The sequence below is a fragment of the Saimiri boliviensis genome, chromosome 11, assembly GCF_048565385.1.
Source record: "Saimiri boliviensis isolate mSaiBol1 chromosome 11, mSaiBol1.pri, whole genome shotgun sequence".
Lineage (NCBI taxonomy): Eukaryota > Metazoa > Chordata > Mammalia > Primates > Cebidae > Saimiri > Saimiri boliviensis.
In genome coordinates, this window is record NC_133459.1 from 21914412 (window position 1) to 22056867 (window position 142456).

The following is a 142456-nucleotide window of genomic DNA, read 5'->3' on the forward strand; positions in this document are numbered from 1 at the left end:
GTCGGGGGCTGTCCTGTGCATTGTGGGATGTTTCGCAGCATCCCTGGCCTCTACCACTTGGGGTAATCACTGGCATGAGATGCCAGTAGCAGCTCCCACTCAAGTTGTGGCAAACCAAAATGTCTCCAGATCTTGCCAAATGTCCTCTGGAAGCAAAGTCAACCCTCGTTGAGAACCACTGCCTAACAGGATCCTGGGGAGGATTAAATGAGCTATTGCACATAAAATATGTTCTTCCAGCAACCCCTTCCTCATTCCTTCCATAACTATATGGTGAGTTCTGCCTTTTGCTCTTTCTGTTCCTCTACTGTTTGGAAAATGTGCCCACCTATGGAGACTGGGTCCTTGAGAGCTTCTTGCAAACCCAAAGCTGTTCCAGGAGCTAGGCCTAATTCCAGGCCTGTCATTTCCACAAACATCCTGTGGGACCTCGGCTGAAGCCCTTCCCCTCTCTGAGCCTCAGTTTCCCTATGTGTACAATGAGGGGGCTGACCCAGAAGCTTTCCAAAAGGTCTTCTCGCTGCAGAAATCAGTGACTGGGTGATTCATACCAAATGCAAATTCCCCTCACAAAGTCCAAATTCTTCCAGCGACTTAGTCATTCCGGGGTTTGAACTTTCTCGCAAAAACCATTTGAAAAATTCTTCCAGCTTAAAAAAAAAAAAAAAAAAAGCTATTAAAAGAAAGTAAAAGTTTCAAAACTAAATCCTAGGCAAACAACCCTGAAAACAATACACACGCACACATATACACACAGAACCCAAGGTAGCTCCGAGAACAGGATATGAAACCTTGCAGGCCGGTGCTGAGAAATGATTCACAGACCTTTGAGATGCTTCTATTTCAAGACACAGTCCACCCACTGGATCTGGTGGCTCCAAAAACAAACCTTAAAGAAGCCGCTGTTTCTTATCGTGATGCAGTTTGCTTCGCCAGCATCCTCGGGTCTCAAGGGCTCCAAGCAGAAAACAAGGTTGAGTCCTGTGAATTCCCTTTCTGTTCTATTTCAAGCCTCAAGCTGCTGGCTTGTTTAAAGCAAGTCTTTTGCATCCACCTTTTGGTTGGCTGACCCGAGTTTAAAGCAACATAGCCTAATGGGTTCATAGCACAGCCTGTGAGTTCATAAGTTCAGTTTAGCAAGGCCTCTGTATGGCTCCAGCAAGGCCTACTGGATCCTGGGCTGGTCATTCTAGGAGCTATCTCCAGCTAAACAATTCTGCCTGGCTTTCCTTATACATATCAGTATTGTGCTGGGCGCGGTGGCTCAAGCCTGTAATCCCAGCACTTTGGGAGGCTGAGGCGGGTGGTCAAGAGATCGAGACCATCCTGGTCAACATGGCGAAACCCCGTCTCTAGTAAAAATACAAAACATTAGCTGGGCATGGTGGCGCGTGCCTGTAATCCCAGCTACTCAGGAGGCTGAGGCAGGAGAATTGCCTGAACCCAGGAGGCGGAGGTTGCGGTGAGCCAAGATCGCGCCATTGCACTCCAGCCTGGGTAACAAGAGTGAAACTCCATCTCAAAAAAAAAAAAATCAGTATTGTACTTGCCCCAGTCTAGGATTAAGAATTTTAGCACAAATTCAAAATTTCATGCTCCTACGTAAAATAGAAATATAAAAGTCATTCATTCAATGAAATGCTACGTGCTCACCATATGCCAAGCGCCAGCAATGTACTGGTGATAAAATATAGCCCCTGCCTTCAGGAGCCACACTAAATAGGAAAAGCAGACAATCTAAATATACCTAGTAGAAACACATGGAACTGTGTCCTTTGGGAAATGCCCTGCATAAAAAGTGATACCAAAGTTAGAGCAAAATTGAAAGAAATGCAAATGCTTGTGATACGGTTAAGCACATTTTCATCTGTACTTACCCTTGATTTTGTTTTAGATTTAGAAAACTTTGAACTTTCACTGATGCTTCATTGGCCCTGCCAAAATCCAGAATCTTACAGAAAGCGTCACTGTCTGGATCAAATTTATTTTTCTTATCGAATTTCCTCACCCCGGTTTTTGTTTATACCCTCATTGCTGCATGGAGTCCTCCCTCCTCTCCTTGTCTGTCCTCCAAGATCTGATTCAAAGCCCACTTCCTCCAGGAAGCATTCGAAGGCCCATCTGGCCACATCCTCGCTGTTCTCTAAACACACATATCTCATGCTCTTGACTTGGCCTTTGACCTTATGATCTGGCCTGCCTTATGGTCTCTCTTGTACTTCTGTCCTGAACTTTTATCTAACGTATGAATTAGGGGAAAGAGGACAGGGACTGACATTTATTAAGTGTTTTCTTGGTGACAGACATTTTGCTAGCTCCTTACTGTATATCATGTGCCTGGTATGTAGAAGACACTTAATAAATATTTGTTCAACGAATGCTTCCGTGATTTTGCTTAAACCTAATCATAACACTATGAGACAAATTCTATTAGTATTCCCATTTTACAGATAAGGGAACTGAGGCACAAACAGGTAAAGTCTGCATTTGAGGGCTTTCTGTCTTAACAGCTGAAGCTCAGACTATCTCTTTTACTCTGTTGCTTTTTTCCACAAATAGATTTCCCTAAAGTGTCTTGCTTAATTAACGGGACATATACTGTGCTCCCTGTGTTATCCCATCTCAGGCATTATTACTTGTTCTCTCTATTGTGAGTCCATATTTGTATTTCTACAGTTAGTTTAAAAACCACCCCTTGGCTGGGCGCGGTGGCTCAAGCCTGTAATCCCAGCACTTTGGGAGGCTGAGGCGGGTGGATCACAAGGTCGAGAGATCGAGACCATCCTGGTCAACATGGTGAAACCCCGTCTCTACTAAAAGTGCAAAAAATTAGCTGGGCATGGTGGCACGTGCCTGTAATCCCAGCTACTCAGGAGGCTGAGGCAGGAGAATTGCCTGAACCCAGGAGGCGGAGGTTGCGGTGAGCCGAGATCGCGCCATTGCACTCCAGCCTGGGTAACAAGGGCGAAACTCCGTCTCAAAAAAAAAAAAAAAAAACCACCCCTTGGTCCGGTGCGGTGACTCACGCCTGTAATCTGTTGGGAGGCTGAGGCAGACAGATCATTAGGTCAGGAGATCAAGACCATCCTGGCTAATATGGTGAAGCCCTGTCTCTACTAAAAATACAAAAAATTAGCTGGGTGTGGTGGTACGTGCCTGTAGTCCCAACAACTTGGAAGGCTGAGTAAGGAGAATCGCTTGAACCTGGGAGGTGGAGGTTGCAGTGAGCCAAGATTGTGCCACTGCACTCCAGCCTGGGCAACAGAGCGAGACTCCAGCTCAAAAAAAAAAAAAAAAAAGGAAAGTAAGATTTAAGACACAGAGACACAGTGAGAAGAAGTACAAGTTAAAATGGAGGCAGAAATTGGACTTATGAAGCCCCAAACCAAGGCAGGTTAAGTAAGACCACCTGTAGAAGCTAGCAGAGGGGCCTGGAGCAGATTGCCCCTTACAGCCTCTGGAGGAAACCCACCCTAATGACACCTGCTTTTGGACTGCTGGCCTCTAGAACTGTGAGAGAACACATTTCCACTGTTTTAAGACACTGAGTTTGTCATAGTTTGTAATAGAGATGAGCATAGAGGGTGAGCAGGAGGACTTTCCTGCCTACAAAATTCAGGGTTTTGGGGAAACAGCTTCCACTCTGGGGCCTGACAGACCTGGTATTGGCACTTGCCTGTCCTACGGTCTTGACTTTGCTTCCCTGAACCTCAGTTTCCTCCTTTGTAAAAGGGGAGAGCCAAAGTAAAGCTGCATCTGTAGAGTCCCAGACAGTGTGCTAAGCCCTTTATTACATCCTGAGTTTCTGCTTGGATGATAATAGGCCAGGAACACCAAAAACTAAACTGGGTTTGAAATTGAAAATGTCACATTGCCATATAAGAAGCAACCTCCACCTCGTGTTTTTGCTTTGAATCTGACCATGTGATAACTCGTGAAAACTCATGAATGTTGGAATCAGACAGGACCAAGTTCAAAGCCTGGCTCTGGCGTTTACCAGCTGGGTGAAATTGTGTGATCTGTCTTGCACCTCTGAGCCTCTCATAGTTTGCAAAATGGAAATGGTACTGGTCCCTATTTGATGTTGATGCGATGATTCAATTAAATGATGTTTTTGTCAGGCAAGGTGGCTCACACCTGCAATCCCAGCACTTTGGGAGGCCAAGGTGGGCAGATCACGAAGTCAGGAGATCGAGACCATCTGGCTAACACGGTGAAACCCTGTCTCTACTAAAATACAAAAAATTAGACAGACGTGGTGGCAGGCACTTGTAATCCCAGCTACTTGGGAGGTTGAGGCAGGATAATCACTTGAACCCTGGAGGCGGAGGTTGCAGTGAGCTGAGATCGCACCATTGCACTCCCATCTGGTGACAGAGTGAGATTCCGTCTCAAAAAAAAAAAAAAAAAAATTAAATGACATTTTTAAAAGCACACTATTATGAGCTGTGCCATAGAGGGTAGCACAGTTTCAGCACATAGAGGACACTTCTCTCTGAAGATGCTACTGCTGAAGATGCTACTACTGGTTCAGGAGGGGACAATCAGGAAGAGTAAGCCAGTACGCAGAGGACAGCAACAGCTGGGGGCTGATTTTCCCAGAGGAGGAATGAGGGACAGTGGGGGCCTCTTGGGCAGCTGTTTCCTGGGGTTGTGATGTCACCGGCCCATCCAGGAGGCCACAGTACCAGCGCCTGTTACTGCCTCCCAGCTGGCCGGCTTCACTTCCTGCGCCCTGAGCCTGCCCTTGCCTTCTTTCTCATGACCCTTGGGAGGCAGCTGGGCCGCGGCTCAGAGAGCAACGCTCATCTGCAAGTTGGGACAGCAGAGGCCCTTCACTCCTCCCCAGGGCTCCCACACCTTGGGAGGGACCCTCAAGAGTGACTCTTGTCCAGTGGTTTTCAAACTGTGTTTTTCTAAGCTCTGGGGTGTTGTGGAAGTGCTCCAGGGACCCCTGAAGGTAAGGAGGTGGCACATGGTGGAAGCAAGGGGTACCTTAGGCAGGCTCAGTTCTAATACCACTCCCTCCACTCTCTAAAGCAACTCCTTTTTTTTTTTTTTTTTTTTTTTTTTTTTTTTTTTTTTGAGACAGGGTCTTATTCTGTCACTCAGGCTGGAATACAGTGATGTGATCTGGGTTCATTGCAGCCTCAACCTCCCGGGATCAAGCAATCCTCCTACTTCAGCCTCCTGAGTATCTGGGACTAAAGGTGCATGCCACTGTGCTCAGCTAATTTTTTATTTTTATTTTTGTATAGACGGGGTCTCCCCATATTGCCCAGGCTGGCCTCAAACTCCTGGGGTCCAGTGATCTTTCCACCTGGGCCTCCCAAAATGCTGGAATTACAGGTGTGAGCCACTGTGCCTGCCCAATAGCCCCACTTTTTATCTTGTTCATGAATTGAGTCTTCATATCAAATTTAATTTGGGAAAAAAAGACTGTCACAAAAGAAAGTTCAAAAAAACCTCTGATATCGCCGGGCGCGGTGGCTCACACCTGTAATCCCAGCACTTTGGGAGGCCGAGGCGGGTGGATCACGAGGTCAAGAGATCAAGGCCACCTTGGTCAACATGGTGAAACCCTGTCTCTACTAAAAATATAAAAAAATAGCTGGGCATGGTGGTGCATGCCTGTAATCCCAGCTACTCAGGAGGCTGAGGCAGGAGAATTGCCTGAACCCAGGAGGCGGAGGTTGCAGTGAGCCGAGATGGCGCCATTGCACTCCAGCCTGGGTAACAAGAGCGAAACTCTGTCTCAAAAAACAAAACAAAACAAAACAAAACAAAACAAAACAAAAACCTCTGATCTTATGCATATGGGAATTAAATCTCAGTTTTAAAAAAAATCCTCCAAACTATTCTACTCCTTTCATTTTCTAGATGGGAGACTGAGGCCAGGTGAGGAGGGGCGGCTCGTTTGTGGCCACCCAGTGAATCAGTATCAGAGTCAGGAACCAGGCCTCCTGCTATACCAGATTCTGTTTCTACACCATGTGGCACCAGGCGTGGGGTGAGGGGCAGACAACTCTGATTCCCATACCTGGCAATCACCACCTCACTTCTGTCACTCTGGGAGGCACAGCTCAGAGGCAAAGTGAATCCAACTCAGTGACAAAGAAAAGTGAGCCTGAAGCTAAGCATGCAATCATCTCACCTCACTGAATCTCAGTTACCTTCTTCTGTTAAAAGATAATGCTGGTGCCTAGGCCTGGTGTGGTGGCTCACGCCTGTAATCCCAGCACTTTGGGAGGATGAGGTGGGCAGATCACTAGAGGTCAGGAGTTCGAGACCATCCTGGCCAACATGGCGAAGACCCGTCTCTAATAAAAATACAAAAATTAGCCAGGTATGGTGACATGTGCCTGTAATCCCAACTACTTGGGAGGCTGAGGCAGGAGAATTGCTTGAACCTGGGAGGCAGAGGTTGCAGTGAGCTGAGATCACGCCACTGCACTCCAGCCTGGGTGATAGAGACTGTCTCAAAAACAACAAAAACTGGTGCCTAAAGAGGAGTACTGGGAGGACTTAATTTATTAGTTGTTCTTTCAACAAACATTTTGAAAACAACTACTATGTGCCAGGCAATGTGTGTGGCTTTAGGAACCAAGGCAGAATCAGGATGTCAGGCTCTTGCTCTCATGGAAACCTGTGTTTTTACGGGAAAGGTCAATAATAGACAAGTAATAAAAGAAATCAATTGGAAAATGTCAGAGAATAAGTTCTATTATTAAAATAAAAAGGGTAGTCAGAGTATGTTTCTGGTTAGATTGGGCAGTTGGAGAGAATCCTCTAGAGAAGTGATATCTAGGGCCAGGCACAGCGGCTCATGCAGGTAATTGCAGCATGTTGAGATTACCAGGTGGCAGCCGAGGTGGAAGGATCACTTGAGGCCAGGAATTTGAGACCAGCCTGGGCAGCATAGTGAGACCCCATCTCTACAAAAATTAGCCAGGTGTGGTGGTACATGCTGGTAGTCCTACCTACTTGGGAGGCTAAGGCAGGAGGCTCACTTGAGGAGTTTGAAGTTACAGTGAGCTATGATTGTGCCACTGTACTCCAGCCTGGGCAACAGAGTAAGACTTTGTCTCTAAAAAAATAGGCAATATTTAAACTGAGACCTCAGTGACCAAACACCTAGCTAATTAATACTAAATGTTAATGCTAAAATAGCAATATGTGAAGGATAAAACTGATTACCATGAGTGTTTATTTGCATTACAACTGAATTATTGGAAATGCATGTAATGTGCATGGATTAGATGTCTGTTTCTCCACTTGCATTTAATGATGGTAATAACTGTTAACATTTTTTGCACACCCATAATATGCAGTGTCCTCTTCTAAGTATTTAGATGTTTTGCTTCGTTTAATCCTCATAGCAATCTTGTAAGGTAGGCACTGATATTTTTCAATTTTACAATTTTTTTTTTCTTTTGAGACAGGGTCTCACTCTGTCACCCAGGTTGGAGTGCAGTGCAGTGGCTCACTGCAACCTCTGCCTCTCAGGCTCAAGTGATCATTCCATCTCAGCCTCCCAAGTAGCTAGGACTACAGGTGCATGCTACCATGCCTGTCTAATTTTTTGTATTTTTGGTAGAGATGGGTTTTTGCCATGTTGCCTAGGCTGGTCTTGAACTCCTGAGCTCAGATGATCCATCCACCTTGGCCTCTCAAAGCACTGGTATTACAGGCATGAGCTACTGAGCCCAGCCTCAATTTTACAATTTTTTTTTTTTGAGACAAGAGTCTCACTCTGTCATCTAGGCTGGAGTGCAATGGCACAATCTCTGCTCACTATAACCTCTGCTTCCCGGGTGAGTGATTCTCCTACCTCAGCTTCCTGAGTAGCTGGGATTACAGGCACACACCACCAAGCCCAGCTAACTTTTTTTGAGACAAGAGTCTCACTCTGTTGCCCAGGCTGGAATGCAATGGCACAATCTCTGCTTACTACAACCTCTACTTCCTGGGTTCAAGTGATTCTCCTACCTCAGCCTCCTGAGTAGCTGGGATTACAGGCACACACCACCACACCCAGCTAACATTTTGGCTATGCTGGTCTTGAACTCCTGACCTCATGGTCTACCCACCTTAGCCTCCCAAAGTGAGCCACTGCACCTAGCCTCAATTTTACACTTTTTTAAAACCATGATTTATTGATTTACAGATAAGGAAATTGAACTGCAGAGAGGTGAATGAATTGACTTGCCTGAGGTCACAAAGCTAGAAAGTGGCAGAGCTCGACCTTGAATTTGGTCAATCTGGGACCCATGGTTTTAGCCATTGCCCAGCTTTAGCTGCTCCTCTAGACAGTCTACCTATAGTAGGTGCGTGATGAAGAGGATGCCTGCTTGTGTTTGGAGAGAGGGAGCTCTGACCAGGCTGCTTAGGGTATTCCAGACCCTTGCCGTGACTGCCATTTGAGTGGCACAGCAGGTCTTGTGCTCGCCTTTCTCGTCCTTGCTCTCTCCAACCTTCCAAAATGAATCCCTTATGGCCCAGGGGCTGGGGGAAGGTGGATACTGACTGTTGAAAATATGCAGGCATGATACACGATAGCATCTGTAACCATGTGGATTGCGAAATCTAGACAAGTTCTGAGACTGTGACTCACAAATTTTACGTCAAAAAGGAAATTACAAAGGAATAACTAGGAGTATCTTTCACAGAGCGTCCTTCCCTGGCTGTGTCACCCTGAGCCCCTGATCCTACACTTTAGTCATGGCAGGCATCTGGAATACAGATGGGAACCTTGCACCACTATCCCCAGCTCAAAGCACCCAGCTCTCAGGTTCTCTCTCTCTTGAGGATTGGCTTTGGCTCTTCCCAAGCTGCCGCCTGATCTTCCCGTAGTTCCACCTAAGGAGATGGCTCCAGCTGAGAAGCCTGGCAAGTCTAGGTTCAAATTCTGATTTAGTCCCTTACTGATGGGTGCCTTGCCCTTGGCCACTTTCTGGATCGCCACATTAAATCCATATTCAAGGATTAATTAGGGCTGCAGATGCTCATCTTCTAGGGCTTTTTTTTTTTCTTTGAGATGGAGTCTCATCCTGTCACCCATGCTGGGTGACAGTCTTGGCTCACTGCAACCTCTGCCTCCCGGGTTCAAACAATTCTGCTCCTGCCTCAGTCTCCCGAGTAGCCCGCCACCATGCCCAGCTAACTTCTGTATTTTTAGTAGAGACGGGGTTTCACCATGTTGGCCAGGGTGGTCTGGAACTCCTGATCTTGTGATCTGCCTGCCTTGGCCTCCCAAAGGGCTGGGATTACAGATGTGAGCCACCGTGCCTGGCCCTTCAAGGGCTCTCGTACAGAATGACAGCTCCAATACCCTCCAAGAGGGAATTGTCTGTTGTGTTCATTGCTATGTCCCAGGGCCTACCTAGAATGGTACTTGGCAAATAGTAGACTCTTAATAAGTAATTGCCAAGTAGATGAATAAAAGTCCTAGTACAGTGTCTGGTACATAGTAGATACCTAGTATCTGGTCACTTTTTTTTTTTTTTTTTTTCCTTTTTGAGACAAGATCTCACTCTGTCACCCAGAGAGGAGTGCAGTGGTGTGATCTCAGCTCACTGCAACCTCCACCTCCCAGGCTCAAGCGATTCTCCTGCTTCAGCCTTTCAAGTAGCTGGGATTACAAGTGTGTGCCACTACTGCCTAGCTAATTTTTGAATTTTTAATAGAGATGTGGTTTCACCATGTTGGCCAGGCTGGTCTCTAACTCCTGATCTCAAGTGATCCACTAGCCTTGGACTTTTTTGGTTTCTTTTGTTTTTTTGGTTGGTTGGTTTTTTATTTTTTATTATTTATTTATTTATTTTTTTTGAGACGGAGTTTTCGCTCTTGTTACCCAGGCTGGAGTGCAATGGCGCTATCTCGGCTCATCGCAACCTCCGCCTCCTGGGTTCAGGCAATCCTCCTGCCTCAGCCTCCTGAGTAGCTGGGATTACAGGCACGTGCCACCATGCCCAGCTAATTTTTTTGTATTTTTAGTAGAGACGGGGTTTCACCATGTTGACCAGGATGGTCTCGATCTCTCGACCTCGTGATCCACCCGCCTCGGCCTCCCAAAGTGCTGGGATTACAGGCTTGAGCCACCGCGCCTGGCGGTTTTTTATTTTTATATTTTTATTTTTATTTTTAGATAGAGTCTCACTCTGTCACCCAGGCTGGAGTGCAGTGGTATGATCTCAGTTCACCACAACCTCCAACTCCCTGATTCAAGCAATTCTCCTGTCTCAGCCTCCTAAGTAGCTGGGATTACAGGCACATGCCATCATGCCTACCTAATTTTTGTATCTTTAGTAGAGATGGGTTTCACCATGTTGGCCAGGATGGTCTTGCTCTCCTGACCTCGTGATCTGCCCACCTTGGCCTCCCAAAGTGTTGAGATTACAAGTGTGAGCCACTGCGCCCAACCCTTTTTTGTTTCTTTAGACAGGATCTTGCTCTGTCATACAGGCTGGAATACAGTGGCATAATCATGGCTCACTACAACCTCTCAGACTCAAGTGACCCTCCTGCCTCAGCCTCCTTAGTAGCTAGGACTACAGGAGTGCACCAGCATACCTGGCGAATTTTTGTATTTTTTGTAGCGACAGGGTTTTGCCATAGTGCCCAGGCTGGGCTCAAACTCCTGGACACAAGCAACCCATTCATCTTGGGCTCTCAAAGTGTTGAGATAACAGGTATGAGCCACTGTGCCCAGCCATCACTGTTGTTATTACTACTAATTCCCGAAAGAAACCCTCCTGATCAGGTGACCTCAGAATTCCTGCTGCTCAGCCTCTGACTTTCTCAGGATCAATTAATGTACCAGTTTCTTGTATACAGGTATTGATTGACTTACGACCTCTGCAACTTACGACCATTCGACTTTACGACCACAATCGCTAGCCACCACTGCTCCGCGTCTGGCAGCGCAAACGTTGCCCAGCTGGGCGTACGACAGTGCGGACCAGCTTCCGGCAGCACTACCATCTCCGCGTGCACCATTTCAACTGTACATATAGCCTACTCAACTTAAAACCAAATCGTGTTACGACTGTTCCGTGGTCCCGACCGTGGTCGTAAGTCGAGCGCTTCCTGTACTGGTTGGTCTTGGGTGGGTTAACTTGCATGAGTCGGTGTCCCAGAGTCAGAACACCTGGGTTGGTGGAAGCAGGTTGGGCAAACAAGACCTTGATCTTGCAAGGTTCAGGAGGAGGACTGGGGCATCAGGGCCTTGCTGCGGGCTGCTACTTGTAGAGCTCAGCTGATAACAGGCAGCTCTGCAAAGACTTTTCTCCCAGGCCTCTCCTTCCAACTTCATACCTCTGGAGACGGTCCCCGAGACTGACCTAGCCTTTGGAGCATAGGGACCTTCTTTCTGCAGCTGCAGTGAGGGACAGAGAAAGCACCTTGATAAAAATAGGGAAACTGGGACTGAGCATGGGGGCTCACACCTGTAATCCCAGCACTTTGGGAGGCTGAGGCCTCACTTGAGCCCAGGAGTTCAAGACCAGCCGGGTAACATGGTGACATGGTGAAACCCCATCTCTACCTAAAAAAAGGGAAGCTGGCTACTGGCTCCTTGTATCAGTCAAGGTTCCAGTTATTCAATAGGTGGTTCACTCAAAGGAGCATCTGGAGAAAGCTGAATGAAGGGACTCAATCTATAAAGGGAGGAGTAAGGGGTCACCCAGGGACTAGCAGCAGCAGGAAGTTCTGGCACCATTATCCTGAAGGCAGGAAGGGAAGGAGTGGTGAAGGCTGTAGCTACAAGATAGGAGCTGTGGTTTAGGAAGAGCGACTCAACGCAGCCAACCAGCCCAGCAGGAAGGAGGGAGCCAGGACAATCTGCTCCCCGACCCCTTGCTCTTCCTTGAGATCCCAGTTTTTTGCCATTGCTTCCATTGGCCAAACCCAAGTGCAAGCCAGACCCAAGTGCAAGCCAGAGGCCAGGGAAGTCCAGGTAGAGAAGGAGGAGTGCTCTGGAGGGGCAAAAGGAGAACACAAGGCATGCCTTGTTTTTGTTTTGTTTTCTGCCCTGGGGGTCTTTACATACACTATTGTTACATGTATATCATATATTCTGACAGTCCCACTGGGAGGCGAGGAAAGCAGAGCGGTAAAGTCACTTGCCCCAGCTCACACAGACAGGTAGGTCCTTGGATCCCCAAATCCATGTTCTTTCTCTGCAGTATCCCCTTGAAACTCACACTGAGTTTCTGGCTGATCTGTTTTACTTTTCAATAGAAATTTCTCTTGATCAGGTGATGCTAAGACTCAAATGGGAGGAAACTGGGGGAACAGGGTTGACTGGTGACGGGGAAAGTCTTTCACTGTAGAGCCTCTGTAGTGCTTATCAGAGTGGAGGCTAGCCCTGTGGCTGGCTCTAATTCATTCTGTGATTCAATGGGCATGAAGCTGACATGGCAAGGGGAGCAAAGGCTGGGCTTGGGAGGGGTCATTGCCCCCATAGAGATGGATAAATCATTAGGTAATTACCACCTCGCAGTTCCTCCCCTAGGGAAATCGCACACATGCACCAAGATGATGGCTACAGCTTTTCTATAACAGAAAAGTTCAAACCCTCTACATGCCCATCATTCAGGATTTTAATTGTGGCTAGGATTTCATTTAGAGAGATAATGATGCAATGAGGTCAAGGCCATTGAAAAAGTTTTATTCCTTACAGTTCCCAAGGGGGATGGGGCGGGCACACTGTGTCATGAAGGACTACGTGGGGAATCTCTGGGGTCAATCAGAAGGCAGGAATGCAAAGAGTGCATGGCCCAGAGCCTTTTGTGTGGTTTTTGCGGAAAGGAATGGGCAAGGTAGGGTAGGCAAGTTTGAGCAAGTTTAGGATCGGACAGTTCGAGTACTGTCAGCAGGCTCTAGGCTCTGGGGTGGTCTCTAGTTGTCTAGTACCTGGTCCTGGGGTGGTGGAGGGCAGGGGAGAGAGTGGCTTGGTGTGTGAGTGGTTAGTTAGTATATGAAAGGCATGTTCACAGGCAAGTTGTTTACCATCTCTAGGAATTAGCTAGCCTGGGAGGGGACATCTCTCCAGGGTTAGCAAGGCCCCAGACGTCAAAGCATCGTAAAATACAGAAAATAAAAACTGTGATTCATACATTCAGGGAATGACGGGAAAATGACATTATGTTCATACTTGGGAGTACTATGAGATAGGTAAAAATAGTAAGGTAGGCCTACTTACTTACACAGATGACCTCCAAGACATTTAGGTTTTTTGTGGTGGTTTGCTTGTTCATTTGTTTTTGAAATGGGGTCTTGCTCTATCACCCAGGCTGGAGTGCAGCAGTGCAATCACAGCTCACTGCAGGCTTGACTGCCCAGGCTCAAGCGATCCTCCTGCTTCAGCTACCACGCCCATCAAATTTTCTTTTTTTGTAGAGGTAAGGTCTCGCTATGTTGCCCAGGCGGGTCTCAAACTCCTAGGCTCATGCGATCTGCCCACCTTGACCTCTCAAAGTGCAGGGATTATAGGCATGAGCCACGGTGCCTGGCTAAGACATTAAGTAGAAAAACAAAGTTGTGGAACAGTACTTACACATATGATTCCATTTACATGTGGAAAATATGAACAAATAAACCTTAAATTTCTGTGTATCTCTGTATGTGCGTGCAATGCACCAAACAATGTATGAATGGATAGACACCAAACTAGCATCAATGGTTATTCTTAGAAAGCAGGGCAGTGGAATTGGAAAAGGATGAGGGGGAGGTCTTTTACTACATCTACATGTTTGAAGTTTTTTTTTTTTTTTTTTGAGACGGAGTTTCGCTCTTGTTACCCAGGCTGGAGTGCAATAGCGCGATCTCGGCTCACTGCAACCTCCGCCTCCTGGGTTCAGGCAATTCTCCTGCCTCAGCCTCCTGAGTAGCCGGGATTACAGGCACGTGCCACCATGCCCAGCTAATTTTTTGTATTTTTAGTAGAGACGGGGTTTCACCATGTTGACCAGGATGGTCTCGATCTCTCGACCTCGTGATCCACCCGCCTCGGCCTCCCAAAGTGCTGGGATTACAGGCTTGAGCCACCGCGCCCGGCCTGAAGTTTTTATAATAAATATATGTTAATGTATGATCTGTGTAATTTAATAGAAAATAATTAAATACTCCATTTTCATCTAGATATTGTTAAAACCATTTGATGAACGCTATGATAGGGAAGTACAGGGACTGGCTGGTGTAGAAGCAGACAGGCAGGGTCCCTTGGGCAATCAGGGATCAGGGAGGACTTCCTGAAGGAGGTGAGTCCTGGGTTATGTTTTGAAGGATGGGTTAAAATTAGACAGATGAAGAAGTAGAGAAAGAGTATCCTAGATAAAGGGGACGGTGTGTCTGGAGAAGTGATGGAGCAGCTACATTTAGAAGTACAAGACTGTGAGAGAGAGGAGGGTGAGGGATGAAGTTGGAGATGTGAATGGAAGCAAATCTGGAGGCGCCTCATAAGCCCAGCTGAGAGGTTTCAATTTCACCCAGAAGGCAATGGGGAAGTCTCAGAGGGGCTTTAAGCTTTGCCTTGAGTGGGCCAGTATGGAGAAGCAGGGAGGAGGAGGCGGGGCTGTGAATGAGCTAGGCTGAAGTGACGCTAAGATCAGCTGCCATCAATCTCACCCTCCCACATGAGCCACACGGCTTGCTTTCTGAGCTCTAACTCACGGACCCTAAACTTTCAGGTGCATCAGAACCACCTGGAGCGTTTGTTAAAAACTCAGCTTGCCGGGTCTCACCCTCAGAGTTTTAGCCAGTCTGGGGTGCATCCCAAGAATGGACGTTTCTAGCAAGGTCCCAGGGATGCTGGTGCTGCTGGCGGGGGCCTACTATGGGAACTACTGCTCTAACATGCCTTTCCCTTCCCACCTCAATGCCTTCGTTTGTTTTGTTTTTGTTTGTTTTTGAGATGGAGTTTTACTCTTGTTGCTCAGGCTGAAGTGCAATGGCACGATGTTGGCTCACTGCAACCTCTGCCTCCCGGGTTCAAGCGATTCTCCTGCCTCAGCCTTCCAAGTAGCTGGGATTACAGGAGCGTGCCACCATGCCTGGCTGATTTTTATATTTTTAGTAGACAGACAGGGTTTCAGCACGTTGGCCAAGTTGGTCTCGAACTCCTGACCTCAGGTGATTCGCCCGCCCTGGCCTCCCAAAGGGCTGGGACTACAGGCATGAGCCACTGTGCCAGGTCAACCTTAATGCCTTTTCACTAGCCTTCCCTTCGCCTTGAAATGTCTTCCCCACATCTTTCTTACCTCCTTAGAAAGTCTTCCTTGACCACTCACCCAATGAGCCACTTGGTCACTATCTTCTTGTCCTGTTCTATTTTCTTTAGGCACTGGCCTCCCCTAGAGAAGCTCTTAATACAGTGCTGGTTGGCTTGATTGCTGTTTGCCTCTATTAAAATGTAAGCTCTAAGAAGGCAGAGATCTATCCCTGGGTGCCTAGGGCCGTGTCTGGCCCGCAGCAGATGCTCAAGAGTCTGTGAAGCCAACAGCTGCTAGGGTGGGTTTCTGCATCCTGGAAGAGCCTGATGGGGCTGGGGCTTTCTGATGGTGGAGGGCTGGTGGTGGGCACCAGGAGGGACAGCTGTTTGGATATTGAACTGAGCTGTTGACACAGGTTAGAAAAACTCATCCTCTTTTGGGGGGAAGGGCAGGGTGGGGTGAGAAAGAGTTTAAAATAGGTGACCTTTTCAAGCAGATGCGGGAGGAAGGAAGAGCCCGCTGACATCACAGCTGAGAGGCCCAGGGCTCGGTTGTGGCCCAGGGGCCAGCGCCACCAGAGCAGGCCCCCAGTCTGAGTCACTCCCACCTGTAAGTCAAGCAACCAGGCCAAGCCAGGGGTGGGAGCACTGTTCTGAGAGGCATGGGGGGGGGGGCAGAGAGAGGTGGCAGCTGCTGCCCACCCAGAGCCACCTCCTTTCTTCTCTCAGGCCTCCTCCAGCCATTCACTGCCCTCTGCATTATGGAGGCCTAGGCAAGGCACAGGTCCTCAGTTTCCCCATCTGGAAAGTGGAGTGGAGGGGGAGAAAGGGTTTGGGCTCAAATGTCTCCGAGGATCACGTCCAGGCATCTCTGCTTGTTGGAGATGACCTCACCCCAGCTATTGCGCTCCACTCCCTCGCACACACATCTGCCTTGTGTTCCTGTCTCTGGACCCCCATTCAAGCTCTTCACCCTCCTCTTCCCCTGCTCCCCAATATACCGGTACCTCGTCTTCTAAGTAAACACTTTCCGCCTTCCAGGCTTGGGGTGGCTGGGTGCAAGAGAAGAAGGAGTGTGGGCTTTGGAGCTGACAGAGCTGGTTCCAGATCTGACCTCGTCCCTCACACTTTTGGTCAATTGTCACCCTTTTGACCTCAGTTTTCCTTTCTATAGAGTGGTTATATCTACCTTCTAGATGATGGTAAAGTTTGTTTTTTTTTTTTAAATGCCCTGTTGTGAAAGTTGGTTTCCTTTGCCTTTTCCCCCCCCTAGTTCGTTACTGCTGCTCTGAAGCTTTTCAGCATTTCTTGAAGTAATGAATTCCAGTAACACTGATAGTGTTGGCTGGCCCACCATGAAGCCCTTGACCCTAGCCTGGCTGAGAGCAGAGACTGTCTCACACGTCACTAACTCTGCCCCAGCCTCTGGCTCAGAGCTAGTAGCAGGACATGAAGGTTTACGGAACACCACACGGAGGCTGAGTGCCGTGCTAAGAACTTCACCTACATCTGCCCCTCCATCCTCCTCACTGTGAGGAAATGTCATCGTCCCCACCAGAAAAACAAGGCCTGGAAGATGTCCTGACTTGCCTGGGCAGAGACTGGTGAGTGATGAGGCTGGAAAAGTGACAGGGCCCAGTTCTTGAAGGGCCCTGAATACACTTTATCTTTTTAATTATTTTATTACTTTTGTAGAGACAGGTGTCTCACTGTCAAACTCCTAGCCTCTAGTGATGCTCCTACCTTAGCTTCCCAAAGTGCTGAAATTACAGGCATCAGCCCCCATGCCTAGCTGAATATACTTTATCTCAAGGGCAATGGAGAGGTTTTGGATAGGGAGGCAACATGATCAGACTTGGGCTGAAGGGTGGGTGGGGTTGAGATAGGTAGGGAGGAAAGAGAAGGGTAATAGCTTGATTTTTGCTTCCCAGAGTTGTAAGAAGGGAGAGCTTGCCTAGTCAAAGAGGGATGGTGATTGATTGGGCAGGGCAGATGGGAACATAGTTAACACGTGTGACTTGGAATGAGCCAGGTGAGCGGGGATTGGGTGAGAAGCTTGGGATGGGCGCATGTTGCCTAATACATGGTCTTAGGCAAGTTATTTGGCTTCTCTGAATCTCAAGTTTTTCATCTGTAAAATGGCCTTAATCACAGTACAACTTCCTGAGGATCTGTGAGACTTCAGCAAGATAATTAAGACATGCAAAGCACCGACTTGGGCCAGGGCCTGGCACAGAACAAGTGCTCAAGAACCTTCGAGCACTGTGGAAATTGAGACATCGTGGTTTTTACTGTAATTCTCTTGGTTCCTGGGATAGCCTTTCCAGTCAGCTGGGGGCTTCAGCTCCCAGGAGCATTCCCAAGCCCAGCGATTTCAGGTGGGCTCTGTTAGCTGACGTTTCTCTGCTTCCTGGCAGGGAGGGAAGGAATGGCAGCCAAGAGTGCAGGTGCCACATCCCCTCCCTCCCTGTCTATTTCCAGCGTGGCTGCCTGAGGCCATGGCCAGGTGTGCGCAGTGAGTCAGAGCCCGGCTGAGAGGACAAGGCAGCCCTGGGGGCCTGAAGCTGTCCCAGCCTCCCTCCCTTGGCCTTTCCCATGGACATTTTGAAGGGGGAAGGCTGGGCCAGTGCCCAGAGTCCTCCATCAGTGTCACACAGAGGACACAAGGCAGAGCCCCAAGTGCCCCAATCTACCTCTTTGCTGGCTGCAGGTGGGAGCGGAGCCCATGTTCTATTCATCTCTACCTCTAAGAATACCTAGGACAGGGCCTAACACATAGGAGGAATGCAAGCAATGCACATTGACTCAATGAAGCAATGTTTGTTCAGGACTTTAGAGGAGCAGGATTTGTTCATGAGAACAGACTATGAGCTCTGCAGACAGACAGACAGATAGACAGACAGGGTTTATATGACCCTGGATGGGAATTTGCCTCTCTGAGCCTCAGTTTGCTCACCAGTGAAATGGGGATAACCACGTGTACCTTATATTAAGGACTATTGTGAGGTGTAAATGAGGCAACCTCAGGAAACTGTCTACTGTGCCCCAGACTGTATCTATAATAACATTGATCACATTTTGCTACAAGTATTTATTGCCGTATTTGTCCCTCTCTGGATGGTGAGCTCCTCCTGGGTCAGGACAACAGTAAGTAGAGGCTTCTGAGACAGGAAGGTATGAACTTGAATCCTGGACCTGTTTTTACTTTACTGTGTGACCTTGGAAAAATCACCCACCCTCTCTGAGCCTCAGTTTCTTTATTTATGAAACAGAAATGATGACTGTAGAGGCCACAGTGAGGATTAAAAGAGGTGTGTTGTGCAAAGCACCCAGCCCAGTATCTGGCACCTGAAGGCAACTATATTATGGAAGAGGAACAACATTGAAATGGATCAACAAGGACCAGCCCCATGGCCAGGTGAATGGAAAGATCTTGGGCTGGCAGTGAAGAGACCTGGGCTCTGGAACTGACTTCGAAGCCAAGTGGCTGTGTGTCCTTGGACAAGCCCTTTAGGCTCTCTGGGCTCAGCCTCACATCTGTAAAATGAAGGGCTTGGACCCAGTGGCCTAAGGGTCCTTCTGGCTCAGCATCCTCTGGCTGAGGCAAGTAGCCTTGGAAAGATCCTGTGAGCTGACTCCCCAGTAAGAAGCAGAACATGGAAGATCCTGGCATGTCTCAGACGTGTCTTGAGTCCATGAAGGTAGTCAGTTGAGCGTACCCTGGCCCTGACCTCAGCAAGCCACAGGGATGAACCTGGGGCCTCTGCAGGCAAAGATGATGTGCCCAGTGCACACAGCTAATGAGCAAGCAGGCAGTGAACCATGCAGGGCTGGCCCCACGATCAAGGCTTGCCACATTGCTTCCTCCCCCAACCCTGCCCGCATGCGCCTCTCCTCTCATCCTGGTCTGTCCTCAGGGCACACTGCGAAGGAGGCCTGTTTCCCATTTCATTAATGCAGAAACAGGCCCAGCAGCACTCAACTACAAAGTCAAGGAGACAAAACTGGAACTTGGGGCCTCCTGCTCCTGCTCCCAGGCCTTTCCTGCTACACTTAGGGCCTTTCACTAGGAATTTCCTTTTTCTTTTTGAGACAGAGTCTCGCACTGTTGCCCGGCGTGCAATGGTGCTATCTCAGCTCACTGCGACCTCCACTTCCTGGGTTCAAGCGATTCTCCTGCCTCAGCCTCTCGAGTAGCTGGGACTATAGGCACCCATCACCACACCCAGCTAATTTTTTGTATTTTTAGTACGGATGGGGTTTCACCATGTTGGCTAGGCTGGTCTTGAACTCCTGACCTCGTGATTCTCCCACCTCGGCCCAAAGTGCTAGGATTACAGGTATGAGCCACCGCACCCGGCTCACAGGGAACTTTCTTTACCTGAACATCACTGCCCCTGCTCTGACCCTGTCACCCACCCAGTGTCCTCTCCTTGTCCTCAGCTCGTCTTCCTCCAGGCCATCTTTCACCCTGGCTCTGACTGTGTTTCCTAAAGTGGCTCTAACCATCTTGCTCTCACCTAATGGCATTCACTCATTTATTCATTCATTCTCTCAACAAATCTTTGTTGAATGGCTTGTATGGTGCCTGGCTTTTTTCCAAGCCACCAGGAACACAAAAAGATGAACAAAACAAAGTCCCTGTCCTCATTTTACATGCTAGTGTTGGGGGGAAATAGACCACAAATAAAAGAATAAAATACAAAGTGCTCTGAAGAAAGAGAAAGCAGGATAAGAGGGTGGTGTGATGGGTGCTATTTGAGATGGGGCAGGGGGATGTCAGGGGTATAAACATCTAATTACAATGCAAGGTGCTGGATGCTGATTCAGAGTTGGGTACAAAATGCACTGGGAGCTTGAGGAACATAGCTGGTCATTCCTCCTGGGAAGTAGGAAGGGAGCTTTTGAGAGGGTCATGAGGGAAGATGTCTCAGAATTGCTGCCATCTGAGCTAAGCTATGAAGGATAAGTGTACTAAGCCAAGAAATTGGGGAACATCAGCCAGGTGCGTTGGCTCACGCCTATAATCCCAGCACTTTGGGAGGCTGAAGCGGGTAGATCACAAGGTCAGGAGTTCAAGACCAGTCTGGCTAACATGGTGAAACCCCATCTCTACTAAAGATACAAAAATTAGCCAGACATGGTGGCACACACTTGTAATCCCAGCTACTAGGGAGGCTGAGACAGGAAAGTCGCTTGAACCCAGAAGGTGGAAGTTGCAGTGAGCCGAGATCGTGCCATTGCACTCCAACCTGGGCAACAGGGTGAAACTGTCTCAAAAAAAAAAAAAGAGGCCGGGCGCGGTGGCTCAAGCCTGTAATCCCAGCACTTTGGGAGGCCGAGGCGGGTGGATCACGAGGTCGAGAGATCGAGACCATCCTGGTCAACATGGTGAAACCCCGTCTCTACCAAAAATACAAAAAATTAGCTGGGCATGGTGGCACGTGCCTGTAATCCCAGCTACTCAGGAGGCTGAGGCAGGAGAATTGCCTGAACCCAGGAGGCGGAGGTGGCGGTGAGCCGAGATCGCGCCATTGCACTCTAGCCTGGGTAACAAGAGCGAAACTCCGTCTCAAAAAAAAAAAAAAAAAAAAAAAAGAGATCGAGACCATCCTGGTCAACATGGTAAAACCCCGTCTCTACTAAAAATACTAAAAATTAGCTGGGCATGGCGGCGCGTGCCTGTAATCCCAGCTACTCAGGAGGCTGAGGCAGGAGAATTGCTTGAACCCAGGAGGCGGAGGCTGCGGTGAGCTGAGGTCGCGCCATTGCACTCCAGCCTGGGTAACAAGAGCGAAACTCCGCCTCAAAAAAAAAAAAAAAAAAAAAAAAAAAAGAAAGAAAGAAAAGAAATTGGGAACATCATGTGCAAAGGCAGAGAGGTTTATATTCAGGGGAGCAGAAGAATGGTGACAAGAGTAGAGAAATAGAGGGAAAACTGTATCCAGAGGATAACGGCTGATGAATGTGGTGCTCGGAAGTTTGGACTTAATCCTGAGGATGATGGGGAGCCTCTGAAGGGTGTTAAGCATGAGAGTGAGCACTGCAGATGGGTTTTAGAGCACTCACTGGGGCAGCAGTGCAAGGAACTCAAGGGCTTAGGTTAGAGAAGCCAGGTATAGAGAGGTCTGGTTTAGGCTGGCCCTGGGGATTGGAGCTTGGACAGTTCTGCCCATGGAATCGTGGCCTATAAATACCCAGAACTGGATTCAGCAGGCTGAGAGGGCCTGATTTAATGCTGATGGCAGCTGAAGAGTGAGGGCTCCCAGATTTGAACTGAGAGAACCAAGCAGGCCCAGGATTTGTGCTGTCCCAACGGTGTGGGACCCAGTCAACAGAGAAGGTCAAAGGTTACTCATTCACTCAGGAAACTTTTTTTTAAACGTTTTAATTATTTATTTATTTATCTTTTGAGATGGAGTTTCACTCTTGTTGCCCAAGCTGGAGTGCAATGGTGTGATCTTGGCTCACCACACCTCCGCCTCCCGGGTTCAAGCTATTTTCCTGCCTCAGCCTCCTGAGTAGCTGGAATTACAGGCATGTGCCACCATGCCCGGCTAGTTTTGTATTTTTAGTAGAGAAGGGGTTTCTCCATGTTAATCAGGCTGGTCTGGAACTCCCGACTTCAGGTGATCTGCCCACCTTGGCCTCCCAAAGTGCTGGGATTACAGGCATGAGCCACTGCACCCAGGAAACTCACATTAAGCACCTACTATATGCTAAACCTGGTGCTTGGCACTGAAGTTACTATGGTGAAGGAGACACAGTCTCCTGTCTGTCACAGTCTGTTGGCATTTGAACCAGCATCTCCATCTTGAATAGGCGGTGGGAAAAATAAGGCAGTTTCTGGGTACTGGTGCAACCCAGGCTGGCTTCTTCCTCCACCCCATGACAGCTCTCACACTTGGCCGGGCGCCATGGCTCATGCCTGTAATCCCAGCACTGTGGGAGGATTAGACTTGGGAAATTAGACTAAGGAATTGACTGGTGGCAACCCAACCTGTGACCAAGCTAAGCCTCCTGTCTGAGTCACACACAGCTCCTACTCTAAAGAGAAGGCGGCTTTTGACTTATTAAAGAGCCTACCATATGCCGAGCGCTTTGTAGCACATTTCATCAAATTCTCAGAGCACTACAGGAGCAGGTCCTATTCTCGGCCCCATTTTACAGGTGAGAGAACTTACTTCCTGAAGGTCACGTGTTGACCTAGAGGAGGAGCTAGGCTCGGACTCCAGTCTGTGTGGCTCTATGATGCTCTCCATGGTCCCTGATACTGCTGGTGTAGACAGAAGTGGGAGTCAGGGAATGCTGGTGGATTTCCTTGCTGAACTATGCTGCCTTGAGATAGCCAGGATCTCGGGACCGTGGTGGCCTGTCATCTGTGCACCCTCACCAGTACTGAGGACTTTAAGAGATGGAACTATAGCCGGGCGCGGTGGCTCACGCCTGTAATCCCAGCACTTTGGGAGGCCGAGGCGGGTGGATCACAAGGTCAAGAGATCGAGACCATCCTGGTCAGCATGGTGAAACCCCGTCTCTACTAAAAATACAGAAAATTAGCTGGGCATGGTGGCGCATGCCTGTAATCCCAGCTACTCAGGACGCTGAGGCAGAATTGCCTGAACCCAGGAGGCAGAGGTTGCAGTGAGCCGAGATCGCGCCATTGCACTCCAGCCTGGGTAACCAGAGCGAAACTCCGTCTCAAAAAAAAAAAAAAAAAAGAGATGGAACTACAAAAAAGAAAAAAAAAAAAAAAAGGGATGGAACTGCGCTGTGGTTTAGATGTCTGTGTCCCCTCCAAACTGTGTTGAAATTTAATCCTCGGTGCAACAGTATTAGGAGGTGTGGCCTCAAGAAGGTGATTAGGCCATGAGAACTGTCTTCATGGATGGGATTCGCAACCTTATATAAGGGCTGAAGGGAACTAGTTAGACCCTTTTGCCCTTCCGTCCCTTGAACCACGTGAGTACACAGTGTTCCCGCCAGAGGTTGCGTCATTGGGCGCCATCTTGGAAGCGGACCGCAGCCCTGGCCAGACCGCTCAATCTGCCAGCACCTTAATAGCCGGCAGACCAGCCTCCGGAACTGTAAGAAATTGATTTCCATTGTTGATAAATTCCCCAGTCTGGTATTTTGTTGCAGCAGTGATCTGGTTTGGATGTTGGGCCCCTTCAAATCTCCAGTCGGAATATGATTCCCTGGTTGGAGGTGGGGCCGGGTGATTGGATCACAGGGGCAGATCTTCATGAATGGTTTAGCACCATCGCCTTGGTGATGAATGCGTTCTCGCTCAGTGAGTTCATGAGAGATCTGGTTGTTGGGAAGAGTCGGGGCCCTCTCCCTTCTCTCTCTTTTGATCCTGCTCTTGGCAGGTGACGTGCTGGCTCCCCTTCAGCCAGGAGTGGAAGCTTCCTGAGGCCCTTTCCAGAAGCGGATGATGGCAGTATGCCTTGTGTGTAGCCTGCAGAACTGTCAGCCCATTAAACCTCTTTTCTTGGCTGGGCTCAGTGGCTTACGTCTATGATCCCAGCACTGTGGGAGGCCGAGGCAGGCAGATCACCTGAGGTCAGGAGTTTTAGAGGAGCCTGGCCAACATGGCGAAACGCCGTCTGTACTAAAATTACAAAAATTAGCCAGGCATGGTGGTGGGCACCTGTAATCCCAGCTACTCAGGAAGCTGAGGGAGGAGAATTGGTTGAACCCAGGAGACGCAGGTGGCAGTGAGCCAAAATGACACCACTGCACTCCAGCCTTGGTGAGAGAGCAAGACTCCGTCTCAAAAACAAAACAAAAATCTCTTTTCTTTATAAATTACCCAGTCGCTGGTATTCCTTTTTAGCAGTACAAGCATGTACTAAAAGGGGCTGGGCGTGGTGGTTCATGCCTGTAAACCCAGCACTTTGGGAGGCGAATGGGGAGGATCATTTGAGACCAGGAGTTCAAGACCAGCCTGGGCAATATAGCGAGACCCTGTCTCTACAAAAAAATAAAAATAAAAAAAATTAGGTGGGCGTTGTGTCACATGCCTGTAGTCCCAGCTACTCAGGAGGCTGAGGAGGGAGGATTGCTTGAGCGTAGGAGTTTGAAGTTGTAGTGAGCTATGATCACACCGCTGCACTCCAGTCTGGGTGACAGGAAGACCCTATCTCAAAAAAAAAAGAAAAAAAAAAAATTAGACTAACACATGTAGCAAAACTGACAAAGACAGACTGTGTCTCCTTCACCATGGTAACTTCAGTGCCAAGCACAGGGTCTTGCATATAGTAGGTGCTCAATGTGACTTTCCCAAGTGAATGAGTAGCCTTTGACTTTCTCTGTTGACTGGGTCCCACACTGTTGGGACAGCACAAACAACTTCACTTGAAGGCAGTTTCTGGGTACCAGTGTAGCCCAGGCTGGCGACAGCAGACATAGAAGCGGGGCTGAGCTGCCTTCTTAGTCATGACCAACACTTTCCTCCGTTTTGGGTTTTGTCTGTCCAGCCCCCAAGTTTAGCCTTTCCCAGATTAAATCTCCTTCTCTGCCTTCTAAGACTCTGGAACACTTCTTTCCCCACCCCATGGCAACTCTCACAGTTGGCAAAGCAGAGAATTGCTTTAGAAGTCACTGAAGTAGTTGTGTCAGGTAGGTTGGGCCTTTTACTTAGTTCCTTTGAGTCTCTGAGCCTCTTTGCCTATTGCTAGCACAATGGCCGGCCCATAATAGGCGCCCAGTAAGTATTTGTTAAATGAATGAAAGAACATTCATTTAACAAATGAATCCTTGGGGAATCCAAATAAACAAATGATGGATGAATGAGTGAGTGAATCAGGACTCAGTGAACCTGCAGATCTGCTGAGCTCTCTGCTGGTAAAGCTGTGGATTAATGCGTGTGTTACCTTGGCACTTCTGGGCCCTGGTTTGCCCACCTTGGAAATGAATAGGTTTGATGGAACTGTCAGAGGCATTTGAACCAGCAACTCCGTCTTGAATAGGGTCTGGGTAAAATAAGGCTGAGACCTGCTGAGCTGCCTTCCCAGCAGGTTAAGGGATTCTTAGTCACAGGATGAGATAGGAGGTTGGCACAAGATACAGGCCATAAAGACCTTGCTGATAAAACAGTTTGCAGTAAAGAAGCGGACTGAAACCCACCAAACCAAGATGATTACAAAAGTGACTTCTGGTTGTCCTCAGTGCTACACTCCCACTAGCGCCATCTCAGTTTAAAAATGTCGTGGTAGTGTGACAGGAAGTTACCATATATGGTCTGAAAAAGGGAGGAATCCTCAGTTCCAGGAATTGCCCACCCCTTTCCCAGAAAACTCATGAATAATCCATCCCTTGTTTAGCATATAATAAATAAATAACCTAAAAGTGGGCAACCAGCAGCCTCAGGGCTCCTCTGCCTATGGAGTAGCCATTCTTTAATTCCTTTACTTTCTTAATAAACTTGCTTTCACCTTACCATATAGATGCACCTCAAATTCTCTCTTGCGCAAGATCCTGGAACCCTTTCTTGGCTGGGTGCTGGTGGCTCATGCCTGTAATCCCAGCACTTTGGGAGGCTGAGGCGGGTGGATCACCTGAGGTCAGGTGTTCAAGACTAGCCTGGCCAACATGGTGAAACCCCGTCTCTAAAAAATACAAAAATTAATTGGGCGTGGTGGCACGTGCCTGTAGTTGCAGCTACTTGGGAGGCTGAAGCAGGAGAATCACTTGAATCCAGGAGGCAGAGGTTGCAGTGAGCCGAGATCACACCACTGCACTCCAGCCTGGGCGACAGAGTGAGACACCGTCTTAAAAAAAATAACCAGCCGGGCGTGGTGGCTCACACCTGTAATCCCAGCACTTTGGGAGGCCGAGGCGGGTGGATCACGAGGTCGAGAGATCGAGACCATCCTGGTCAACATGGTGAAACCCTGTCTCTACTAAAAATACTAAAAATTAGCTGGGCATGGTGGCGCATGCCTGTAATCCCAGCTACTCAGGAGGCTGAGGCAGGAGAATTGCCTGAACCCAGGAGACGGAGGTTGCGGTGAGCCGAGATCGCGCCATTGCACTCCAGCCTGGGTAACAAGAGCGAAACTCTGTCTCAAAAAAAAAAAAAAAAAAAAAAAATAGCCCAAGCCGGGCGCGGTGGCTCAAGCCTGTAATCCCAGCACTTTGGGAGGCTGAGGCGGGTGGATCACGAGGTCAAGAGATCGAGACCATCCTGGTCAACATGGTGAAACCCCGTCTCTACTAAAAATACAAAAAATTAGCTGGGCATGGTGGTGCGTGCCTGTAATCCCAGCTACTCAGGAGGCTGAGGCAGGAGAATTGCCTGAACCCAGGAGGTGGAGGTTGCAGTGAGCTGAGATCACACCATTGCACTCCAGCCTGGGTAACAAGAGCGAAACTCCGTCTCAAAAAAAAAAAAAAAAAAAAAAAAAATAGCCCTTTCTTGGCATCTGAATCGGAACCCATTTCTAGTAACAGAACTAGCCATGACCACCCATGTCCATAGTGGCATGCTGGACAGACAGGGAACATTGCTGTGCATGGCCACCCCCTCCATGTGTACATCCAGATCTTGATGAAACTCAAAAATTGTTGTGTGGAAAGCAGAGCCCTGAAATGACTTGCAACCATCACAATAGTTGACCCAGGAAATAGCAGCTCACTGTGGGTTGGGGCTTACAATCCTCAGAGCAAGAGCAAGACCTTCTTTTGTTTTCCTCAAGGAAGCAGATGGCAGATCCTAGGGTGTGAATGACATTATTACAGGGATTCAAGTGTTCGTCTCTTTATCTACTTAACAACTATTTATGGAGCATCTTCTAAGTCCTTGGTCCTGAGGATGCAATGAGCAAGAAGCCCTTTTGGAGCTTACATTCTGGTGGGAGAAACAGGAAATTCAAAAATAAACTTACATATTAAATGAGAGAATCTCTGATAGTGGTAAGTGTCATGAAGGAAATCAACCCAGGGCTGGGTTAGAGGGGGCAAGAGAAAGGGGTTTACCTTAGCAGGCTCCCAGAGCTTCGCTGAAGAGCTTTATTTGAGCTGCAACCAGAGGATGAGAAGGAGCTGACCTCTCAAAAAAGCAGAGGGAAGAGCACAGGCAGAAGGAACAGCATATGCAGAAGCTCTGAGGGGGAAGCGGGATGGCCGGGAATCCTTTTTATTTTTTTTTAAACAAGCAAATCAATATAAAACTGTAGTTCTTTAGTTATTAGTAGTGCCTGATTAATTTTTTCATTCAGCAAATCAAGCCCCTACTGTGTAGCTGGCCCTGGTTTAGGCCCGGGGGACAAACAATGATGAATGAAAGCGACATTCTTGTCGCACAGGTCCTGGGCCTGGCACCCCGTGGAGATGAGCTGGTCTGATGTTTGCAAAGGGCTCCCCAGCTTGGATCCTTGGGGAATCCAAATAAACCCTGCGGGTTCTGGCATCCCAGGCCTCCCTCCAGCCGGCCTGCGGCTCCAGGGCTCCATAGGCAGGAGGCTTCTCTGTTTCCTGCGTTTCCCTCCCCCACCCACCTGGGCACAGAGGGTCTTTCATCCATTGTTACTGCTTCCTGCCCATCCATCTCCAGCTGCTGGTCTGAACCCTGCAGATTTACACTGACAAGCGGATGCTTTTACCAGGACCCTTGAGGGGGATAGGGAGGGGAGTGGCGTGGAGTGTGGGGGAAGATGGGGGAGGGAAGACCAGAGCTTTGTGACAAGGAAGAGTTTCCTGCTCTGAAGAGGTGTTAGACCCTGAGGGCTGAGAGGACGGGAAGCAGACCTCTGTCCCCAAAGCCTCCCCATGTTGGGGAGGGGGTGATTTATGACCCCTGACCTGGCAGGGCCTCCAGTCCCCTTGGACTGGGTTTGGGTTCAGCTGTATCTTCCCTGGCTAAGGGATACATAAAATGAGCACTGGGCTTGGAGTCAGGAGACCTGGGTTTCTGTACGTCTCCACCAACTATCAGCTGGGTGACTTAGGAAAGTTTCTTAGCCTCTCTGGGCCTCAGTTTCCTCGCTGGACAGGCAGGTTTGATAATCCATGCCCAGCAGAGGTTATATTGACAATGAGTAGGATCATGTAGGATAGATGATTGCAAAATACCATAAAATAAAGAGCATTTTCTCCCCTGGAGCGCTTTCTCCTATCCAAAGAAGGTTATAAGTTGGTTTCTGTTAAGGCAGGCTTGGTTGAGCACCTACTGTGTGTTAGCTGCCATTTGGGGTGTTGAGGATAAAAAAACACAAATTCCTGTTCTTAAATGAGACAGACAAATAGACATGCAGCATGTAATTGATTGCAGCATTTGGACACATAGCCAAGAATGTGGCTCTGGAGCCAGCCTGCCTGGGTTCATTTCCCAGCTCTGCCACTTACTGGTTGTGTGGTCCTAGGCAAATTACTTCACCTCTCGGTGCCTCAGTTTCCAAAGTCTGTACAGTGGGAGCAGTAATTACCCACTGCATAAGATTGTTGTGAGGATGAAATGATTTAATACTTCTAAAGCATTTAGCGTACGCCTGTCATACAGAAAGTGCTCAATAAATAAAGTTATTATTATAGGGTCTGATAAAGTCAACATGGAGTGGGGAGCGGGTGGCCAGCCAGTACTGGAGTTGAGGAAGACTTTATGAGTTGAGTCTTAAATGATAAATGTGAATGAAGCAGCAACAGGGAAGGTGGGGTGCCTCATGGCTGTAATACCAGCACTTTGGGAGGCTGAGGCAGGTGGATCACCTGAGGTCAGGAGTTCGAGACCACCCTGATTGGACAATGTCATGAAACTCCATCTCTACTAAAAATACAAAAATTAACCAGGTATGGTCCTCCCTAACCCTTCTTTCCCCACACTCTGTGTCACTCCCCTCCCTATCCACCTCGAGGGACCTGGTAAAAGTCCCAGGCCTGTATAGTCCCAGCTACTCCAAAGGCTGAGGCAGGAGAATCACTTGAATCTGGGAGGCGGTGGTTGCAGTGAGTTGAGATTGCGCCACTGCACTCTAGCCTGGGCCACAGAGCGAGACTCCATCTCAACAACAACAACAACAACAATAACCAGGGAGGGTGATTCTGGCGGGGGATACCATGTGAGCGAAGGCATTGAAAGAAAAGCGCTAGCTACTCCAGATAACTGTGAGAGAGGCTTCAGCCGAGATGCAGTGGAGATGAGGCTATGGCTGGGACTCAGAGTTCTTGTATACTGTGTTAAGATGTTAGGTCGGCTCTTTCCCTGCCGCCGCCGAGTCGTGCGGAGGAGGAGGCTTGGGTGCGTTCAAGATTCTGCTTCACCCGTAACCCACCGCCATGGCCGAGGAAGGCATTGCTGCTGGAGGTGTAATGGACGTTAATACTGCTTTACAAGAGGTGCTGAAGACCGCCCTCATCCACAATGGCCTAGCACGTGGAATTCGCGAAGCTTCCAAAGCCTTAGACAAGCGCCAAGCCCATCTTTGTGTGCTTGCATCCAACTGTGATGAGCCTATGTATGTCAAGTTGGTGGAGGCCCTTTGTGCTGAACACCAGATCAACCTAATTAAGGTCGATGACAACAAGAAACTAGGGGAATGTGTAGGCCTCTGTAAAATTGACAGAGAAGGGAAGCCCCGGAAAGTGGTTGGTTGCAGTTGTGTAGTAGTTAAGGACAAGGAGTCACAGGCCAAGGATGTCATCGAAGAGTACTTCAAATGCAAGAAATGAAGAAATAAATTATTTGGCTCACACACACACACACACACACACACACACACACACACACACAAAAGATGTTGGGTCGGCCGGGAGTGGTGGCTCACGCCTATAATCCCAGCACTTTGGGAAGCCGAGACGGGTGGATCACAAGGTCAACAGATCGAGACCATCCTGGTCAACATAGTGAAACCCCGTCTCTACTAAAAATACAAAAAAATTAGCTGGGCATGGTGGCACGTGCCTGTAATCCCAGCTACTCAGGAGGCTGAGAGGCAGGAGAATTGCCTGAACCCAGGAGGCGGAGGTTGCGGTGAGTGGAGATCGCGCCATTGCACTCCAGCCTGGGTAACAAGAGCGAAACTCCGTCCAAAAAAAAGAAAAAGATGTTGGGTCATGAGCCCATAGCTGATGGAGGGTTTCTCGTGGGGGAGAAACAGATCAGATTTGGATTTTTCTCAAACACCCTGGTGGAAGTGTGGAGGCTGGAGTGGAAGGGTGGGGCTGAAGGCAGTGCAATCATACAGGTGACTGTGTAGCAGTGTCTCAATGTCTCAGGGAGTAAAACGAACGAAATGTTTCCCACCCCCTTTGAATTGTTTTGAGGGTTGGCTGAGAATAATACCCACAAAGGACATGGCACAGCTAATGGTAGCTCCAAGTACAGTTATATGCTGAGAGTCTGAACTGTGGCAGTAACAGAAGGGATGGAGTAGGAGGGAGACCGATTTGAGAAACATTAAGAAAGTAAAGTCTCCAGGAATCATTGACTGATTGGGTCTGGGAGTGAGAGAAGAGGAATCAAAGGATTCCTTAAATGTTTACGAAGGAATATGGTGTATGGAAGGCATTGTGATTTTTAAAATCACCATGTTGGGACGGGGTGCAGTGGGACACGCCTGTGATCTTAGCATTTTTGGAGGCAGAGAGAGAGGATAGTTTTTGAGCCTAGGAGTTTGAGAACAGGCTGGGCAACATGGCAAAACTCATCCTCTACAAAAAATACAAAAATTAGGCCAGGTGGTTCACATCTGTAATCCCAGCACTGTGGGAAGCCAAGGAGGGTAGATCACTTGGGGTCAGGAGTTTGAGACCAGCCTGGCCAACACAGTGAAGCCCTGTTTATATTAAAAATATAGACAGTACAGTGGCCTGCGCCTGTAATCCCAGCTACTCGGGAGGCTGAAGCAGGAGGTGGAGGTTGTGGTGAGCCGAGATGGCGCAACAGAGCAATATTCCGTCTCAAAACAAAAAACAAAAAAATTATCCAGGCATCGTGTTGTATGTCTGTAGTCTCAGCTCCTTGGAAAGCTAAGGTGAGAGAAATAGTTGAGCCCGGGAGGCAGAGGTTGCAGTGAGCCAAGATGGTGCCGCCACATTCCTGCCTGGGTGATGGAGGGAGACTCTGTCTCAAAAACAAACAAACAGACAACAACAACAACAAAAACATCACCATGTCTGTGAGCTGACTCATTCAGCTGATGGTCTAGCTTCCAGCTTCATTCATCCACCAACTCTTCCGTCAGCACCTACTACGTGCAAGGTACTTTTCTAGGTGCTGGGGCTATAAAACAATGCTGAGCTGGTCCCTGGCCCCCTGGAGCTCACCATTCATACAGGGAGGACATGAGAAAATAACCTGTTTTATCAAATGACCAGAGACTGCTAGGGCCTCTGAAGCTGCCCCCAGGCAGATTCCTGGTGGTTTGTAGACTTTTCAAATGAACATGTCCCAAACCAGATTCCCACACTCACCCCTACTGCTTGCAGGTTCCCCTGCCCGGGGAATGGCACCACCACCCTGCAGGTGCTCAGGCCAGAAACCCGCGTGTCCTCCATGTTACCCCACCACTGATCTCAGCCATGTGCAGCTCCTGTGACTTTTGTCTCAAGTACATATTTGTAATCCATCTTCTGTTCTCTCTGTTTTCCCATCTTAGTCCAGGCTGCCATCACTCCTGCCTGGATGTCACGTCTGATGCCTAACTTGCCTTCTTGCTGCCTGTCCCTCTAATCCTTATCCCACACAGCAGTCAAGAATAGGCTTCTGCAAAAGCAAACCACACCCCGCAATTCCACTGCTGAAAACCTTGCTTTAGTAGCTTCCCACCACTTTGGAGTGAAACCAGAAGCCTAGGCACGTCCTCAAAGTTAGCACGTCTGGCCCCGCCTTCTTCCAACCTCCTTCTCCAAGTCTACACCCTTGTTCCCTCTGTGCACTGCCCTTTTAGTTCCTTGAGCCACCAAACTCCCTCTCCTGGAGATGCCCTTTCCTTCCTTCTTTGCTGGGCTTCTTTTCTTCTCATCCTCCCGGCCTCAGCTTGTATCTTCCCTCATTAGTATCCCTGCCCATCCCGGCTAAAGTACATCTCCCCTGTCAGGTTGTTTTTTATTGTTGCTGTTTTTTTTTTTTTTTTTTTTGAGATGGAGTCTTGCTCTGTCACCCAGGCTGGAGTGCAATGGGGCAATCCCAGCTCACTGCACCCTCCACCTCCCAGGTTCAAGTGATTCTCCTACCTCAGCCTCCTGAGTAGCTGGGATTACAGGCATGCACCACCACGCCTGACTAATTTTTGTATTTTTAGTAGAGACGGAGTTTCACCATGTTGGTGAGGCTAGTCTCAACTCCTGACCTGGTGATCTACCTGCCTCGGCCTCTCAAAAGTGCTGGAATTACAGGTGTGAGCCATCATGCCTGGCCCCCTGTCAGTCTTTCTCAGCACTGTTTCTTTCCCTCATAGCACTTTGTAATTATTTTATTTGTTGATTTTTATGTCTGTCTACCTTCTTCAGAGATCAGGATCTCCTAAAGGCAGCATCCAGGCCTGTTTTGTTCCTTAGGATTCCTATAGCATAGTAGGAACCCTGTATCCTACAGCCTACAGTGCCTGCCAGAGCCAGCCCTCTGTTCATGTTGTGGAATACTGAGATTCAGTGGATTCACACGGCTCTGCTCAGTCCATCATCCGTAGTGACTCCCAGTCCCCCTTTTGTTCACACAGAATCATGCTCTCTCCTCTCCCCAGCCTCAGTGGAATAACTTGTGGGTTATCTTGTCATCTATCAATCTCTAATAAAAACCAGATTATTTTTAGAACAGGTGAAAGCAACGATCTAACATCTCTGAGAGGATTTTCCACTCCCATCTGCCTTTCTACTACAATTTGGTTTCCTGTGGTGGTTGCAGAGGCTGCCAAACCAGCCAGCTTTGTTATTCTGGGGTGCAGAAAAGAACCTCAAAAGAAAGCCAAGCCCCTTTTCTTCCACCTGCATACAGAAAGAAAGGAGGTGTCTAGTGTAAGTGCCTGGTGTACAGCGGGAAGCCTGGGATGAGGCCTTGTGCTCCTGACTTGCTGTGTGACCTTGGGCTTATTACGTTCCCTCCCTGAGCCTCAATTACCCACCTGTAAAAGGAAGGGGTTGGAGCATTAATCACTAAAGGTGTGTGACAGCTAAGATTTGGATGGCACCATGAGCCAGCGGTTCTTTTACATTCCTGGACATCAGCTACATGGCAGTCCCAGTTCTTTCTATGAAATGAAATGTCATTTGTGCCTCTTTTAGTGCATGTGCAGATGCATACAAATTAACACAAAATAAGAACTGAGAGGCTCTCGATCACAGGACCTGGGTCTGGCCAGACCTGGGATGAAAGAAGAAATGTAGCTCATGTTTTCAACAAGGCTTGATATCTTTCCCAACATCCCACTCTACAGAGAGGAAACAGGAGGGAAAGTGACTTGCCTGAGGCCATGTGGCAAGACACTGACAAAGTACAATTAGCAGCCAGGTCTCCATTCTGGCACTTTCCTTACCTCATCTTCCTGCCTTTTAACCATAGGCCTGGGGCTAGATCCTAGCTCTAAGGAAAATTTATCCTTCAGTTGACACAAAGTGGACTGAGATAAGCTTCTTAAAGAAGTTCAAACAAAATACTCTTTTTGTTGTTGTTGTTGTTGAAACAGGGTCTCACTCTATTGCCAAGCCAGAGTGCTGTGGTGTGATCATAGCTTAATACAGCCTCGATCTCCCAGGCTCAAGCAATCCTCCCACCTCAGCCTCCTGAGTAACTGGGACTACAGGTGCATGACACCACACCTAGCCACTTTTTAAAAACTTTTGTAGAGATGAGGTCGCGATATGTTACCCAGGCTGGTCTCAAACTCCTGGGCTCAAGCAATCTTCCCAAAGACCTAGGGTTACAGGTGTGAGCCACCACACCCAGCCCCCAAATACTCTGTCTTTGGAGCAGGGAGAGGTGGATTATTTTGATTATGTGATTGAGGGGATGAATCAGAATTGAAGTTGTGGAAAGACCATTCCATCTAGGGCAGGCGTCCCCAAACTTTTTACACCGGGGGCCAGTTCACTGTCCCTCAGACCGTTGGAGGGCCGCCACATACTGTGCTCCTCTCACTGACCACCAATGAAAGAGGTGTCCCTTCCTGAAGTGCGGCGGGGGGGCCGGATAAATGGCCTCAGGGGGCTGCATGCGGCCTGCGGGCCGTAGTTTGGGGACACCTGATCTAGGGGGATGAGCTTATGCTAAGATGCAGGTGCAGAAAAAAGCAAGCCAAGTTCAGAAGTTGTTTATAAAGACAACTTCCAAGACATGTCGGCTGGGCACAGTGGCTTATGTCTGTAATCCCAGCACTTTGGGAGGCTGAGAAGGATGGATCACCTGAAGTCAGGAGTTCAAGACTAGCCTGGACAACATGGCGAAACTCCATCTTTTTTTTTTTTTTTCTGAGACGGAGTTTCGCTTTTGTTACCCAGGCTGGAGTGCAATGGCACGATCTCGGCTCACCGCAACCTCCGCCTCCTGGGTTCAAGCAATTCTCCTGCCTCAGCCTCCTGAGTAGCTGGGATTACAGGCAAGCGCCACCATGCCCAGCTAATTTTTTTTTTTGTATTTTTAGTGGAGACGGGGTTTCACCATGTTGACCAGAATGGTCTCGATCTCTCGACCTCGTGATCCACCCACTTTGGCCTCCCAAAGTGCTGGGATTACAGGCTTGAGCCACCGCGGCCGGCCCCTGAAACTCCATCTTTATACAAATACAAAAATTAGTTGGTTTGGTGGCACGCGCCTGCAGTTCAAGCTACTCTGGATGCTGACGCACAAAGAATCACTTGAACCCAGGAGGCGGAGGTTGCAATGAGCCGGATCACGCCATTGCGCTCCAGCTTGGGCAACAGAATGAGACTCCATCTCAAAAAAAAAAAAAAAAGAAATGCCTCCCCACTGTGTCCCCTTCTAACCAGAATGCACCACCTTCCCCACCAAATCTCTTTTAATTAGAAATTCTGGAACCTCCATTACCTGTAAGATAGAGCACATGTAGAGAAATCATGAAAAACAAGTCCGTATAGATACCTGGGACCAACTTGTAAAGCCTGAAATGGCAAGCTTAGGAATATGGACTTTATTCTGAAAGCAATAGGGAGCCATTGAAGGTTTTATGGCAGTGAGAGAAGTGATCAGATTCATATTTAGGGTGACCTGATTGCCTGCTGTTGGCAAGAAAATCAGTCTAAGACTGAGGCGATAGTTCCAGAGGTAAAGGCAAAGGCGTGAACTGGTCTAATAGCAGGGATGGAGATGGGCATTTGTCTGAATGGAGCAGACTGAGCCTTTTTGGATGGGGAAGTGAGGGAGAGGACTGACAACTGTGGCTTCTGTTGAATCCAGTGAGCGAGTCCACTGAGGCCGCTCTGTCCTTTTCATGACTGGCTATTTCCCCAAGCTAGTGCCCTTGCAGAAGGTGAGGCTGGGGTCAGTGGAGCATGGAGCAACTGCCTGGTGGCAATACAGGACAGAGGGCAGCTTGACTTTGTTCCCTGGAGACTTTTATTCTATTCTTTGAGCTTATGAAGGAAAGACCTGAGGACCTTGGGGGCCCGCAAGTCAAGTATTTCTTAAACATTTATTTAGAACCACTAGGGCAAAGTTCTAGTGTAGTAGACAGATATATTGAGGCCATATTTTCTGAATATCAAACTGGGACACATGAGCTGCATAGGAGTTTTTCAGATTTGACATTTATTTATATGAAAAGTCATTAATGACATATTTTATGGGTTGAATTGTGTCCCCCCAAAATACATGTTGAAGTTCTAACCCCTGGGACCTCAGAATGTGACCTTGGAAACAAGGTCCTGGCAGATATAATTAGTTCAGATAAGGTCATACTGGAGCAAGTCCCATATGACTGGTATCATTATATCAAGAGGAGAGACACAGGGAAAATGCCACAGGGGGATAGAGGCAGAGACTGCAGCGAAAACCAAGGAATTCCAAGGACTAATGGCCACCACCAGAAGCTAGGAAGGGGCAAGAAAGGACTCTGCTCAGATTCTCAGAGACAGCATAGCCCCAAGGATGTCTTGATTTCAATGTCTTGTCTTCAGAACTGGGAGAAAAAACATTTTTGTTGGTTGAACCTCCCAGCTTGTGGTATTTTGTTATAGCAGCCTAGGAAACTAATAGCATCTAAATTAGGCTGGGCGCAGTGGTTCATGCCTGTAATTCCAGCACTTTGGGAGGCCAACGTGGGTGGATCACCCGAGGTCAGGAGTTCGAGACCAGCCTAGCCAATATGGTGATACCCCATCTACTAAAAATACAAAAATTAGCCAGGCATGGTGGTATAGGCATGTAGCCCCAGCTACCTGGGGGGCTGAGGCAGGAGAATCGCTTGAATCCGGGAGGCAGAGGTTGCAGTAAGCTGAGATTGTGCCACCGCACTCCAGCCTGGGATACAGAGTGAGATCCTGTCTCAAAAAAAAAAAAAAAAATTAAATCACACGTTATTGTCTGTTTGGGCCCCCACTGGTCACCACGTATAAGGGAGGGCTCTTCTCTAGAACAATGGTGCCCAGTCCCAGGGCAATGCTTTGAGGGGCTTTTTGTCTGGGCCCTAGCTGCTCCCTGGCCCCTCCACTCAGCAGCTTCCCTCCCCTCCCCTCTCAGCTCTAGCACACCATCTTTTGTTTGGGCTTTTCCACCCGTTGTTCCCTCCACATGTCCCCCCTTTTCTCCCAACACTGGCTCCCGCCTGCCCTTCCTCAGTGGGGTAGATAAGAGCAGACTGCCTGGTTTCAAGTCCTGGCTGTGCCATTTCTTAGCACCTGGCAGTGAGAACTTGGACAAGTCCTTATCTACTAAATGCCTCAATTTCCTTCCCTGTAAAAGGGGAATACTAGCCATTCCTATCTCACGGGTTGTTTGAGAATGGAAAGGTATTAAAAAGCCTTATGTGGGCTTAGCTCTTTACTCTGTCTTCTAGTAAGCACACGAAAGTGGTTGTTGCTGTTATTATTATTATTTTAGAGATAGGAAGTGCAGTGGCATGATCATCCTGCACTAACACTTCAAACTCCTGGGCTTGGGTGATCCTCCCGCCTGTCTCCATAGTAGCTAGGACTACAGGCACATGCTACCACACCTGGCTAATGTTTAAATTTTTTGTAGAGATGGGGTTGCTCAGGCTAGTCTCAAACTCCTGGCATCAAGCATTCCTCCTGCCTTAGCCTCCAGATTAGTTAGGACTGCAGGTAAGTGTCACCATGCCCAACAATTTTTTTTTAATTTTTATTTTTGGAGAGACAGGGTCTCATTATGTTGCCCAGGCTGGTCTCAAACTCCCAGCCTCAAGTGATCCTCCCACCTCAGCCTCCCAAAGTGCTGGGATAACAGGTGTGGGCCTCCACGCCTGGCCTAGAGTGGTTGTTATTAACCTGCTTGCCTGTTGGCCTCCAGAATGCCTCTCTAACCACTGGCTCAGCCTATCGCCAGATTGTGTTACCTACATGGTATCGGAGCTGTCTGCTCTGCCTGCCTCTTCCAGATTGTGTTCCTCTCTGGGTAGGAAAGGGGCTATTCTTCACCCTCAGGTCCTAGCACATAGCAGGTGCTCAATGAATGCTTGTTGAATGACCCGTTAAGCAGAGAATTGACAGGCCAAGAAGGTCAGGGTTGTAGAGGTTGGGGACAGCTTTCATAGGATAGTGTGCCCATCCTTCTAGAAGTGAGAGTCTTACTCTAGGTTCTGAGAGCATGAGAAGGAAAGTGTGAACCAGAGAAAACAAGGCAGTGGGCAGAACCCCAAACCCTGCTCCAGCACCCCGACCTTGCCCCCAACCCCAGCACATCCTGCCCTCCTGTGATGTCCCCTCCGTACTCTGTTGCCCACGCACACCTGTCCCCTCCCCAGGCAGCAGCTTCCCCTGACACACATTTTCCATTGCTGGGCGGGGCAGAGCAGGTTACAGGTGAAAACAAGGTTTCCTTTCCTGAGTCCTTCCCCCACCTCCCAGCCCCACTCCCTGGCTTGGTTTCTTCCCTGCAGAACATACCTACCCACAGTCCCTGACTTCAGTGGCACGAGGGCTCTTGGGGGCCAGAACATTCGAGGCTAGGTGAGGTTTTACCTAGGGTCTTGGATGAGGTACAGAGTGTAGTCAGGACCTTGGCTCTGCTGCATTTACACTGTGTGACTCTGGGCAGTCCCCTTTGGCCCTCTTTCCCTATCTGTAAAAAGAAATAGTAATTCCAGTCCCCTGGGACTGTTGTAGGAATTAAATGGGACAAGGGAGGGAGTGTGAGGGAGTTCTATCAATCGATTATTTGTGGGGACAGGGCAGGAGCCCAGTGGAAGTAGGAGAGGTCCCCTTCTGCGGGTCCAGCACTGTGCCAGCTACGGAGGGGTTGTGAGTGTTTAGAATCTATTGTGTGTTCAGGATGGGGGAGGGAGACTTCAGTGAACAGCACCTTAGCCTGGGAGTGAGAGAGCTCGGTTTGGATCCCCCAACTTTGTGTAACTTTGGCATGTCTCTTCCTCTCTTCAGGCCTCAGTTTCCCTGACTTACAATAAGGGGACTAACTTGGATGCTCTCCAGGTCTGACATTGCGGAGCCTGCACTGTGCCAAGAGAAGGCAAGGCCAGGAAAGAATGGTGCAAACTTCCAAGTTGACACCACTCCTAAGTCACTCTTGCTGAGAACCTGGGGTGAAATCTTGGCTGGATTTCCTCCCATCAGCTTCTGTTGCAGGCTCTTTTTGGTCCCCGGCGGGTCTGAATCACTGCTCATCTCATCAGCCAGGCTTCCTTCTTCTGGCTTTACAAGCCCCTGCTCCTCTTTGAAGACCAGCTGCAGTGTTCCTTCCTCCGGGAAGCCTTCTCTGACTCCCTCTGGCGGAATTAGGCATTTCCTCCTTGGAGCTCTCACTGCCCCTCCTAGAAGCCTCCATCACTGCACTTACCTCCCTTGCTTAGACTAAGTGTCTGAATACCTCACCAGGTTTAAAGGCAAGACCTGAGTCTTACTTGCGGTTGCATGTCAAGCACCACACAGGACCATATGCAGAGTCAGTGGTGATAATAGGAGGATGGATGGGGGAATGGGGATAAAATAAATGAATGCATGAATGAAGAAATTGAGAGATGGATGGCTGTGCAGGCTATGGACAAAAGATTTTTTTTTTTTTTTTGAGACGGAGTTTCGCTCTTGTTACCCAGGCTGGAGTGCAATGGCGCGATCTCGGCTCACCGCAACCTCCGCCTCCTGGGCTCAGGCAATTCTCCTGCCTCAGCCTCCTGAGTAGCTGGGATTACAGGCACGTGCCACCATGCCCAGCTAATTTTTTGTATCTTTAGTAGAGACAGGGTTTCACCATGTTGACCAGGATGGTCTCGATCTCTCGACCTTGTGATCCACCCACCTCAGCCTCCCAAAGTGCTGGGATTACAGGCTTGAGCCACCGCGCCCGGCTTGGACAAAAGATTTTATGAAAGGACGATTAACTGAAGAAGTGAATAGGTCAGCGAATAATTAGCTACTGATATTTTTTTTTTTTTTTTTAGACAGAGGTTCACTCTTGTTGCCCAGGCTGGAGTGCAGTGGTACGATCTCAGCTCAACACAATCTCTACCTCCCAGTTCAAGTAATTCTCCTGCCTCAGCCTCCCCAGTAGCTGGGATTACAGGCATGGGCCACCATGCCTGTCTAATTGTATATATTTTTTTAGTAGAGATGGGGTTTCTTTATGTTGGTCAGGCCAGTCTCGAACTCCCAACCTCAGGTAATCCACCCACCTCGGCCTCCCAAAGTGCTGGGATTACAGGCGTGAGCCATGTGCCCTACCTGCTATTATTTTTAGCACCACACAACATCACTGGAGTCACCAAACACACGCCTGGACCTGCCAGCACATTCCCCTTGCTTCCGTGATTCTAGGGCTCTGGTTTCCCCTCCAGTACGTGGATGTTGGCCAGAGAATCCTCCCATGACTCCACATGAGAGTCTGGGGTAAGCTGCCCATTAGAATGTCCTACCTTTCTCAACCCACTTTAATTTCTCAAGCATCAGGGTGAAGGTGATGGTGACCAAGTCACTGTGAACTCCGTACTACACGAGGCTTGGGAGTGGGTGTTTCTGGATGTTTTGGCTAGGAGGAAATTGCTGACCATGACACTAGCAAAGATGCCAAGATGACCCACTGGCTACTTTTCCTCTGCCTAGTTTCGCTTCCCCTATCCTCCCCACATCTATACAGCCTGTACCTTCACCCACAAACAACACTCTCCTCTGCAAAAAGAGAATTTTACAGCTGACCTTGAGTCCCCAGCTCTCTTCTGCCACCTATTCCATGCATGCCACCTCACAGATCCCAGAAGAATAGGGGTCAGAACCCAGCTTGAGGCTGGGAATGGTGGCTCATGCCTGTAATCCCAGCACTTTGGGAGGCCAAGGCAGGTAGATCACCTGAGGTCGGGAGTTGAGATCAGCCTGGCCAATGTGGTAAAACCCCATCTCTACTAAAAATATAAAAATTAGCTGGGTGTGGTGGTAGGTGCCTGTAATCCCAGCTACTTGGGAGGCTGAGGCATAAAAATAACTTGAACAGGCCGGGCGCGGTGGCTCAAGCCTGTAATCCCAGCACTTTGGGAGGCCGAGGCGGGTGGATCACGAGGTCAAGAGATCGATACCATCCCGGTCAACATGGTGAAACCCCGTCTCTACTAAAAATACAAAAAAATTAGCTGGGCATGGTGGCGCGTGCCTGTAATCCCAGCTACTCAGGAGGCTGAGACAGGAGAATTGCCTGAACCCAGGAGGCGGAGGTTGCAGTGAGCCGAGATCGCGCCATTGCACTCCAGCCTGGGTAACAAGAGCGAAACTCCGTCTAAAAAAAAAAAAAAAAAAAAAAAAAAAAAAAAAAATAACTTGAACCTGGGAGGTGGAGGTTGCAGTGAGCCAAGGTCACGCCACTGCACTCCAGCCTGGGCGACAGAGCGAGACTCTTGTCTAGAAAAAAAATAATAATAATAATAATAATGGAACCCAGTTTGAAGGGTTGCTGCCTTTCCCTCAGTCTGTACCCTAGAGTCAGTTGATAGCGGCAACACTATGGGACTTGGGGTCAGAAGATCTCAGTTCAAGTTTGACTTTTTAGCCCTTGTCAACTGCTTCACTCTGGGAGGAGGGGCCCAGAGGTAGACAGGGCAGCAAGGAGAGACAGGCTTTGGAATGACACAGATGCAGGTTCGAATCCTGCTCCACCAGGGAGTTACTGTGACCTCAGGCAAGTGATTCAGTCTTCTGAGTCTCTGCCTTCTCAGCTGTAAAATGGGAGAAGAGTACCATCACCTCCCACCTCCCAGATGCTGTTCATCCTCTAGCTGTGTGTGATGATGGAAATGCCTAATTCTGCCTAAGAAAGTCAGAGAAAGCTTCCTGGACATTTTTTCTGTCTTTAAAATCTCAATAATTTTAAAAATTCATTATAATGGATATTACATATTGATAATATTTTGAGACATTGGGTTAAATATGTTACTAAAATAGAAAAAAAAAAGATGCTGCTCAAAAGTCCTCTGCTGTGCAGCCATCCCAGCCTCTCCTACAATTTGGTGGCTTCTCTCCTCCCTTGCCACAGGGTTTGCATGTGCCTCTATTACAGCTTTTTTATTTTTTAAATACATTTTTTTTTTTTTTTTTTTTTTGAGACAGAGTTTCGCTCTTGTTACCCAGGCTGGAGTGCAATGGCACGATCTCGGCTCACCGCAACCTCCGCCTCCCAGGTTCAGGCAATTCTCCTGCCTCAGACTCCTGAGTAGCTGGGATTACAGGCACGCGCCACCATGCCCAGCTAATTTGTTGTATTTTAGTAGAGACGGAGTTTCACCATGTTGACCAGGATGGTCTTGATCTCTTGACCTCGTGATCCACCCACCTCGGCCTCCCAAAGTGCTGGGATTACAGGCTTGAGCCACCGCGCCCGGCACATTCTTATTTTTAAATACACTCTGTCGCCCAGACTGGAGTGTAGTGGCACGATCTCGGCTCATGCAGCCTCCACTCCCGGGTTCAAGTGATTCTCATGCCTCAGCCTCCCAGGTAGCTGGGATTATAGGCACACAGCACCATGCCTGGCTAATTACTGTGTTTTTTGGTGGAGATGGGGTTTCACCATGTTGGCCAGGCTGGTCTTGAACTCCTGACCTCAAGGAATCCACTTGGCTCGGCCTCCCAAAGTGCTGGGATTACAGGCATGAGCCACCACACCCAGCCTATTACAGCTTTTAGAAGTTATATTGTAGTTGTCTGTTTAGGCGTCTGTCTCTGACTAGCCCAGGAGCTCCTTGAGGGCAGGGACTATATCTTGGTCATTTCTACTCCTAGTTCCTTGCATACAGCCTGGCACACAGCAGATGCTCAGCAGTAGTTAATAAAGTAGATCACTACATTTATGTGACAGCAGTGTGAATTGCAGTGAGAATTGTATTATTTACCATACCTGGAGTTCTAGGTGAAAACAACAGGATACATGCCACATAAATCGTGGTCAAGGCTCTGGCAGGAAACAGATTTGTAAAAAGTTTAATGTAAAGGGACTATTAACAAAGGTGTGGGCAGGGTTTAGGAAAACCAGGGGGAATGGTGCAGTACCCCAGGGCTGGCAATATGGGAAGCTGTTACCAACTGTGGCCTGAAGGGTGGGGAGGGAGAGGTCACCTGGCCAGAGATGTATGCCCAGGGCTGCCTGATCGGAGCTGTAGGCTTCAGTTGCAGCACACAGCCAAGGTGGCAATCCTGCAGGAAGGGGCTGGGGAATAAATACCAGTCCCTGTTTGCCTCACCCAGCCAGAAGCCAGAGGGCAATGGGGGCCATTTATGTCACCTACAAAGGTCACCTATCAAGGTACAGAACAGGTTGAGGAAGGGCAGAGGGGAGTTCTAAAGGAGCAAACAGAGAGATTCAGCGTGAGAAAGAGCATAGTACCCTCAGGATCTTTAAGGACCTCCTGATACGCTCATAAAATACAATAAATGCTGGGCACAGTGGCTCACAACTGTAATCCCAGCATTTTTCAAGGCTGAGGTAGGTGGATCACTTGAGGTCAGGAGTTCAAGACCACCCTGGATAACATGGTGAAACCCCGTCTCTGCTAAAAATACAAAATTAGCAGCTAGGCACGGTGGTTCACGCCCATAATCCCAGCACTTTGGGAGGCCAAAGTGGGTGGATCATGAGGTCAGGAGTTCGAGACCAGTCTGGCCAACATAGTAAAACCCCATCTCTACTAAAAATACAAAAAATTAGCCAGATGTGGTGGTATGCGCCTGTAATCCCAGCTACTTGGGAGGCTGACACAGGAGAATCGCTTGAACCCTGGAGGCAGAGGTTGCAGTGAGTCGAGATGGTGCCACTGTACTCCAGCCTGGGTGACAGTACGAGACGCCGTCTTTAAAAAAAAAATTTAGCTGGGCATGGTAGCACGTGCCTGTAATCCCAGCTACTTGGGAGGCTAATGCAGGAGAATCGCTTGAATCCAGGAGGTGGAGGTTGCAGTGAGCAGAGATGGCGCCACTGCACTCCAGCCTGGGTGACAGAGTGAGACTCAGTCTCAAAAAAAAGAAAAAAAAAAAAACAATAAATGGCTATACCCAACAACAATCATTAGCTCTTAAGTGCCTAATGTGTGTCAGGTGCTGTGCTAATCCATTTTCCAGTTGTGGAAACTGAGGCTCAGAGAGGCCAAGCAACCTGCCCAGAGTCACACAACAGGAAGCAGCATAGCCAGGACTGGAACACGGGGACCTATTGCTAGGCACTATTTCCAGTCCAAAAAAAAATTCTGCAAGGTCAGTGTTTTTTCCCAGAAACAGAGAGGTCAGGTAGTTTTCTTCAGGCAACACAGCTCATAGAGGTTGGGGGCAGGGGAAGGGAAGCAGGGTTGGAGAGTTTGCCATTAGTTGGAGCAGGTGACTGACAGATTGCACGGTGGCGGCCTCAGGGACTTTTTTAGCCTCAACGGGTGGAGCCACCTCTCACCAGGTGCCTCCTGGAGTCACTCCCCAGCTGCAACCACAGGATTTAGACTTTCAAAGCTGGGCAGGGCCCTCAGCATCCTCTAGGCTGCCTCTCGCCTGTGACTTTAATAATAATGACTGCAGTCAGCCATGGCTTCCTGAACCCCTGGTATATTCATTCATTGTCTTTCTCTACGTTGTTGCTAATCTGATCACAACGCTCCTTTAGGATTGTATAACATCTATAAGCAGGTATCATGGGCTGCTCATTTTGTAGATGAAATCTGAGGCTTAGAAAGCAAATGACTTGTCCATGGTCACAAGGGAAGTCAGACTCTTCAGAGCCAGACCCTGAACCCAGGGCAGTGTATGTAGCTTAGAGCACTGATCCATCCTGGACCCGGAAAGGCTGCATCCACATCCCCGATTGTACCTACCAGCTGTGTTGACCTTGGAAAGGTCATTTCTCTCCATCTTAGTTTCCTCCTCTATAAAATAGGAACAGCAATAGCATCTGCTTAATCTAGTTGTGGTAAGGATGAAATGAATGATAATATGCAAAGCACTCAAAGCAGTGATTAGAAACACGCTAAGTGTTTTTTTTTTTTTTTTTTTTTAAAGAAACACACTAAAGGTTTTATAAGCGTCGTATCCTGAAGTCTACTGAGCTTTCCAACCATGTCTGAGGAGGCTTTTTAAATTATTTCTGTGTGACCCTGGCTTTGACAGTATTCAACTGAGTGGTTGCCACCAGGGCCATGCACTATGCTTCACAAGCCATGCTTGCCCCATCCAGCACTCACCGTCACCCCATCCCCATTTTGCAGACAAGGAAACCGAGGCCCAGAGAGGAGTCGTGACCTGCCCAGGCTTCCATATCTCAAAAACTGCAGAGCCAGGGCGGCTACTTCCCAAGTCCAAGGCTGGTAATTGCCCCTCTTCCAAATGCAGGAAACCCAGATTGTTATGATTATTGGTATTGTCGTCCAAAACAATACTAGAGACGGTGACAATACAACAATCATGGAGGGTGCTTATTTCCACTGGCTCAACAATTATCCCAACGCCCATGCGGAGGGGGCCTGGGGCTTCAAGAAGAGGCTCCTCGAGGCAGGATGAACAAACAAGCAGTGAAAACTTTGCAGCTGGGCCCCAGGTGCTGGGAGAGAGAGTGGGGCAGGAAGCGGGCAGGCCATTTCTTTCCTCTTCTTTCTTATTTGTTTGAGAAGCAACTTTACTTTCTAAATCGGTCATTGGCACCCGTTAGCCCCCGCCCCACCTGGGCCAGGGCGTCTGGTGACAGGAGCGCAGGAGGAAGCTCTAGGGGGCAGGAGGAATGAGAGTGCAGAGTGGGGCAGGGTCTGGGCCCAGCTGGATGTGAGGGCTTCTTTCCTTCAGGGGACTCATGGGCCACCTTCAGGTGACCTGGGCCTGGCAGGCAGTACCTGCTGGAGGTATAACCTGAGTCCTCTAGGTTCAGCTGCCAGTGGGGAGGGAAGGGGACCCTCCTAAACAGGGAAGTAGCTGGCACAGTGGTTAGGGGCCTGGCTCTGGAGTCAGACCCATTTGGCTTCCAAAGGCTGTCACCTTGGGCAAGTTACTTCGCCTCTGTTCTCTCACCTGTAAAACAGAATGGCTTGTTGTGAAGTGTAAACGTAATCAATCAAATAACATGACACATGTGCATTTAATGCAGTTACTAGCTGAAGCACATTTACTAGCTGGAGATTTACTTAAGAAGCCAATGGGGCCGGGCGCGGTGGCTCAAGCCTGTAATCCCAGCACTTTGGGAGGCCGAGGTGGGTGGATCACGAGGTCGAGAGATGGAGACCATCCTGGTCAAAATGGTGAAACCTCGTCTCTACTGAAAATACAAAAAATTAGCTGGGCATGGTGGCACGTGCCTGTAATCCCAGCTACTCAGGAGGCTGAGGCAGGAGAATTGCTTGAACCCAGGAGGCGGAGGTTGCGGTGAACCGAGATCACGACATTGCACTCCAGCCTGGGTAACAAGAGTGAAACTCCGTCTCAAAAAAAAAAAAAAGAAGCCAACGGGTATTGGGCATTTACTATGCCCCAGGCACTTTTAAAGCATTCCACACATATTAATTCATTTATTCAGCACAATTAACATTCTTCCCACTTAGCAGATGAGAAAACTGAGGCACACAGAGAGGTTGTTTTCCTCACACAGGGGCAGATCCAGGCTTGGCCGGATGTCAGTAAAGGTTATACAATATTGGTGGGGGGTTGGGGACTGCTCTTTAAAAAATAATGATGTACAAGGCCATGCCAGTCAGGGACCCAAGGTTTAAATTTCACCATCCTCACCTTAAATCTCCCTCTAAGCTCTGCCACCCTGCTAGGAAGTGGTGGCAGAGGCCAGATGGCTAGCTCCAGAAGCCGTAAGAATTATAAGCAGTATTTCCGGGCGCGGTGGCTCAAGCCTGTAATTCCAGCACTTTGGGAGGCTGAGGCGGGTGGATCACGAGGTCAAGAGATCGAGACCATCCTGGTCAACATGGTGAAACCCCGTCTCTACTAAAAATACAAAAAATTAGCTGGGCATGATGGCACGTGCCTGTAATCCCAGCTACTCAGGAGGCTGAGGCAGGAGAATTGCCTGAGCCCAGGAGGCGGAGGTGGCGGTGAGCCGAGATCGTGCCATTGCACTCCAGCCTGGGTAACAAGAGCGAAACTCCGTCTCAAAAAAAAAAAAAAAAAAATAAGCAGTATTGAGAGTACGTGAGACAGTCACTACAGAATGCCACATAAACAAGAGGCAGCACTTCCACTGCAGGTACCATGGGCCACACACTCATTTAACCCTTCCAGGAACCTAATGAGAGTGGCTTGTTATTACCACTCCCATTTTACAGATAAGGAAGTCAAGGCTCAGAGAAGACTAATGGTTTGCCTGAAGGCACAGAGCTAAGGAGTGGTTGAGCAGGATTCCAGCCCAGGCAGCCTGATCTCAGAGGACACATGTTTAGCTTCTACAATCACTGTCACCTCCCTCATGACTGGGCTCGTCACCTTCCCCTCACCTCCCCTTGCAGGCTCTCCCATCTCTTCCCCAACAGCAGCTTGGGGTGTGGACAAGACACCCCTGCTTTGGAATCAGAGATGCCTGGATACTAACGTCTTCACCTTGTTGCTTACTGGCTGTGTGTCCCTGAGACAGTTTTTTCCCATCTCTGAGCCTAAATTTTCTCATCTGTAAAATAAGGATTGTATAACTTCTAGGGTGGTCATAAAGTACAGATACATCAATTATTATTTTATGTGTTTTGTAATATACTATCAATAAGCCACGTATCATGTATGTACAGTTGCCTCTGGATAACACTACATAGGGTGGTTTGGAGGTTCAGAGTAAGGTGAAGTATCTGGCCCATGTTAAATGCTCAGGACCGGTAGAGATTGCCATCATGGGGACAAGGGGACAAGTCATTTGTGAGGAGTAGGGGGAATGGAGAAACAGACAAAACCAAATGTTGGGAGGCCTGCATTCTAGGTGGATTTCTACCACCAGCTTGTGGTGTGACCTTGACAATCACTCCCTCCTTTCTGGGCTCAGTTTTTCCATTTGCAAGTTGTATACATCACTCCCCACTAATGCATGAATGAAATTGTCTCTAAGGTCCTTAAGAAACTGAATTTCTGGGTAGGAACACAGGAGCATCTTCTGGGACTCTCTGAGGGCTGCTCTCATAAAGTTTCCCCCCATCTTTGGGTATTCTTCATGGCTCCCATTCTTGAGACAAACAGGAGGGTTTGCAGGGAACACATACATCTCCTCTGCTCCAGCAGAACCACAGTGCATGGCTCAGCTCGTGGCCTCTGTAACTGGATAGCCTTTATCTAATCTGTTTCTTACCTGTAAAATAGAGATGAAGATAATATAATAGATGTCCTTATCCTCGTTTAACAGAAGAGGAGATGGAGGTTCCAGGAGGCACAGGATTTGCTGGGGGTCATGGCTCTCACCTTGCCCCTGTCCTACTGCCTCTGGCCCACCCTTCTAAGGTGTGGGCTTTCCCTATGGGAATCCCAGCTCCCTCTTTCTATCCTAGAGGATTGTATCACATGGATCACATTGTCCTTTGCCCTCTGCCTGACATCCTGTCTCTCCTCTCTCCTCATCTGACAAACTCATCCAGTAGAGTTGGGCCAGCCCTGGTGTCCTTACTATGATCATGATGATCCTAACCAAGCTGCCAACACTCTCTGGGTCCCATCACCTCATCTGTCACAGGAGCAATGTTAAAATGCTTGGCATTTCCAGTGCCTAATCCACTGTGAGTGCACATGAAATGTCATCTCAAGTGTCTCCTTAGGGGGCTACCCTGGACCAAGTTTCTCTGGGCTTGCACAGCCCAGTCCCTACAGCACTTGCCACCCTGTATCGTAACCATCTACCATCAGGTCTGTACCTCACGCATCCTTGGACCCCGTTCTTCTTTGCGTCTAACGTGTTTGGCATAGGGACTGATACACAGCAGCCACTCAGTTAAAGACTGTTCAATGAGTGAATGAATGAATGAAGGAATGGTGCCTGAGTGGTGCTAAATTTATTTGTTATCCTTTCTGCCCTGTCAAGATGGTAGGATTCTGAGTGCTACAACCACCACCACCACCAACTACTACTATTTCTTTGGCCAGCACTGTAAGTAGCTCCCATTTGTTGAGCATTTGCTATGTGCCAGGCACTGAGGTAAGCATTTCTTGGTGTCTCTCACTCTCTGTCATCCTCTCTGTCACTCTATGGGATGGGTGTTCTGTCATTACCCTTATTTAACAGATAAGCAAACAGCCTCTGCTGGGGAAGGTGGCAGAATCAGTATTGGTGAAACCGGGCCTCAGAGCCTTTCCATGTCAGGTGAGGGTGGGCAGTTGGAGCTCAGAACAGAGAGTGTGATTGACTCCTCCCAGAATTTGCCTTTGACCATTCTCTCCTTGTAGGACTTCTCTCCTCCCTTGAAGACCCTGCTTCTCCCAGAACCTCTCTCATACCCCTGGGGTGTGGTGGTCCCCTTCTTAAGTTCCACCCAACCCCTGTTCCCCAGGGTTCTGCCCTCAAGCCTCATAGTGAACTGAGGCAGGGCTGGATTCTCTTTTGTCTGCCTGGCATATTTTTCCAATCCTCTCATTTTCTGTCCATGTGGGTTGGTTGGGTGTCCACCACAGGGCCCCACCCACTGGGAAGGGCAAGTAGGCCAATCACAGTACCTCATTTTCCTTGATACAATGATTGGTTTGGGCCTGGGCATTCGATACAAGCTTAGCCAATCAGAGCACTCCCTGGAACTTTCCATGGAGCCAGTGGGGAAGCTTGGCTCTCTCCTGAAATGAGAGCTGAGAGCTGGTGGGATGTATACATTTGAGTATTTTTTTTTTTTTTTTTTTTTTTGAGACGGAGTTTCGCTCTTGTTACCCAGGCTGGAGTGCAATGGCGCGATCTCGGCTCACCGCAACCTCCGCCTCCTGGGTTCAGGCAATTCTCCTGCCTCAGCCTCCTGAGTAGCTGGGATTACAGGCACGCGCCACCATGCCCAGCTAGTTTTTTGTGTTTTTAGTAGAGACGGGGTTTCACCGTGTTGACCAGGATGGTCTCGATCTCTTGACCTCGTGATCCACCTGCCTCGGCCTCCCAAAGTGCTGGGATTACAGGCTTGAGCCACCGCGCCCGGCCAGAGAAGGCCCATTCTTAAAGAAAGGCAGAAACAAACAGAACTGACTGATGGGGGTGATGGGAGCTAACCCAATGTCATCATTGGAAACACTGGATCCAGCAATGCCCAAAGTTAGACCCAACCTTGAAACTCCAATATAAAAGAGCCACTATATTTATAGTATCTTTTTACTTTTTGTTTTGTTTTCCATAACCTAATTTGAACTGAGTTTCTGTCACTTACAACCAAACGATTCCTAATATTCTCTCTCTTTTGCCTTTCCCTTGATGACCTTGGGCTTTATCTACTCCTATATCTGGGTGTGTAGTGCAGTCAGTTCTTGAAGAAATGGATGTCTGGGAGGTACCTCAAAGGTGACCCCACTCTGCTTGCCACCTTCCTGGGTAGTCTCCTTAGAGACATCCAGGAATGCTGTCGTCATCTACCTTAACTCCTGATACAGGAAATTCTGTCACCTTTATTTTCTGTTTCTCCCTCTAATTGTTCTCCTGGATCTACCGCTGTTCAGTTTCAGAAAGTTCTTGCCCAACTTTCCCCCCACCCTCCCCATTGCCATTACCTTGGTTCAGGCCTCCTTCAACTCGCTGCAACAAGTCCAATCTGTCTTCCCTTTCCTCCTCCTTCCCTTTGTCTATCCTCCATACCTATTACCACAGAGATCTTTCTAGAACCCACACCTGACCATATCACTCCTGCTGTGAACACTGTGTGGCTCCCTATCAACCTCAGGATAAAGTCTGAGCTGCCTAGGGTGGTACTGGAGGCCATTCCCAATTCAACTTCATGGGTTTTTTTTGTTTTGTTTTGTTTTTTTGACAGTCTCACTCTGTCACCCAGGCTGCTGTGCAGTGGTGCAATCTCAGCTAATTGCAACCTCCGCCTCCTGAGTTCAAGAGATTCTCCTGCCTCAGCCTCCCAAGTAGCTGGGATTATAGGCATGTGCCACGATCCCTGGCTAATTTTTGTATTTTTGGTAGAGACAAGGTTTCACCATGTTGGCCAGGCTGGTCTCGAACTCCTGACCTCAGGTGATCCACCTGCCTCTGCCTCCCAAAGTGTTGGGGTTATAGGGATGAGCCATCGCGCCCAGCTCCAATTTGACTTCATCTTGAACTCATTTCGTCTCCCCACCTTGCATTTCAGTCACATTTCACACCCTTTTCCTGAACATACTATACCCCCTTTCTTGTCTCTGGACCTCTCTGATGGAATCTGTGTCTGCCCAGCACATGCCCTGCCCCTCTCCCCATCTGAGCTACAACTATTCTTCAGATTCTGGTCACGGCTGATTCCCCTGGGAAGTCCTCCCTGTAACCCCAACCTGAGCCCCTTTGCCCAGAGAGTCGGCTTTCCTCCTCTTCTGTACTGCCATCACACCTGGGCCTTCCCCTCCTGGGCTAACCTGGGACATGAGCCCAGGTTAAAATACAAAATAGAAAAAAATACAAAAAAATTAGCCAAGAGTGGTGGCGTGCACCTGTGGTCCCAGCTACTTGGGAGGCTGAGGCGGAAGAATCGCTTGAACCCAGGAGGCGGAGGTTGCAGTGAGGCAAGATTGCGCCACTGCATTCCAGCCTGGTCAGGCAGGACCCAGCCTGACCTCCCTCTCCACCTCTGGGCCATCTGCTGCACACTGCGGTGAGCTCCACGGGTGAAGCAGAATGCCCGGCCCTTCTCGCAGTGATCTTTCTGGCTGATCTCCTTTGGTTCTTGACTAATCCTTGACTTTTAGGGCAAAGAGGCACCTGGAAGAAGTAATTGTAGTCTTTGCATGTGGGTAGTACTTCCCAGTTTACCAGGTGTCTCTGGGTTTCTCATTGGTCTTACAGTCTGGGTTGTCAGGGAAGGTGTTGTCTACCCCGTTTTACAGATGGAAAGCTTGGTTCAGAGAGTTAGGGATGGAACCAATCCCCAGTCTTGGGCAAGTCCCTGACCCTGAGAATCCTTTTGTCATCCAAGCCACCCATTTCCTAAACGTGTGCTGAGAACCAAGGAAAACCAGGGAACCCGAGTAAGAAGAGCGAATGCAGGTTTTAGACTGGGTTGAGAGCAACAGTAATAAGGACCCCACGCAGCCACTGCCCTTGTCCTGTGCTGTGCTCCATCCACGCAATGAGCGTCATCTGCTTAAGAAGCGTTACTCATTCCCATGTTACAAATAAGAAAACAGAGGCACAGCACAGCTAAGAGACTTGCCTCTCTCGGCCAGTTTCCTTCTGATGATTTGGTGATCGCTATAGCCCTGTAGTTTGTAACTTTAGCACCCCTTCCCTGCTCTCACCAGTCTAACACTGGTAGGTGAACCTGCTCTCATTTGACAGAAGCAGCAACTGAGGCTCAGAAGTCAAGGGCAGACCTGGGAGACGGCACCAAGCCTTCGGATCTCTGGCGGGGAGGCGGGGAGCAGGCGGTAGGGCCACGAGTGGGCGTCCGCATCTCTTCCCCGCCAGCCGCCCGAGCCCGGCTTCCCCGCAGCGAGCACTGCAGGTGCGCAGCGGATGGCGGCGTCGGCGCAGCGGGTGCGTCCGCGTGGGCGTGGGTGAGGGACCGGGGCGGGAGGGGCCCCACTCCCATCCTCCCTCCCGCCCGCCCTCTCTCCCGTGGCTGGTGGCAGGTGAGTGGGTGTCGAGGAACCGCCAGGCAGCGGAGAAAACAGGACGCCGCAGAAATCAGATTACTCACCTGCAGCTGCTACTACCCAGGGCTAATAAAAGCAGAACTTCCTGTTGATTCTTTATTACCGCCCTCTGCCTCCCTCCGCCCCAATCCGCTCCCAGCTGCAGCCAGAGCCCCAACTGATCGCCAGAAACTGGTTACTTGGGGTCCAGAGCAGTCCAATGCCTGAAATCCCCTCTTCTGTACAGCACGGGGTTGGGCTCATGCTGCCTCAAGGGTGGACTCCGGTCACCTGCATGGGAACCACCTGGGGTGCTGGTTAACAACAGGCATCCCCAAACAGGGCTTCACACCTGCTCCATCAGAATTCCTGCAGTTTGGGGCCCAAGAGCAGGAATTCATAGGAATCGCAGGTGATTTGTAGGCAGGCCAAAGTTTTGAGGACCACAGAGTCTGGATGTTGTAGGTTCAGATGATGTGGGTTTCTTTTTCTCAAATGCAACCCGTAAATTAGGGATGGAACCTATCCCCTGTCTTGGGCATGTCAGCCAGAGCCTCCGTCTGCTCATTTGTAAAATGGGGGTGAAAATAATACAGACCTCTTGGGAGAATTGAAACAAGGCTCAAATGGAGAATACACTTAACATGATTCCTAGTGGTTGCTCCTGGAGTTTACAGACCAGCTGGGACTAGGCATGGAGCACCATCCATGGAGTGTGAGGAGCAGCATGACAAAGCGGCGGGATGGACTGGGGCTGGAAAGGGGCCGTGATTCACCCTGGGTGCCCTGAGAAAGACCTTTCACTATCCAGCTTATCCAAAGTTCAGTCTCCCTCACACCAGAAAAATGTTCTTGCCCAGGCTATTGACAACCCTGATGGCTAAATCCAGTGGCCTCTTCTCAGCCCTTCTGTGGCACCTGACTCTGGGGTGGGCCTCACCTTTCTCCTCCAAGCTGTCATCTCTCTCAACTTCAGGGCAAGTGTAAATCCCCATCTTCATCTTCCTTCTATCTAGCTAGCAGCTCCCTTGTAGGCCCCCTCCTCCTAGCCCTTCCTCCTCCTGCCTCTGCAGTCTTGGGCACCTTGGCCTACTATGCAGCCAGGACAACTTCATCCATTCCCAGTTATGCTCCTTAAGCTGAGCTCTGCCCTTCCTGAGCCCCTGATTCATAAACACAGCACCTCCTAGACATCTCTGCTTGATGACTCCCCTGCACCCAACTCAACTTGACCAGCTCCAAGCTCATGATCTCACACTCACCTGCCACCTGCCTCTTCTCATTTCTCCATCTCAGGGCAACACACCTGGATGTTGTCCCAGCTGATTTCTGCTCTCAGCTCCCACATCAGTTTTCCAATCCAGTCCATTTTATCTCCCCAGTTTTGCTCCAGAATCTGTCCCTTTCTTCCCAGTCTTCCTGTCCCTCTGCACTCCAGGCCCCCTAGTTCAGGACTCTATAATGTCTCACCTGGATGACTCTAAAAGCCTCTTAGATGGACTTCTTGGCTCTAGTCTCACGCTTACTTTAGACAGGGGGCTCATTCTGAGACACAAATCTTCCTTGCTTTGTTTCAACCCATCTGTGGCTCCAGTGCAACTCAAAGTCCTCCTCCCTTTCAAAGCTCACCTGGACAGAGCAACACTCTCCTCTCCATCCCACCCTCTCAGCACTTAACACAGTGACATTTACTGCGCTCTTAATGCTCAGTACCATGGCAAGCCAGTTATCTTTGTAGCTTTATCTCAGCCTCATGCCATTTCCATTATTATTATTCCTGACTTACAGATGAAAAAGCTGAGGAAGACGGAGGCTAGGTAGTTTGCCCAAGGTCACAAAGCTAGTAAGTAGCAGAGTTGGGATTGTATCCAGGTCTCTCTGGATCCGAAGCTGGTACCATTAGCTGTTCTAATCTTGAGCCACCACATCCCAGTTGCATAGTCTTCTCCTTTTTTATATCTTGCCTGGCATCTCAGAGGATGCCTGGCATATGACAGATGTTTGTTGAATGAACAAATCTATCTGCACTCCCATTTAATTCCTTTTTTTTTTTTTTTGAGACAAAGTTTCACTCTTGTCACCCAGGCTGGAATGCAGTGGCACAATCTCGGCTCACGGCAACCTCCACCTCCCGGATTCAAGCGATTCTCTTGCCTCAGCCTCCCTAGTAGCTGGGATTATAGGCGTGGGCCACTACACCTAGCTAGTTTTTGTATTTTTAGTAGAGCCAAGGTTTCACCATGTAGGCCAGGCTGGTCTGGAACTCCTGACCTCAGGTGATCCACCCACCTCGGCCTCCCAAAGTGCTGGGATAACAGGTGTGAGCCTCTGCACCTGGCCCCACTTAGTACTTACAACAACCCTAGGAACTACAAAAGTTTTAAAAACAAAATCATACTACGTAATATTTAATGACTATAAAAAAAAGTGTGTTGAATATCTGGTGTATGAAGACAAACACTTGTGAACCCATGACCCCAGTGTAGGAACTAGACCTTCACCAGCACCACTGAGGCCACCCGTGTGTGCCTACGGAGTCCTACTCCCTGCCTTCCTCCAGATGTAAACACTATCCTGAATTTTGTGGTCATCATTCCCTCGCTTTGAAAAAAAATAATTTTACCAAATGGAGAGGACGCTGGGCAACACATTAGTTTGTTTTTTGCCCTTTATATAAACAGCACAATGCGTGTGCATTCTTCTTTGGCTTGATTGTTTTTCATGAATCACTATGTTTCTAAAATACGTACATGATTTTGCATTTTTGGCTGGCCTTCATTCCTTTTTCCAGCTGTCTAGTACTCTACTGTCAAATAGAATTCAGCGACTTTGGGCCAGGCACAGTGGCTCACACCTGCAATCTCAGCACTTTGGGAGGCCAAGGCGTGCGGATCAGCTGAGGTCGGAAGTTTGAGACCAGCCTCACCAACATGGAGAAACTCCATCTCTACTAAAAATACAAAATTAGCCCAGTGTGGTGGCACGTGCCTGTAATCCCAGCTACTCAGGAGGTTGGGGCAGGAGAATCTCTTGAACCCGGGAGGTGGAGGTTGCAGTGAGCTGAGATTGTGCCATTGCACTCCAGCCTGGGCAACAAGAGTGAAACTCCATTTAAAAAAAAAAAAAAGAATTCAGTGACTATCCATTCGCCAGTCAATGAGTATGTGGATTGTTTCCAGTTTTTCGTTATCACCAATAAGGCTGCCATGATCATTCTTACACCTATGCCTTGGTGCACACATGTAGAAATTTCTCTAAGCTACATACTTAAGACTATAATTGTGGGTCATTGGGTATGCACATAATTAGCTTTACAAGATGTTTCCAAGTGATTTTCTGAAGTGCTTGTATGGACTAACATTCTTCCCTTCCTTCTCCACAGTGGATGAGAGTTCTAGTACCTCCACATCCTCCCCAACATAGTATGACCAGATTCCTTCACTGTTCCTCACATGGTCTTCATTTGCACCACCCTAATAAGATGAAACATCTTTTCTTTTTCTTTTTTTCTTTTTTTTTTTTTTTTGAGACGGAGTTTCGCTCTTGTTACCCAGGCTGGAGTGCAATGGCGCGATCTCGGCTCACCGCCACCTCCGCCTCCTGGGTTCAGGCAATTCTCCTGCCTCAGCCTCCTGAGTAGCTGGGATTACAGGCACGCACCACCATGCCCAGCTAATTTTTTGTATTTTTAGTAGAGACGGGGTTTCACCATGTTGACCAGGATGGTCTCGATCTCTTGACCTCGTGATCCACCTGCCTCGGCCTCCCAAAGTGCTGGGATTACAGGCTCGAGCCACCGCGCCCGGCCGAAACATCTTTTCATATGTTTATTTTGCATTCTCGTTTCTTTTTCTGTAAATTGGCTGTCCAGTCCTTTTGCCCACTTTTCTGTTAGGTGGTTTAGCTTTTGCTTATTGGTTGGAGGCATTCTCGGAGAAGTTTTTTTTTTATTTTTAATTTTTTAGTAGAATTAGAATCTGAGATCCAAGTTCATGGAGGACAGAACCATCCCCAAACCTACAGATGACTGATTCCAGGGCCCGTAGTATCCACCGCTTGTCTCTCATTCATTTCTTTTTCTTTCTTTCTTTCTTTTTTCTTTTTTTTTGAGATGGAGTCTCACTCTGTCACCCAGGCTGGAGTACAGTGGCATGATCTTGGCTCACTGCAACCTCTGCCTCCCAGGTTCAAGTGACTTTCCTGCCTCAGCTTCCCAAGCAGTGGAGACTACAGGTGTGTGCCACCATACCTGGCTAATTTTTTTTTTTTTTAAGGAGAGTCAGGGTTTCACCATGTTGGCCAGGCTGGTCTCAAACTCCTGACCTCAAGTGATCCACCTGCCTCGGCCTTCCAAAGTGTTGAAATTACAGGTGTGAGCCACCGTGCTCAGCCTGATTTATGTCTTTAAAAGATCACTTTGACTGCCATGTAATCAACTATCTATGAACTGATCTGAATACTTCTTGAAGCCACTAGTATTTTTAGCCAGTATCCCCTCTGTGCGAAGCAAAACTTCCCTTTATTGGTCTTAAATTTACTTCTTTCGGGTTTCAAGGGGAGCCCCCTTCTGCCTCCTATCTGAGGGTTAGTGGCCTAATGCGAGATCTCTAGTAAAGATTTTTACAGAGTGGGTGGGAGGAGGGTCTCCCAGTTTACACCTTACCTACTCTGTGATGTTTCACCACCTGTAAAATGAACATAATGAGAGTGGCCACCTCAAGAGGCTTCAATGATGAAATGGGACACAGCTTGGCAGCAGGGAGTGATCAATATAGGCTGGCTTCCATGCAGATGACAATTCTGGTGATTGGGAGGAGGACGATAATGATAGGAATGATAGTGAAGATGAGGAGGAAGAGGATGGTGATGGTGATGATGATGATGGTGATGATGTTGATGGGGATGATGGGGATTCTGGTGTGCGATATTGGATAAGTCAGTGAACCACATTTTCCCTGTCTATCAAGTAAGAATGTTGGACCAAATGATCTGTGGGGGCCCATCCAGGTCTGATGTTCTAGAATTTTCTAGTTTAGTCTCTCTCCTCCTCCTTTCAGCCTTGGTTACTCTCTTCCCTGCAATTTTGGTGCTCCTAGTGACATGTGATGAGAGATGGTGTATTATAGTAGAGAGAAAACTGACGTGGAGTCAGGCGGCTGGAGGTTCCAGCTGTATCATTCATTTATGGTGGAGTCTTCATCATGGTGCATTTAACTTACACCCAGGCTGGAGTGCAATGGCATGAACTTGGCTCACTGCAACCTCCACCTCCTGGGTTCAAGTGATTTTTGGGCCTCCGCCTCCTGAGTAGCTGGGATTACAGATGTGCACCACCGTGCCTGGCTAATTTTTGTAGTTTTAGTAGAGACAGGGTTTCACCATGTTGCCTAGGCTGGTCTTGTGTCTCTCCCTCAGTGCCAGGGGTCCCGCTTTTGTGCTGGCTCATTCACATCAGCACACAATTGGCTGCAGTTCTCTTCATCTTACACATACACACACACACACGCACACACACAGGCGCACACGCACACACACGCACAAACCCATGCACATACACACCACACCACCGTATTTCTTTGCTCCCCCTCCCAGGAAAACATCTCACAGAGTTTTCTGAGTTGACCATCTTCATTCCTCCTTCCTTTTCTCTCTCCAGCTCTCTCTGGGGCTTTCACCTCCACTGCTCCACTGAAACTGCTCTTGTGAAGGTCAACAATGGCCTCCTGCTGACAGACTCAACCATCCCATCTGTCCTCAACATCGGCCTTGGGCCAGTAACTGTGCCCTCCTCCCTGCTGGACGTCCTGCCCATTTCTTCCTAGGCCCCCTCTCTCCTGGTCCTCCCACCTCACAGGATCCCTTGTCAGTTTCCTTTGCTGGTTCTCCCTCATGTCCCCAACTTCCACAGGCCAGGGTGCCTCAGAAGTCAGCCCTGGGACCCCTTCTCTTCTCTAGCTCACTTCCAGGTTCTCTCACTCAGTCCAGAGGCATTCATACATTCTCTCTGCAGATGGCTGTAGATGAGTATCTCCAGCCCAGCCCCTCCAGATCCGCCCTAGGCTCACATGTCTCCAGTCAGATATCCAACAGGAACCCAAACTGGATATATCCACAGCTGAATTCTTCATTTCACCCCCCAAACGTAATCGTCCCTGGGTCTTCCCATCCCAGCAGAAGGCAGCTCCATCCCTCCATTGTTCAGGTCACAACGCGGGCTATCCTTGACTCTGCTTTCTTACACCTGCATCTGACCCATCAAGAATAGCATGAGCTCCACCTTCCAAAGCTTCCACAATTTCACCATCTCCACTGTTCCTACCTGTGTCCGAGGCACCACCATTTCTTGCCTGGGGTTGTGTAACAGCCTCCCAGTGAGGGTAGGGTCCCTGCTTCCAACCTAATGGTCCCTGCAGCCTTTATACCCCATAGAGTAGCCAGTGTGATTTATTTATTTATTTATTATTTGGAGATAGAGTCTCTCTCTATCCCCCAGGTTGGAGTGCAGTGGTGTGACCTTGGCTCACTGCAACCTTCGCCTCCCGGGTTCAAGCGATTCTCATGCCTCAGCCTCCCGAGTAGCTGGGATTACAGGCACCAGCCACCATGCCTGGCTAATTTTCGTATTTTTAGTAGAGACAGGGTTTTGCCATGTTGGCCAGGCTGGTCTCAAACTCCCTGACCTCAGATGATCTGCCCGCCTTGTCCTCCCAAAGTGCTGGGATTACAAGAATGAGCCACCGCGCCTGGCCAATGTGATCTTTTTAAAACATGAGTCAAATTACTTCCTTCCTCTGTTCAAATCCCCCAGGGGTTCCCTTCTCACTCAGAGAAAATCTTAACATCGTTCTATGGCCTAGAAAGTCCAACCTGAGCTGTGCACACCCCTCCCCAGCTTACCTCCTGTTGCTTTTTGCTCCTTTGCCCTGCCACACTGACCTCCCTGCTGTTCTTTGAGCAGCCAAGCACAGTCACACCTCCAGGCCTTCGCCCTTGTATTCTGTCTGCCTAGAGTAGATAACTGCCCTGCCCGTTTATCCATGGCAGGGCTCACTTCTGCTCATCACTAGGCTAGCTTCTCTCTGGCCATCCTGCTGTACATACTATAGCACCCAGTCCTCTCCCACCTCTGCCACTGTCCAGCCCCTCTCCTGCTTTACTTCATGGAATTCATCACCTTCGAACTGATGTTTCTATACTGTTGGTCTCCCCCACTGCTGGAATGTTCTAGTCCTCATCATCAGCAGAGACTTGATTTCATCCTCTGCTGTATTATCCTGAAGAGTGTCTGGCTCATGGTGGCTGCTGAATAAATATATATTAAGTGCATGAAAGCATTTGCATAACTGGGAAGCTATTTGTTGGTGTCCACTGCATTCCAGCCTGGGCAACAGAGTGAGACCCTGCCTCAAATAATAATAATAATAATAATAATAATAATATTGGTGAGGGCTGGGTGCTAATCCCAGTACTTTGGGAGGCTGAGGTGGGTGGATTGCTGGAAACCAGGAGCTCAAGACCAACCTGGGCAACATAGTGAGACCCTATCTCTCAAAAAATTTTAAAAAGTAGCCATGCATGGTGGCACATGCCTGTGGTCCCAGCTATTCAGGAGGCTGAAGTGGGAGAATCGCTTGAGCCCAGGAGATCAAGGCTACAGTGAACCGTGATCATGCCACTGCACTCCAGCCTGGGAGTCTGAGGGAGACTGTTTCTATATGGGCGAGGATGTGGGTAGCTGGAGAGTCTCAGGCATTATCAGTGAAAGTGTGATTTGCTATTACCCTAGTGTGAGGCAAGTCCTTTTGACTCCTGAATCCTCAGTCTAGGAATTTGCCCTTAGGAAATTCTTACCCAATGGCAAAAAGATGCAGAGATGTTCACAGAACTTTTTTATTCATAATAGTGAAAAATTGGAAATGACACCAATGTCTAATGATGCGAGGGTTGGTTATTAAAATTATGATAGTGCCATATAATGAATACTAAGAGATCATCAAACATGATGTTGTGAAAGGATACTTCATGAAATTTGAGAACATGTTTATAATCTATTATAAAGTGAACATTTTTTAAAAAACCAACAGGCCAGGCGTGGTGGCTCACGCCTGTAATCCTAACACTTTGGGAGGCCACGGTGGGTGGATCACCTAAGGTCAAGAGTTTGAGATCAGCCTGGCCAACATGGTGAAACCCCATCTCTACTACAAATACAAAAAAATTAGCCCGGCGTGATGGTGCGTGAGTGTAATCCCAGCTCCCCAGGAGGCTGAGGCAGGAGAATCTCTGGATAGGAACGTGGGAGGTGGAGGTTGCAGTGAGCCGAGATAGCACCAGTGTACTCCAGCCTGGGCAACAGAGTGAGACTCCATCTCAAAGAAAAAAAAAAACCAACAAATTTCAGAGCAACATGTGAAGTGTGATGTGATTCTTATATACACATATTTATGTGTATTCAGACCCAGGAAGCTATTTAGAAAGAGGACACCAACATGTTTAAAATTTGGTGGTTTCCATTGTTGAATCAAGGTGGTGGGGTGTGTAGGGGGGTTCACTGTGTTATTCTTTCAACCTTTCTGGATGTTTAAAAAATCTGGGTCAGGTGTAGTGGCTCACACCTGTAATTTGAGCACTTTGGGAGGCCAAGACAGGCCTTGGCAGGATCGCTTGAGCCAGGAGTTTGAGACCAGCCTGGGCAACATGGTGAAACCCCATCTTTACAAAAAAATATGAAAAGTAGCTAGGTGTGGTGGTGTGCACCTGTAGTCCTCGACTTAAGAGGCTGAGGTGAGAGGATTACTTGAGGCTGGGAGGTTGAGGCTGCACTGAGCCAAGATTGCACCATTGCACTCCAGCCTGGGTGAAAGAGTGAGACCCTGTCTCAAAAAAAAAAAAAAAGAAAAGCCTATTTAGGTGTGGTGGCTCACGCCTGTGGTCTCAGCACTTTGGGAGGCTGAGGCAGCAGAACTACTTGAGGCCAAGAGTTTGAGACCAACCTGGGCAATGTAGTGAGATCCAGCCTCTAAAAAAAATTTTTTTTTAATTAGCTGGATGTGGTAGCAAATGCCTGTGATCCCAACAGCTCTGGAGGCTGAGATGGGAGGATTGCTTTGAGCCCAGGAGGTCCAGGCTGCAGTGACCCCTGATTGTGCCACTGCACTCCAGCCTGGGTGATAGAATGAGATCCTGTCTTGAAAAGAAAAGAAAGGAAAAGAAAAGAAAAGGAGGGAGGGGAAGGAAGGGAGGAAAGAAGGAAGAAAGGAATGGAGGGAGGCGGAAAGAGAAAGAAAGAAAAAGAAAAAAAGGAAGAAAGAAAAGAAAGATCTTACAATAAAAAATTGAAAGACCTGTTCCCAGCATTTTGGGAGGCTGAGGTGGGTGGATCACTTGAGGTCAAGTGTTCGAGACCAGCCTGGCCAACAAGGTGAAACCCTATCTCTACTAAAAATACAAAAATTAGCTGGGCGTGGTGGCATGTGCCTGTAATCCCAGCTAGTTGGACAGCTGAGGCAGGAGAATCGCTTGAACCCAGGAGGCAGAGGTTGTGTGAACCAAGATCCTGCCATTGTACTCTAGCCTGGGTGACAGAGTGAAACTCCATTTCAAAAAAAAAATTTTTTTTTTTTTTTAGGGTCGGGCGCGGTGGCTCAAGCCTGTAATCCCAGCACTTTGGGAGGCCGAGGCGGGTGGATCACAAGGTCAAGAGATCGAGACCATCCTGGTAAACATGATGAAACCCCGTCTCTACTAAAAATACAAAAAAGTAGCTGGGCATGGTGGCATATGCCTGTAATCCAAGCTACTCAGGAGGCTGAGACAGGAGAATTGCCTGAACCCAGGAGGCGGAGGTTGCGGTGAGCCGAGATCACGCCATTGCACTCCAGCCTGGGTAACAAGAGCGAAACTCCGTCTCAAAAAAAAAAAAAAAAAAAGATTTTGAAAGAAAATATGGTTATTTGGGGGTAGAGGGGTGTGTGGAGATTGCTTTTCTTCTTTGCATTTTATGTATTTTATTTGCTTTCCTATAATGAGCGTCTACCACTTTTATACAACTAATGAATTGATATCAAAATGAAATACAACTCATCACACAAAATGTTTAAATTTTAAAAATAAGCAACAGTTGTCTTGATAGTTTAACCAGGCATGGTGGCTCACACCTGTAATCCCAGAACTTTGGGAGGCTGAGGCGGGTGGATCACAAAGTCAAGAGATCAAAACCATCCTGGCTAACATGGTGAAACCCTGTCTCTATTAAAAATACAAAAATTAGCTGGGCATGGTGGCATGTACCTGTAGTCCCAGCTACTTGGGAGGAGAATTGCTTGAATCTGGGATGCAAAGGTTGCAACAGTGAGCTGAGATCACACCATTACACTCCAGCCTAGTGACAGAGTGAGACTCTGTCTCAAAAAAAAAAAAAAAAAAAGATGGAAGACAACACAAATACCTGTAAATAGAGAACTGAGTAAGTAAATTATAGTAGTCATACAAACATTCCACCCCTGTTTAAAAATATGTTACAGAAAAGATATTTACAGTAATTTGGTAAGTGAAAAAACAGACCATAAAACAGACAGTAGAGTCTTACCCCAATTTTGAAAAAAAAGGGTATATGTTGCCCACCCATAGAAAAAACTGGAAATATCCATGCCAAAATGTTAGTAGTGGTTTTCTTTGGGAAATGGAATGACAGGTGTTTTTCCTCCCTTCCTTTTGCTTATTTATATGTCGTAAATTGGTTTTATCCAGTAGAACTTTCTGTGATGATGGAAATGTTCTCTATCTGCCTTGTTCAGTATTATCATAGCCACTAACCACATGTAGAGTACTTCAAATATGGCTAGCTGCCTGGGCCCAGTGGCTCATGCCTGAAATCCCAGTACTTTGGGAGGTCCAGATGGGCAGATCACTTGAGCCCAGGGGTTTGAGACCAACCATGGCAACATAGCAGAACCCTGTCTCTACAAAACAAAAATACAAAAATGAGCTGGGTGTGGTGGTGTGTGCCTGTAGTCCCAGCTACTTGGGAGGCTGAGCTGGGAGGATTGCCTGAACCCAGGAGGTCCAGGCTGCAGTAAGCCATGATTGCACCACTGCACTCCAGCCTGAGCAGCAGAGCAAGACCCTGCCTCAAAATAAAATAAATAAATGTGGCTAGTGAGACTGAAAAATGAAATTTTTGTTGTATTTAATTCTAATTAATTTAAACTTAAGCGGCCACATGTAGCTAGAGGCTACTGCATTGGGCAGCATAGTTCTCAAATGTTTACCAAGAACATACATCGTGGCTTTGCAAAGAGGGAAAAAAGCTTTTCCTCCTTTTTTTCCCTTGTGTGTTTATTTGTTCTGCTCTGGCTTCTTGCAGAGCTCATCTGAGATCCCAGGGAGAGGCAGCAAATGCAAGGGCTTTGCAAACTGTAAAGTGCTGTTCTCCGGAGGTGCTGCCGTATACGACTCTTTTTTCCCCTTGCCTGGAACCCTTTTCCTCCTCTCCTCATGGGCTCCCAGCTAACATAGAGCCCTGACCAGAGAAAGCATCTTCGGGTGGTCTCTCAAGGGGGAAGAGGGTGTCCTGGGGTCTGCCCCTGCAGCTAAGGCTCTCTCCTGAAAAGACTTTCCAGGAGGCATTCATTCACTCATGCATTCATTCAACAACCATTACTAGCCCTCCTTCTTCTCATGAGTCCAGTGGAGTGGCTTAAAGTCTAGGCTTTGGGAGGTGAGTGTTAAGTCACAGGGCTGGGACACAAAAGTTCAGCTCAGCCACCCATGGGCATGCCCCTTAATCTTCCTAAACTTCTATTTTTCTCTTCTGTAAAAGCAGGAAAATAGTGATTGTTTTGCCAGTAGGGTCAATCAGGGCTGGGAAAGTGAATTACTGAGGCCTGCAGAGATATTCATGATCAAAGAATATGCTTTCCTGAGAGAATAAGTAGGTAATGACAGCCAACTTCAATGCCCATGTAGATATTATTATTAATAATATTTTATCAGAACACATCAGAGTTTCTTTTTTTTTTTTAAGATGGGGTTTCACCATATTGGTCAGGCTGATCTCGAACTCCTAACCTTAGGTGATCCGCCCACCTCAGCCCCCCAAAGTGCTGGGATTACAGGCGTGAGCCACCGCACCTGGCTCAGAGTTTCTTTTTTTTTCTTTTTTTTTTTTTTTTTTTTTTTTGAGACGGAGTTTCGCTCTTGTTACCCAGGCTGGAGTGCAATGGCACGATCTCGGCTCACTGCAACCTCTGCCTCCTGGGCTCAGGCAATTCTCCTGCCTCAGCCTCCTGAGTAGCTGGGATTACAGGCACGCGCCACCATGCCCAGCTAATTTTTTTTTTTTTTTTTTAGTAGAGACGGGGTTTCACCATATTGACCGGGATGGTCTCGATCTCTTGACCTTGTGATCCACCCGCCTCGGCCTCCCAAAGTGCTGGGATTACAGGCTTGAGCCACCGCGCCTGGCTCAGAGTTTCTTTGAGAGTAGTTAAAATATCAGCCAGGCACGGTGGCTCACGCCTATAATCCCAGCACTTTGGGAGGCTAAGTTGGGTGGATCACCTGAGGTCAGGAATTCAAGGCTAGCCTGGCCAACGTGATAAAACCCCATCTCTACTAATACAAAAAAATTAGCCAGCGTGGTGTCGGATGCCTGTAGTCCCAGCTATTTGGGAGGCTGAGGCAGGAGAATTGCTTGAACCTGGGAGGCAGAGGTTGCAGTGAGCTGAGATCGCTCCATTGCATTCCAGCCTGGGCAACAAATGCGAAACTCCATCTAAAAGAAAGAAAAAAAAGAGTAGTTAAAATATCAAGCTTAAGGAAACCAGGAAAAAGGTATTATCATTCATATGTACAGCATTTGTTGATTCCCAATGAAGTTTCAAGCCAAGGTGGGGTAAGGGAATATAGACCTGGGTCATGGCCTTGCCCTTGGGGACCTGACATGGAAGAAGACACGTCAGGAAATAGCCCCTTTTTATTCATTCATTCCTCTGGCATATGCCAGCCCTCTAGGGACCTAATGAAAGCCATCCACAGCCCCGCTCTCAGGAAACTTTTAAAGGAAGTGGGAAGGCAGATATTCCTCAAATAGCCACTCAAATACATAATTATAAACAGTGATAAGGGTTAAGGAGAGGAAGTACAGAGTGCTATGAAGATATCATGGGGGACCTTGATGTACTGCTGGTGGTGAGAGGGTCAGAGATGGCATCTCTGGAGAGGTCAGCATCTGAAGGAGTTGAATAAGGACTGATAAGGTGGGGAAAGAGGGTCCAGGAGGCAGAAACAGCACGTGTGAAGGCCCTCAGCTGGGAGGGGGCAGGGCACTTGTGAGGCCAGTGTGGCGGGAACCCAGCTGGCAGAAGGGAGGGGTGCATTATGCAGCTGAGGCTCTAGCGGACCATAGTGAGGAGCCAGTGTAGGCTTTATAGGGAAGGACAGCGAGGACAGCTGTCCATTCTGGATGGAACACTGGAGGGGCAGCGTGGACGAGGCATGGGCACGTTGGCAGCCTGTGCCAGGGAGACAGTATGAGGTTGAGAGAAGGGGGAAATTTGAGAGCTGCTTGGGAGGTAAGTGGAGCAAGACTTGGGGTTGGATTGGCCCTGGGAGAGGTGGCAGGAGGGGTCCCAGTGGGTGAGCTCTTTGGCCCAGGAAGGGCTAGCTAAAGCCTGACCTGGGGAAGGCCGCCCAAATGGAGGGGATCTCCCTAGCTTCGTGAAATGGGTTGCAGCACCCCTGGTGGAGAGAAAAGGGAAAGACGTCTATCCCCGGGGAGCAGAAATTCAGCTAGTTGTCAGTGAAATGAAACTAACATTGATTGAGTATGGACCGTGTATCAAGCCCTTTCTAAGTACTTTACCTTCATCATCTCGTATAATCCTCCCAACAACTCTACAAGGTCAGTGTTATTATCACTCTCATTTTACAGTCGAGGAAGCTGAGGCTCAGAGAGGCGCTGCCACTGGGATGTGGACTCCAAGCAGGCTGACCCCATCCTGCCTTTTAATCATGGCATCATACTGCTCTTGTGGTTTGGGATGATTAGAGTCTGAGAGAGTTGGAGAGGGGAAGGAGAGGGTTGAGTCTGAGAGATGGGCTGGGACCAGATCCCGGGGGCTGCTGGTGTCAGACTTGGGGGTATTGACATCATTGCAGATGAGTGGGTAGCACATTCTTAGGGAGAGGTGGGATCACGTGTGCTTTTCTGAGAAGTCACTCTGGGATGGAGCAGAGAGGAAGAAAAAAAAAAAAAACAGAGGAGAGTGAGGCAGGGCGTGGGTGAGTATGAGGCCAGGGGAGCAGAGCTGTGGGAAGGGTGAGCATCAGGCAGATAGTTCCAAGGTAGATCTAACAGGTGACTAGGTGGTGGGAGGTGAGGGGTGAACAATCAAACGTGGGTAAAGAGTCACGTTGGTTTTATTCATTCGCTCAGCAAACTTTTTTTTTTTTTTTTTTTTTTTGAGATAGTCTTGCTCTGTTGCCAAGGCTGGAGAGCAGTGGTGCCATCTCAGCTCGCTGCAACTCTGCCTCCCGGGTTTAAGCGATTTTCCTGCCTCCTCAGCCTCCCAAGTAGCTGGGATTACAGCTGACACCACCACACCCAACTAATTTTTGTAATTTTTAGTAAAGATGAAATTTCACCATGTTGGCCAGTCTGGTCACCAACACCTGACCTCAAGCGATCCGCCTGCCTCAGCTTCCCAAAGTGGTGGGATTACAGATGTGAGCCACGCATGCAGCCCACTCACCAAACCTTTATTGAGCACCTACTATGTACCAGGTCCTGAATAAAGTACTAAGAACACAGAGAAAAAGGATGGGATTGCTGGCCAAGAAGGGACACGGGAAACCTGGGAGAGGAGAAGGGAAGGGCAGACAGTGATGGATCTGGCTGGGGATGTACTGAGTTGGCAGGGCAGGAGGCAGCTAGGGGGCAACAGCCAAGTGGCAGCAGCACATATGGTCTGGGACTCAAGAAGGAGGTAGAATTTGAGATGCATGATTTTGAAAATCAAATCTTGAGCACAACTTGGTAAAGTTACCGAAAATCATTGACTTGTACCCTTAAAGTGAATGAATTGTATGATTTATAAATAATTCCTGGATAAAGTTTTAAAAATACAATTAGAAAAAAAACCAAGAAGTCTCAAAGTTCCTAGGAAATCATGAAGCAAGGAGGGAGAGAACATTCCAGTCAGAGGGTGGAGGGCGCGAGTGAAACCTGGGGACCTGGCTGGGGTGGGCATGGGGTGTGGCTGAAGCCAGAGCCGCTTGGCAGGAATGGATGGAGCTGCAGACTTGCTTCTGAGTGGGTTGTACCAGTCGTGTCACTGAGCACTGGCGCTGCTCTCTGCATCCTGGAGCAGATCAATCCTCCAACAACCCCAGAAGAAGGGATGCCAGACGGGGAAACTGAGGTTCAGAGAGGTTAAGCAGCTTACCAAGTCACATTGTTATTAAGGAGGTATATATATATTTTTTTTTTAGTTGGAGGCTCACTCTGTCGCCCAGGCTGGAGTGCAGTAGTGTGATCTCGGCTCACTGCAACCTCTGTCTCCTAGGTGCCTCAAGTTCCTGAGTAGCTGAGATTACAGGCTCCTGTCCCCACCCCTGGCTAATTTTTGTATTTTTAGTAGAGACGGGTTTCATCACCTGGGCCAGGCTGGTCTCGAACTTCTGACCTTGTGATCCACTCGCCTCGTCCTCCCAAAGTGCTGGGATTACAGGCATGAGCCGCTTAAGGGGGTAGAATCTGATATCCGTCAGCTCCAGAGTTTGGTCTCTTGAGTAACACGGTTTTGCCACGTTTAACAAATATCCTGGGCCTGGCGCAGAGACACTGGCGCTTCTCTGGCGCCATCTGCTGGCCAAATCATACAGTTTGGCCCGCAATGGAAAGGCATCGGTTCCCAGGCTTGACAGGATTCCCTTTTTTCCTCTTCTCAACTCTTGCTTCTCCCGACAGCCCTGAGTGGGCGGTAGGCAGGAATTGTCCAGCCTCATCTTACCAATGAGGAGACCAAGGCTCCGAGAGGAGAGGCAACTTCTCAAAGATGGCCCGGACAAGCAGAGGAGGCCGTGGGATTCCAGCGTCCCTCTGTGAGGTGCTGTCCACCTCCTGCTCTCCTGTGTGGACTTAGATCCCAGAGCATGTGCACCCCTAGAGGGGGCGAGGCCAGTCCCCTCCCCGGCTGGCTTGCAGATGGCGGACAGGTTCAGGTAGTGGCCCGACCTACCTAGCTCTGTCTCTGGGGTGGAGTCTGACCTGACACTGACCTGAGCCTGTGTCAAACCTGGGTGATGGGTTCGGCCAAGGTTCTCAAGGCCGAGCAGAAAGCTCTCACCCAGCCCCTCCACTGGGGACTGCAAGCAGGTGACATTTCTGTTTGGGGAGCTGGCTCTCCCTGCCTCGTTCCCAGCCCTTCAGGAATTCTGGGTCTCAGACTCTGGAAGGAGGGAGAAGAGAAAAAGAGGAGACCCAGGCAGAAGTTGGGGGACAGTAGGCTGGGAGAAGGAGGGGCATGGGGATGGGCCAGAGCAAGGCCACAGCGGATGACAGTGACAGCAACCGCACTAAGCAGACGATGCAAAGGTGCTTTAGAGGAATTATGAGCCCTAACCACCTCTGTGGCCCTGAGAGGCAGGGAGGATCGTGACCCTCATTGGCAGTGGAGGCACAGTGTTTGGGAGCTTAAGTAACGTGCCCAGGGTCACATGGCCGGTGAATATGAAGCCAGAGTCATAACCCAGTGACTCTGATGAGAAGCAGAGAGAAGGAGCAAAGGACTGACTACTGGGGTGGATATCAGGCTGGGAGTGGGGAACAAAGGGGTCTAGCTGCCGGGCTGTCTCATGGCTGTCATCGTGGGTACGAGTGTGTATGTGTGCCAGGGAAGGACAGTGTCTGAGAGTCTTGGCTGTCGAATCTTGGTGACAGCCTGGTGGCGTGGGTTGTCTGACTGTAGCTGAGCAATCTGGGTTGTTGAGGGGCCAGGAAGGCTTATTCTCTCCCCCAAGAAGTCTGGGTCAACTTTGAGTCATCCTTCACAGCACAGCTTAAAAGTCACCTTGTCTGGGAAGCCCTCCTGGATCGCTAAAATGGGGTTGAATTCCCATGTAACACACTTGCCATGCCTTTCCTGCCAAGTACTGGTCATAGGTGTAAGTGGTTAAATATTTGTATTTACTCGGTAGAAGCCCTGTGTTCTGATTCATTTGGAGCTGGTAGTGGGCAGGTACCAGGACTTTAGATAAAACCGGATATGCAGGGCCAGGTTGCAGAGGGAAACCCTGGCCTTGAACATTCATGGTCTCCTGAGCGCCATGCTCTGGATTTTATTGAGAGAACCTAAACTACTGGTGAATCCCCAGAGGGGTTCATTGGAGTTGTATCAAGCCAGCTTTCATTATGTCTCTTAATGTCCACTTGTCCAAGCTTCCTACCAGACTGCAAAGGCCCAGGTGACTGCCTTGGCCCTGCGATGTTCCTAGAACTTCAAAGCCCCATGAGTCGTTCTGGCACTTAACAAACACATATTAAAGGAAAGAATGAATCAAGGAAGCATGGGTTTGGGTACTGGGCTAGGAAAGCCAGGTTTGTGAGTGAGGAGATGAGGGGACGGGACCCAAGCAGGGCTGGCGTGGGTAGCAGCGGAGACCCACAAGGCTACGAGTGGTCACCTATGTGATGGCGCCTCCTGGAATTGTTGAGAGCAGTGCACAGCCCGTGGTAGTGGCTGGCTTCCCTTAAACACTGTTTAGGGAAGTAGAGCCTGACAGTAAGATTTTCAGAAACTGGGGCACCAGGAGGTGCCCTAAGATTCCCTTCCTCCTGGTCTCCCCGGCACCAGCTCCTTGCTCAGCCTCCTCGCTTCTCCGGTTTCTTGCAGCTGCGGTGTTCTGAACAGCAGTCCAGCTGTGAGGGGAGGTGTCCGTGGCAGGCCTCAGCTGACCCTGGAGAGGCTGTTAAGACCTGGCTGTCGCCTCCATAGCTGCTCAGAGGCAGGTGAGTCTGGTTCTCTGATTCTCCCGCCTGGAGGTGGGCACTGAAGTCAGGCCCAGGGGATGGGAAGGAAGGAGGCCAGGGCTGAAGAAGGCAGCCAGCATGTCCCACTTCCTCCCCAACTGCCACTCCAGGTGGTGACCCAGGTGACTGGGTCTCTCTTTTTCCACCCTCCCAGATACCCCCTTACCCTGGGTTCTCAGGAAAGCGGGGAGGCTAAGCAGCTCATCCCAGGCAGTTGGGCAAACCAACGCACCAGGTGCCTGGCCAGGTGCTGCCCTAGATACCTCCCTCCAGGCTGTCATCCTCTATATCACTGGGACAGTAGTAAGGGAAATAGAAAGCTCCCCAACGTCCCCCACCTCCACCCCACGCCCAATCATGAGACATGGCTGGCTCAGAGACAGTGACAGTGGGGTCAGAGGGTATGAGACAGATTCACCATCTACCAGGAACAGGCAAGTGAGCACCACCCTCCTCATCGGGAATGAGGGACAACAATAGTACCTACTTCATAGTAAAATGTCTCAGGTGTTCAATAAGTGATAGATGCTACCATCATTGATTACAAAACTGTAAATGGAGAAGGGTGGCTTTATAAGAAGAAGAAAAGAGATCACTTTCTTTCCACCATGTGAGGACCCAGCAAGAAGGTGGCTGTCTGCAAGCCAGGAAGAGAGCCATCACCAGGAATCTGCTGGCACCTTAATCTTGGACTTCCCAGCCTCCACAACTGTGAGAAATAAAGGTATGTCGCTTAAGCCACCCAGTTTGTGGTATTTTGTTATGGCAGTCCTAGCTGACTAAAAAATACTGTCTCCTAGAACCTATGAGTTTTGTTTCAAAGCCACAATCTATAGTTATTCATCTACCTGTGCAATTTAAAATTTTTTTTTTTTTTTGAGATGGAGTTTCACTCTTGTTACCCAGGCTGGAGTGCAATGGCGCAATCTCGGCTCACCGCAACCTCCGCCTCCTGGGTTCAGGCAATTCTCCTGCCTCAGCCTCCAGAGTAGCTGGGATTACAGGCACGCGCCACCATGCCCGGCTAATTTTTTGTATTTTTAGTAGAGACAGGGTTTCACCATGTTGACCAGGATGGTCTCGATCTCTTGACCTCGTGATCCACCCGCCTTGGCCTCCCGAAGTGCTGGGATTACAGGCTTGAGCCACCGTGCCCGGCTAAAAATTTTTTTTAATTAAATTTAATTTTTTATTATATTTTTGAGATGGAGTCTCACTCAGTTGCCCAGGCTGGAGTGCAGTGGCGTGATCTTGGCTCACTGTAACCTTCGCCTCCCGGGTTCAAGCAGTTCTCCTGCAGCCTCCAAGTAGTTTAGGTAGGGAGCTAGTTATGTTCACTTCTTGACCTAGGGGCAGGTTATACAGATGGGTTCATTTTATGAAGGTGTATTGAGCTGTACACAGGATTTGTGTATTTTTATGTATGTTATACTTCAGGAAAAACTTAAAAAGATACATTGCACAGGCCGGGCACAGTGGCTTATGCTTGTAATCCCAGCACTTTGGGAGGCCAAGGCAGGCGGACACTTAAGGTTAGGAGCTTGAGAGCAACTGGCCAACATGGTGAAACACCATCTCTACTAAAAATACAAAAATTAGCCGGGCATGGTGGTGCATACCTATAATCCCGGCACTTTGAGAGGCTGAGGCCAGAGGATTGCTTGAGCCCAGGAGTTTGAGAACAGCCTGGGGAACATGGTGAAACACCATCTCTACACAAAAAAAAATACAAAAAATAGCCAGCCTGTAGTCCCAGCTACTTGGGGGATTGCGGCAGGAAGATCCCTTGAGTGTGGGAGGTGGAGGTTGTAATTCACTGAGATCATGCCACTGCACTCCAGCCTGGGTGATGGAGGATCTAATCCAGGCATCCCCAAACTTTTTACACAGGGGCCAGTTCACTGTCCCTCAGACTGTTGGAGGGCCGCCACATACTGTGCTCCTCTCACTGACCACCAATGAAAGAGGTGCCCCTTCCTGATGTGTGGCAGGGGGCCGGATAAATGGCCTCAGGGGGCCGCATGCGGCCCGCGGACCGTAGTTTGGGGATGCCTGATCTATTCCATGCCTTTCTCCTAACTTTTGGTGGCTGCTGCCAAAATCCTTGGCATTGTGTGGAGTACCCCTGCCCTCCAATCTCTGCTTCTGTCTTCACAAGACCTTTTCCTGTGTGTCTCTATGCACTCTTCTGTCTCTTATAAAGACACTCTCGTTGGATCTCAGGCCCACCCTAATCCAGCACATTCTTATCTTGATCCTTACCTTAATTACATCGGCAAAGACCCTGTTTTCAAGTAAGATCATATTCTGAAGTTCTACGTGGACATGCATTTTTGGGAGTTACTCTTCCACCCGTGATACCCTACAAGATTGCCAGCCCCAGGAGGACAAGTGGTGTCACTCACCTTTGGATCCCCAGAATGAGCCTAGCCTCAGAACCTAGCCTGGCATATATGAGCTGCTCACAAAATGTTGGCTGCATAGATGAATTATCAGTACATCTTCACATCAGGAGCACCAATGCTGTGTGCCTGACGCGTGATAGGTAATGAGTAGTTGATTGACAACTGAATGACATTTGGACACCAATTGAGAGTGACTGCAGAGTGTAGAAACAGTGATAGGATGGCCAGGTGCAGTGGCTCATGCCTATAATCCTAGCACTTTTGGGGGCCAAGGCAGGTAGATCACTTGAGGTCAGGAGTTCAAGACCAGCCTGGCCAACATGGTAAAACCCCATGTCTACTAAAAATATAAAAATTAGCTGGGCATAGTGGTCCATGCTTGTAATCCCAGCTACTCGGGAGGCTGAGGCAGGTGAATCTCTTGAACCCAGGAGACAGGTTGCAGTGAGCTGAGATCACGCCATTGCACTCCAGCCTGGGCAACAAGAGCAAAACTCTAAATAAATAAATAAATAAATAATTATAAGATGGCCAGGCGTGGTGGTTCATGCCTGTAATCCCAGCACTTTGGGAGGCTGAGGCAGGAGTTCAAGACCAGCCTGGCCAACATGGTGAAACTCCATCTCTATTAAAAACACAAAAATTGGCCGGGCGCGGTGGCTCAAGCCTGTAATCCCAGCACTTTGGGAGGCCGAGGCGGGTGGATCACGAGGTCAAGAGATCGAGACCATCCTGGTCAACATGGTGAAACCCCGTCTCTACCAAAAATACAAAAAATTAGCTGGGCATGGTGGCGTGTGCCTGTAATCCCAGCTACTCAGGAGGCTGAGGCAGGAGAATTGCCTGAACCCAGGAGGCGGAGGTTGCGGTGAGCCGAGATCGCGCCATTGCACTCCAGCCTGGGTAACAAGAGCGAAACTCCGTCTCATTTAAAAAAAAAAAAAAAAAAAAAAAAAAACACACAAAAATTAGCCCAGTGTGGTGCTTGTTCCCAGCTACTCAGGAGGCTGAGGCAAGAGAATCCCTTGAACCTGGGAGGTTGAGGTTGCAGTGAGCCAAGATTGCACCACTGTACTCTAGCCTGGGTGACAGAGTGAGACTCTGTGTGAAAAAAAATAAAAAGAAGGCTGGGTGCAGTGACTCATGCCTGTAATTTCAGCACTTTGGGAGGCTGAAACAGATGGATCACCTGAGGTCAGGCATTCGAGATCAGCCTGGGCAAGATGATGAAACCCTGTTTCTACTAAAAGTACAAAAAATTAGCAGGCATGGTGGCATGCGCCCGTAGTCCCACCTACTTGAGAGACTGAGACACAGGAATCACTTGCAGTGAGCTGAGATCCCGCCACCACACTGCAGCCTGGGCAACAGAGTGAGATGCCATCTCAAAAAAATAAAAATAAAAATAAATAATGATAGGTGCTGCTCACTGAGCACGCACTTTGGGCCCCCTGCTTTCTGTGCATGGTTCTATTTAATCCAATTTTACAGAAAAGTAGGGGACCATGTGTCCCAGTTTGCATCGGACAGACTTGGTTGGCACCCATTGTCCCAGCATAGTGAATGTTTTATTCCCACTTTCCCCTCCTATTCTCAGAAGTGTGCTGAGCTGCTCACTAAAGTATGTGGTCACCTCACAGATCAGGCAACAGAGTCTTAAAAATTCCTAAAGGCGCCGGGCGCGGTGGCTCAAGCCTGTAATCCCAGCACTTTGGGAGGCCGAGGCGGGTGGATCACGAGGTCAAGAGATCGAGACCATCCTGGTCAACATGGTGAAACCGCGTCTCTACTAAAAATACAAAAAATTAGCTGGGCATGGTGGTGCGTGCCTGTAATCCCAGCTACTCGGGAGGCTGAGGCAGGAGAATTGCCTGAACCCGGGAGGCGGAGGTTGTGGTGAGCCGAGATCGCACCATTGCACTCCAGCCTGGGTAACAAGAGTGAAACTCCGTCTCAAAAAAAAATAATAAATAAATAAATAAATAAATAAATAAATTCCTAAAGGCAATAAATTCAGCAACTGATTTGCTCTCTTCTCAGAGACTCTAAAGCCCTTGCCCTTAGCTGCTAGTGGTGCTGAGGGTGTTAATTAGGAGAGGGTTTTTTTTTTTTTTTTTTTTTTTGAGACGGAGTTTCGCTCTTGTTACCCAGGCTGGAGTGCAATGGCGCAATCTCGGCTCACAGCAACCTCCGCCTCCCGGGTTCAGGCAATTCTCCTTCCTCAGCCTCCTGAGTAGCTGGGATTACAGGCACGCGCCACCATGCCCAGCTAATTTTTTTGTATTTTTAGTAGAGACGGGGTTTCACCATGTTGACCAGGTTGGTCTCAATCTCTCGACCTCGTGATCCACCCGCCTTGGCCTCCCAAAGTGCTGGGATTACAGGCTTGAGCCACCGCGCCCGGCCAGGAGAGGGTTTTTTTGTTGTCCTTGTTTTGTTTTTGGCAGAAATAAGGCCGGTATCAAGTAACCATCTCAAGAGAGAGAGGTCACAGGGAGGCCAGCTCCCTCCCTGCTCCAGTCGGGTGATTTGTGGAGGAGAGAGGTCCACAGATCCCCATCTACACAGACTGGCTCCAAAATTTGCAGGGCCGAGTGCAAAATGAAAATTCAGGGCCTTTTGTTAAAAAGTTTTTAATAACTCAAGACGGCAACAACAGAGCATCAAACAAACGCTGGGCCTTTGCTGTGTGGGACCATGCAGGTCATATGCCCGTGAAACTGTTACCCAGGCTGGGAATCTGGCAGTCATCCTTGACCTCTCGCCCTCCCTAAGCCCTCCTTTCACGTGGAGTCCTGCAGATCCAAGCTTATTAAGCAGCTCCCCCTACTCCCTCCCAAATGCCATTCCTCTGGTCCAGGGGCACTTCTCACCACTGGACTACAGCAACCATTCAGACGGTTTCCAGTCCTGCCTGCTGTGGCCCATCCTCCTCTTTGCAGCGGGAAAGAGCTCCCCGAAGGCCAGTCTGACCCTAGTGCCTCCCTGCTTAGCACCTTCCATGGCTCCTGCTGTGGACTGAATTCTGTCCTCCCCCGAATCACATGTTGCAGCTTTAAGTCCCATTGCAACTGTATTTGGAAAAGGGGCCTTTAGGAAGTAATTAAGGTTAAATGAGGTCATAAGAGTGGGACCCTGATCCCATGGAATTCGTGTCCTTGTAAGAGGAGACACTGTAAAGCTCACTCTCCTCTTCCCCCTGTGCACGCACACACAAAGAAAAGGCCATGTGAGGACACAGTGAGAAGGCAGCTGTCTACAGGCCAAGAAGAGAGCCCTCACCGGAAACTGAATCTGCTGGCACCTTGATCTTGGACTTCTGGCCTCCAGATCTGTGAGACATCAATGTCTGTTGTTTAGCTACTAAACCTGTGGTATTTTGTCATGGCATCCCGAGCAGACAAAGGCAGTCTGAGGTCTGGGCATGATCTCTGTGGCTGCTACCTCTCCAGCCTTTGCCAGACCTTTTCTGTCTCTGGGTGTTCCACATGATCTCCTTCCTCTGGATCTTCCAACATATTCTTCCTCTCCCCCTTTCTTACCTCTTTTTCTGGCCAACTCCTGCTCAGCTCTCTGTCCCCAGCTTAGAAATTAAGCTTCCCTGACCTCCCCATCATGCACAGTCCACGGAGGGCTCCTCCCTGCCCCCACAGCTTCTCCATGCTCCCTCCCTTATAGGAAATTCTTGTCACTTGTGTCACTACACATTTGGGGCCTCTCTTGCCCAGTAGCTCAGGAGCTCCCTGAGAACAGGGACTTTATTCTGCTCAACCCCTCGTCCTGAGCATCTACAGGTCTGGGGGTGTCTCATCCCTGGTGTCCTTGACCTTTGAGAAGGATGCCAGGGTCAGACTGTGTGATCCAGAGGCCCTCTGGGAAGCTGGGGACTGAGGAACAGAGTTGGAAGCCAGACTCTGGGTAGGGGAGCAGGGCTGAGGGTGCAGGAAGAGAGTTCAACAGCCTCTGTGAGTTCACATTTCATCCATTTCCTTTGCAGGGAGAACTTGCAATTGGCTCTGCTTGGAACGTGTCATTCATTTATTTAGTCAACAAACATTCACTGTGCTTCCAGTTAGGGCCAGGCCCCAGGCCAGGTACTAGGATGCTGCAGGGGAGGTTCCTGGGTCCCCACCAGGAGACTTGTGACACAAGCCATAACTTTGTGTTAAATGAGGGACTTCCCCCAGAGTAGTGGGAAAGAGAACTTGGAGGTCAGATAAGCCTAGTGCAACTCCAGGCTCTGCTCCTCATTAGCTGGTAACATGGGACAATGCACGCATGTGCCCTACTTTTGAAATCTTGAAAATGGCCCTGACAGCAGAACCTCTGGAGGCCTGGGGTGGGATGAGGTCCTGGAACATGACCCCAGTTCCAGGGCTCTGCTTCCTCCCATTCAGCCTGATGGGCCTCATACACGTCTTCCTCAGAGTCACCTACTCCCCACACCATGGCCATGGTCAGGGTCATGTCCATGTATGGGGAGTACCTGACCATGAAGAAGACGTAGCAACAACCTGCAGTAGCAACCTGCAGCTAACACCCCCAGCGACACCTGTCCTGGGACTCAGGCAAAGAACCCCAATATGACACGTTCCCCCCAAACCAAGGTACCATGTTCTGCAGAAGCCACCTTAGCCTCTCTCTTCCCTGGGTTCAGGTTTCTACTCTGACCGGGGATCTTAAGCTGCCTGACCTGGAGAGAGAGCCCAGTGGATGAAACCGGTTATCAAGGAGGAGGAAATTCCTGTTTAGGTGGTCCCATTCAGGCAGACATCACTTGGGCAACAAATACCAGTTACCATCCAGCTAAGTGCTTTCCTTGTGTTAGGTCATTGAATGCATAAGATATCTTCATCTCATTTAATCATTGCAAAAAGCTCTGAAGTGAGTACTATTTCACCCTATTTTATAGATGGGAGACTGAGGTTCAGAGAGGTGAAGTCACTTGCCTAAGGTCACACAGCTTTCATAAGTGCTGCAGCTGGGATTTGAACCCAAGGTCCAACCACTTAACTACTATTCTAATTGCCTCCTCTAAGCCTCAGTTTCCTTATCTGTAAAAGGGGAAAATAGTGTCTCTAACCTACTTCAAAGGTTGTTGACTATTAAATTACAAAGTTAAGGTCTGGTGAAAGGTGAGAAGCTCTCTGGACTCAGACAGACTTGGCTTAATCCCAGCTTTGTAACTTACTAATTGGGTGATCTTTGTTACATTACTTCCCCTCCCAGAGTGAATCTCTTCATTGTTAGAATGGGGAAATGTGGTCATACTTACCTGGGTTGTCCCAAGGAGTAAAGGTGGGCAGCTATTGGCCTGTGAAGCGAGATTTAGACTGTGGAGGGGAGGGTGCTGCCGGCAGAGGAAAGAGCCTGAGCCTGGAGGTGTTGTGTTATGGGGAACATTGCATTGAATAAGATCCAGCTTGACTCAAACCTCATTTGTTGATGGCTTGACCGCCAGAGGACACCACGAACCCCTCCGCCTCCCGACTCTGGTGAAGATGTTAGCTCAGCTTGTCTCAATCCATTAACAAATATGGCTGGGAGTGGCATAGTGGGAAAGACCTCAGAAAATGAAGAGCATGTATTGAAATCCCAGTCCCCTCACTTACCAGCAGTGTGACTTGGCATGAGTCATTTCACTTCTCTGAGTCTCAATTTCCCCATCTGAAAAAATGGGGATAACATACACAAACTGCAGGGCATTGTGGAGTGGGTTGAATGGGCTCAGGTGGCACCTTCCCCCTGAGGATCCCAACCCTCCCATATTGCAGGTGCCTGTGTACAGCTGGATCTCAGATAATAGAGCCCCCTTCCTTTTCTGTACCTTCTGTGGCATCCTCATCACCTTGACCGCTATGATTTTGGCTGGAAGCGAGCCCTGGACATAGGGCTTCTGATGTCTTCCCTGCTGGGCCTCCTTGTGTCTTCCCTGCTGTGCCTCCTGGTGTCCACAGCCACTGTGCTGGACCCTGGCAACCTCGTCCTGTTGCTAGTCCTGCAGATAGGTGCCCACTTAGATTGCAGCCCCAGGACCTGTGCTTAACTAGAAAGGCAAGAACTAATATTCTGGCTCCCACCTTTAATCTTAGGAGGAAACAGGAGCAACCCTCAATTTTTGTTTTAGTTTTAAAAACTGGCATTAGCTGGGCACGGTGGCTCATGCCTATAATCCCAGCCCTTTGGGAGGCTGAGGCAGGCAGATGACATGAGGTCAGGAGCTTGAGACCAGTCTGGCCAGCATAGTGAAACCCTGTCTCTACTAAAACTACAAAAATTAGCTGGACATGGTGGCAGGAGCCTGTAATACCAGCTTCTTGGGAGGCTGAGGCAGGAGAATCGCTTCAACCTGGGAGGCAGAAGTTGCAGTGAGCCAAGATCACGCCACTGCACTCCAGCCTGGACAAGAGCGAGACTCCATCTCAAAAACAAAACAAAACAAACAAAAACTGACATTGAAGATGTGCAGTATGGCAGTATTGGTTGATAAACAATGCAAATATTTCTGCCCCAGTTGTTAAACAGCAGCTGCTCCAAACCCTGTGAGTGCCCCCAGCACCCTGTCAGTCTCAACCCACCCCAGACACACTTCCACTGTTGTAAATAACTCAAGAAATAACACTCTGTAATTATATTTCCTTTTGATAAGTATCTCATGTTGATTACTGAGTCAGAAGGATGCACATTTTAAGACTTTAGATTCATATTTCCAAAGTAGCCTTCAGAAAAAGTATGCCATTTGGAACTCCCACGAGCAAAGTATGAGACTGTGAGATGCCCGTTTTCCTTCATCTTCATCACCAACGGTTTTTGTAATTTTTCTATTGCTTGAAAACCTAGAAGATAAAAAGATATGATATATTGTTTTAATTTGTCTTTCTTTTTTTAGAGAGAGAGAGTCTTGCTCTTGCTCTGTCGCCCAGGCTGGAGTGCAGTTGCTTGATTACAGCTCGCTACATGCCCGAGCAATTCTCCTCTGAGTAACTAGGACTACAGGCGTGTGCCACCATGCTCCACTAATTTTTATTTATGTATTTATTTTATGAGATAGAGTCTTGCTTTGTCGCCCAGGCTGGAGTGCAGTGGTGAGATCCTGGCTCACTGCAACTCCACCTCCTGGGTTCAAGCTATTCTTCTGCCTCGGCCTCCCAAGTAGCTGGGATTACATGTGTGCGCCACCACACCTGGCTAATTTTTGTATTTTTAGTAGAGACAGGGTTTCACCATGTTGGCCAGGCTGGTCTCAAACTCCTGACCTCAGGTGATCTTCCCATCTCAGCCTCCCAAAGTGCTGGGATTAGAGGCATGAGCTACCCCAGTCAGTGGCCTCTTTTTATTGATTTGAGTTTTTTTTGTTGTTGTTGTTTGTTTGTTTTGAGACAGTCTCACTCTGTCCAGGCTGGAGTGCAGTGGCACGATCTCAGCTCACTGCAACCTCCGTCTGCCGGGTTCAAGCGATTCTCCTGCCTCAGTTTCCCAAGTAGCTGGGATTACAGGCGCCCACCACCAACACCTGACTAATTTTTTTGTTTTTTGTTTTTTTGTTTTTTTTTTTTTTTAGTAGTGACAGGGTTTCACCGTGTTGGCCAGAAGCAATTTTGGTATTGCCTCTTCCCTTTCTCCATGGAGCTAGGAGAGGAATGATTTGTACTCTCAATCCAGAAAGACTTTTTTTTTTTAGGAGAAATCTGGAGAAGATGGAAAACGAGATAATGAAAGATTCCAAGTATTTTTTACTTTTGATGATTTTCTTCTTGAACCTACCCTTCCCTCTTTAAACTGTGGAAAGATCACTGTGCTCTTCTGTAGCCAGAATGACTGGGTCGCGCCCTCATGGCAGGGTGGGGTCTTTCTGGCTTGCTGCACTCTCTGATCCAAGTGGGTCTCCACCCAAGACATCTCCTTGCTCGGGAGCTGTGCTGATGTTAGGAAGACCCAGCTGACTGTCCTCTCGCCAAGCCCTGGCTCAGGTTGTGTCTGCTGCTGACCAGCTGTGTGTCCTCGCCCTATCCTTTAACCTCTCTGTGCCTCAATTCCCTTGTCTCTGAAATGGAGAAAACTGCCCACCTTTCAAGGGTTGAAAAATTAGACAAGGCCATGCATCTAAGGCTTTGGACACAATGCCTGGCATGGTGTAGATGCTCCAGAAACACTTGTCAAATCAGTAATGGATGGCTGTTTTCCTTTCCGCTTGTTCTTGTTACTTTTGTGTGCATGATTTTGTGTGTGTGTGTGTGTGTCATTTTTTAACTTTTTTCCAACTGCAAATTTTACTCAACGTTTCAGAAAAGTGATAAAGCAAACTCCTTCACTTTACCTATGCGGGTTAGGAACCTTTGGTGACAAGAAGCAGAAATAAGCTGGAACTTGTAGCAAAAACAGAAAGTGGGGAGAATGTATTAAAAAACACAAAGCTGGCACAGATTCCAAGAGCTTGAAGTGGGGATTCTTCTCTCTCCTAATCCCTGGAGGTGGACTGTGTTTTTCACTGTCCTCCTCTCTCTCACCCTCTCCTGTCTTCTCTCCAGACTGGCTTTCTCTTCCACTCAGTCATGCACAGCCTCATGACTGTAGCCACTTGCTTCTCCCAGGGACAGTCTCAACTACCTGCAGAGACTCAGTAACTGATCCTAAGTCCCTAAACCAGGTTCCAGCTACGGAGATTCTGATTGGCTCACACTGGGCCAGGTCCAATCAGATGTTGTCCCTTGAGAAACACACAGTGCGTCACAGCCCGAGGGCAAGTGAGTTCATCAGATCTTCTCTGGTAGGCAGGAAAAGTCTGGGCCAGCTGAGAGCCTCCGGAGGGACTGGGGTGGAGGTAACTGGAAACTGAATTCAGAGCTCATGGAATTCTCCCCAGAAGGCCAGAGCTTGAAGGAGACTCACATATTGCCTGGTCCCACCTCTGCCCACAGAGAGGAATGAGGCACAGAGGTATGTGGTTTGTCCAAGACTGCCCGGCCAGTCAGTGATGGGGCTCGACAGAAACTCAGGTTTCCTAGCACCATGGCTCGGGCTCACATTATCAGACAGTCAGACGCTTTCTCCAAGAGCAGCGCTGTTCAAGAGAACTTTCTATTTTTGCCGGTTGCAGTGACTCACGCCTGTAATCCCAACTCTAGGGAGGCAGAGGCGAAAGGATAACTTGAGCCCACAAGTTTGAGACCCACCTGGGCAACATAGCAAGACCCCATTCTCCACAAAAAGGGGGAAAAAAGACCAAAAAAAAACCTTTATTTTTGTGATGAGAAAAATACTTTATATCCATACTGTTCAATCTAGTGAATACAAGCCACATGTGGCTCTTAGCACTTGAAATTTAGCTATTGTGGCTGAAGAATCAATTTTTTTTTATTTTATCTTATTTTATTTTATTGAGACAGGGTCTTGTTCTGCTGCCCAGGCTAGAGTGCAGTGGCACCATCATGGCTCACAGCAGTCCCAACCTGCTGGCCTCAAGCCATCCTCCCCCTTCAGCCTCTTGAATGGCTGGGATTACTCAAGAGGTGTAGGCACATATACCATGACACTGGGTTGATTTCTTAATTTTTTTTTTTTCAGCCGGAGTTTTGCTCTTGTTACCCAGGCTGGAGTGCAATGGCGCGATCTCGGCTCACCGCAACCTCCGCCTCCTGGGTTCAGGCAATTCTCCTGCCTCAGCCTCCTGAGTAGCTGGGATTACAGGCACGCGCCGCCATGCCCAGCTAATTTTTTGTATTTTTAGTAGAGACGGGGTTTCACTGTGTTGACCAGGATGGTCTCGATCTCTTGACCTTGTGATCCACCCACCTCGGCCTCCCAAAATGCTGGGATTACAGGCTTGAGCCACCACGCCCGGCCTGATTTCTTAATTTTGTAGAGACGAGATCTCCCTATGTTGCCCAGGCTGGTCTTAAACTCCTGGTCTCAAGCAGTGTTCCTACCTGGACCTCCCAAAGTGCTGGGATTATAGGTGAGAGCCACCACGCCCCACTTTTATTTTATTTTATTTTAATTAATTTTAAATTAAGTAGCCACATGTGGTTACTAGCTACCATATTGGACAGAGCAGTCCTAGAGCTTGAAACTTCTGATTCTTTTTGAAAAGTAGACACCAAATCCCCACCAGATAAAGAATCAAAAGACAGAACAGGTAGTTAATGCAAGAAGCCATATATAGAAAATTGTTGCTCTGTAAAAGCATTTAGTTATGATGGTATTTGTGGAAATGTGTCTCAAAAAAAAAAAAATTCACCTCAGTTGTTTCCTCTCTCTCAGGAATCACTGTCCTGCACTGACAAGGTCCAATATCGGAAAACCATTGTGTCATAGATTTTTGACCAGTTTTTTGTTATGTTGTTTCAGTTGGGAGAATATATCTGGTCTCTGTTATCTCATCTTGGCCAGAAGCAGAAGTGTTCTGCATCTTTAATGCACTATTTTAAAGTGTTTAAAAAGATTATCTTAGTTTGTTCAGGCCGTTGAAACAAAATACCATGAATTGGGTGGCTTAAAAACAACAGACAGTTGTTTTTCTTACAGTTCTGGAGGCTGGGAAGCCCAACAACAAAGTGCTTGCAGATCTGGTGTCTGGTGAGGGCCCTCTTCCCTATTCATAGAGGGTGCCTTCTTGCTGTGTCATGATGTGGTGCAAGGGGCTAGCTAGCTCTTGGAGGTCTCTTTGATAAAGGTACTAATCCCTATCATGAGGGCTCCACTCTCATGACCTAATCACCTCCCAGCCACCCCACCTCCTATTACCATCACCTTTGGGATAAGGATTATAATATGTGAATTTGGAAGGACACAAACGTTCATTGTAAAATAAGGATCAACTAAAGAGAAGGGTTCTAGGACTGTGCAGTCTTCAAAATCTCCCCAAAGCATAATCAGAGAAAGACTTGGAAAACCACATAGTTCAATAAAAGGAGAGGTCTTTGTCTTAGGAGTCAGGGACCCAAGTTTCTCCTATTCAATTTGGCATATGGGCTGATTTTCAGGCATGTTCAGGCTGGTCCTTGGTGCCATACCTGACTCATCTGTCTACAATTGCTGCATCTTTTCTCTCTCTTTCCATCCATTCATCAGGTATTCCTGCTCCCACCATCCTCCACAGGTACCTGAAAAGTCCACATGCACACCAACACCTTCTCTAAGCTGCAGGAGGTAGGATGTTGGAAACGTGGCATTCCACCCTGGAGAGGAGAATCTTTGGCATAAACACACTGAACAGTGGTGAAGAGGTCTTGCCTAGGTACTTCACCTGCCCAATTTTAAGCTGTTTATTTTGAAATAACTACACACTCAAAGGCAAATGTAGGAACAGCACATAGGGATTCACATACCAGTCACCCAGCTTCCCCAGTGGTGAAATTCTTGTTTATTTTTTTATTTTTTTGACGGAGTCTCACTCTGCTGCTTGGGCTGGAGCGCAGTAGCATGATCTTGGCTCACTGAAACCTCTGCCTCCCAGGTTCAAGTGATTCTCCTGCCTCGGCCTCCAAGTACCCGGAACTACAGACATGGCCACAACACCCAGCTAATTTTTTTTTTTTTTTTAATGGAGTTTTACTTTGTCACCCAGGCTGGAGTGCAGTGGTGCGATTTCGGCTCACTGCAACCTCCGCCTCCTGGGTCCAAGTCATTTTCCTGCCTCAGCCTCCCAAGTAGCTGGGACTAAGGTGGTTGCCACCACGCCTGGCTAATTTTTTGTATTTTCAGTAGAGATGGGGTTTCACCATGTTAGCCAGCATGGTCTCGATCTCCTGACCTCGTGATCCACCCTCCTCGGCCTCCCAAAGTGCTGGGATTACAGGCGTGAGCCACCACACCTGGTCTTCTGTGCAGGTTTTTGTGTGAACTTAAACTTTAATTTATCTATGATAAATGCACAAGAATGCAACTGCTGGGTTATATATGATAAGTGCATGTTTAGCACTTTGAGAGGCCGAGGCGGGCAGATCACTTGCGGTCAGGAGCTCAAGACCAGCCTGGCCAACATAGTGAAACCATGTCTCTACTAAAAATACAAAAATTAGCCAGGCATGGTGGTGTACCCCTGTAATCCGAGCTACTTGGGAGGCTGAGACAGGAGAATCGCTTGAACCTGGGAGGTAGAGGTTGCAGTGAATTGAGATTGCACCACTGTACTCCAGCCTGGGCAACAGAGAGACTCAGCTCAATAAAAAAAGAGAAATTGCCAAACTATTTTCCAAAATGTCTATACCTTGTTACATTTCCATATATATATATGTGTGTGTGTATATATATATATATATATATATATATATATATTTTATAATCACAGGAAAAAATAGGATTTTCTTTAAAGAAGAAAAAACCTAGGTGTACTGGCTTACACCTGACATCTTATCACTTCGGGAGGCCGAGGTAGGAGGATCACTTGAGCCTGAGAGGTATAGGCTACAGTGAGCTGTGATTGCACCACGACTCCAGCCTGGGCAACAGAGCAGGAACCTGCCTCAAAAAAAAAAAAATAAAATAAAATAAAGAAAAAGAAAAAAATAATCTGATGAAAATACACTAACTTAACTGTGATTAGTCTGTGGTGGTTGTAGGATCATGAATAATTTGGTTTTCTTCCTTCTGTAACCTTTATATTAAGCATATATTTATTTAAAAAAATTTTTTTAAGCCTATTGATTTGCAGTAGCTTCAAAAAGAAAAAGAGCGGTGGTTCAAGCCTGTAATCCCAGCACTTTGGGAGGCCGAGGCGGGTGGATCACGAGGTCGAGAGATCGAGACCATCCTGGTCAACATGGTGAAACCCCGTCTCTACTAAAAATACAAAAAATTAGCTGGGCATGGTGGCACGTGCCTGTAATCCCAGCTACTCAGGAGGCTGAGGCAGGAGAATTGCCTGAACCCAGGAAGCGGAGGTTGTGGTGAGCCAAGATCGCGCCATTGCACTCCAGCCTGGGTAACAAGAGCGAAACTCTGTCTCAAAAAAAAAAAAAGAAAAAAGAAAAAAAGGAAAAAATTTTTAAGCCCAATTATTAATGTCAAGGGAAAAAAGACCTACAAAGAGCTGATATAAGGTCAAGCTCAATGAAGGAGTGAGCTCAGCCTCCTGTCTTATACTGTCTTACCTCATTCTCAGCTCCAAGGATGATGGAAAGATGCTTTAGTCTGGTTCTAGACAAAACTTGCCAATTCTGGCCAGGTGCAGTGGCTCACAGCTGTGGTCCCAGGACTTTGAGAGGCTGAAGTGGGAGGACTGCTTGAGCTCAGGAGTTTGGAACCAGCCTGGGCAACGTCGTTAAACCCCGTCTCTAAAATACAAAACAGAAAAAGTTGACAGTTCCATGAACATGCATTGAAGTATGCACCAGGCTGTCTGCTAGGCCCTGAAGGATGGAAGGGTAACTGAGACATGGTCCTTGCCCTGTAAGACCCCCAATCTAATAAAGTGTCCAGTACTAGCTTTTCTGTTGGTTTGTTTGTTGTGTGTTTGTTTTTAGAAACAGGATCTTCCTCTGTTGCCCAAGCTGCAGTGGCGTGACCACAGCTTACTATAGCCTTGACCTCCTGGCCTCAAGTGATCCTCCTGCCTCAGCCTCCCAAGTAGCTGGGACTACAACTGTGAGTTACTGCCCTGGGCCCGAGTATTGGCTTTTTTTGTTTGTTCGTTTGTAGAAAGTGATTTATTTAGAAAGAGAAAGAGAAACAGGAGAAGGAGAGAGAAACAGCTAACTCTCACCCTGAGTGAGGGGATCCAGAAAGATGGAATCCAGGAGAGGAAAGCAGCTTTCACTCTGAGTGGAAGGGAATAGAGAGAGAGATGAAGTTTAGGAGGGGAAGACAGACTTCCACGAGAGAGTGTGGAAGGGGACTCCAGAGGGAAATCCAGGAGAGAGAAAGGTAGCTTCCACTAAGGGAGTGTTCGTGGAAGGGGACCCAAACATGGAGTTCCCAGTATTGGCTTTCCTTAGAGCTAGAAGCAGTTTTAGCTGGGAGCTAAAATCTTAGACCAAATCAAAGTATCTGAAAGTAGGCCAGGCGCAGTGGCTCAAGCCTGTGATCCTAGAACTTTGGGAGGCTGAGGTGGGCAGATCACTTGAGGTCAGGAGTTTGAAACCAGCCTGGCCAACATGGTGAAACTCATCTCGACTAAAAATACAAAGTAAAAAATTAGCCGGGCATGGTGGTGTGCACCTGTAATCCCAGCTACTTGGGAGGCTGAGGCAGGAGGATTGCTGGAACCTGGGAGGTGAAGGTTACAGTGAGCCAAGATTGCGCCACTGCACTCCAGACTGGGTGACAAGCGCAAGACTCCATCTAAAAAAAAAAAAAGTGGCCGGGCGCCGTGGCTCAAGCCTGTAATCCCAGCACTTTGGGAGGCCGAGGCGGGTGGATCACGAGGTCAAGAGATCGAGACCATCCTGGTCAACAAGGTGAAACCCCGTCTCTACTAAAAATACAAAAAATTAGCTGGGCATGGTGGCGCGTGCCTGTAATCCCAGCTACTCAGGAGGCTGAGGCAGGAGAATTGCCTGAACCCAGGAGGCGGAGGCTGCAGTGAGCCAAGATCGCGCCATTGCACTCCAGCCTGGGTAACAAGAGCGAAACTCCGACTCAAAAAAAAAAAAAAAGTGTCTGAAAGTAGAATTTAAAGAATCAGCAAGCCAGTGGAAAAGCCTTTTGGAAGGAAGGAAAAAAGGAAAGAAGACGAGTTGGTGATATTTTATGAGAAGAATCTAAAGCAGCAGGTTGCCAATGGTGGATTTCTGGTGCTGTGACTAGTGCACAGAAAGATTTTCCAGATAATTAGGTTACTGCCAACTTCACCCTGGCCAAAAGCTCAGCCCTATATTTTTTAAAAAACCAGATACCAGAAAAATCTCTTGAGAGGCAAAATGAAATTTCTGACACAGTAGGGAATTAAGTCAGCAAAGAATCAGCATCTTCAAAGCCACATATTAGACACTCATTTAAATATTTCCACAGGCCAGTGTCATAATAAATATAGACCTTCCTACAGTACTTTACAGTTTATAAAGCCCCTTCACTGCTCATCTGATCACAATAATTCTGTAAGGGCAGCTACCACCATCCTTCTCTTAGTGATGAGATAATGAGACTTAGAGAGGTGAAGTAACTTGCCCAAGGTCACACAGCCAGAAGTGGTAAAGCTAAGACTTGGTGCCTGGTCTTTGGATGCTAAAGCCAGTTTCCTTCCCAACATTCCACAGATGCTCTCAGAACCATGGCCTGAAAGGCCAGCGATGGGTGTCATAAGGGGCTCACTCTACCTTTTATGAACTTGTGGGAGTGATAGCCAAGAAATTCCTTCAGTACACCGAGATGCAAAATAATTTGTGAAAAACAAAGCTTACGGGAAGGTGAAATTGGCTACATTAGCCAACCATCCGCTCACTTATCATTTCTCTACCACCACGTTAACCTAAGGGGAAAGACCAGAACTGGTGTCAATGTGATCAGAAAAGTGTTGTAATAGCAGGCGTCCACGGCCCCTCCAGTGTCCTTGGTTAAGAACTTTGTTCGGCCGGGCGCGGTGGCTCAAGCCTGTAATCCCAGCACTTTGGGAGGCCGAGGCGGGTGGATCCCAAGGTCAAGAGATCGAGACCATCCTGGTCAACATGGTGAAACCTCGTCTCTACTAAAAATACAAAAAATTAGCTGGGCATGGTGGCACGTGCCTGTAATCCCAGCTACTCAGGAGGCTGAAGCAGGAGAATTGCCTGAACCCAGGAGGCGGAGGTTGCGGTGAGCCGAGATCGCGCCATTGCACTCCAGCCTGGGTAACAAGAGCGAAACTCCGTCTCAAAAAAAAAAAAATAAATAAAATAAATAAATAAATAAATAAATAAAAAGAACTTTGTTCTCTGCTGTTTGTGGCGAGAGCGCCCCCATGTGTTTCCACTTTGTCATAAGTTTTTTTTTTTTTCCCGATGGAGTCTCGTTCTGTTCGTGCTGGAGTGCAGTGGTACGGTCTCGGCTCACTGCGATCTGCGACTCCTGGGTTCAAGCAGTTCTCTTGCCTCAGCCTCCCGAGTAGCTGGGACTCCAGGCGTGCACCACCACGCCCAACTAATTTTTTTTTTGTTTGTATTTTTTTTTAGTAGAGACGGGGTTTCACCACGTTGGCCAGGATGGCCTCGATCTCCTGACCTCGTGATCTGCCCGCCTTGGCCTCCCAACGTGCCGGGATTACAGGCGTGAGCCACCGCGTCCAGCGAAAACTACTTCATAGAAGTTCCTGAGGGGCGGGGCGGAGCCGGCAAGATGGCTGCGCCCGAGAAGACGACGTTGCCCGAGAAACCAAGCCACAAAAAGTACAGGGCCGCCCTGAAGAAGGAGAAACGAAAGAAACGTCGGCAGGAACTTGCTCGACTGAGAGCCTCAGGAATCTCACAGGAGGAGGAGAAGGAGGACACTTTTACTGAAGAACAGCAACTGGAAGAAGATAAGCTATTGGCAAGAGAGAGGCAAAGATTACATGAGGAGTGGCTGCTGAGAGAGCAGAAGGCGCAAGAAGAGTTCAGGATAAAGAAGGAAAAGACAGAGGCGGCTAGAAAACGGCAGGAAGAACAGGAGAGAAAGTTAAAGGAACAATGGGAAGAACAACAGAGGAAAGAGAGAGAAGAGGAGGAGCAGAAACGACAGGAAAAGAAAGAAAAAGAGGAGGCTGTGAAGAAGATGCTGGATCAGGCTGAGAATGAGTTGGAAAATGGTACCACATGGCAAAACCCAGAACCACTCGTGGATTTCAAAATGGAGAAGGATCGAGCCAGTTGTCCCTTCTACAGTAAAACCGGAGCTTGCAGATTCGGAGATAGATGTTCGCGGAAACATAATTTCCCAACATCCAGCCCCACCCTTCTTATTAAGAGCATGTTCACAACGTTTGGAATGGAGCAGTGCGGGAGGGATGACTATGACCCTGACGCCAGCCTGGAGGACAGCGAGGAGGACACCTACCAGCAGTTCCTAGATTTCTACGAGGATGTGCTGCCGGAGTTCAAGAACGTGGGCAAAGTGATTCAGTTCAAGGTCAGCCGCAATTTGGAACCTCACCTGAGGGGCAACGTGTACGTTCAGTACCAGTCGGAAGAAGAATGCCAAGCAGCCCTGTCTCTGTTTAACGGACGATGGTATGCCGGACGACAGCTTCAGTGCGAATTCTGCCCGGTGACCCGGTGGAAAATGGCGATTTGTGGTTTATTTGAAATACAGCAATGTCCAAGAGGAAGACACTGCAACTTTCTTCATGTGTTCAGAAATCCCCACAACGAATTCTGGGAAGCGAATAGAGACATTTACTTGTCTCCAGATCGGGCTGGCTCCTCCCTGGGCAAGAACGCTGAGAGGAGGGAGAGGATGGGCGACCACGACGAATACCACAGCAGGCTTCGGGGAAGGAGAAACCCAAGCCCAGACCACTTCTACAGAGGAAATGGGGGATCCGAGAGGAAAAGGAGTAGTCACAGGGGGAAGAAACCTCACAGACGCACATCAAAGAGTCGGGAGAGGCACAGTTCACGAAGCAGAGGAAGAAACAGGGACCGCAGCCGGGGCCGGGGCAGCCAGAGCCACAGCCGTGGAAGCCGCCGCAGCCGGAGCCAAAGTTCCTCTAGGTCCCGAAGTCGTGGGAGGAGGAGGAGGTCAGGTAATAGACACAGAACTGTTTAGAGTCCCAAATCCAAATAAACTCGTTTTGTTCTTAAAAAAAAAAAAAAAAAAAAAAAAAAAAAAAAAAAAAAAAAAAAAAAAAAAAAAAAAAATTCTCATAGTAGCAAAAGTCGGAACGCCTATATTCTCCTCCTGTCTCTGAATGACCTGATTAGTTTTCTTGAGGAAGCCAGCTGGTCTCTGATCTTGTTTGTCCTCCACCATGCCTCAGGGCTTAGCACAGCACTCTAATTAAGGCTGGAATAAACAAATGTCCAGGATCTCCCAGCTGGCGAGACTGATAGGGTAACCTATACATTTTATTGACTCTTAGTAGCCTCTCTCTCTCTCTCTCTCTCTTTTTTTTTTTTTTTTTTTTTTTTTTTTTTGAGGCGGAGTCTCATTCTGTTACCAGGTTGGAGTGCAATGGCACGATCTCAGCTCATTGAAACCTCCGCCTCCCGGGTTCAAGCAAGTCTCTTGCCTCAGCCTCCAGAGTAGCTGGGACTACAAGCGCACACCACCAGGCCCAGCTAATTTTGTATTTTTAGTAGAGACGGGGTTTCACCATGATAGCCAGGATGGACTACTTTTGACCTTGTGATCCACCCGCGTCTGCCTCCCAAATTGCTGGAATTACAGGCATGAGCCACTGCACCCAACCTAGTAGCCTGATTTTTACGAGTGCTGAAAGAAAGAGGTGCAGCATTCCCAGGTGTAACCATCAGTCGTAGCTACCACTTACCACAGGGTAGCATTCAAGGGCTTGAACTTGAGATTCCAACACCCTAGGTTCAGCTCCTGGTTCTGCTGTTTATTAGCTGTATGATATTGAGTTAGGTCATTTCTCTTATTTCATTTGCAAAACAGAGGTAATAAAACGTCATTAATAAGTCACCACAGTGTTTACAGAAAGAAAAAATAAAAAATAACCCCTGGGCACAGTGGCCCACGTTTGTAATCCCAGCCCTGTGGGAGGCCGAGGTGGGTAGACTGCTTGAGGCCAGGAATTCAAGACCAGCCTGGGCAACTTGGTGAGACCCAGGCTCTACACACACACACAAAAATTATCTTGGCATGGTGGTGCATGTGCCTGTAATCCCAGCTACTCGAGAGGCTGGGGTGGGAGGATTGCTTGAGCCCAGGAGGTCAAGGCTACAGTGAGCCCTGATAGTGCCACCACTGTACTCCAGCCTGTACAGGAGTGTACTCTGTCATACTTCTGGGTAACAGAGTGAGACCCTGTCTCAAAAACTAAAAATGAAAAAGTATTAAAAATTAGGCTGGGTGTGGTGGCACACTCCTATAATCCCAGCTACTCAGGAAGCTAAGGTAGGAGAATCACTTGAACCTGGGAACCAGAGGTTGCAGTGAGCCGAGATGGCGCCACTGCACTCCAGCCTGGGTAATAGAGTGAGACTCCATCTCAAAAATAAAATAAAAATAATAATTAAAAAATAGGCCGGGCGCGGTGGCTCAAGCCTGTAATCCCAGCACTTTGGGAGGCCGAGGTGGGTGGATCACGAGGTCAAGAGATCGAGACCATCCTGGTCAACATGGTGAAACCCCGTCTCTACTAAAAATACAAAAAATTAGCTGGGCATGGTGGCACGTGCCTGTAATCCCAGCTACTCAGGAGGCTGAGACAGGAGAATTGCCTGAACCCAGGAGGCGGAGGTTGCGGTGAGCCGAGATCACGCCATTGTACTCCAGCCTGGGTAACAAGAGCGAAACTCTGTCTCAAACAAAATAAATAATTAAAAAATAAAACTTCATTGAGTTGTGAGCATTAAATGAGATAATCTGAGTTAAGTGCTTAAAATAGCACCAGGTACACGGTGAGCATTACATAAGTGTTTGCAGCTATTGCTAATTTAAAGTCTTGCTGACCATGTGGTAGGCCCATGTGCCAGGCTAGGCACTTTATGCATGGCCCTGGGTCACTTTGACTCTAAAACTTGCTCTTAAAGAAAAATCAGGCTGGGCACGGTGACTCATGCCTATAATCCCAGCACTTTGGGAGGCTGAGGTGAGTGGATTGCTTGAGGTCAGGAGTTTAGACCAGCCTGGCCAACGTGCTGAAACCCTGTCTCTACTAAAAATACAAAATTAGCCGGGCATGGTGGTGCATGCCTGTAATCCCAGCTACTTAGGAGGCTGTGGCAAGAGAATCACTTGAACCCAGGAGGTGGAGGGTCCAGTGATCTGAGGTCATGCCATTGCACTCCAGCCTGGGCAGCAAGAGCAAAATTCCCTCTCAAAAAAAAAAAAAAAAAAAAAACAACAACAAAGAAGTTGCCCAAATCCTTTATTGATAGATTGATTGAGAGGGGTCTGGCTCTGTCACCCAAGCTGGAGTACAATGGTTAGATCATAGTTCATTGCAGCTTCAAACTCCTGGGCTCAAAGGTTCCTCCTGCCTTATAGCCTCTTGCACCACTGGGTTTATAGGTATGTGCCACCATGCCCAGCAGATTCCCTAAAACCTAACTTCACCATGTTCCGCAGTGAGAAGGTATATCCAAACCACCCCCAAAGGCCAAGGGAGCTGAGGGGCTGAAGAAAGAGGATGACAAGTCTAGCTTCTCAGAAAGAAACATGTCAGAGTCTTAGAACAAAAGTCATGTCTCAGGCAGCCATGAGACAGTGGATCCCCATACTGTTACCCACAAGACCCAGGACTCATATACCATAGGGAAAGGGTATATGTGCTTCTGAAGGAATGTGTAGGACAACTGAGGTCGACTCTCTGTGAAAGGCAAAGTGTGACATAGCCTGTAATTTAAGAAGAGGGTTTATGTGGAAAGTAAGAAGTTCCTCTTCAAAGTTTCTCTTGTTAAAGAATAAAGTATAAATGTTAATAGTTTATTTTAAAGACTAACTTCCTTCAAAGCCTTCTTGCTTTTTGCTAGTAACTGTTTGTTAAGCCTTTATCCTATGTAGCTGTTTGATATAAAGGAATAAGTACATTCTATGTCCTTGTACTTTAACCAAGATACTTTAGACATGCTCAGGCAGGTCCCAGCTAGCAGCCTATGCTCTTTCCTTATTTAGAAATGTTATTACTTTTCTAAGTTACTCACAAACAACTTCCTCTTTTCCTTTGTTCTCCATTGCCTTTAGCTATTTAAGAAAGTTTTAACTTGTTAGCCAATCAGGTTTAGCTTAGACTGTGAGGTCCAGCTCCAACCAATGGAGATAGGACACAGCAATAAGGACCCAAAGTGTAGGGGATAAATATTCCTGCCACTGTTTGTTCATTGTGCTCTTGGGCAAGATTGCTAATGGACAGCACCCTTTCTGCAGAAAGTAAATTGCCTTGCTAAGAAAATTCTTTGTCTGAATGCTAGTTCTTTTTGGCACCAAAGAATGAGCATTTCTAATAATTTGTGTAAGTGTTTAAAATCCTAACATCAAGGAGTTGTTTTGACCTAATGGGCAGGATTTATAGCTCTTAATAGTAGATAAAGTAGAAATCATAGAGGCATTCCTGGAACTCGGATTAATCAGAAGTCAGGAGCAGTGGTTCATGCCTGTAATCCTAGCAGTCTGAGAGGTCAAGGTGTCCAGGAGTTCAAGACCAGTCTGGGCAACATAGCAAGACCTGTCTCTAAAAATAAAATTAAAAAAAAAAAAAGTCAATATGGCAGATTAAAATCCAAGACAAACTTGCCTTAGCCTCCACATACTACATTTGCTTTATTGTTTCCTTGCTAAATTTGTTTCATTCTGAACCATTTGAGAGTAAGCTGCAGATACAATGCCGCTTTTCTCCAAATACTGAATATGATTTTGTTTAAACACAAGAACATTTTCTTATATAACCAAGACCCAGTAATCAGAATCAGGACATCAATATGATACATTTCTGAAATCTATAGACCTTACTCAGATTTTGCCAATTGTCCCAATAACATGCTTTATAGCAAAAGAAAATCCAGGACCATGTGTTACATTTTTTGTTCTTTTTTTTTTTTTTTTTTTTTGAGGCAGAGTTTCGCTCTTGTTACCCAGGCTGGAGTGCAATGGCGCGATCTCGGCTCACCGCAACCTCCGCCTCCTGGATTCAGGCAATTCTCCTGCCTCAGCCTCCTGAGTAGCTGGGATTACAGGCACTCGCCACCATGCCCAGCTAATGTTTTGTATTTTTAGTAGAGACGGGGTTTCACCATGTTGACCAGGATGGTCTCGATCTCTCGACCTCATGATCCATCCACCTCGGCCTCCCAAAGTGCTGGGATTACAGGCTTGAGCCACCGCGCCCGGCTGTTCTTTTTTTTTGAGACAGAGTTTCCCTCTTACTGCCCAGGCTGGAGTGCAATTGCATGATGTCAGCTCACCGCAACCTCACATCCTGAGTTCAAGTGATTCACCTGCCTGAGCCTCCCAAGTAGCTGGGATTACAGGTGCATGCCACCACACCCAGCTAATTTTTGTATGTTTTGTAGAGACAGGGTTTAACCATGTTGACCAGGATGGTCTCAATCTCTTGACTTCATGATCTGCCGGCCTCGGCTTCCCAACGTGCTGGGATTACAGGCATGAGCCACCACACCCAGTTTTTGTTTTTGTTTTGAGACAGAGTCTCACTCTATTGCCCAGGCCAGAGTGCAATGGTGTGATCTTGTCTCACTGCAACCTCTGCCTCCCAGGTTCGAGTAATTCTTTTGCCTCAGCCTCCTGAGTAGCTGAGATTACAGGTAGCTGCCACCACGCCTTGCTAATTTTTTTTTTTTTTTTTTTTGAGACGGAGTTTCGCTCTTGTTACCCAGGCTGGAGCGCAATGGCGCGATCTCGGCTCACCGCAACCTCCACCTCCTGGGTTCAGGCAATTCTCCTGCCTCAGCCTCCTGAGTAGCTGGGATTACAGGCACGTGCCACCATGCCCAGCTAATTTTTTGTATTTTTAGTAGAGACAGGGTTTCACCATGTTGACCGGGATGGTCTCGATCTCTCGACCTCGTGATCCACCCGCCTCGGCCTCCCAAAGTGCTGGGATTACAAGCTTGAGCCACCGCGCCCGGTCTCTTTTTCTTTTTTTTTAAGATGGGGTTTCACCATATTGGTCAGGCTGGTCTCGGAGTCCTGACCTCAGGTGATCCACCCACCTCAGCCTCCCAAAGTGCTGGGATTACAGGCATGAACCACCGCGCCCGGCTAGGAGAGTGTTTCTTGGATATAGTAGGTTTATATTAATAACAAGAGTCACATTTTATTTCAGGCTTATGATGTGCTTTACGTAATTACCTCATTTAATTTTTTTTTTTTTTTTTTTTTTTTTTGAAATGGAGTTTTGCTCTTGTTGCCCCGTGACGTGATCTCGGCTCACCACAACCTCTGCCTCCCAGGTTCAAGTGATTTTCTTGCCTCAGCCTCCCGAGTAGCTGGGATTACAGGTATGTGCCACCACGCCCGGCTAATTTTGTATTTTTAGTAGAGTTGGGGTTTCTCCATGTTGGTCAGGCTAGTCTTGACCTCCCAACCTCAGGTGATCTGCCCGCCTCAGCCTCCCAAAATGCTGGGATTGCAGGTGTGAGCCACTGTGCCCGGCCTACCTTATTTATTTTTTACGAAACCTTATGAGATAGAGGTACCCGTTTTACAGACAAGGAAAACTGAGACTGAAAGCGTTCTAATTAAAGATTGAGCATCCCTAATCTGAAAACCCCAAATCTGGAATGCTCTAAACTCTGAAACACTTTGAGCACTGACATGAAGCCACAGTGGAAAATTCCACACTTGACCTCATGTGACAGGTGGCAGTCATAATGCAGGTACACAGTACACAGTTTATTCAGCATTCCCAAGGGAAAAAAGACACTCCCAGCCCCCTTCAGCTGTGATACCTATTTTCCACTCACACTCAGATTCTCCCACAAAAGCATGCCCATAAGAGGTAATATGAGGCCAGGCACAGTGGCTCACACCTGTAATCCCAGCACTTTGGAAGGCTGAGGTGCGTGGATTACCTGAGGTCAGAAGTTGAAGACCAGCCTGACCAACATGGCAAAACCTCATGTATACTAAAAAAAAATTAGCCAGGTATGGTGGCACGTGCCTATAATCCTAGCTACTTGGAAGGCTTAGGCAGGAGAATCGCTTGAACTTGGGAGGCAGAGGTTGCAGGGAGCCGAGATTTTGCCACTGCACTCCAGCCTGGGTGACAGAGCAGGATTCCATTAAAAAAAAAAAAAAAAAACAACGCCAGGCGCGGTGGCTCAAGCCTGTAATCCCAGCACTTTGGGAGGCCGAGGTGGGTGGATCACGAGGTCAAGAGATCGAGACCATCCTGGTCAACATGGTGAAACCCCATCTCTACTAAAAATACAAAAAATCAGCTGGGCATGGTGGCGCGTGCCTGTAATCCCAGCTACTCAGGAGGCTGAGGCAGGAGAATTGCCTGAGCCCAGGAGGCGGAGGTTGCTGTGAGCCGAGATCGCGCCATTGCACTCCAGCCTGGGTAACAAGATCAAAACTCCGTCTAAAAAAAAAAAAAGAGATAACATGATGGCAAATTTGCAAACTAGACATGCCAAATGCAGGTGGTTCTCCACCTGCCTCAAAGAGGACAGAGATGTATGCACATCACTCACTTCGGTTTTTTAACTAGTATTTTCTGTTCTGTGGTGTAAAGATACTGTTCAAAGTGTAAAGAAAGCCCTGCAGATACCCCTATGAGTAACAGTGATGAGAAAAAGAGGAAGCAGGCCAGGTGAGGTGGCTCACGCCTATAATCTTAACACTTCGGGAGGCCAAGGCAGGCAGATCACTTGAGGTCAGGAGTTCAAGACCAGCCTGGCCAACATGGTGAAACCGTCTCTACCAAAAACACAAAAATGAGCTGGGCGTGGTGGCAGGCGCCTATAATCTCAGCTACTTGGAAGGCTGAGGCAGGAGAATTGCTTGAACCCAGGAGGCGGAGGTTGCAGTAACCCTAGATGGCACCACTGCATTCCAGTCTGGGTGACAGAGCGAGACTGTCTCAAAAAAGAAAAAGAGAAAGCAGTTATGTTTATCGCACAGAAAGTCAAGTTGCTGGAGAAACTGGACAGCAGCGTAGGTGTGAAATGTCCTACAGAAGAGTATGGTGTTGGCATGAACACCACTGATGACCTAAGGAAGCAGAAGGATAAACTGGTGAAGTTCGATACTGAATATGATGAACAGAAGTTAATGAAAAACAGAAAATGCATAAAGCATGAAAAATGAAGATCTCGACTGTGTATTGAAAGAATAGATCCAGAGGCTGGGCATGGTGGCTCACGCCTATAATCCCAGCACTTTGGGAGGCCAAGGTGGGCGGATCACGAGGTCAGAAGTTTCAGACCAGCCTGGCCAATATGGTGAAACCTCATCTCTACTAAAAATGTAAAAATTAGCCGGGCGAGATGGCACACACCTATAATCCCAGCTACTTGGGGGACTGAGGCAGGAGAATCGCTTGAACCTGGGAGGCGGATGTTGTAGTGAGCAGAGATTGTGCCACTGCACTCTAGCCTGGGCAACAGAGTGAGACTCCATCTCAAAAAAATAGAGTAGATCCATCTGGCTGGGCTTACAATGGCTTACACCTGTAGTCCCAGCACTTTGGGAGGCCAGGGTGGGCAGATCACTTGAGGTCTGGAGTTCGAGACCAGGCTGACCAACATGGCGAAACCCCGTCTCTGCTAAAAATACAAAAATTAGCCAGGCATGGTGGCAGGTGCCTATAATCCCAGCTACTTGGGAAGCTGAGGCAGGAGAATTGCTTGAACATGGAGGTTCAGTGAGTTGAGATCCTGCCACTGCACTCCAGCCTGGGCAACAAAGCAAGACTCCATCTCAAAAAATAAAAAAAGGAGATCCATTAGCATTGCACTGATGGAACCATCCAACATCATACTGGCATACTGAAGGCAACGAGCAAGATCTATCATGATTAACAGATTATTGAAGGGAACTGTGAATATTCAACTGGCTTGTTGCAGCATTTTTTGGGGTGTGGGCACAGGGTCTCACTCTATCACCCAGGCTAGAGTGCAGTAGCATAAATGTGGCTCACTGTAGACTCAGCCTCCTAGTCTCAAGTGATCCTCCCACCTCAGACTCCTAAGGAGCTGAGAACACACACACACACACACACACACACACACACACACACACACCCATCATGCAGGGTCTTGCCATTTTGCCCATGCTGGTCTTGAACTCCTAGGCTCAAGCCAACCTTCCCATTTTGGCCTCCCAAACTGCTACAGGTATGAGCCACTGCACCTGGCTGGTTGCAGAAATTTAGGAAGAGACAAAAATAAATAAATAAATAAATAAAAAGTAAAGACTTTTTTTACGTTTTTAAAGACTTAGGGGCCAGGCGCAGTGGCTCATGCCTGTAAGCCCAGCACTTTGGGAGGTCAAGGTGGGAGGATTACTTGAGGTCAGGAGTTTGAGACCAGCCTGGCCAACATGGCAAAACCCTGTCTCTACTTAAAAAAAATAAAAAAATTAGCCAGGCATGGTGGTGGATGCCTTTACAGCGAGTCCACCTTGGACTTTGGGAGGCCAAGGCAGGTGGATCACTTAACGTCAGAGGTAGGAGTCCAGCCTGACCAACAGGGTGAAACCCTGCCTCTACTAAAAATACAAAAATTAGCTGGGCCTGGTGGTGCATTCCTGTAATCCCAGCTACTCAGGAGGTTGAGGCAGGAGAATTGCTTGAACCTGGGAGGCAGAGGCTTTAGTGAGTGCCACTGCACTCCAGCCTGGGTGACAGAGAGAGACTTTGTCTCAAAAAATTAAAAAAAAGAAAAAAAAGAAAATGCATGATGGGCTTGTTGAAGGACAAGAGAAGTATGCATTCATAACAAAATGAGAAACCATGTCTAAGGTAAAAACCATTGGTAGGCAGATGAGGTCTGGCATGGCAGTTCGTGCGAGTAATCTCAGTACTGAAAGGCTAAGGTGGGAAGATCGCTTGAGTCCAGGAGTTGGAGACCAGCCTGGGCAAAATGGAAAGATCCCATCTCTACACAAAATTTTAAAAATTAGCCAGGCATGGCATGCACCTGTGGTCCCAGCTACATGGGAGGCTGAGGTGGGAGGATCATGTGACCCCAGGAGGTCGTGGCTGCAGTGCGCCACGATCACACCACTGCAGTTCTGCTTGGGCAACAGAACAAGACTCTGCCTCAATAAAAAAGGGCGGATGACTCTGGAGGAAACATTTTAAAAAGCCATTCAAGAGCATGCCTCCTTTTCCCTAGGGGACCCACTTCCTGCTCCCTCAACTGCTTCTGATCCTAAAAAAAAAAATACAGTGTATAGTAACCTTTTTTTTTTTTTTTTTTTTTGAGACGGAGTTTTACTCTTACCCAGGCTGGAGTGCAATGGCAGGATCTCGGCTCACCGCAACCTCCGCCTCCTGGGTTCAGGCAATTCTCCTGCCTCAGCCTCCTGAGTAGCTGGGATTACAGGCATGCGCCACCACGCCCAGCTAGTTTTTTGTATTTTTAGTAGAGACGGGGTTTCACCATGTTGACCAGGATGGTCTCGATCTCTCGACCTCGTGATCCACCCGCCTCAGCCTCCCAAAGTGCTGGGATTACAGGCTTGAGCCACCGCGCCCGGCTGTACAGTAACCTTTTAATCAAAACCCTGCATCATAGGTGGAGACTGAAAGCCTGCCATTTGTGGTTGCTCTTTTTTGTTTTTATTTTTTGAGACATGGTCTCAGTCACCCAGGCTGGAGTGCAGTGGTGTGATCTCGGCTCACTGCAAGCTTCCTCTCCCTGGTTCAAGCGATTCTCCTGCCTCAGCCTCCTGAGTAGCTGGGATTACAGGCATGCAACACCAGGCCCGGCTAATTTTTATATTTTTAGTAGAGACGGGGTTTCACCCTGTTGGTCAGGCTGGTCTCGAACTCCTGACCTCTAGTGATCCACCTGCCTTGGCCTTCCAAAGTGCTGAGATTACAGGTGTGAGCCACGGCACCTGGTCTGGTGTTGGTGGGGAAGGGTCCCCATTGTTTTACAGCTGATCCAGGTTTTCTGGTGATGCTCCTCTGCTGCTTAGTTGCCCTGAACTTCACTGTATTAATGACATAGCATATATTTTGCTGTTAAGTACTTATGTATGAATAAGCGTAAGAAATTATTGCTTATTAGTAGCATATACATTTAGAGTCTGGAACAATGGTTATGCCAGCCAACCAAAGATTGTCCACAAGGGTGGCTGAGACAGTGACACCTTTGCTTTCTGATGGTTCAAGGTACACAAACTTTGTTTCATGCACAAACTTACTTAAAATATTGTATAAAATTACCTTCAGGGTATGTGTATAAGGTATGTATGGAACATAAATTAATTTCTTGTTCAGACTTGGGCCCCATCTCCAAGATATTTCATTATGTTTATGCAAATACTCTAAAATCCAGAAAAATCCCCAATCCAAAAAAGTCTGGTCCCAACCTTTTCAGATTAGGAATACTCACCCTGTAGTAACTTGCCCAAGGTCACATAGCTACTAGCTGGTCAAGACGGGGCCACATCTGCCTGTCTTCAAGCCACCACTGTATTCCATTTGTATAAATTCTATTTGTGCCGGGCGTGGTGGCTCATGCATGTAATCCCAGCACTTTGGGAGGCCAAGGCGAGTAGATCATTTGAGGTCAGGAGCTCGAGACCAGCCTGACCAACATGGTGAAACCCCATCTCTACTAAAAATACAAAAAAAATTAGAAGGGTATGGTCCCAGCTACTTGGGAGGCTGAGGCAGGAGAATCGCTTGAACACGGGAGGCGGAGGTCGCTTCAGCCAGGGCTGCTAGCAGAGTGAGACTCTGTCTCAATCAGTCAATTCTATGTGTTTACATTGTTACAGAATAAATTTGCATCATTATTTGCATGATTGATTTAATGTAGTTTTGGCAGTCTCAACACACAAGGACCACCAGCTCCTGACACTGGAAAGAGAGAACGTCCTCGAAGTCCGGAAACTCCAGGACTTGTTGATTCAGGGAGCTTTCAAAAACTATTTTTGGAAAACCCAGATCCAGGTCTTCAGCCGGCTTCATCTGCAGTTCTAGCACTAACCACAAGGGGGAAGCCGACGCTGCACTGCGCTGCCAAATCGCCTCTCTTCCTCTTCTTCATCTCTGTGGTTAGCCTGGGAAAAGAACCCGCCTCCTAGCCCATGAGGCCCTCGGCCGGAAGCTCTACTTTCTCTTCCTGTTCTCCATCATGGCGGTGAGTAGCTGGGACTTGGATTTGGTTTTCTTTATCCGTCGCCATCCATGGCAGGCCGAGTTTGCGGGGGCTACCTCGCCCGCAGCCCGAAGACTATGGGGCTCGCAATGGTTGCCAGCCCAAGACTGGCAGAGCCGTTAGGGCCGAGGACGCAGGGTTGAAGCCTATGAAGTCCCCTGCCGTCGTTCTAGGAGCTACTGCGGGCAGTTACCCGGAGAGCTCGGCAGCACAGCTAGGAGGCTGCGGCGAAGGCCTATGGGGTGAATGGAGGGTTCTAAGGCAGGGCGTTCGGGGTTTTTCCTGGTCTCAGGCACTTGAGATTTGCTCGGTGCTTGGAAACTTTAACCGGTTCCTCCGCTTAGGGAAGGCGCCAACCTTTAGACAGCTTCCGAATGGGATGCAGGACGTCGCATAACCACGTGCTTCCTGTTAACTCCGCAATTACGTTCTGTTCTCTCACTTACTCCCCTTAGTTGGTCTTATAATGGGGGCACTCTTTGTTACCTTGAGCCTCTTAGGGTTCGAGCTCATGTATCCTGAGTTTCTCTTCACCCGTTCCGTTCGTGGAGGAGGAATAGTCCGGAGCTGACTTCTTCCTTGATGCCTCCCAAACACGTTGATACCCTTTAAACATTTTACGATTTAGGATGAGCAGAAATCAAAATGCTGTGCAGATAGAAGTAAAAACTCGGGGCTGTCAGCTGTGAGTGTATTGACTGCTACTCTTCCTGTTGCAGCAGGATCAAGGTGAAAAAGAGAACCCCATGCGGGAACTTCGCATCCGCAAGCTCTGTCTCAACATCTGTGTTGGGGAGAGTGGAGACAGACTGACCCGAGCTGCCAAGGTGTTGGAGCAGCTCACAGGGCAGACCCCTGTGTTTTCCAAAGGTGAGTAGTGACAAGGACATACAGGGCTGGCCACTCGGTCACCTGGTTGTTTCTTAATTTACTTGCTTTAGAGTCTGTTTAGAAAGTGACAGTTGGCATCACTTACAGCGTTAAACTCATGAACCAACCAAGAAGTATCTTTTAAGATTGGGTGTAGGATTGGAACATTCAGATCTTAAGCTAAGACTAGCCCAAGTAACCAGGATATGAGATAGAGTGGACGCATCAGGAACGAAGTAAAGATCATTAGGTTTGATTAGCAGTTAGGGTTATACAGGCTGCAGTAAGAACAGGGCACTTCAAAAGTTACATAACTAGATTATGTGGGTTTGAGTGATGGCTTCGCTCTCTGAGCTCTCTGGACGTCTGCCTTTTTATTTTCATGAAGAGGATAATACTTTGTAATTGTGGAAGGTAAAATTAATTGTATGTGTGCAATTGCCTTAGGATAGTGAAATATGGAAAGCCTTTGGATTCAGCTCCTGCTTTTCATTACCAGCTGTGATGTTTGGCAAGTTAATAAACTTCTCAAAACTTAACCTATAAAATACGGATAACAGTACAGTAAGGCTTCAGCAAATACTAGATATTGTCAATAATGTTTTGCTTTCTTTGGAACATGGTAGTCTTAGTAGAGGCTTCTTTGGCACTATAAATGTGTTTTTAACTGCTGAAGGATGGCTAGATGTCTGGAAATTGGAAAATCTGTGCTGTGGATGAAATCTTACTAATAGATGTAGGCAACACTAATTAGAACACCACAACTTAGAGTGTGGATGAATACGTAATGTCTCTTTGAGCCACGGAGATGGTGTTCTGGGAAAGGTGAATGTAGTAGGGGTATGATGGCATCTGACTCCTTGTTACCCGGTTTCTGCAGCTAGATACACTGTCAGATCCTTTGGCATCCGGAGAAATGAAAAGATTGCTGTCCACTGCACAGTTCGAGGGGCCAAGGCAGAAGAAATCTTGGAGAAGGGCTTAAAGGTGAGGCCGATCCCCTAATGGAGTGATATTGATCAGCACCCCCTTAATAACACATGTAGATAAGTTACATTTAATGTTCTGTTCTTTGGTGCCTTGATATTTATTAACCTTCTAAAAGGGTTTTTCTGCAGTCAGCAGGGTTAACTATTCTTGGTGGTTTAAAAGATGCTTGGGGCCGGACACAGTGAGTGGCTTAGCTCTATAATCCCAGCACCAGCTGAGCCAGGTGGATCACCTGTGGCCAGGAGTTTGAGACCATCCTGGCCAAGCTTGGTGATGGGCATCTATAGTTCTAGCTACTCGGGAGGGTGGGGCATGAGGATTGCTTGAAACTGGGAGGCAGAGGCAGAGGTTGTGTTGAGCTGAGATCATGCCACTGCATTCCAGCCTAGGCCACAGAATGAGACTCTTGTCTTAAAAAAAAAAAAAAAAAGATGTGCGGGATGCAGTGGCTCAAGCCTGCAATCCCAGAACTTTGGGAGGCTGAGGCGGGCAGATCATGAGGTGAAGACATCAAGACCATCCTGGCCAACATGGTGAAACCCTGTCTCTACTAAAAATACAAAAATTAGCTAGGCATGGTAGCGCGCACTTGTAGTCCCCAGCTACTTGGGAGGCTAAAGCAGAATTGCTTGAACCCAGGAGGTGGAGGTTGAAGTAAGCCAAGATTGCGCCACTGCCCTCTAACCTGGCGCTTGGCAACAGAGCAAGACTCTGTCTTAAAAAAACAGATGCTGCCGGGCGCGGTGGCTCAAGCCTGTAATCCCAGCACTTTGGGAGGCCGAGGCGGGTGGATCACGAGGTCGAGAGTTCGAGACCATCCTGGTCGACATGGTGAAACCCCATCTCTACTAAAAATACAAAAAATCAGCTGGGCATGGTGGCGTGTGCCTGTAATCCCAGCTACTCAGGAGGCTGAGGCAGGAGAATTGCCTGAACCCAGGAGGCGGAGGTTGCGGTGAGCCGAGATCGCGCCATTGCACTCCAGCCTGGGTAACAAGAGCGAAACTCCGTCTCAAAAAAAAAAAAAAAAAAAAACAGATGCTTGGGAGTCATTTCATGCCTCTGCTTTCTCTGGGGTTTTCTCTGCCCTTTGGAAACTGGGAGAGGTCATATTGGATAGTTGGAGTGTGAATCCATAGTCTGGGTTTAGTGAAGAAGTTAGATTATGCTCCCAGCCAAGTTTCCTCAACCTCTGTTTTTGCTCTGGGGTACATATTGCAAGTTGAGCTATTTGGGTATTTGGAGGTGGGAGGGAGTTGAAGATGACAAGGAATGTTGTTATTGCTGCATTTTTCTCCACAGGTGCGGGAGTATGAGTTAAGAAAAAACAACTTCTCCGATACTGGAAACTTTGGTTTTGGGATTCAGGAACACATCGATCTTGGTATCAAATATGACCCAAGCATTGGTATCTACGGCCTGGACTTCTATGTGGTATGAATATTTAATTTTTTCCTGCTCCGGGTCTGTGAGGAGAGGGAAATCTTTATTTCATATGTGGTATGTTGGTGTTCACATGTTGGGTTGCAGCTTTGAATATTGTCTGCCTTTGTGTTCTCCCCCTGGGGAAAATGTGCCTCGTTTGTGGCAAGTGTAGGGGTGCAGCACTGAAAAAGATGGACAAGATCCTTGCTGTTGGGGAGCTTGCAGTCGAGGATCTATAAAGCACTCACATGGCTTAAAGGTGAATGAAGGAAACTGTTCCATCCAGCCAGTGATTTGAAACTTTGGAAAGAGGCAGTATTGGTGCTGCGTTTGGCCTGTGGGTTGCCTGCACTGAGGCTCTTTTTTCCCCTGGTTCTTCCAGTAGAAACAGCTTTGGGTGATGCAGTGGTTTGCTCAGGAATGGGGTTTTAACATAGAAATGACTTTTGTGTTACTGCAGTGTTATAGTCCAGCAATAAAACTGAATAGCCTAAATCAGAAGTTATGAGTAGCATGGAACCTGGAAAATGGTGGCACCCTCATTAGACTTGAATGCCCAAACAAGTAGTAAGAATTGGATACTCACAAGAGGTGGGAGGAACAGCACACCTTTGGGAAGCACATTTGAGCTGAAGCAGAAGGAAGAAAATAGAGATATATATTTGTGCTTCTCGGAGTTTTATGTTTTCTACATTGCTGGTGTGGCAATAGATTTATAAATGTTATTTTTAAAAAGAAAAGTTTCGGAGATTCAGGAGCAGTAATGAAGGTTCCTGAGCACCATTGGAAGATAGATTGGGTGGAGGGGCGGTGCTGAATGTTGCAGCCTCCAAAGCAAACCTATAGTATGGCCGTGTGTTGTGCGAGATGCTGGTGGCAGTTCTGTCAGACACTGAGATCGTGGGTCTTGCTCCAGAATTCATTGGGCTGCCGGTGACTCTTGAAGATCCGTCTGCAATGTGTGAGTCTTGTCCATCTGCTCTTGACTCTGAGCTGGCTAGGTGACTGTTGGTTATTCCTGGGACAGGTGCTGGGTAGGCCAGGTTTCAGCATCGCAGACAAGAAGCGCAGGACAGGCTGCATTGGGGCCAAACACAGAATCAGCAAAGAGGAGGCCATGCGCTGGTTCCAGCAGAAGGTAAAGCTGATTTCTCTCAAGTGAAGTGGTGCAATGTACTGTTGGTGAATGGAGTTGGGATTTGGGAATGCAAAATACAGTACTATTTGGTGGGTATCTTTAAAGTTAGAATATTGGGCACCTTGGCAGATTGGGCTTCCAGGGATGATGGTTTAAAAGAACATCCAGAACTAGACCTTCTCCCCACCTGAATGGGGGTAGCTGGAAGGGGAGGAATACAGCTTTAAAAAAGGAGCCCCCTTTCTCAGATGATAGGGCAGTTCAGCACAGTTTAAAAACCAGCCAGCTTCCTATTTAGTTCAGAAAAGGATGGGATTCAGACTCCAAGTTCATGTATCAATCAGATTTGAATTCTCAAATGTTAGCCATTGCTGCAGTCTCTGCTGTTGCCTCCTGTTCTGAAAAAAATTAAATCTCTTCTCTTTCAGTATGATGGGATCATCCTTCCTGGCAAATAAATTCCCGTTTCTATCCAAAGGCCAATCAATAAAAAGTTTTCAGTGAAATGTACAATTCTGTTGTGTGTTCTGTGAAAGGATCCTGGCCATATTCAAGTCCTTGGACCTCAAGCCACTTAAAGCTTCGATGGGAGTAGCTGGTAACAACTCTGTCGTCCTCTGGTTGGATGCCAGTACTTCCTGGCAGATCCAAGTCCAAGCTTCATAGCATTGCCTGTGCTTGCCATACCTTGGTTGATGCACTGTGGTACAGTAGTCCCATTTAGAGGGGAGGGTATGGTTGGTGTTGGGGGTTTGAATTTAGAGCCTTGATTAAAGGCAGGGTGCAGTGCTCCTGTGTTCAGGAGGGTCCTCCCATTCAGTGATTCTGTTGTGTACTAGAAATTTTGTCAGCATTGATGTTTTATGAAGAAATCACAGGCTTTGCTGTAGTGGTTGAGATTAAATTTAGACTTAACTGTTCAGGCTCAGATTTTTTTTTTTTTATGAGAATGTAAGGTTGGAAGGCAGTATATGTAGATAAAAGAGAGCAGTCTTTCCATTTCCAGCCCTGCCCTCGGGTGAACTGTTAATCTGCCTCAGTTTCCTTATCTGTATCCTGGAGGCAATAATGGTGATATCTCTCAGGATTACATGATTTAATATTTAACAAAATGCTCAGACTAGTATCAGGCATGTAGTGCTCAAAAGGAGTTTAGTTTTTGTGTTTGAGTATATGAGAAATGCTACTTTTGCTAGTTCACTTCCCTTTGATGCAAAAATGGAAATATTTTGCCTGTAGTGATTTTCTATATCTCACTGAAGCCGAGACTCAAAAGCCGTTTTTTTGTTTTGTTTTGTTTTTTTAAAGATGGAGTATTGCTCTGATGCCCAGGCTGGAGTGTGCTGTGGCACAATCTCTGCAACCACCGCCCTGGGTTCTAGCAATCCTCTCACCTCAGCTAGAATTAGAGGCATCCACCACCACACCCAGCTAATTTTTTTTTTTTTTTTTGTATTTTTAGTAGAGGTGAGGTTTTACCATGTTGGCCAGGCTGGTCTCAAACTCGTGACCTCAAGTGATCTGCCCTCCTCAACTTCCCAAAGTGTTGGAATTACAGGCATGAGCCACTGTGGCAAAAGCTATCATTTTTCTGACACAATACTTGGCCGTTAGTTCATCATTTTCAGTTTTGGGTTTAAATTTTTGAGCACATGTTAATTCAGTTCAGTTTATGGATTTGTGACTAATTTGAGTTCAGTTGTCCTTGGGCCACCTTTTCATTGCTGTTAGGAGGTTCTCATTTGCTGCTTTTGTAGGTGTTTTGAAACTTGGAAATAGATTATCGGGTGTGCCTCATTTTTTAATGAAAATAGTTACCTTACCCAATAAGATGAGCTCTAGTTGGTTAAAGGGGAGCATCATGGAACGTGTTGCCATATACTTTTTATTTCATTTAAAATTAAAGTGTGCATTCATTTCTCAATCTTTTACTACAGGGCTGGGGCCCCCACCTCAAATGGAGTGAAGGAAAGTCTCATTCTTAAAATTCAGCTTCATTTTTATAGGGGGGAACCATGCTTGTTTTTTACTAACTTCTGAATTAAATAACTTGCAATAAACATCTTTAAGAACAGACTTGGTGAATGGATAGGTGGTAATTAGTGCTGGGTGAGAACAAACGCTAGTTTCATGTAAATAAAGCATTTCAGGAATACATAATGTAGGCTGGGGGTGGTGGTTCACACCTATAATCCCAGCACTTCGGGTGGCCGAGGTGAGTGGATCACCTTAAGTCAGGAGTTCAAGACCACCCTGATCAACATGGAGAAACCTCATCTCTACTAAAAATAGAAAAATTAGCTGGGGGTGGTGGCGCATGCCCGTAATCCCAGCACATTGGGAGGCCTAGGTGGCTGGATCACCTGAAGTCAGGACTTTGAGACCACCCTGACCAACGTGGAGAAACCCCATCTCTACTAAAAATACAAAAATTAGCTGGGTGTGGTGGTGCATACCTGTAATCCCAGCTACTCGGGAAGCTGAGGTAGGAGAATTGCTTGAACCCAGGAGGCGGAGATTTCAGTGAGTCGAGATCACGCCATTGCACTCCAGCCTGGGCGGCAACAAGAGTGAAACTCCGTTTCAAAAAGAAAAGAAAACACAATGTAGAAAGTCTCCCAGTTTTAACAGTATAAACCTGCTGAGCCTTCATTTGGTTCTTAGGCATTGTCTGTGTGCTCAGTTGACTTTAATTTTCCTTTTTTTTTTTTTGAGGCGGAGTTTCGCTCTTGTTACCCAGGCTGGAGTGCAATGGCGCGATCTCGGCTCACTGCAACCTCCGCCTCCTGGGTTCAGGCAATTCTCCTGCCTCAGCCTCCTGAGTAGCTGGGATTACAGGCACGTGCCACCATGCCCAGCTAATTTTTTGTATTTTTAGTAGAGACGGGGTTTCACCATGTTGACCAGGATGGTCTCGATCTCTTGACCTCGTGATCCACCCGCCTCGGCCTCCCAAAGTGCTGGGATTACAGGCTTGAGCCACCGCGCCCGGCCCCTAATTTTCCATTAAAAAAAAAAAAAAACTGCTATGCTCCTGACCCAGTGGAAAAAGCATTGTTGGGAGTTGAAAGAACTAACCCGATTTTAGTCCTAGCTCTAGCATTGAGATTCTGGGCAAGTCGTGGAACAGCTGGAGGACTGGAACCACTGCGGAGAGACACCTACCCAGTAGCTAGACAGCTTGCTCCTGTCCGGCTAGAGGCTTGACTTGCAAACAAATGTCCCACTGGAATCTAAAGCACTGGCATTTGTGGTTGAGCTTGTAGCAAGTGGGTAGGTAGGATTGCCTGCGAGTTTGTTAAAACTCTTGGGCCCCACCTCAGACCTACTGAATTTGAATCTGATCTAACAAGTTCTGCAGGTGATTTGTACCATACTAAAGTGTAGAGCAGGCGTCCCCAAACTTTTTACACAGGGGGCCAGTGCACTGTCCCTCCGACCGTTGGAGGGCCACCACATACTGTGCTCCTCTCACTGACCACCAATGAAAGAGGTGCCCCTTCCTGAAGTGCGGCGGGGGGCCGGATAAATGGCCTCAGGGGGCCGCATGCGCCCACGGGCCGTAGTTTGGGGACGCCTGGTGTAGAGGCAGTGCCCACAACCTAGCGGCAAAAAAAAAAAAAAAAAAAAAAACAGGAAGGGCTTGATACCAAGATTTCCTTAATAAATTTAGTTCTGATGAAGTTCTTACTGTGTGGTTATTTTTCTCATTTCTTCAGCTAGACCTAGTGTTGCATTCTGGATGCCTTTGGAATAAGGTAGTGTCCCTAGCTGGCATCTGTCTCTATCCCAATATTATGCCCAGAAATGCTTTGCTGCTTAGCCGAAATGAATGTTCTCTAGGGCAGAGTTCTCAAGCTGTGACAATATTGCCCGACCTCCACCCCGAGTTATTTGGAAATTGTAGGGATGGGTTTTTTATTATAGTAACTATTGGCTGCTGTTGGTGTCCATGCGTAGTTGTCAGGAATGTCAAACATTGTACTGTTAGGGATAATCCCACACAAGCCAATATAATACGTAAAGTGCTATGAGGGTGGGTAAAGGGTGGTCACCGATACTTAGGCTAATACATGATGGGACCAGCCATTTGTACCCAGTAGGAGGTCCCAGTCTATTTGGTTGAGAAACAGCATTGAAAGTGAGCTAGGTGGGAGAGTAGATCAGCTCACAGTGAGCAGGAATCCTACACTTGAGGTGCTGGCTGGTGTGGCGAGAAGCCAGGAAGCAGTTTAGGTTAATGGATTTTGTATCACTGCACTGATGTTTCCATCCACGTAGGGTAGGCAAAGGACCAAAGGGTAGAGATCAAAATTCGGGTAAGAACAGTCTAGGGGTCTTTTAAAAATGTGATCAAAACCTAAAAGTGCAATTATGTGCATGCAGGTTACTGTTTTGAGCTTTTAGAAAATAATCAGTCCACAGCCGGGCGCGGTGGCTCAAGCCTGTAATCCCAGCACTTTGGGAGGCTGAGGCGGTTGGATCACAAGGTCGAGAGATCGAGACCAACCTGGTCAACACGGTGAAACCCCGTCTCTACTAAAAATACAAAAAATTAGCTGGGCATGGTGGCGCATGTCTGTAATCCCAGCTACTCAGGAGGCTGAGGCAGGAGAATTGCCTGAACCCAGGAGGCGGAGGTTGCGGTGAGCCGAGATCGCACCATTGCACTCCAGCCTGGGTAACAAGAGCGAAACTCCGTCTTAAAAAAAAAAAAGAAAAAAAAAATAATAATCAGTCCACAAGGATTGTCTTTATGCTAAGTAACTTAAATCAGGCTGAGTAGCTCATAACCCATAATCCCAGCACTTTGGGAGACCGAGGCAGGTGGATCACTTCAGGCAAGGAGTTCAAGACCAGCCTGGCCAACATGGTGAAACCCCATCTTTAGTAAAAGTACAGTTATCCTGTGGGGTAGCACGCGCCTGTAATCCCAGCTAGTCAGGAGACTGAGGCATGAGAATGGCTTGAACTCCGGAGGCAGAGGTTGCAGCAAGCTGAGATCGCACTACTGCACTCCAGTCTGGGTGACAGAGTGAGACCCTGTCTCAGAAAAAGAATTTAAAATTTTACACGATAATTGCAATACCGAGGGGACCGTAGGTTCTTCACTATTAGAAACACCATATAGTAAACACAGCTAAGGCTCTTTTTTTCTTTTAAACATAGTTGAAGAGTGCTTTATTTTCCCCTTTTAACAGTTATGTTCTTAGTACATCGCGGTGGCTACACAATATTTCATTTTGGAAATGTATAGGACATAATTATGTAGCTGGCACTAAATGTCAGGAATGTCAGTTTCTTAAAACTGTCCCAATAGAGGCTCTTTTATCCTGCTGTCTTGGCCCTCTATCCAGTGTGTATCTTTAAGGTCCTTGCAAGGTATCTTGAGCTGTTCAATGGTGTGGTATTGTAGAAAGAACACTAAACAGGAAAAAGGTTATCCATCTTTGTTTTTGAGACAAAAGTCTTGCACTGTCACTGGAGTGCAGTGGCACCATCATGACCCACTCCAGCCTCAACCTCCTGTGCTCAAGTGATCCTTCTACTTTGATCTCCTGAGTAGCTGAGACTACAGTCGCATGCCAGCATGCTCAGGTTTTTTTTTTTTTTTTTTTTTTTTTTTTTTTTTTTTTAAAGAGGAGTCTCACTGTTGCCCAGGCTAGTTACCCATGTTCTGATTGTGGTTCTGCTTCCCCTGCTAATGTTATGACCATCAGCAAGAAACCTGGCAAGTTACAGTCTGGCCTTCTAAAGTGGAACCCGTTGGATTTTACATATAACCCTTTGTCTCCTAAATTGTGTGCTTAAGCTTCCTTCCTTTTTTTGCAGTTTAACACTCAATAGTCCTAACCCATCTAGTGGGTGAAGACCACAATGCATAGGCTGCCAAAGACAACTGAGTCCTAAAGGGTTAAAGCCCAAGCCTTCTAGGTACTCTGGCTAGGTCAGAGCCCAGAAACCACCCACATATAGTTTAAGCTGCCAGCCCCTGGGGACCAAGCTAGTGCTTGGGGGTACAGAACTACTCTTAGGCAGCTTGTTGTGGAAACCAGTGTGGTTGCTAGACGGGAATCCAGCCTCGGGCACCTGGAGGTGCCAGGAGAGCTGAACTCCACGCTGCTCAAGGTGGCAAATGCTGGAAAGCTTAGGAAACAAGTGCAAATGGTTTGTTTCCACAGGTCACTGAACGAAACTGATGACTTGTGATTATATCAGTTGAAGACCTTTATGTAAGGATTTTAGGATGTTTTGTAATTATCTTTTGTCAACGTTGATTTTTTTTTTTTTTTGAGACGGAGTTTCGCTCTTGTTACCCAGGCTGGAGTGCGATGGCGCAATCTCGGCTCACCGCAACCTCCGCCTCCTGGGTTCAGGCAATTCTCCTGCCTCAGCCTCCTGAGTAGCTGGGATTACAGGCACATGCCACCATGCCCAGCTAATTTTTTGTATTTTTAGTAGAGATGGGGTTTCACCATGTTGACCAGGTTGGTCTCGATCTCTCGACCTTGTGATCCACCCGCCTCGGCCTCCCAAAGTGCTGGGATTACAGGCTTGATCCACCACGCCCGGCCCAACGTTGATATTTTTAATGCAGTAAGTATGTAAGTAGTTACCTGGAATCTAAAAGGAGCTTGAAAGTCAGAGGCATTCAACAATAGGCACAAATGAAATTCTAGACCCTCTCGGTTACTCTGCTGGATGTATTGCTTTGATAACGTGACTCAACTCTCTGAAATGCTCTGGTGACTGCCTCTGGAACATCGTGCTTTGTTTTTTGCTTTAAACATTGGTTCTGCTCAGACATTTCATGGCATATCACAGTGGTTAAGAGCACAGAGTTTGGAATTTAAGGGTTGGGGGATGAAGAGAGGTTGATTGATGGGTATTATATAAATATAGTTAGAGGGAATAACACCTAATATTTGATAGATCAATAGAGTAGCTAATGATTTATATTTAAAAATAGAGACTCATATGCCGGGCGCGGTGGCTCAAGCCTGTAATCCCAGCACTTTGGGAGGCCGAGGCGGGTGGATCACGAGGTCGAGAGTTCGAGACCATCCCGGTCAACATGGTGAAACCCCGTCTCTACTAAAAATACAAAAAATCAGCTGGGCATGGTGGCGTGTGCCTGTAATCCCAGCTACTCAGGAGGCTGAGGCAGGAGAATTGCCTGAACCCAGGAGGCGGAGGTTGCGGTGAGCCAAGATCGGGCCATTGCACTCCAGCCTGGGTAACAAGAGCTAAACTCCGTCTCAAAAAAAAAAAAAAAAAAAAAAAAATAGAGACTCATTCTAATGTTACCACCATAAAGAGAGAGAAATGTTTAAGGTAATGGATATCCCAGTTACTCTGATTTGATCATTACGCATTGTATGAATGTATCAGAATATCACATGTACTCCAAAATATGTACGTCTATTTTGTATCAATAAAAAAATAAAATAGGACAGGCATGGTGGCTCACGCCACCCAGTACTTTGGGAGGCTGAGGCGGGCGGATCACATGTGGTTGGGAGTTCGAGACCAGCCTGACCAACATCAAGAAACCCCATCTCGGCCGGGCGCGGTGGCTCAAGCCTGTAATCCCAGCACTTTGGGAGGCCGAGGCAGGTGGATCACGAGGTCAAGAGATCGAGACCTTCCTGGTCAACATGGTGAAACCCCGTCTCTACTAAAAATACAAAAAATTAGCTGGGCATGGTGGCGCATGTCTGTAATCCCAGCTACTCAGGAGGCTGAGGCAGGAGAATTGCCTGAACCCAGGAGGCGGAGGTTGCGGTGAGCCGAGATCGCACCATTGCACTCCAGCCTGGGTAACAAGAGCGAAACTCCGTCTTAAAAAAAAAAAAGAAAAAAAAAATAATAATCAGTCCACAAGGATTGTCTTTATGCTAAGTAACTTAAATCAGGCTGAGTAGCTCATAACCCATAATCCCAGCACTTTGGGAGACCGAGGCAGGTGGATCACTTCAGGCAAGGAGTTCAAGACCAGCCTGGCCAACATGGTGAAACCCCATCTTTAGTAAAAGTACAGTTATCCTGTGGGGTAGCACGCGCCTGTAATCCCAGCTAGTCAGGAGACTGAGGCATGAGAATGGCTTGAACTCCGGAGGCAGAGGTTGCAGCAAGCTGAGATCGCACTACTGCACTCCAGTCTGGGTGACAGAGTGAGACCCTGTCTCAGAAAAAGAATTTAAAATTTTACACGATAATTGCAATACCGAGGGGACCGTAGGTTCTTCACTATTAGAAACACCATATAGTAAACACAGCTAAGGCTCTTTTTTTCTTTTAAACATAGTTGAAGAGTGCTTTATTTTCCCCTTTTAACAGTTATGTTCTTAGTACATCGCGGTGGCTACACAATATTTCATTTTGGAAATGTATAGGACATAATTATGTAGCTGGCACTAAATGTCAGGAATGTCAGTTTCTTAAAACTGTCCCAATAGAGGCTCTTTTATCCTGCTGTCTTGGCCCTCTATCCAGTGTGTATCTTTAAGGTCCTTGCAAGGTATCTTGAGCTGTTCAATGGTGTGGTATTGTAGAAAGAACACTAAACAGGAAAAAGGTTATCCATCTTTGTTTTTGAGACAAAAGTCTTGCACTGTCACTGGAGTGCAGTGGCACCATCATGACCCACTCCAGCCTCAACCTCCTGTGCTCAAGTGATCCTTCTACTTTGATCTCCTGAGTAGCTGAGACTACAGTCGCATGCCAGCATGCTCAGGTTTTTTTTTTTTTTTTTTTTTTTTTTTTTTTTTTTTTAAAGAGGAGTCTCACTGTTGCCCAGGCTAGTTACCCATGTTCTGATTGTGGTTCTGCTTCCCCTGCTAATGTTATGACCATCAGCAAGAAACCTGGCAAGTTACAGTCTGGCCTTCTAAAGTGGAACCCGTTGGATTTTACATATAACCCTTTGTCTCCTAAATTGTGTGCTTAAGCTTCCTTCCTTTTTTTGCAGTTTAACACTCAATAGTCCTAACCCATCTAGTGGGTGAAGACCACAATGCATAGGCTGCCAAAGACAACTGAGTCCTAAAGGGTTAAAGCCCAAGCCTTCTAGGTACTCTGGCTAGGTCAGAGCCCAGAAACCACCCACATATAGTTTAAGCTGCCAGCCCCTGGGGACCAAGCTAGTGCTTGGGGGTACAGAACTACTCTTAGGCAGCTTGTTGTGGAAACCAGTGTGGTTGCTAGACGGGAATCCAGCCTCGGGCACCTGGAGGTGCCAGGAGAGCTGAACTCCACGCTGCTCAAGGTGGCAAATGCTGGAAAGCTTAGGAAACAAGTGCAAATGGTTTGTTTCCACAGGTCACTGAACGAAACTGATGACTTGTGATTATATCAGTTGAAGACCTTTATGTAAGGATTTTAGGATGTTTTGTAATTATCTTTTGTCAACGTTGATTTTTTTTTTTTTTGAGACGGAGTTTCGCTCTTGTTACCCAGGCTGGAGTGCGATGGCGCAATCTCGGCTCACCGCAACCTCCGCCTCCTGGGTTCAGGCAATTCTCCTGCCTCAGCCTCCTGAGTAGCTGGGATTACAGGCACATGCCACCATGCCCAGCTAATTTTTTGTATTTTTAGTAGAGATGGGGTTTCACCATGTTGACCAGGTTGGTCTCGATCTCTCGACCTTGTGATCCACCCGCCTCGGCCTCCCAAAGTGCTGGGATTACAGGCTTGATCCACCACGCCCGGCCCAACGTTGATATTTTTAATGCAGTAAGTATGTAAGTAGTTACCTGGAATCTAAAAGGAGCTTGAAAGTCAGAGGCATTCAACAATAGGCACAAATGAAATTCTAGACCCTCTCGGTTACTCTGCTGGATGTATTGCTTTGATAACGTGACTCAACTCTCTGAAATGCTCTGGTGACTGCCTCTGGAACATCGTGCTTTGTTTTTTGCTTTAAACATTGGTTCTGCTCAGACATTTCATGGCATATCACAGTGGTTAAGAGCACAGAGTTTGGAATTTAAGGGTTGGGGGATGAAGAGAGGTTGATTGATGGGTATTATATAAATATAGTTAGAGGGAATAACACCTAATATTTGATAGATCAATAGAGTAGCTAATGATTTATATTTAAAAATAGAGACTCATATGCCGGGCGCGGTGGCTCAAGCCTGTAATCCCAGCACTTTGGGAGGCCGAGGCGGGTGGATCACGAGGTCGAGAGTTCGAGACCATCCCGGTCAACATGGTGAAACCCCGTCTCTACTAAAAATACAAAAAATCAGCTGGGCATGGTGGCGTGTGCCTGTAATCCCAGCTACTCAGGAGGCTGAGGCAGGAGAATTGCCTGAACCCAGGAGGCGGAGGTTGCGGTGAGCCAAGATCGGGCCATTGCACTCCAGCCTGGGTAACAAGAGCTAAACTCCGTCTCAAAAAAAAAAAAAAAAAAAAAAAAATAGAGACTCATTCTAATGTTACCACCATAAAGAGAGAGAAATGTTTAAGGTAATGGATATCCCAGTTACTCTGATTTGATCATTACGCATTGTATGAATGTATCAGAATATCACATGTACTCCAAAATATGTACGTCTATTTTGTATCAATAAAAAAATAAAATAGGACAGGCATGGTGGCTCACGCCACCCAGTACTTTGGGAGGCTGAGGCGGGCGGATCACATGTGGTTGGGAGTTCGAGACCAGCCTGACCAACATCAAGAAACCCCATCTCGGCCGGGCGCGGTGGCTCAAGCCTGTAATCCCAGCACTTTGGGAGGCCGAGGCAGGTGGATCACGAGGTCAAGAGATCGAGACCTTCCTGGTCAACATGGTGAAACCCCGTCTCTACTAAAAATACAAAAAATTAGCTGGGCGTGGTGGCGCATGCCTGTAATGCCAGCTACTTAGGAGGCTGAGGCAGGAGAATCAGTTGAACCAGGGAGGCAGAGCTTGCGGTGAGCCGAGATTGTGCCACTGCACTCCAGCCTGGACAACAAGAGTGAAACTCCATCTCAAAATAAATAAATAAATAAAATAGGCCAGGCACGGTGGCATATGCCTGCAATCCCAGCACTTTGGGAGGCCTAGGTGGGCAGATCACTTGAGTACAGGAATTCAAGACCAGCCTGGGCATCATGGAGAAACCCTGATGGGCATGGTGGTATGCCCCTGTAGTCCCAGCTACTCAGGAGGCTGAGGTGAGAAGATTACTTGAGCCCAAGGGATGAAGGTTTCAGTGAGCTGAGATCATGCCACTGTCCTTCTGCCTGGGCAACAGAGGGAGACCCTGTCTCAAAAAAATAAAATAAGGCCTGGTGGCTCACACCTATAATCCCAGCACTTTGGGAGGCAGAGGCAGGAGGATTGCTTGAGGCCAGGAGTTTGAGACTAGCCAGTGAGACCCTGTCTCTACAAAAATAAGTTAGCCAGGTGTGGTGGCGTGCACCTGTAATCCTAGCTACTTGAGTTTGAGGATGCAGAAGGATCACTCGAGCCCAGGAGTTTGAGGCTGCAGTGAGCCATGATCATACCACTGGTCAACCAAGCAAGACCCTGTCTCTAAATTAATTAAAATAAAAATTTTAAATTTAAGCATTTCAAATGCCTTGCACGAATGTGGGATAAAGTGCTCAGAATGGTCCCTGGCAGATGGTATAGGCTTGTTTTCTAAGAGCCTACTAACTGCCACCTGGTTCCCCTTCCAGCCCTGACGTTAGGAAATAGTTATGCATTGGATATTACTCTCAGGTTGGTCATTCAGGCTAACTCCAGAGGAGGATGTACTTTCACTGATTATCCTTCTAGCCTCTTCCTCCAAATCCCTAGGGAAGGCTGGGAATCATGAAAATGGAGTTGGCCTTTACTTGTCAATAATTGAGTAAATCCTAAATAGGGACAAACACCCAAGTAGCCCCTGAATTTTAATTATAATTAAAGGAAAAACATTTCTTTTTTTTTTTTTTTGAGATGGAGTTTCGCTCTTGTTACCCAGGCTGGAGTGCAATGGCGCGATCTCGGCTCACCGCAACCTCCGCCTCCTAGGTTCAGGCAATTCTCCTGCCTCAGCCTCCTGAGTAGCTGGGATTACAGGCGCGCACCACCATGCCCAGCTAACTTTTTGAATTTTTAGTAGAGATGGGCTTTCACCTTGTTGACCAGGGTGGTCTCGATCTCTTGACCTCGTGATCCACCCGCCTCAGCCTCCCAAAGTGCTGGGATTACAGGCTTGAGCCACCGCGTCCGGCGGAAAAACATTTCTTAAAATGGGAGGTGTATGTTCTTTGTGTTAGACGTTCTGTAATCTCAGTCACAGGGCTGTGTCTTACTCTATATTGCTAGTGTGTGGCTCTTGAGACCAGCTTGTTGCTCAGATTGGACCCAGACAGCAACGCTGCCACTGAATACCTAGGTGAGAACTTGGGCAAGTCATCAGCCTTTCTAGGCCTCACATCTTGTGTAAAATGGGCTTAACACCTACCTTACAGGGTTATTTTCAAGAATTAAAGATAGAATATGTAAATCAATCACCCATTAAGGAGATTGGTTTTTTCTTTTTTCTTTTTTTTTTCCCCCTGGATAGCTTCAGGATCTTTTTTCTTTTCTTTTCTTTTCTTTTTTTTTCTTCTTTTTTTTTTTTGAGACCGCATCTTGCTCTGTAGCCAGGCTGGAGTGTAATGGCATGATTTTGGCTCACTGCAACCTCTGCCTCCCAGGTTCAAGCTATTCCCCTGCCTCAGCCTCCCAAGTACTGGGACTACAGGAGCGTGCCACCACACCTGGCTAATTTTTTTTTTAATTTTAGTAGAGACGGGGTTTCACCATGTTGGCCAGAATGGTCTCGAACTCCTGACCTTGTGATCCACCCCCTTGGCCTCCCAGAGTGCTGGGATTACAGGCGTGAGCCAACGTGCCCGGCCGAGTTTTTTGAGATATGGACTTGCTCTGTCACCCAGGCTGGAGTGCAGTGGTGTGATCACAGCTCACTGTAACCTCTAACTGGGCTCAGGTGATCCTGCCTTGGCTTCCCAAAGTGCTGGAATTACAGGCATGGGCCACTACGCGCAGCCCATTAAGTAGATTTTAATCCGCAATTTGAAAAACCTTGCTGTATGTGATGTCGTTGATCAAGTTTCAACCACAGAGGCAGAAGTTCTGAATTAAAAGAGCTCTTAGAGGCCATCTAATCCACCAGTCCCTAAACCTTACACAGCACTGGGCTGGATATAGGAATCGCCTGAGGTATTTGTTTAAAATGTGCATTCTACCCTGCAACTCCAGAGAGTTTAAAATGGAACAAAGGACTCTGTTTAAAGTTTAACAGCTTCCTCGTGAATTGTGTGCACAGCCAGGTTTGGGAGCTCTCTGATGCAACCCTTACTAATAAAGGCCTTCCAGAATGGTGTAGGGTTTGAATTTGCCTCTGTTGTATGGAGGGAACGCTTTCTCAATTTGAAGTAACACCTTCAGGTTACTTAGGTAATACTGTCATTTACCTGATATTTTGTTTAAAGTTATAAAAGAATTCTGTCACTACTGAATTTACAGGTTTGACATGTTTATTGTATTACTTTCTAGTATATTAAAATAAAGATGTAACTGTCTAAAAAAATGTGTCTGGCCAGGTGTGGTGGCTCATGTGGAAGGATTACTTGAAGCCAGAAGTCTGAGACCAGCCTGGGCAACATGGCAAGACCCTCATTGCTACAAAAACTTTTTTTATACTTGATCTTAGCCAAAAGACTGAGAATCGATAATTTATTTTATTTTATTTTTTTATTTTTTTATTTTTATTTTTTGATTAGCCGGCTGGGCTTTGTGGCTCACGCCTGTAATCCCAGCACTTTGGGAGACTGAGGCAGGTGAATCGCTTGAGCTCAAGAGTTCAAGACTAAGCTTGGGCAACATGGTGAAACACTGTTTCTACTAAAAACACAAAAATTAGCTGAGCATGGTGGCAGGCACTTGTAGCCCCAGCTACTCAGGAGGCTGAGGCAGGAGAATTGCTTAAACCTGGGAGACGGAGGTTTCAGTGAGCTGAGATCACACCACTGCACTTTAGCCTGGGAGACAGAGAAAGACTCTGTCTCAAAAAAAGAAAGAAAAAAATTAGAACAAAAAGAAAAGAAAAAAGAAAATGTGTCCACTGAAGTCACTTACTCAGTAACTTTCTTTTGAGTGTCTACCATGCACTGGGCACTGTTTAAGGAGTGTAGGATACATCAGCGAACAAAGACAAAGATCCCTGCCTTCTTGAAGCTTACATCCTAGCAGAGGGAGACAGATGATAAGCAGTCCACAAGTAAATTATACAGAATGTTAGAAGATGGTATATGTGTGGGGAAAAGCAAAAGTAGAGTGGGGTTAGGGGGTGAGGAAAGGCTGGTCAGGGTAGGTCTCACTGAGAAGATGAGATCTGAAGTGGGTAAAGGTTGGGCACTGGGATCTGTGAGGAGGAGCTTTTGTAGAGATGAAACAGCTAGAGCAAAGGCCTTCAGGCAGAGGCCATTACAGCACCGAGCCCACTATGGCTGGGAAGAGGAGGAGGGGTCAGAGGTGATGAGTAGCTGCTGTGTGGGCTGTGTAGGCTGTTAGACTGTGGACTTTACCGTGAGCGAAATGAATCACTCCTTGCTGAGTTAGCAGAGGCATCGCATGATCTGACTTCCATTTTAAAACTGTTAACTGGGCCGGGCGTGGTGGCTCATGCCTATCATCCAAGCACTTTGGAGGCCAAGGCGGGTGGATCACCTGAGGTCAGGAGTTCAAGACCAGCCTGACCAACATGGTGAAACACTGTCTTAATAAATAAATAAATAAATAAAAATTAAAAACTGTAACGGTAGCTGGGCAAGGTGGCTCACACCTGTAATCCTAGCACTTTGGGAGGCCGATCCCCTGAGGTTGGGAGTTTGAGACCAGCCTGACCAACATGGAGAAACCCTGTCTGTACTAAAAATGCAAAATTAGCCAGGTATGGTGGCACATGCCTGTAAGGCTGAGGCAGGAGAATCGCTTGAACCGGGGAGGCAGAAGTGCAGTGAGCCAAGATCACACCCTTGCTTTCCACCCTGAGCAGCAAGAGTGGGAACTCTGTCTGAAAAGAAAAAAAGTAACTGCGTATTAAGAACAGAATATGGGGGCAAGGGTGGAAGCAGGGAAGACCTGTCAGAAAGTATTGTAAGCTGAGTGCCCTTGTGCAACTGTAGTGCCATCTGCTCAGGAGGCTGAGGCAGGAAAATGGCTTGAGCCCGGGAGGTCGAGGCCAGTCGTTCATTCATGCTGGTCCAGACGTGGTGGCAGCATTGGAGGTGGAGAGACGTGGGCAGACGATAGATACATCTTGAAGGTAAACCGGCAAGATTTCCGTGGACAACTGGATGAAAGATAGGAGAGAAAGTGACGTTGAGAATGACTAAAGTTTCTGGCCCCTAGCAACAAGAAGTATGGAGTTGCTGGCCGGGCACGGTGGCTCAAGCCTGTAATCCCAGCACTTTGGGAGGCCGAGGTGGGTGGATCACGAAGTCAAGAGATCGAGACCATCCTGGTCAACATGGTGAAACCCCGTCTCTACTAAAAATACAAAAATTAGCTGGGCATGGTGGCACGTGCCTGTAATCCCAGCTACTCAGGAGGCTGAGGCAGGAGAATTGCCTGAACCCAGGAGGCGGAGGTTGCGGTGAGCCGAGATCGCGCCATTGCACTCCAGCCTGGGTAACAAGAGCGAAACTCCGTCTCAAAAAAAAAAAAAAAAAAAAAAAAGAAGTATGGAGTTGCTGTTAATTTAGCTGGAGAAGGTAGTATGGAACAGATTTGACAGTTAGGAATTCCATTTTGAACATGTCTAGCTTAAAATCTGTTAATCATCTAAAGGAAGATGTTGAGTAGGCCCTCTGGAGGCTGGGCTGCAGATACGTGTTTGGAGGCTGTCAGCAGAGAGATGTCCATATTTACAGTCTTGAGCCTGGATGAAGTCATAAGGGAATGAGTATGACAAAAGGAGGAAAGGATCTGGGACTGAGCCTTAGGGTGCTTCAGCATGAAGAGGCTTGAGAGGCTGGGCACAGGGCCTTATACCTGTAATCCCAGCATTTTTGGAGGCCACGGTGTGAGGACTGCTTGAGGCCAGGCATTTGAGACTGGACCGAGCAACACAGCAAAGCCTCATAGTGAATCTCTATTAGATTTAAAAAAAAAAAAAAAAAAAAAAGCCAGGCACGGTGGCTCAAGCCTGTAATCCCAGCACTTTGGGAGGCTGAGGTGGGTGGATTACAAGGTCAGGAGATCGAGACCATCCTGGTCAACACGGTGAAACCCCGTCTCTACTAAAAATACAAAAAATTAGCTGGGCATGGTGGCGCGTGCCTGTAATCCCAGCTACTCAGGAGGCTGAGGCAGGAGAATTGCCTGAACCCAGGAGGCGGAGGTTGCGGTGAGCCGAGATCGCGCCATTGCACTCCAGCCTGGGTAACAAGAGCAAAACTCCGTCTCAAAAAAAAAAACAAAAAAACCAAAAACTAGCCAGGCATGGTGGTGCATGCCTGTAGTCCTAGTTACTTGGGAGGCCAAGACAACAGGATTGCTTGAGTCCAGCAGTATGAGACTGCAGTGAGCCGAGATGACACCACTGCAGTCCAGCCTTGGCAAAAGAGCAAGACTCTGTCTCAAAAAATAACAATAGTAATAAAAAGAGTTGTGAGAAAACAAGAGGAATTGGCAAAGGAAACTAAGAAGGAGGGACCAGTAAAGTAGGAGGGAAACTAAGAGCCTGGTACCTGGAAGTAAAGTGAGGGTGTGCGAAGGAGGAGGGCTGACGAAAGAGTGCTCCCAAAGAGCCCAGTCAAACGAGGGCTTTCGGTTACACACTGGACTTCACAGCACGAAGGCCTCTCGTGGCCTCCCTGGAGCAGGGCTGCCAGGGTGAGACGCCAGAAAGCCTGGCCGCAGTGGGCTTCAGAGAGAAGGTGAGGAGAGCGACTGGGGACGGCTGGTAGACAACGCTTCCAAGGAGTTCTGCTGTCAAGGAGAACAAAAGTGGGAAAAACAACTCTTTCTGATTGAGACAATCCCGTAGAGAAAAATATTGATGTGGGAGAAGGGAGACTTTCAGTAGCAATATCCTTGAATGGGTGAGAAGGGTTGGCTTGTAACACAGAGGGGGTTTAGACTGGGATAGAAGCATGGCTGGGGTGTTGATAAGAAGTCGGGAGCCTGAGCGTGTGAGTGCACATGTTGGCTGGTGGGAGATATGGATGGGATGGAGTTCTTTGGATGTTCTCTTCACATTGCTTTCATTTTATTGGTGAAGTAGAAATAAAGGTAGAGATGAGTCACTGGGAGAGTCCTGCGCCACGTGTGGGGATCTACCCAAGGGCAGGACCCTCACTGCAGCCCCTAAAGGGGCCATGTTCAAGATCATACAGCTGATGAGTAGCAGAGCCAAGCCTAACCCAGATGGCCTGATTTCCTGCCTGGCAGATGACAGATCCACAAGAAACCAATCATTTCACCGTCTTGACAAGATAGAACCCTCGTGCCGCCTCCTGGTAGTGTCTCCACCTGCAGGCCTGTGCTGATACAGAGATGTCCTGTGAGCAGCTCTTTCCTCTCTGTGCTCTCTGGATGCTGCCCTGCCTGTCTTCCAGCTGCATCTTTGTCCTGTGAGATAGTGATGCTCAAACTTGAGCGTACATTAGAATCTCCTGTATGGCTTGTAAAAGCTGTATTGCTGGGCCCCTACCCTCAGAATCTCAGATTCAGTAAATCTGGGGTGGTGTCTGAGAATCTGCATTACTAACAAGTTCCCAGGTGATGCTGAGGCTAATCCCAGAACCCAGCTTTGAGAACCACTGTGTTAGACTGTATACATCTCTCTTGGATTCAGGTTCATGAACTCTCAAGGCATCTGTCCTCTGTCAAGCCTTAGGAGTGCCTCCCACTGATTGTGTTCTAAGAATGTTTGCTGAACTCATTCATTTGGCAAATTTTTATTGTGTGCCTGGCTGTGTGTTGGGATCTGGGGGATATAGCACAGAGAAGCCGTTCAGCTGTTAAGTGGTATAGCAGAGATGAAACCCAGGCAGTCTGGCTCCAGAGGCCATGCTGTTAATCACCACCTTAATATACCAGTACCATACTGACCCTTCCTCACTGTCATCGGAGAGCTTGAAAGAGACCTGGGCCGGGCGCGGTGGCTCAAGCCTGTAATCCCAGCACTTTGGGAGGCCGAGGCGGGTGGATCACAAGGTCAAGAGATCGAGACCATCTTGGTCAACATGGTGAAACCCCGTCTCTACTAAAAATACAAAAAAAATAGCTGGGCATGGTGGTACGTGCCTGTAATCCCAGCTACTCAGGAGGCTGAGGCAGGAGAATTGCCTGAACCCAGGAGGCGGAGGTTGCGGTAAGCCGAGATCGCGCCATTGCACTCCAGCCTGGGTAACAAGAGCGAAACTCCGTCTCAAAAAAAAAAAAAGAAAGAGACCTGGAAACAGAGTAAATTTCTCACTTTGTGATTCAGTGTTTATTAATGTGGTATCCACATGCCATCTGAAATCATTTGTGCTGCCAGTAGTGCCACCCCTTACTGTAGGATACAGCAGGTTAGAAGACAGGGTGACGTATGGTGTGCCAGGATTTTGCTTAGTTGGTTCTGTGAGCGCTGTGGGAGGGAGTGGCTGGCAGGGGGTGGGGATTACAAAAAACCCATTTGATTTAAATCTATCATGAGCAAACTGGGCAAAGAAAAGAGTTTGGAGAAAAGTTATCTCAGGTAAGACAGTAGTGCTCACTAGGGTGTGGAAGCACGAAGAGGGATGTTAAGTATTTGGTATGTCTGGAGTTGAGAGAGTATTGGGCGCCTGACAGGAAATAGGGCTGAATTGACTAGATATTTGAAGGTCCTGGAACATCAACCTAGAGAGCCTGAGCCTGATCTTGAAGTCCAGTCAGCTGCAGTGGGAATGGCATGGGCTCTGGAGCCATGGAGATCTGGGATGGAATCCCGGTTCTGGCTCTTTTTTTTTTTTTTTTTTGAGATGGAGTTTTGTTCTTGTTACCCAGGCTGGAGTGCAATGGCGTGATCTCGGTTCACCGCAACCTCCGCCTTCTGGGTTCAGGCAGTTCTCCTGCCTCAGCCTCCTGAGTAGCTGGGATTACAGGCACGCGCCACCATGCCCAGCTAATTTTTTGTATTTTTAGTAGAGACAGGGTTTCACCATGTTGACCAGGATGGTCTCGATCTCTCGACCTTGTGATCCACCCGCCTCGGCCTCCCAAAGTGCTGGGATTACAGGCTTGAGCCACCGCGCCCGGCCCCGGGTTCTGGCTCTTAATAACCCTGTGGTCTTTGAAACTTTCTTAATTTCTCTGAATTCAGTTTCTTGGGTAAATAGAAATAACTATTCCTATCTGACTTGGTGATTGTGAGGAGCAAAAATAATGTGAATTCCTGACATATAACTATGACACGAATGTTCATAACTGTTACCAGTTACCCTTGTGTTTAGAAAACTCATCCTAGCAACAGCATACAGTGGACAGGGACAGTGTACAGGGCAGGGGCAGAAGCAGCAGGAACATTTTGCCATATTCCTGATGAGAGATAATTTGGCCTAATTGAGGCAGTTGGAGAGGGGGTGGCAAGTAAAGATAGTCGAGTGACATCTGGTGTTAATTACTGCTGTTTACATGCAACCCTGAAAGTCCATAGCAAATGTTAATTTATAATTTTGCTGAGACACCCTAACAGGTGTCTGTTACAAAAGTCACCTGCTAGTGAAGGTGATGGAAGAGGAGAGAAAATGAGGCAGTTTCTAAAGAAACTGGTTTCTGAGATGGAAACCAGCTGGAGATAGAGGTGAGATTCAGCAGAGACTTGGATGCATGACGGGAGGCAGCCTCTGTATACACAGTACTGTTTATTCTGCAGCGGAGGAAAAGCCATTTGTTCTCAGCTTTTCATCCAGTACAAAAATTACTTATCAGAGGGAAAAAAAGGTCAGGCAAAAGTTGAAAAGAGAATTTAATTAACTCTATAAAGCACTGTAGTCCTGGATTTATATCATCAGTGGGTATCCAGGGGTCTTTTTCTAGTTATATTTTATTTCATGTTCCAGAGATGGTTATATGGAGGCATATACTTGGGAATTCTCAAAAGCCTTTTATTCTCTAGAATATTAGATGTTTTCAGTAGAATTGACAAGTGTTGGTCTATAATTTTTAAGTCTATACTTTTCTCATGTTTTTGAAGATGGTAATAACAAATTTGAAGTTAATCTACTATAGGTTCTATAAAGTAATTATAGAATAGGCAACTTGGCTGAAGATACAGTAATCTGAATCTAGTATCCTGGTCCAGTCTTTCAAAATACCGGCCACTTATCAGAGCATATCTAGAGGACTGTGGTTAATTCAGAGGTTTATATTTTAAGAGGGAAGTTGACATATTAAAGCAAGGTCCAGGCCGGGCAGGGTGGCTCATGCCTCTAATCCCAGCATGTTGGGAGGCCAAGGTGGGTGAATCACTTGAGGCCAGGAGTTAGAGACCAGCCTGGCCAACATGGTGAAACCCCATCTCTACCAAAAATACAAATATTAGCTGGGTGTGGTGGCAGGCACCTGTAGTCCTCCCAGCTACTTGGGAGGTTGAGGTACGAGAATCACTTGAACCGTGGAGGTGGAGATTTCAGTAAGCTGAGATTATGCCACTACACTCCAGCAAGACTCTGTCTCAAAAAAAATAAATAAATAAATAATAAATAAAGTCCAAGGAAGGTCACTGGGTATAAAATATACAAGGTGTCTTGACTGTTCTCTTTTTTTTTTTTTTTTGGAGACAGAGTTTCGCTCTTGTTACCCAGGCTGGAGTGCAATGACGCGATCTCGGCTCACTGCAACCTCCGCCTCCTGGGTTCAAGCAATTCTCCTGCCTCAGCCTCCCGAGTAGCTGGGATTACAGGCACGCACCATCATGCCCAGCTAATTTTTTGTATTTTTAGTAGAGACGGGGTTTCACCATGTGGACCAGGATGGTCTCGATCTCTTGACCTCGTGATCCACCCGCCTCGGCCTCCCAAAGTGCTGGGATTACAGGCTTGAGCCACCGCGCCCGGCCGACTGTTTTCAATCGTTTGCACAAACACGTCTCAAGCAGCTAAGCTAGAAGCATCTACTTGTTTAAACCACCGAGTTCAGCCTAGACTGACTTCCACTGAGCCATAACAGCCTGTTATAGCATAAAAGGTACTAATCAGGCCAGGCGCAGTGGCTCACGCCTGTAATCCTAGCACTTTGTGAGGCTGAGGCGGGCAGATCATGAGGTCAAAAGATCGAGACCATCCTGGCCAACTGGTGAAACCCCGTCTCCACTAAAAATACAAAAATTAACTGGGTATGGTGGGACGCACCTGTAGTCCCAGCTACTCGGGAGGCTGAGGCAGGAGGATCACTTGAACCTGGGAGGTGGAGGTTGCAGTGAGCTGAGATTGCGACACTGCACTTCAGCCTGACGATGGAGCAAGACTTTGTCTCAAAAAAAAAAAAAAAAAAAAAAATTACTAATCAAAGAAGAAGCTTTTAGAGCTGAAATGAAAGGATCCTAAATTTAGACCTGCTAAGTACTGTTGAACTTGGGCTTATGTATTAACTTCTCTGAACTTCAGTTTCCTTATTTGCAAAACAGGGATAATAATATTGCACAGGATCATCGGGAACTAAGTGAGATCACAGTGGTAGTGTGTCTGCAATACGGTAGATCCACAGCAAGCAGTGGCTCCAACATGCTGACAGGCAATTTCTATACAGCCTCGTATCCATCATTCTAGTTACTCATCTAGCAAGTATTTATTGACAGCGACTGTATTCCAGGCACTGTTTAAGCTCCAAGTATACTTACTTATGGAGCTTACATTTATCAAGCAAATACAAATATAAGGTTGGGTGCGGTGGCTCATGCCTATAATCCCTGCACTTTGGGAGGCTGAAGTGGGCAAATCACCTGAGGTCAGGAGTTTGAGACCAGCCTGGCCAACATGGCAAAACCCTGACTCTACTAAAAATGCAAAAAAATTAGCTGGATGTGGTGGTGGGCGCCTGTAACCCAGCTACTTGGGAGGCTGAGGCAGGAGAACCGCTTGAACCTGGGAGGCGGAAGTTGCAATGAGCCAAGATCAAACCACTGTTTCAAAAAAAAAAAAAAAATATATATATATATATATATATATATATATATACACACACATATATATACACACAGACACACACACACATATATATATATATATATGTGTGTATATAATGTCAAGTACTGATAAAGTAGGATGAGAGGTGAATATGTAGAGAATGACGGAGGGTGTTACAAAGGGTGGTCAGGGAGATCTTGGGAGGTTACATTTGAGCAGATCTGAAGGAAGTGAGGGAGACAGCCCTTCGAATACCCCGGGGAAGTGCATTACAGACAGAGGGAGCTTACAAATACCTTGATATGAAAAAGGAAGGGCCGGGCGCGGTGGCTCAAGCCTGTAATCCCAGCACTTTGGGAGGCCGAGGCGGGTGGATCACGAGGTCAGGAGATCAAGACCATCCTGGTCAACATGGTGAAACCCCGTCTCTACTAAAAATACAAAAAAATTAGCTGGGCATGGTGGCGCGTGCGTGTAATCCCAGCTACTCAGGAGGCTGAGGCAGGAGAATTGCCCGAACCCAGGAGGCGGAAGTTGCAGTGAGCTGAGATCGCGCCATTGCACTCCAGCCTGGGTAACAAGAGCGAAACTCCGTCTCAAAAAAAAAAAAAAAAAAAAAAAAAAAGAAAAAGGACTCAGCCTCTTTCAGAAACAACGAGACCAGTGTGACTGGAATACAGCAAGAGAGTGGGAGGAGCAAAAGAAAAGAGGCTGGAGAGGTGCAGGGCAGACCAGGTAGGGCCTCGAAGGCCATGACAATAAAGACTTCAGTGTTTTGTTTTTGTTTTTGAGACAGTCTCACTCTGTCGCCTGGGCTGGAGTGCAGTGGTCAAAGCTCGACTCACTGCAACCTCCACCGCCTGGTTCAAGCCATTCTTGTGCTTCAGCCTCCTGAGTAGCTGGGATGACAGGCATGTACCTGTTTGAAGACTGGATTGACAGCATTTGTTGATGGAGTAGCTTGGTTAAGGCCCCGCAGAATGACCTCGAGATTGCCTCCTAGATTCTTGGTCTGAACAGCTGTGTGAATGGCCGTGCTAGTGCCTGGTGGGGAAAGACCCAAAAAGAGCAAGTTCAAAGGCAGAAAATCAATAATTTGATTCTAGACACATATTCTTGAGATGCTTTTTAGTATCTAAATGGAGATGTCACAAGCCATCGAATAAGTGGAAAAATTGATACTAACTTGGGAAGTTACCAGGGTATAGGATGAAACAGTTTATGCACAGTGTGTAGCAAAGTGCTTCTCAAACTTTAGCAGCCTCACAGATCTTCCAGAGAGGTTATTAGAGCATAGACCAGGCGTCCCCAAACTTTTTACACAGGGGGCCAGTTCACTGTCCCTCAGACCGTTGGAGGGCCGCCACATACTGTGCTCCTCTCACTGACCACCAGTGAAAGAGGCGCCCCTTCCTGAGGTACGGTGGGGGGCTGGATAAATGGCCTCAGGGGGCCGCATGCGGCCCGCGGGCTGTAGTTTGGGGACGCCTGGCATAGACTGTGGGCCCTCTAGGGATTCTGATTCAGTAGATCTTAGATGGAGATGAAAATTTTCATTTCTAGTCCTGGTGCGGTAGCTCACTCCAGTAATCCTAGCACTTTGGGAGGCCAAGGCAGGTAGATCACCTGAGGTTAGGAGTTCAAGACCAGCCTGACCAACATGGTAAAACCTTGTCTCTACTAAAATTACAAAATTAGTCAGGTGTGGTGGTGCATGCTTGTAATCCCAGCTACTCAGGAGGCTGAGGCAGGAGAATTGCTTGGACCTGGGAGGCGGAGGTTGCAGTAAGCCGAGATCACGCCATTGCATTCCAGCCTGGGTGACAAGAGCAAAACTCTGTCTCATTAAAAAAATAAAATAAAATAAAATAAAATTTTTCATTTCTAACAAGTTCCCAGGTGATACTGATGCCCCTGATCTTCTAAGCATTATTTTTTTTTATTTGTTTGTTTATGAAGTGAGATCAGGAGCTGTTAGAGAATTTTCAGCTGTGGAGGTCACATGAACTGCATTTTCTTTTATTTAAATTTTAGATATGGGATCTTCCTGTATTGCTCCATCTGGTTTTGAACCCCTGACCTCAAGCAATCTTGCCTTGGCCTCCCAAGTAGCTGGGACTACAGGCATGGACCACAGCACCCAGCTCCCATTTTCATCTTTGAAAAGGTGACTGTAGTGGCAGTGTGGAGAATGGGTTGCAGGGTACGTATGGCAGAAGCAGAGAAAACAGGTGGAAGCTTTGGTCATACTTGCATCAAGATGCTAAGGCTTGGATTTGTGCAGTGAGCACCAAGTCTCCTGTATAGATCAAACCTTGTCTGGTTACAATGACATTGGCTTACTTTTAAAGGATCTTGGCAGCCGGGCGCGGTGGCTCAAGCCTGTAATCCCAGCACTTTGGGAGGCCGAGGCGGGTGGATCACGAGGTCGAGAGATCGAGACCATCCTGGTCAACATGGTGAAACCCCGTCTCTACTAAAAATACAAAAAATTAGCTGGGCATGGCGTTGCGTTCCTGTAATCCCAACTACTCAGGAGGCTGAGGCAGGAGAATTGCCTGAACCCAGGAGGCGGAGGTTGCGGTGAGCCGAGATCGCGCCATTGCACTCCAGCCTGGGTAACAAGAGCAAAACTCTGTCTCAAAAAAAAAAAAAAAAAAAAAAAGGATCTTGGCATACTTTTTTTTTTTTTTTTTTGAGACAGAGTCTTACTCTGTCGCCAGGCTGGAGTGTACTGGCGTAATCTCGGCTCACTGCAACCTCCACCTGGGTTCAAGCGATTGTTCCGCCTCAGCCTCCCAAGTAGCTGGAACCATAGGCTCATACCACCACACCCAGCTAATTTTTGTATTTTTAGTAGAGATGGGGTTTCACCATGGCCAGGATGGTCTCGATCTCTTGACGTCGTGATCCGCCTGCTTTGGCCTCCCAAAGGGCTGGGATTACAGGCGTGAGCCACTGTACCTGGCGATCTTGGTTTAAAGGTCTCTTACTTTTAAAGGTGGTGACTCACACCTCTAATCCCAGCATTTTGGGAGACTGAAGCAGGCAGATCATCTGAGGTCAGGAGTTCAAAACCAGCATGGCCAACATGGCAAAACCCTGTCTCTACTAAAAATACAAAAATTTGCCAGGCATGGTGGTAGGCACCTGTAATTCAAGCTACTTGGGAGGCTGAGGCAGGAAGAATTTCTTGAACCCAGAAAGCAGAGGCTGCAGTGAGCTGAGATTGAGCTATTGCACTGTAGCCTGGGAGACCAAGCAAGACTGTCTCAAAAAAAAAAAAAAAAAAGGTGGGGGGTGTCTATAGGTGCTATTCTGCCTGAAGTCCTGCTGTTTTCCATAGAAGGCTCAGTTCCACAAGACTGCCTCCACTTTGGATGCCGATCACAACTTGATTGTCACTTATACTTCTGACCAACCGGTTATAAATCAGGGTTCCCACTACTCATACGTGGGTTCAATTAATTTGCCTAGAATGGCTCACAGAACTCAGGGAGACACATTTGTGAACAGCCAGATGAAGAGATGTACAAGGCAAGGTATGGGGGAGGGGACTCAGATTCCATGCTCTCCCTGGGGACATCACCTCCCAGCACCTCTCCCCAAGCATCCTTTGAGTAGAAATTGATACTGGCCTTTCCCCCTTTGCATTCAGTTTGTCCTTTCTCTCTCTCAAAGAAGGTACAATGTCATACTCTAGAGGACAGGTGTCTAAACATCATATGCCTCAAGTAATTATCTTTTTTTTTTTTTTTTTTTTGAGACAAAGTCTGGCTCTGTTGCCCAGGCTGGAGTGTCATGGCACCATCTCAGCTCACTGCAACCTCTGCCTCCCGGGTTCAAGTGATTCTCCTGCCTCAGCCTCCTGAGTAGCTGGGATTACAGGTGTATGCTGCCACACTCAGCTAATTTTTGTATTTTTAGTAGAGACGGGGTTTCACCATGTTGGTTAGGCTGGTCTCAAACTCCTGACCTCATGATCTGCCCGCCTAGGCCTCCCAAAGTGCTGGGATTACAGGTGTGAGCCACCTCACCCAGCCTTCTTTTTTTAAACATATAACCGGCGTCTCAGTTACTTTATATCACTTTAAGTCACAGGACGAGGGAAGGACAGAGTCAGAATTTGAACCGAAATCTCCTGAATGCTTTGCATTACCTGCTACTGCCTTATGCAGGCCCTGTAACCTTAGGTATATCTTTATGCTTTCCATCTGTTTCCTGCCTGGTTCAAGAGAGATCATGTATGTGAGAGTGCCAGGCAAACCTCACCACAGTGTAGGCCTGTGAGTTGCTGCCATCATCCATGTGGTCAGTGTTTGCCAATGTGTCTAACATTTCTTATCTGGGAATAGTAAAGAATCTCTCAGCTTTAATTGTGGACTGAACCTCTATGGAGACTGTGTAAGGAATTCCTCTGTGCTCTACCATATGTTCCTTTGGTCCTTGTTCTAGAAATTTCCCTCATGCTGATGTAAAAAAAAAAAAAAAAAGATTATTATGTCTGTCAGCTGAGCATACACAGGGGGATTGAGAGGAACTGGGAAAGATAGGAGGAGATAAGGGAGAACTAAGGCTTATGGCCAGTATGTATCTCCTCTGTTCTAGGTGTTTCGCATATTTGAGATAATCGTTACAGTTGTCCTATCAATTACATACAACATTCCTATTTTACAAGAGAAAAGAGAGCCTTGGAATCACCACCAGGAAATGGTGGAATTTGAATTCTAACCCTGATCTTTCTGATTCACAGTGAGGACACACTGTGCTCTGTTGCCTCAAGAGGAGATATTAACCACAGACTTTTGGCCTAAATTTTGTTTGCTTTTTGAGACAGGGTCTTGCTATGTTGCCCAGGCTGTTCTCAAACTCCTGGGGTCAAGCAGTCTTCCCAGCTCAGTCTCCCAAGTAGCTGGGATTGCAGGCACGTGCCACAGTGCCTGGCTCAGTTCTATATGATTCCACCAAATAGTTTCAGGTAAGAACATAGGGAGGATGAGACTCATGTAAAGGCATGAATGTCAGAAAACTTAAGGAAACAAAAACATAGCTTGTATCTGTAGTCCCAGCTACATGGAAGGCTGAGCCCAGGAGTTCAAGACCAATTGAGCCTGTGAATAGCCACTGCGTTTCAGCCAGCCAGCGTGGCTTGAGCTCATCTCTAAACAAGAGAGAAAAAGAAAGGGAGAGGGCCGGGTGCGGTGGCTCAAGCCTGTAATCCCAGCACTTTGGGAGGCCAAGGCGGGTCACGAGGTCAAGAGATCGAGACCATCCTGGTCAACATGGTGAAACCCTGTCTCTACTAAAAATACAAAAAATTAGCTGGGCATGGTGGCGCGTGCCTGTAATCCCAGCTACTCAGGAGGCTGAGGCAGGAGAATTGCCTGAACCCGGGAGGCGGAGGTTGCGGTGAGCCGAGATTGCGCCATTGCACTCCAGCCTGGGTAACAAGAGCGAAACTCCATCTCAGAAAAAAAAAAAAAAAAAAGAAAGAAAAAGAAAGGGAGAAAACCAGGTAAATCTGTTGACAGTCTCCTTGGGACCTCTGGGAGTGAAAATCCGTTAGGAATTGCTGTCACTTTCCTTCTGTGACATCTGCTTTGGCTTCCACCCTTCACCCACATCAGCTAAATTACTATTGTTTTCATTAATTTAACAGACGTTGATTGAAGGACCAAGCCCCTGCTGGACCCAGCAGAGTAGCGCCTTTATTCCAGGAGCTTTACTCTAGTTCACTTACTTATGGGTTCACCAGCTATTTAGTGCCCCCACCAGGGATACAGAGATAGTTCAGTCACAATCTGTGCCTTCAAGGAGCTCACAGTCTAGTGAGGGTACCAGACAATGAAACACAGAGGAAGACAGACGTGACTTCTTACCCTCATGGTGCTAGACTACAGTGGAGGAAGTGGGGAGGGAGCATAAACCAGTAACAAGTGGACAAAAAGTAAGAAATACATATTAAGTATAGAATTACCATTTGTTCCAGCAATTCCACTTCTGGGTATATTCCCAAAAGAATAGAAGCCCAGGAACAAGTATTTGTACACTGACGTGTAGCGGCATTATTTATAATAGCCAAAGATGGAAACAACCCAAATATCCATCAGCAAATGAAGAGATGAACAAAACGTGGTTTGTCCATACAATAAGTTATTACTCAGCCTTAAAAAAAAGGGGGGGGGCCGGGCCGGTGGCTCACGCCTGTAATCCCAGCACTTTGGGAGGCTGAGGCGGGTGGATCACGAGGTCGAGAGATTGAGACCATCCTGGTCAACATGGTGAAACCCCGTCTCTACTAAAAATACAAAAAACTAGCTGGGCATGGTGGCGCGTGCCTGTAATCCCAGCTACTCAGGGGGCTGAGGCAGGAGAATTGCCTGAACCCAGGAGGCGGAGGTTGCGGTGAGCCGAGATCCTGCCATTGCACTCCAGCCTGGGTAAGAGTAAAACTCCGTCTCAAAAAAAAAAAAAAAGGTTACTATACACTGTATTTTTTTTTTAGGATCAGAAGCAGTTGAGGGAGCAGGAAGTGGGTCCCCTAGGGAAAAGGAGGCATGCTCTTGAATGGCTTTTTAAAATGTTTCCTCCAGAGTCATCCGCCCTTTTTTATTGAGGCAGAGTCTTGTTCTGTTGCCCAAGCAGAACTGCAGTGGTGTGATCGTGGCGCACTGCAGCCACGACCTCCTGGGGTCACATGATCCTCCCACCTCAGCCTCCCATGTAGCTGGGACCACAGGTGCATGCCATGCCTGGCTAATTTTTAAAATTTTGTGTAGAGATGGGATCTTTCCATTTTGCCCAGGCTGGTCTCCAACTCCTGGACTCAAGCGATCTTCCCACCTTAGCCTTTCAGTACTGAGATTACTCGCACGAACTGCCATGCCAGACCTCATCTGCCTACCAATGGTTTTTACCTTAGACATGGTTTCTCATTTTGTTATGAATGCATACTTCTCTAAAAATACAAAAAACTAGCTGGGCGTGGTGGCACATGCCTGTAATCCCAGCTACTCAGGAGGCTGAGGCAGGAGAATTGCCTGAATCCAGGAGGCGGAGGTTGCGGTGAGCCGAGATCGCACCATTGCACTCCAGCCTGGGTAACAAGAGTGAAACTCTGTCTCAAAAAAAAAAAAGCGGGGGCAATGAAATTCTGATACATGCTACCATTTGGGTAAACCTTGAAGACATTATGCTAAGTGAAATAAGCCAATCAGAACAGGACAAATATTGATGATTCCACTTATGTGACGTACCTAGAGTCAAAGTCATAGAGACAGAGATAGAACTGTGGTTGCCAGGGGCTGGGGAGGAAAGAATAGGGAGTTATTGTTGAATGGGTGCAGAGTTAGAGCATGAGATGAGGAAAAAGTCCTGGAGATGGGTACTGGTGTGCTTGCAATGCGGATGTATATAATGCTGCTGAATGGTATACCTAAATGTTAGAGACATGTTTATTTTACCCCAATACTAAAAGGGTAATACATGTGAGACTTTCTCTTGAAGAAAATTAAATTAAAAATTATGAAAATAAATTCATTTTATACTTAACCAACAAAAGGTAATACAAATAGTAGCCATGTCATAGCCATTGCGGTCAGTGCTAGAGTCCTACCTGGCGCTGGAAGAGAGGATAGCAGGTAAACCTGCTCAGGTTAGTGGGGTTCTGAAGCCAAGACGGGCTTCCTCAGGACAACGGCATTTCAACTAATCCCTGAAAGAGAAAGCTTGGTGAGAAGGGGTGGGCATTTGCAGAAGACAAGACATTCCAGGCAGCAGGAACAGCAAGGTGAAGGCCAGAGGCAGGAGCTCCTTTGGTGGAGCTGAGGAATTACAAGGTTTGTGTATGGAACGCAGAGAGGATATGGAGCTTGGGCTTGCAAAGGATTTTAGGCTCTTCCTAGGAGCAAATGGAATCTATCAAAGAGTTTGGGCCAGGGCTTCTTATTTTTAGTTGGTAAGCCCCTTGATGTGGTTAAGTAGAAAGGGATGGAAAATGAAGTTCATTGAGGGTTTTCTATGTGTCAGTTGCTTTACCTACCATTCCCTTCTTGGGTAGGAGCCCTGTGAGGTCAGAATTACCAGGGGGTAAGTTCTTTGAGGAAAAGGACCCAGCATTCTCAAATCTCTGATACTAAGTAGAATGCTCGGTGCAAATGATGTGCTCAATAATGATCCACGTGGTTGATTTTACACATGAGGCTCAGGAAAGTGAAGCCATTTGACCCAAGTGAGCAGGTGAGGAGGCCATGCAGCCTAGGAGCTGTGCCAACCCTGAGCTCATACCCCCTTCTAGGCCATGCCACATATGCCAAACCCAATTTCCCTGCTGTTTTCCAGAGCCTCTTCCCTGGATTCCTCCTCCCCAGAACACATGTGTGTACCCCTAGGCCCAGGGGGTGTCCAAGGGGCATCTGTTTGTGAGTGTGACTTTGCACTTAGGAGCTGGTGTGACCCCTGGGCTGAATGTGAGGCCCTGTGGTGCAGGACAGAGACGAGGGTAGCGTATTCATTTCCTATTTCTGCTATGAAAAATTACTACAAACTTACTATCTTACATTTCTGGAGGCCAGAAGTCCAAAATGGGTCTCACTGGGCTATGATCAAGGTATAGCCGTGGCTGTGCCCTTCCTGGAGGCTCCAGGGAGAATCTGATTGCTTGCCTTTTCCAGCTTCTAAAGGCCACCTGTGTTCCTTGGCTGGTGGCCACCTTCAAAGCCAGCAGTCCCATCACTCCAGCCTTTGCTTCTGTCATCACATCCTCTCTGACTCTGACTTGTGCCTCCTGCTTTCACTTAGAGGCACCCTTGTGATTACGTTGGGCCACCCCTATAATCCAGAATAATTTCTCTATCTTGAGGTCAGCTGATTAGTAATTTTTTATTGTATTTAAATAAATAGCTTTGTAATATAAGTTGAAATGAGGTCTTGCTATGTTGCCCAGGCTGGTCTCAAGTGATCCTCCTGCCTCAGCCTCCCAAAGTGCTGGGATTACAAGGTGTGATTGACCTGATTAGCAATTTAAATTCCCCCTTGCCATGTAAGGTAACATATTCACAGGTTCCTGGGATCAGGGTATGGACATCTGGGGTGGAGAGGGGACATTATTCTGCCAACTGCAGGTGGGAAGAGCAGGGTGGGGCAGGGGCTAGTTCTGTGCCATCATATCCCCAGGAACTCTTAGGAATCTGAGAATTTAAATTTTTTTTTTTTTTTGAGACAGAGTCTCACTCTGTCACCAGGTGCCAAGCTGGAGTACAGTGGCAAAATCTCGGCTCACTGCAACCTCTGCCTCCCGGGTTCAAGCAATTCTCCTGCCTCAGCCTCCTGAGTAGCTGGGACTACAGGCGTGCACCACCATGCCCAGCTAATTTTTGTATTTTTAGTAGAGACGGGGTTTCACCATGTTGGCCAGGATGGTCTCAATCTCTTGACCTCATGATCCACCTGCCTCAGCCTCTCACAGTGCTGGGATTACAGGCGTGAGCCACCACGCCCAGCCGAGAATTTTAAATTTAAACCTAGCTCCCAGGTCATTATGAAGGTATATCTGTCAAGGTAAGAGAATGGAAGAGGAGAGAGTAGAAACTGTATTTAATGGTTTGGTAGTTTTTTTTTTTTTTTTTTTTTTGAGACGGAGTTTCGCTCTTGTTACCCAGGCTGGAGTGCAATGGCGCGATCTCGGCTCACCGCAACCTCCGCCTCCTGGGTTCAAGCAATTCTCCTGCCCCAGCCTCCTGAGTAGCTGGGATTACAGGCACACGCCACCATGCCCAGCTAATTTTTTGTATTTTTAGTAGAGACGGGGTTTCACCATGTTGACCAGGATGGTCTCGATCTCTCGACCTTGTGATCCACCCGCCTCGGCCTCCCAAAGTGCTGGGATTACAGGCTTGAGCCACCGCGCCCGGCCGGTTTGGTAGTTTTTAACTTTTAAATACTTAGACAAATGGTCTGTGGGTCTCTGTATGCACTTTTGCCGTCAGTCATGCAAATATTAGGGGTCCACCTAACCCAAAGTCACATAGCTGGTGAGGATTCAAATTAGAACACAGATGTGTTACTTTCACCACACAAGGCCTCTCTTCAAGGAGAAGTAAGGCACTGTCTTACTCAGCTTCGAGACTCTCTATCTCTGCCTGTTTCCTCGTGGTTACAGGCTGTATGCTCCTGAAACTCCTGCTGAGAACCTGGCCTCCTAGCCCTTCTGAAGCTGCAGTTCTTCTCTCATACTGTGTATTGTCCTATGCAGATACCTCTCTTATAGACCCTCCACTGGGCCATTCAAGTCCACGTACTTGTGGGTTCACTGGCTATTTAGTATCCCCAGCAGGGACTCAGAGATGGTTTAGTCACAGTCCCCACTTGCAAGGAGCTCACAGTATAGTGAGGACACGACACAAAGAAACGACAATGACGACTACGCAAGAGACTCTTCCAGGGATGGGTGCGTGATAATCTGGGGCAGTTCTGGGGTGGGGTTAGGTAGAGGCTGCTCAGAGGAAGTGATTCTCAAACTGAATCTTAACTAAGCCAGGAGGCCGAGGGCTGGAATTTTGGGTTGGCATATTTATAGACTCTGAGGCTACAACACGGCAAGTTTGGGAAATCCCAAGTCTGTCTTGATAACTAGAACAAAGAGTAAGAGATGAGAGGGGCCAGAAGTAAGGCTTGAAACGCTAAGAGCCTCAGCCCAAGCACGGTAGGGTAGCTCAAGCCTGTAATCCCAGCACTTTGGGAGGTCAAGGTGGGTGGATCACCTGAGGTCAGGAATTCGAGACCATCCTGACCAACATGGTGAAACCCCGTCTCTACTAAAAATACAAAATATTAGCTGGACGTGGTGGCAGGTGCCTGTAATCCCAGCTACTCGGGAGGCTGAGGCAGGAGAATTGCTTGAACCTGGGAGGTGGAGGTTGGAGTGAGCTGAGATAGAGTGAGACTCTGTCTCAAACAAAACAAAACAGAACACTAAGAGCCTCATTGACCCTAAAAGGCTGTAGGCTTCGTGAGGGGCCTAAATGTCATTTTTGGCCATAGCCTCAGTGCAAGCGAGGCACCTGGTACATAGTAGGTGCTTAGTAAATTTTTGCTGAAAGCATGAATGACAGGGCCAGGCACTGTGGCTCACACCTGTAATCCAAGCTGTTTGGGAGGCCAAGGTGGACAGATCACTTGCGCTCAGGAGTTCGAGACCATCCTGGCCAACATGGTGAAACTCTGTCTTTACTAAAAATACCAAAAATTAGCTGGGCATGGTGGCTTATGCCTGTAATCCCAGCTACTTGGGAGACTGAGGCAGGAGAATCACTTGAACCCAGGAGGCAGAGGTTGCTGTGAGCTGAGATTGCACCACTGTATTCCAGCCTGGGTGATAGAGTAAGACTTCCATATCAAAAAAAAAAAAAAAAAAAGAAGGATGAATGACAGGCTAGGTGCTGTTGCACTTTGGGAGGCTGAGGCAGGCAGATTGCTTGAGCCCAGGAGTTTGAGGCCAGCCTAAGCAGCATAGCAAAACTCCATTTCTACAAAAAAATAAAAAAATAAGGTGGGCATGGTGGCGTGCACCTATAGTCCCAGATACTTAGGAGGTAGGTGGGAGGTTGAGGCTGCAGTGATTTGTGATCACACCACTGCACTCCAGCCTGGGTGGCAGCAAGACCTTGTCCCACAAAAACGAATGACATGGAGTTCCTGAGCACAGTGCAGACAAACGTGCACTCTGTATCTTGGAGCCCAGTGGTTCTTGTCCCTGGCTGCATATTAGAATCGCTTCGGGAGCTTTAAGAACTAAAAGCATTTAGCCTGAGTCTTAAGATACGGGGACTTGGTGTCGGGATCAGTTTGGTGTTTTTTTTGTTTTTTGGTGTTGGGATCAGTTTTAAAGCTCCCCAGGTGAATCTAATGTGCAGCCAGTGTTGAGTACCAGGGCCACAGGCCACAGGGAGCATTGAAGGATTTTACTTGAAATCAGATTTGCATGTCAGACTCAATCTGAATTGACAGCTCTGCAGGAGATAGGTGGGGGAGGGTGCAGAGGGCGGTTGTGGGAGGTGGTTGCAGCTTAATCCACTGAGAGAATGAGATGGGAGAAGCAAATGGGTTTTGAGGGAATTTAGGACGATACCATCAACAGGATCTGGTGACTGGGGGTGGGTGAGTGGGTAGGTCAGAGTCCAGGATAGACCCCTGACTTCAGACTTGAGCAGCTTGGCGAATAATGGTGCCTTTTCCTGGAGTGTGAAGTAGGGGCAGAGACAGGTTTAGAGAGGGTTTCCTTGCTGAGTAAAGTTCTAACTGGCCTCTGTAAACAGCTGTCTGATCTCCTTTTGGGCTTTTTACTGTTTTTCACCTTGCCTCAGGCCCTGAGTAGTTCCAGCTACTTTCATTTCTTCTTTACCACCTTCCCTATTCACATCATCCACTTGTGAGAAGCATGGAGGGCAGCAGGGGAGGCATCAGCCATCCCACAAAACCTGACTGCGCTACAGTCTCTTCAGCCACTCTCCTCCATGTTGCCCTGAAGATTGACACTCTGGGCCTTTTTCTTCTTTTAGATAAAAAATAAAAGGTTGGGTGGGGGAATAGGGAGAAAATTTCTGTAACACTCATCTAAGAACATTTGGAAAAATACTGAAAAAAAAAAATCACTTATGTCATGCCCACATAAATCCAATCACTGTCATCATTTTGGTAAATTTCCTAGACGTAGATTATTTTGTGTTGTTTCTTTTGTAGTTGTTACCATGCTGGTGAAACTGAACAGATTATTAAAACAAGAAGGCAGCTTAAGGGAGGCAGTTTGTGTGAGGTACAGAAAACGCAACAGGAAAATATACCCATCCTAGGCAAGGACCTGGAAAACAGGCACTTTATACAGTGTTGGTGGAAATGTACATTGGCAGAACCTTTCTGGGGGAGAATTTTACAATATCTGTCAAAATCTTATAGATGCATGACCTTGGCTCCAGAATTCCACTTAGAATTATCCCACCGTGTTCAATTGCACAAATTTAGGTCAGTGACAATGTTTAATGCATCGTTTGTTTTTTTTTTTAATAGGGAAAAACAAGGCTGGGCGTGGTGGCTCATGACTTTAATCCCAGCACTTTGGGAGGCCAAGGTAGGCAGATCACGTGAGGTCAGGAGTTCAAGACTAACCTGGCAAACATGATAAAATCCTGTCTCTACTAAAAATATAAAAATTAGCCAGGCGTGGTGGCACACACCTGTAATCTCAGCTACTCAGGAGGCTGAGGCTGGAAAATTGCTTGCACCCAGGAGGCAGAGGTTGTAGTTAGCCAAGAGCATGCCACTGCCCTCCAGTCTGGGCAACAAAACAATACTCCATCTCAAAAAAAAAAAAAAGAAAAAAAAGAAAAAAGAAAAAGAAAAAACTGAAGACAACAAAAATATTTAATTATTTTATTTATTTATATTCTTTTTTTTTTTTTTTGAGATGGAGTCCTGCTCTCTTACCCGGCTGGAATGGCACAATCTTGGCTCACTGCAACCTCCTCCTCCTGGGTTCAACTGATTCTTCTGCCTCAGCCTCCAGAGTGGCTGGGATTACAGGAATGTGCCACCAGGCCTGGCTAATTTTGTATTTTTAGTAGAGACAGAGTTTCCCCATGTTGACCAGGCTGGTCTTGAACTCCTGATGTCGGGTGATCCACCAGCCTCCACCTCCCAAAGTGCTAGGATTACAGGCGTGAGCCACTGTGCCTGGCCTATTTATTGAGACAGTATCACTCTGTCACCCAGGCTGGAATGCAGTGGCACCATCACAGCTCATTGCAGCCTTAACCTCCCAGGCTCAAGTGATTCTACCACCTCAGCCTCCCAAGTAGCTGGGACTACAGGCAGATGCCATCAAACCCAGCCAATTAAAAAAAAATTTTTTTTATGGAGACTGGGTCTCTCTCTCTGTTACCTGCATTGGTCTCGAACTCCTGGGCTCAAGTGATCCTCCCACCTTGGCCTCCCAAAGTATTGGGATAATAGGTATGATACACCTCACCCAGCCTTAAATATTTGTAAGTTAAATAAATTGCAGTGAGTCTGTAGAATGGAGTAAGG

At 47.7% G+C, this 142456-nt stretch overlaps 3 protein-coding genes and 1 long non-coding RNA gene across 8 annotated transcripts; 3 read left to right on the forward strand and 1 right to left on the reverse strand.

The window, feature by feature from the left end:
- Nucleotides 1-23100: 23100 nt before the first annotated feature.
- Nucleotides 23101-94755, forward strand: LOC101041255 (U2 small nuclear ribonucleoprotein auxiliary factor 35 kDa subunit-related protein 2). 5 transcript variants are annotated; one of them, XR_012512338.1, is made up of 4 exons: nucleotides 23101-23298; nucleotides 70396-70511; nucleotides 71148-71256; nucleotides 86401-87073. XR_012512338.1 is itself a non-coding variant. In XM_074380267.1 (2 exons), the coding sequence occupies exon 2, from the start codon at nucleotides 89186-89188 to the stop codon at nucleotides 90590-90592; it is 1407 nt and encodes a 468-aa protein (XP_074236368.1). In that variant the 5' UTR covers nucleotides 81662-81874; nucleotides 89023-89185; the 3' UTR covers nucleotides 90593-94755. The 5 variants fall into 5 exon arrangements, 1 of the variants encoding a protein (XP_074236368.1); XR_012512339.1 differs by lacking the exon at nucleotides 23101-23298 and adding an exon at nucleotides 66267-66404; XR_012512341.1 differs by lacking the exons at nucleotides 70396-70511; nucleotides 71148-71256; nucleotides 86401-87073 and adding an exon at nucleotides 62130-62213.
- On the forward strand, nucleotides 29415-29897 carry LOC101041560 (small ribosomal subunit protein eS12-like). The gene has a single exon (XM_039474133.2). The coding sequence runs from the start codon at nucleotides 29489-29491 to the stop codon at nucleotides 29879-29881; it is 393 nt and encodes a 130-aa protein (XP_039330067.1). The 5' UTR covers nucleotides 29415-29488; the 3' UTR covers nucleotides 29882-29897.
- On the reverse strand, nucleotides 79644-90055 carry LOC141580215 (uncharacterized). Its single transcript, XR_012512342.1, has 3 exons — nucleotides 89978-90055; nucleotides 86029-86211; nucleotides 79644-79773 (listed from the first exon to the last, which is right to left on the reverse strand). It is a non-coding gene; the product is annotated as an uncharacterized LOC141580215 (long non-coding RNA).
- A 6962-nt stretch (nucleotides 94756-101717) lies between the features above and the next one.
- Nucleotides 101718-106744, forward strand: RPL11 (ribosomal protein L11). The gene is made up of 6 exons (XM_039474555.2): nucleotides 101718-101790; nucleotides 102528-102678; nucleotides 103559-103665; nucleotides 104971-105102; nucleotides 106121-106231; nucleotides 106660-106744. Exons 1-6 carry the CDS (start codon nucleotides 101785-101787, stop codon nucleotides 106687-106689), a joined length of 537 nt encoding a protein of 178 aa, XP_039330489.1. The 5' UTR covers nucleotides 101718-101784; the 3' UTR covers nucleotides 106690-106744.
- The last annotated feature ends 35712 nt before the right edge of the window (nucleotides 106745-142456 follow it).

Bases quoted from the DNA above. Each gene is read 5' to 3' on its own strand.
- LOC101041560 (XM_039474133.2), top strand. From the start codon at position 29,489: ATGGCCGAGGAAGGCATTGCTGCTGGAGGTGTAATGGACGTTAATACT.
- LOC101041255 (XM_074380267.1), top strand. From the start codon at position 89,186: ATGGCTGCGCCCGAGAAGACGACGTTGCCCGAGAAACCAAGCCACAAA.
- RPL11 (XM_039474555.2), top strand. The intron at 102,679-103,558 runs GTGAGTAGTGAC...CGGTTTCTGCAG, and splicing joins GACCCCTGTGTTTTCCAAAG to CTAGATACACTGTCAGATCC. The intron at 105,103-106,120 runs GTATGAATATTT...TTCCTGGGACAG, and splicing joins ACGGCCTGGACTTCTATGTG to GTGCTGGGTAGGCCAGGTTT.